General features: G+C 39.7%; 2 protein-coding genes across 5 annotated transcripts in view; both read right to left on the reverse strand.

Annotated features, from left to right (window-relative positions):
- SNX24 (sorting nexin 24) overlaps positions 1 to 7,624 on the reverse strand; it is a 154,107-nt gene extending 146,483 nt beyond the window's left edge. For all 3 annotated transcript variants that reach the window (XM_054714962.1, XM_008141342.3, XM_054714963.1), the window contains exon 1: positions 7,288 to 7,624. In XM_054714962.1, coding sequence (XP_054570937.1) covers positions 7,288 to 7,347 — 60 coding nt within the window. In that variant the 5' untranslated portion in view covers positions 7,348 to 7,624. The remainder of the gene's footprint in view (positions 1 to 7,287) is intronic.
- Positions 7,625 to 28,408: 20,784 nt separating this feature from the next.
- Positions 28,409 to 71,668, reverse strand: SNX2 (sorting nexin 2). Of its 2 annotated transcripts, XM_008141341.3 has the most exons (15): positions 71,505 to 71,666; positions 64,826 to 64,943; positions 60,559 to 60,722; positions 58,536 to 58,602; positions 58,165 to 58,208; positions 56,350 to 56,491; positions 48,898 to 48,976; positions 40,010 to 40,085; positions 38,990 to 39,103; positions 38,636 to 38,729; positions 37,107 to 37,312; positions 31,383 to 31,526; positions 30,125 to 30,205; positions 29,936 to 30,007; positions 28,409 to 28,609 (listed from the first exon to the last, which is right to left on the reverse strand). In XM_008141341.3, the coding sequence occupies exons 1-15, from the start codon at positions 71,610 to 71,612 to the stop codon at positions 28,559 to 28,561; spliced, it is 1,560 nt and encodes a 519-aa protein (XP_008139563.1). In that variant the 5' UTR covers positions 71,613 to 71,666; the 3' UTR covers positions 28,409 to 28,558. The 2 variants fall into 2 exon arrangements, with proteins under 2 accessions (XP_008139563.1, XP_028000939.1); XM_028145138.2 differs by lacking the exon at positions 31,383 to 31,526 and having other exon boundaries at positions 71,505 to 71,668.
- Positions 71,669 to 144,179: the final 72,511 nt, after the last annotated feature.

The following is a 144,179-nucleotide window of genomic DNA, read 5'->3' on the forward strand; positions in this document are numbered from 1 at the left end:
CTCATGACCAACCATGCAGTTGTTCTGAAAATCTAAAATTATTTCAAAATTAAAAGTTTATATTAAAAGAATGGATCAATTACAAAGTAAAAACTCCTGGGGGGAAAAAAAAAGATTAAAATGTATTTCTAGCTCAATGAAAACACATTCACTTCTGTCCCCAAATTTCTAAGCACCATCTTTGCACAAAATCCAATCCTCTTGTGCCTATTTCGATTTTTAAGGGAATGGAGTATTCCGTGTGTTAATGTTCAGGAATATTTTCAAACTGTGTTTCTTGTCCTTAAGCAACACAGCTTACAAATGTTAGATCTAATCACCCCGCATGAATGCCATGTTCATTATGCTGTGTGCTTACCGTGAGTGAGGCAGCGCGCCAGCTTTGTGTTTGCTACACAAAGGGCTCCTTCATCGCAGAGCCCACAATGGGTGACTGAAAGGTGCTGTTGTGGACACTGTGCTCTCACTGTCCTTCTGACCTTCTCCCACTGTGGTGTCTGTGGAGCTGGGTGGCAGGAATGACTGTCCTTCCCGGCTCCAGATGCCCTCTTAACTGTTTTCACTCTCTCTGGTTAGCCTATCCTTGCCATGCTGATTGGTTCACCTAGCCCTGGCCTCAGCCAATCAGCGCACAGGATTCCCCTGGGGGCAGGCTCAGTTGAGAAACCAACCTGAGATAATGAGAGATGAAGAGAGATGCACTTGTTCAGAGCTTCTGGGGGGAAATGTCCTTCCTCTCTTCCTCTAGATGTCATAATACAAACAAAAAAATTGTCTTTTAATCTGCAGCTTGTTACCATTTTTTCACCTGGTGGAAGCTACTCTGAGAATGAAAGCAAACAGAGAGGAGGGCCACTCTCAGGGAGCCAGGCCCCCTACCTCAACCTCCCACTCTCATTCTCACAAATGTGAAATGGCAATAATAATACTTCTTGCAGGTCATTGTTAATTCCAAGGCAATATCTGCATTGTGGTAATGTTAAGAACAACAAAAACAACTAGCATTGAGATTATATTGTAACAGGGAAGTGCTTGGTCTCTGTGACTCCATCTTGTTTAAGCCTGAGTTGTTCCCATGACCTTCGGGTAGTAGTTCCTGGGTTAGACATGCTCATCATGAGAAGACTTCTGCTTGGGGCTTGAGTTTTTATACAAACAGTCCCTCCCACTTTCCCTTCCCTTGACATAAAAGAAGCCTGAAGTCTGTACCTTCTTAAACTGGATTTAAGGATTAGGTCTCCCCACTTCTTGGTTTGAGCCTTCTTGATCAATAAACTTTTCCTTACTCCCACTCTGACATTTTGAGTTTTAGCCTTTTGATGCATCCGGCACACAGACTTTGGACCAGTAACAAGATAAAGGCATTGCTAATTTTGTGGTAAATTTTCATTTTGGTTATGTTTAAGAAATCTTTACCTGTCAGACAGCCATAGTGAAATATTCGCAGGAGAAATTATACTTTGTATTTGCTTTAAAATATTCCAGAATTTTTTAAAAAATGGAAAAATGAGGAGTGGTGAATAAAATAAAAATTGTGAAATACTGAAGGTGAGAAATGAGTAAATGGGGGCTCACAATATTGTTCTATTTTTGTATTTTAATCCATAAAATATGCAAACAATAATGATCCCTGTATATATCTCAATATTACGATCATGCATCCATGAAGCTGCCTTATGTATTGAAAAGCATGATACATCAAGTAATCAGTAAGAGTCCGGTTCCCAAGAAAGATACATTCACTTAAGCACATCACAGTTAAAACAAACCTGAAAAACTACTTCATTCAATGCCTTAATTTTTACCACTATGGAAAATAATATCTAATATATTCAAACTTTTGTGTTGTTACCGAAGTAGTAATTGCAGTTTTGTTGTTTGTAACCAACAGTGTGTCTGAAAATGGAAAACACTAGCCTGTACGGGCACCTAGGACTGCTTACCCTCTCCTCCCACGGGCGGTTCTCCATCCTCACCTAACGAGACCGCTCAGCCACATGGAGCTCCTTCCTTCCTGTAAAGTGTCTGCCATTTCTTCTCCTCCGGCCTCACACTTCTCCCTCTAGACCAGTGGTTCTCAACCTTCCTAATGCCGCGACCCTTTAATACAGTTCCTCATGTTGTGGTGACCCCCAACCATAAAATTATTTTCGTTGCTACTTCATAACTGTAATTTTGCTACTGTTATGAATTGTCATGTAAATATCTGTGTCTTCCGATGGTCTTAGGCTCTACAGCAGCGGTTCTCAACCTGTGGGTCATGGCATTAGAGAGGTCGCGACCCACAGGTTGAGACCCGCTAGCAGGGTCGTCTAAGACCATCGGAAAACACAGATATTTACGTTATGATTCATAACAGTAGCAAAATTACAGTTACGAAGTAGCAACGAAAATAATTTTATGGTTGGGGGTCACCACAACATGAGGAACTGGATTAAAGGGTCGAGGCATTAGAAAGGCTGAGAACCACTGCTCTAGATGCTCTACGAATAATTCTTTGCTCATGCAAGTTCCAGGTTTTACCTGCAGTCCTCCCTTTCCTCACTCCACCTGCTCTTCCTGGGAACAACATCAACTTGTACACTTTTTCATCTTTTATGCTGAGTGACCCCCTAGAGCCCTATTTCCAGCCCAGATCTTATATATCCTGAACTCTAAAATCAAATGGCCTCACCCGCCATGAAAAACTCAACAGGTCCCAGGTGAAATACGTCCCCTCCTCCCCGCCCCCCGAACCCCGCCCCCCCCCCTACACACACACAAACTTCAGTTCTTATTTGGTCTCTGGTACACACACCCATGGGAGTCACCCTACTGTCTCACATCGGATCACCAGACCCCGGGGATGCTTGCAGTCACCCCCTTTCCTTCCCAAGTTGCCTTAGCTCAGGCTCTCATCCTCTTCTCTCGGAAGTTTTGCAAACTTCTCTTAAATGATTAATGCTTTGGGGTCATCCTTCTAAATGCAAAGCTCATCATGTTACTTCCTTCCTTAAAATTCCCCCGTGACTTCCCACTGTCTGAGGGTGAAGTCCATCCTCCTCTGTAGCTGGTCCCTCCCACCCCTCTGCCAGGGATTACCCTGCTCGCTGATTTCCTTCTATCAGACTCGATCATTCACTACTTGTTCGGCAGGCAGGTCTCATTCTTGCTGTGTGACAGGCCCTGCACCAGGGCACAGCAGTGGGGACAGACACTGTCCTAGTTTCAAGGTGCTCAGAGCGGAGCAGGGAAACAGATACTAAAGAAATAAACTGGGGGTGGGGGCTGGGGAGCTTGGTGTGGAGAGAATAATCTCCGCATGAAGTAATATTTGACTTCATCGGCATTTTGTTACAATATCCTCTATTGTTTCTTTGTAAACTAAAAGGATTTAGAAGTTGCCTTTGTTTTTGGAGACTCTGGGAGTTCGAAATGCCTTTCTGCTGAGATGAGAATCTGCCCTGCACTTCTTCTTTGTAATTCACAAGCCCAGCAAAAACCTAATCAGATTTCAAGTCAGCATTCCTCAGCGCCCTCCATCCCCACCCCTCAGCACAACACCCTGAGGCAGAGCCCATTTGCCCTCTTCCTTCCTAACTCTTCCCTTCCCCACCCTTCTCTCTCTAACCCTTCCCTTCCTAACCCTTCTCTCTCTAACTTTCCCTTCCTAACCCTTCTCTCTCTAACCTTTCCCTACCTAACCCTTCTCTCTCTAACCCTAACCCTTCCCTTCCTAACCCTTCTCTCTCTAACCCTTCCCTACCTAACCCTTCTCTCTCTAACCTTTCTCTACCTAACCCTTCTCTCTCTAACCCTGACCCTTCCTTAACTAATCCTTCCTACCTAACCCTTCCCTACCTAACCCTTCCCTACCTAACCCTAACCCTTCCTTACCTAACCCTTCTTTACCTAACCCTTCCCTACCTAACCCTTCTCTCTCTAACCCTGACCCTTCCTTAACTAATCCTTCCTTACCTAACCCTTCCCTACCTAACCCTTCCCTACCTAACCCTAACCCTTCCTTACCTAACCCTTCTTTACCTAACCCTTCCCTACCTAACCCTTCCCTACCTAACCCTTCCCTATCTAACCCTAACCCTTCCCTATCTAACCCTAACCCTTCCCTACCTAACCTAACCCTTCCCTACCTAACCTAACCTAACCTAACCCTTCCCTACCTAACCCTAACCCTTCCCTACCTAACCTAACCCTTCCCTACCTAACCTAACCCTTCCCTACCTAACCCTAACCCTTCCCTACCTAACCTAACCCTTCCCTACCTAACCTAACCCTTCCCTACCTAACCTAACCCTTCCCTACCTAACCTAACCCTTCTCTACCTAACCCTAACCTTTCCCTACCTAACCTAACCCTTCCCTACCTAACCTAACCTAACCTAACCTAACCCTTCCCTACCTAACCCTAACCCTTCCCTACCTAACCCTAACCTTTCCCTACCTAACCTAACCCTTCCCTACCTAACCTAACCTAACCTAACCTAACCTAACCCTTCCCTACCTAACCCTAACCCTTGCCTACCTAACCCTAACCCTTCCCTACCTAACCTAACCCTTCCCTACCTAACCCTAACCCTTCCCTACCTAACCCTAACCCTTCCCTACCTAACCCTAACCCTTCCCTACCTTGCCCATCCAATGGGCTGGAAAGCCCTAAGGGCAGAAACAACATACTCCAATCTTTCAATCCTCCCCTCCCCCCCCCCCAACAGTGCAGGCTCACAGTAATGTTTACATGTTAAAAGGGTAAAAGATTCACTCTTTAATGTAAATGACGTTGTACATCGAGCAGAACTTTGTATAAACTTTCTGAATAACAACTGAGCAATAGTTACGAAAAGATAGGCCCAGCAGCACCACTTCCAGTTAATGTTCTACAGAACTCCTAGCAGGAGGCGTACAAAGCACGCACAGGGATGTCTTAGTTCAACATCTGACACAGCTGTCAAAAATCAGAAACAAATGGCAACGCCACGCACAGAGACCTGGATAAGCACACTACGGTGCGTTCCATCTGCGCAGGGTCCCTGGGCGCCTGGCGAGGAGGAGACAGACCTATCCCTCCTGACACCGAAAGAGATCCACAGGTGGAGGATGAGTTACAGTCAAATCTTGCCATTTATCCAAAGGAAGAAGCAGCATATGTTGTCACAGCACAAGGAGAAAAGTCACTAAGAGAGCGCTCCTGCTTATTATCCCCGAGGGCACGGGACACTGAATTTGTAAGAATGCGATATACTTCTTAACATTAATACACAAACATAATCGCCAATGTAAAAAGTTGCTTGTATACTAACGTATACGTTATTTCACCAACTTCTTGTTTAGGAAACGGAAATCTTTTTAAGTTCTGAGTTGCTGTTTTTTAAAAGATGAACTGTTTGTTATCCATGGCTATTCCCAACACCTACAAGAGACATGCTAGCAGGTACCCAGTTAACATCTGCTGAATGAATAAGCTGTTGTACAAGTATAAGACAGTTGCTCACAGGGAACAAAGTATCTAAAAGCTGCTTCACAAACTCACAAAGGACAATTATCACTTGCAGGTGGTATCTTAACAATATGGTTACCCAGCTAAATAAGTTAGGATTTTTTTTTTTTTTAAGCACACAAACTCTCATCACATATGCAATCTTCAAACTAACAAGTTTACAAAAAAAAGGGGGGGGGCTTTGAAATCAGTTTAGTTTACAACCTGGAGTCTGGCACGTTCCCGGCAATAATGCAGGTGATAAAAAGGTATTTGAAGATTTGGGAGGAAAACACAGATCCTCCAACAGAAGAAAATCAATAATAACCAATAAACCTTAATTTTAATCTACTCAGAAGTGCTTATTTGGGGAGGTAATTAACTTGTAGCTCAGACTACTGAGAACACCTTCAACTGAAGACCAACGTGCCCGCAAAGCAGCCTTATCTTCAGACCCTCAAAGAATGCCCCAGAGGTGGTGGGCCCTCCTGACTTGCTGGTGCATGTGGGCGCGGTGAGACAGCTGCAAACAGGAAAGACAGCCAAGGTTTCAGGCCTCAGGAAAAAGCTTCCAACAGTTCAAATTTAAGTTCAACTCCCACCCCTTTTAAAGGAAGCTACCGAATATTTAACCACATGTTAATTCATGGGAAAGTATTATCTATAAAAATAATGACCACCACAGAGCCCAACTTGTTTTGGGACACTTGGACCAATAGTCTACTCAATTCTAAAAACTCACATGCTCCCTGGATTTTTATTTTATTTTTTTCCAATCACCACAGGACTCCTAATTCTAAAAATTCCTTGGAGAGAACGATTTTAATCCTTCCTATGAAAATACCAGGTACCCAACAGCCTGTCACCAAAACCGGTAACTTGTGGAAGAGGAGAGGTCAAAATACTTGGCGGCTAAATCAGTGTAACAGGTGTTTAGCAAGTGAGTGAACTAGTAGTGAATAAAAGAACAAGCTGAACTCTCAGACTGCCCTCTGGAACCTGCTCCAAAGCCCTCCAGTTCTTTAACAACTGGAAATAAATTCTTCCAGGGTCTACCCAGCCAGAGGCACTTCTCCCCTCTAGCAATGACTGTCTGGAAAAAGATGTCTAAATCCACTGGGAAACCAACCACCTACGCTTTGCTTACTAAACTTGTTAGCCAAAGGTCCCAGGCCCTGGTCCCCGCCCTCCCGCCCACTCCTCCCCTGCGGCGGGCAGGGGCCCAGGTTCTCATTCCGCAGAGCGCACAGTCCCAGGTAGGGAACAGGTGCTCATGAAGTATCCGATTTAGCCTTTTCATGGCACAGAACGAGGGGGGCGGGGGGGGGACTTTGGAAACCATCTAAAAGCATCTCCTGTGTTCACTGTGGCTAATAACAGCAAATGATTGTTTTTAAAAATTAGCATCTCCCTCCGAATGAAACCCACAGGACTTGGAAGCCCGCATCCACCCGCCGCGAAGCCACCAGCGTCCGGGCAGGGGGAGCAGCTGGCTCGCGGAGGGACGCAGCCCAGCCGGGCTCGGGAGGCCGGGCGGCGGGCGCAGGGCAGCGCCGTGTCCGGGGACCCGACTGACTCCCTGGCTTCTGGCTCCCACACCCGGAGCGGGGCAGGGAGGTACGAGGGACGGAACCGCGGCACCCGGACGGCGGGCAGGAGGCGCCCGTTTCCTTGACAACCGCCCCAGGGCGCAGCCCTTCCTCTGGGCCGGGGGAGGGGAGAGCGCGCAGGGACCCCCGCGCGGGGACGGCGGCGGCCCGAGGGGCACCTCCCGGACTCGGCGGCCTCGGCCCGCACCCCGGGGCCCGCGCCTACCGTGTATCCCCGCTCCAGGTCACTCTCCTCGTAGCGAAAGGACGGGATGTAGACCTCCATGGCTGCGCCTGGCGGCCGGCGGACACAGAGCAGGGACGGCTCTCGGCTCTCGGCTCTCGGCCGCCGCTCCGCTCCGCCCCGGCCCGCCGCCCCGCCTCTCTCCCCGGCGCCCGCGGGACCCGAGGCTGCGCGGCGTGGACCCAGGTCCGCCGCGATCCCGCCGCCCGCGCGCTCCGGACGGGCTGACGCCGCACGGGGGGACGGGCGCGGGGGCGCGGGGCTGCGGGCGCCCGGGTTCCAGGCCTCAGGTCTGCGGAGACCGGCTGGGCCCGGAGGAGGCGGGGCCTGAAACCTGCGAGTCTGCAGAGCTGGGTGTGCGCACCTCCGCGCGGGCGCGGGGTTGGGCCGCGGGCGCTCCCTGCCCTTCGGCGGGCGCTGGGTTTGCCATTTGGGAAACATCACCCTGAACAGATTGCAAGACCGCGAAGAATAGAGAAGCGTGGATCTGCTTCATTTTGTGCTGGTTGGTTGAATTTTCATTTTAAACTCTCGGCTGGCAATAGCCGCGGAACCCTCCAACTTTTACCCAAACTTGTCTGTTTCCCTACGATTCTCTTCTCGTTCCGAGTTAGCCCGAAAGTCGTCTGGTCACTGAGACGAACGCTTGGGCTTCTTGCTCCGATCCTAAAATGCTGCCTCACCTAAGAACCTGAAAGTATCTAAAAGATGAAGTGATCCGTTACCTTTGTAAACTCCGAGTTTCTTCCTTAGCTTAGAGCACAGAGAATAGAAACTTGGAGGTGACTCGCGGGTCAGAGAAGTGACCTCATCTGCGGAGCTTCTTGAGTTGCAGGCAAACAGCTGCACCTAACTCTGCGCTTGAAGCCAGGGGGCCTTGCAACTAGGAAAGCTCTGAAGTCTGTGATGAGACCCTAAGCCCTGGAAAAGAGAACAGTCAGGCCCTTTGATTTAAGAGCCTGCACGGCGTGGACCCTGCAATGCCTTCTACGTTAGCCTCATCTGAAGACCCGTCCTACTCAACCCCTCGCTTGCAATTTGTGTCTGCCTCTCAGAACTCCATGCCTCAGCAAAGCTGTGCCCTGGACGAGACCTCCTTTCCTCTTTTCTTCTACTGGCCCGTTTGCAACCAAATAGCTCTATGGGCTCCACGCTGTCTGAGTCTGAAGCCCAGATTGTAGGGTCCCTTAGCCTCCGGTGACTGTCACACTGTATTGTGTGATTTATCTCCCTCAACCACTAAGTTTTTGGAAAGGTACCCTTAAAATACACGCGCACACACACACACACACACACACACACACACACGTTATTCCCTGCTTGCCATATTGCCTGGAACATTTTTCTTGAAAGCTTTAGATAAACATTTGAGGCCCAATACACGAAATTCATGCAATAGTAGGCCTTCCTTCCCCTGGCTGCCAGCACCAGCTTCCCTCTGGCACCCGGGACCTGGGCTTCCCTCGCAGCCCCGGCTTCATCAGGAAGGATGTCTGTTCTAATTAGCATATTACACTTTTATTATTATAAATTTAAATACTCATCTCTACAAAACCAATGGAATGCAGCAGGTATTTTACTATGCCATTGCATACCATGTCTCATTGAAAATTCCTGACAACCCCACAAGGAAGTGTTATGTGCAATAAGATTTATAAGGACTAAGAAGTAGTGTTTCTGTTTTTTTATTTTTAAAAAGAATGGCTCCTGATGGCAGAAGACCCAAAAACAATTTCAAGATTGGTTGAAACAGATTATTAAAGTCTCAGTGAGTAATGTAACCCACTATTATCCTATACTAGAGGCCCAATGCACGAAATTTGTGGAAGGAGCTTGGCCCCACCACTGCTGTCACTGCTTCATCCTGAAGGTCATCCAGAAGGACGTCTGGAAGGATGTCCGGTCTAATTAGCATATTACGCTTTTATTAATTTATTATTTCATTCCGGACATCCTTCGGGATGAAGCTGCCACAGCGGGGGCCGAGGCAGAGGCAGTTAGGGGTGATCAGGCAGGTAGGCAGAGTGGTCAGGGGTGATCAGGCAGGCAGGGGAGCAGTTAGGAGCCAGTGGTCCCAGATTGTGAGAGGGATGTCCAACTGCCGGTTTAGGCCTGATCCCACAGGCAGTCGGACATCCCCCGAGGGGTCCTGGATTGTGAGAGGCTGCAAGCTGAGGGACTCCCCCCACCCTTGCACAAATTTCATGCACTGGGCTTCTAGTAGATAATAAAAGCCTAATATGCAAATTGTCCCCTCGGGTGGGCGGAATTCAACTGAGAGTTTGACCAGGAGTTTAACCGCTCGCTATGATGTGCACTGACCACCAGGGGGTGGCACGGAACGTGGCGGGCATCGGTGATGTGGTGCTGGCAGCGGGTGGCAGTGGAGGCACTGCTGGTCCTAATGGGCCCCAATGAGAGTGGGACTGTGGCGGGATGGTGAAACAGGTGAGCAGGTGGTGCCAGGTCAAGGTGGGTGCAAGTGGGGCCCAATCGCCCCGCTGATCACCCTGTAGATGGTGACCAGGGGTGGCAGCAGCGGGGAGCGGGTCTGCTGCTCGGCTCCCAGGGGCTGAGGAAGCCAGGTGGGGGACCCTGCCCTAATCGATTGCCCTGCAAGCGGGATGGTGGAGCAGGTGAGGGGGCAGTGCCAGGCCAAGGCAGGGTGCCAGGTGGGGCTGCAACGCTGGGGCACGAGCTGGGGCCCGATCTCCACAGGCCACCCTGAGGGACCCCACCTGTGCACGAATTCATGCACCGGGCCTCTAGTGTAATCATAAAATCCTTGGGCTACGGCTTGCTGGTCAATCTTTTAAGATGCTTTCTATACCATCCATCCAAAGCAGTCTGCTAGTAGCCTGGCACATCTGTTTTTGTCTGGTGTGGTTTACTTATTGACCAGCTGGGTTAAAGAGGCAGAGATGTGTGGGTCCATGCAGATCTGACAGATGGTCCAAATGAAACCTATCTGCTATATTCTAATAGCTATATATAATTAATTTGCCTTGCTGAAAATGTATACAAGCCCTCTCAATACGTGGGTGTGTTCTTGAGGGTCTATCTGCTCAACCACATTAATAAAACTATATGGCAAGTACAGATTAAAGACATTGAATAATTAGTATTTGTTAATAAAAGCAAAAAATTAACATAAGCAAAATAATAAAATTCTGCTGGAATCTGAGTATACAAATCTTACACTAAAAATACCACATTTATCTCACATTGGGTAAGAATATATTTCAGCTAATTTAATGATAAACTGTTTTAAATATCAACTTATGTTGGAAATTTTGACCATAATCTATCTAGAGTGTATTGTAATACTCAAAGTTCAGTTATGAAACCAACACATCATAACCAAATAAGACTTTTCCTGGCAACATAAAGAAGGTTAAACATTAGGAAATCTGTTGATGTATTTCTCAATATTGTCAGATTAGAAAATAAAAATGAATATCCCAATAGTTACTAAAAAGTTAATAAATCAGTAAACCTTTTACTAATTTTTAACAGGCTAGAGATAGCAAGAAACTTCTTTAATTTAATAAAGATTAACTACCATAACACCACAGCAAATATGGGGGCGGGTATAGGGTGGAGGGGGTCAATGGGAGAAAAAGAGGGACATCTGTAATATTTTCAACAATAAAGATAAATTTGGAAGAATATCCCATTCAACATCATACGAGGAAGCATCATCGTAGTGTCAATAACTTTCACAAAATGTATTAGTATAATTTTCATAGGTTGCCAGATATTAAAATCAACATATGTAATCAATAGATTTCACATATAATAGCTTTCTTACACACCAAGATTGACCAATTAGAAAAATAACATGGAAAATCAAAAGATTCCATTAATAACAGTGTTAAAAACTTATAATGTCTAATGATAAACTTAACAGTAAATGTGCAAGAACAATATGAAAAAAAAGAAAACTTTATTAAAGGACATAAAAGAAGATCTGAAAATAGTTATATCATGTTTCTGGATGGGAAGAATCAATACTTTAAAGATGTAAGCTTTAATCAAAATGATTTACGAAGTTCATACAATCAAGATTCCAACAAGCTAAGAAAACTGGCAAACTGGTTCTAATATTCATTTGAAAAATGAATAACCAGGGCAAGTTGGGACAAAAAGAAAATGAATGAGAGAGTAAGTTCATCTATAGGACATCAAAACATACTATAAAACCAGAGTAATTAAACCTTGTGTGCTGCTGCAGCAGAATTCGACAATGATCAAGGGAACCAAATAGTCCAAAACCAGAGCTCCAGATATATGGAAACATGGTATGAAATTACAATGATATTTCAAACCCATGGTGGGAAGTGGGGGGTAGGCTATTTAATAAATAGTATTTAAATAGTTTTAATAGGAAAGTTTTAATAAATCTTAAAAATAATTTAAATAAATGGTATATTAAATAGTTTATGCATAACTGGCTAGCTACCCAATTGGGAGAAAAATAAAATAGGTTTTTAAATGAATCCCATATATAGTAAAAAGCTCTATAAAAAAAAAAAACAAAGTAATAAAACTTTAAGGTGGACAATATACAAAATGTCAAACATATTAAGGGAAAGATTATATTTTAGATTAGATAAAGATTTAAAATTATTGTAAACCGGAAAAACCTAGATGGCAGCATAGGTAAACACCTGAACTTGCTGCCTCGCACAACCACTTCAAAACTACAACTAAAAGAGAAAACGGACATCATCCAGAACCACAGGAAGGCTGGCTAAGTGGAAATTCTACAACTAGAAGGGAAGAGAAAAGCACACTGAGACTCACAGGAGCTGCGGAAGTAAAGGTAGAGGTACATAGGCGTACCCATGCGCAGGGAGAGGGCTGGCAACTGAGTACGCAACTGGCTTTTTCAATCGGGAGGGAGACACAAGCTCCCGACTGCTCTGAACTCCAGTTTCGGGCAAGACTCTGGGGACCCAGACTCATACGGGGAGAAACTGGACTGTCTGGCAGGTGTCGAAACTCGAGGGCGGCTTTCTCTCAGAGGTGCTTGTAGCGATTACCGCAGGACACTGAGACCCAGGGGCCTCTTAGGGCAGGGCTGATGGAAAGCCATTGTTGTTTGCTCCGCCCTGAGACTCCACCCCATCCAAGCTGTGCGCAGAGGCTTTTGCATATGAATGGCCTGGTCCTTTGAAATCTAAACTTACCTATCAAACTGCAGCTGAGTCAGAGAGACCCAGAACATCCAAAAGAAGGCCCAAGGCTCCACAGAAGCTTGCATTGCTTCAGAGTTGGGCCTCATCTGGGCACCTCCAAAAACTCAAACAAAGAAGAGGAATCTGCAGATCTCTCTGTAGCTCCTGCTGGGTGGCCTAAGGCAGAGGCTAAATTAGCACATCCTTGGAGATCCAAGAGCCAGTGTACCCAGGGGTCAGAGTAGGACTATCCAGATTACAACTCCTCAGATCCATAAGGGACACACTCAGTGGGCAGACTCAGTGAGCACCAAAGCCTCACTGAAGCAAGTCTTGCCTCATAAGGGTGTCTCCAGCACAGAAGTTCTCCCATCGTAGACACAGCTGATCCTCACAGCCAGTTGGCCTGGAGGTCAATTCCTCCTAGTGATACCAACAACAATCAAGGTTAAACTACAACAAGACTGTGCACACAGCCCACAAAGGGGTGCACCAAGAGTGTCCACCACAGGTAACTGGGGAGGCTGAGCCACTGGGCCCTATAGGACACCTAGTACACAAAGCCACTCTATCAACTCAGGGAAGCAGCCAAAATGTGGAGACAAAGAAACAGGTCACAAATGAAAGAAATGGAGGAAAGCAAACAACTGGATATAGAGTTCAAAACCACGGTTATAAGGTTCTTCAAGAATTTTATAGAAAAAGCCAATAAATTTAGTGAGGCCCTCGAGGATATGAAAAAGGACCAACTAGAAATTAAGCATACACTGACTGAAATAAAAAATAATATACAGAGATCCAACAGCAGACTAGAGGATCCCAAGAATCAAGTCAAAGATTTGAAATATGAAGAAGCAAAAAACAAACAACTGGAAAAGCAAAAAGAAAAAAGAATCCAAAAATATGAAGATTGTGTAAGGCGCCTCTGGGACAACTTCAAGCGTACCAACATCCGAATTATGGGGCTGCTAGAAGAAGAGAGAGAGCAAGATACTGAAAACCTATTTGAAGAAATGATGACAGAAAACTTCCCCCACCTGGTGAAAGAAATAGACTTACAAGTCCAGGAAGCACACAGAACCCCAAACAAAAGGAATCCAAAGAGGACCACACCAAGACACATCATAATTAAAATGCCAAGAGCAAAAGACAAAGAATATTAAAAGCAGCAAGAGAAAAACAGTTAGTTACCTAAAAGAGAGCACCCATACGACTGTCAGCTGATTTCTCAACAGAAACTATGCAGGCCAGATGGGAGTGGCAAGAAATATTCAAAGTGATGAATAGCAAGAACCTACAACCAAGATTACTCTACCCAGCAAAGCTATCATTCAGAATTGAAGGGCAGATAAAGAGCTTCACAGATAAGAAAAAACAAAAGGAGTTGCCAAACCAGTATTATATGAAATGCTGAAAGGTATTCTGTAAGAAGAGGAAGAAAAAGAAAAAGGTAAAGGTAAAAATTATGAACAATAAATACATATCTATCAACAAGTGAATCTAAAAATCAAGTGAATAAAAATCTGAGGAACAGAATAATCTGGTGAATAAAATAGAATCAGGGGCATAGAAAGGGAGTGGACTGGCAATCCTCAGGGGAAAAGGGGTGTAGGGGGTGGGGGAAGAGACTTGACAAAAATCATACACCTATGGATGAGGCCAGTGGGCGGGGTGGTAAAGGCATGGGTTGGGGTGGGAACTGGGTGGAGGGGATCTATTGGCGGGGGGGGGGGGGGGGGGAGAAGAGGAACAACTGTAATAATCTGAACAATAAAGATAAAAAATAAAATAAAATTATTGTCAACCAAATACCATAAATTTTAAATACTTTCAATAAACTAGGAAAAATATTTACTATATGTATAACAAAGGATTAATATATATTTCATTTGGAAAGAACAACTACATAAATTTAACAGCACACTAGGAAATGGACACACTGTGAATAGACAATTTACAGAATTTAAATGGACCCAAAAAATATGTATTAGTTATCTATTACCACATTACTCCCAAACTTAGCTGCTTAAAGCATAAATAGTTATTATCCTTTACAGTTTCCATGGGTCAGGAATCTGGGAGCAGCTCAGGTTACAGTGAAGATGCCCTCCAAGGCTGCAGTCATCTCCAGACTCTACTGGGCTGCAGGATCCACACAAGGTGGTCCACTCACATGCCTGGCAAGTTAATGCTGATTGTTGGCAGAAGGCCTTAATTCCTAGCCACTTTGACCCCTCCCTGGGGCAGCTTGAATGTCCTGAAGACATCAAGCCTGGCTTACCCCAAAGCAAGATCCAAAAGAGCTCAGGGCAGAAATGATAAGACTTTTTATCACCTACCCTCAGAAGACATTCTTCGTCATTTCTGGCTACACAGGTTAGCACTATTCAGTATGGGAGGGAATTGCACAATGGCTTAAGTCTCAGGAGACAATGATTAATTGGGACCATCAGAGGCTAGCCAGCACATAACCACGAGCATCGATGCTTACTTAAATCCAAATGTAGTCAAAGAAATGCAAATTAAAATAATGAGGTATCTTTTTTTTTTTTTTTCAACTTTTAGGTAGGCAAGAATTTCATAGATTATTCCAGTTTGGGCCAAGAAATGAGAAAATGAGTACTCCTGATAAGACAGTGAACTAGGGCAGCCTTTATACATGACAAATTAATAATAACTATTAATTTCACAGGCACATATTCAGTCCAGAAATTTCACTTCTAGAAGTAGCTCCATATGTTTAGGGCAGGAAAGGTATGTACAAGTATACTGCATTGTTTATGATGACAAAAAATTGGGACCAAATTATATTATGGGTAAAAATATGTTGATGTATCTGTACTATGAATACCATGTTGCAGTCTGAAAAGCTGATGAGATTTCTGGGTTAAGATAGCAAATTAAACATACATAACTAATTTCACTCCTTCTTCCAGCCCCAGTAAAACTATATGGAATTTTTCCTGTTTCCTTTTTTCTTTAACCCATAGAGATAGGAAAAACAGAAGAGAGAACAACAACAACATTTTTGTAAGCTAGAGAACAGATGGATGAGAAGTAACTTTTACCAAACCAGAAAAAGCTAAATTTAAGCCAGCAGTTGGAAAGCTGAATGTCAACCTGATTTACACAGTACAATACCCCAAAGACTCAGACAGGGAACAGCAGGTACCTCTAGAATGGGATATAGTTGGCTAAAATAAGGCTCAGTGAAAACTAAGAATCAGGAAGATCCCTTAATCCCCTCCTCCCACTCTGTATAATTCTGGAGGACAGACATATCCTGAGAAAGGGGAAAGAGTCTTTGCATTGGAAGTTGACTGCCCCAGCAGAGGACATGGAAACTTACCAGAAAATAGTTGGAATCTGGGGGTAAGTGACCATATACATATCCAATGACCAATGCTGGAACCTTGTAGAGGCTGGCAGCCACAAGTGTACCTTCCAGGCAGGAAACAGGAGAAGTATTCTCTGGGAAATGTGACCAGCCCAAGAGGAAAAATCTAGAGATAACAACCCTGGAAATTCCCTACAAACAGCCCAATGAGATCACTCTTCAGTGACACTCAAATCTGGCAGGCCCATGTCTATACCCAGAGCTCCTAATCAGCTTTCAATTCCCACTGTTAATCATGAGGACAACACATCTAAAGATTAACATGTATCTCAGGAAAGCATCTGACATGGAAGAAAGACCAAAGTGGAAAAAATTTTTGAGGAAACAAACAGAGAGGAAAAAAACTTTGAAAAGTAAACTATTAATAATATCCTCAGAGAGAGATAGAGGAAGACACTGCATCTATAAAACAACAAGAAGCTGCCCTGGCTGTTGTTGCTCAGTGGTTAGAGTTGGCCCCGGGCACGGAAGGATCTCGGTTCTATATCCTGGTGAAGGGCATGTACCTGGATTGCAGGTTCCAACCATAGTCCTGGTCAGGGCGCATGCAGGAGGCAACACAATCAATGTGTCTCTCTTATATTGATGTCTCTCTCCCACTCTTCCCTCCCTCTCTTCACTTTCTCTAAATACCCATGGGAAAAAAATATCCTCAGGTGAGAATTTAAATAAACAAACTAACAGAAACAATAAGCCGAACTAGTGTGGCTCAGTGGTTGAGAATTGATCTATGAACCAGGAGGTCACAGTTCGATTCCCGGTCAGGGCACATGCCCGGGTTCCGGATTCAATCCCCAGTGTGGGGCACACAGGAGGCAGCTGATCAATGATTCTCATCATTGATCTTTCTCTCTCTCTCTCTCTCTCTCTCTCTCTCTCTCTCTCTCTCTCTCTCTCTCTCTCTCTCTCTCTCTCTCCCTTTCTCTCAGAAATCAATAAGAATATATTTTAATAAAAGATAAAACAATAACAAGAAGCTACTTAAAAATAGAAACAATCAGAAAACAAAGTACACTCAGAAAATAGAGCCAAAGTACACTCAGAAAATAGAGATGGAAAACAAGAAAGAAAACTAATAGCAGCAGTCCAGTACATCCACTATCCAAATTAAAAAAAGGGAGGGAGGGGTCTTCCAGAAAGAGACAGAGAATAGAGGGAGGAAATCATGAGTGAACTAACTCGATTTCCAGAACTGAATGTCATGTTTCCAGACTGAAGCACCCACACAGCATGGAAGCAGATGTACACTTCAGCAAATCTCTGTGGGACTTCAGAACACTGGGGATAAAAGATCCTACAGTCTGCAAGGATGGAAGAACAGGCCATATCAAAAAGGCCAGAATAGCTTTGGAATTCTCATCAGTGACACTGGAAGCTAGAAGACAATAGAGTAATGTCTTCAAAATTCTAGAGAAAATGTTTTTCAATACATGCTCGGCTAAATTACCTATCAAGGACTAAGGTAAAATAGTCCCAAAAGTATGGTTTCCATGTAACCATTTTCAGGACTCTGTATATCCACCAAAATGAGGGAATAGATCAAGAAAGAAGGAAACATGGGGTGGAGAGAACAGGAGACACAACTCAGGGGAGAAACAAAGGTTAAGCATCAGGATCACCATACGGTTCTAAAAAATAAAGCTTGTTTTTCTTAAACAATGAAGAAAATCATGATTAAATACACAACTTTCAGTGGTGAACAATATTTGTAAAGGCATAATAATGGAAATACTGAATACTGAGTTAACTTAAAATTATAACAACCACATTGGAAGGGATGTGTGTGTGAAAGAGACAAATGGCAGAGTTAAGAACTCAACTCTCATCATCATACAAAGAGACAAGTAGATGATGTCTAAAATGGATTTAAAAATACCAACATATGCACTTTTTATATTTAGAAATGTGAAGGTTTATAAATGGCAGAATGGCTAAGGGTAAAAAGAGTTTATCTTTGAGAAAAAGGACTGGGGAAAGTGAGGCCTAGAACCACTGTATTTTGTTACTTAGCTTTCCGATGCTAGTTTAGTTTTCAAACTATGCGCATGTATTCATTTACTGAAATAGATATTAATTTAAAAATCAGAAAACTGAAGTAGCCGAAACCGGTTTGGCTCAGTGGATAGAGCGTCGGCCTTTGGACTGAAAGGTCCCAGGTTCGATTCCGGTCAAGGGCATGTACCTTGGTTGTGGGCACATCCCCAGTGGGGGGTGTGCAGGAGGCAGCTGATCGATGTTTCTCTCTCACCGATGTTTCTAACTATCCCTTTCCCTTCCTCTCTGTAAAAAAATCAATAAAAAAAGAAAACTGAAGTTAATTTTAATTTACTGACATGACAAAGCTTCCATTACTTTGGCAAATCAAAAAGTAAATTTAAGGAATCCAAAGGAATAACCGTAGTGTCAGTACTGAACAGCCCTAGATAGCTGTCTGCCATATTGAAGTTATTTTTAAAAAGTGCCAATACACTAACAATGCATGTCATTTCTGAAACTTAGGTTTCCTCCTTTGACCAATCTCTCTTCTCTCCAATTCTCTCATAACCACATCTATATCCCCCAATGTATGCCTGTCACCTCTCTTGCCTTCATCTTTAGATTTTTAAACTGTTTCAAAATCCACCCCACTGCGCCCCCCCCCGCCCCTCCTCCCCGCCCTCCCCCGCCCCCCGACCTTCTCACACACCCACTAACAATCCCTAATCTTAAATGAATCCAAAAATCTGTTTTAGTCCTGCTTTCTCACGGCTGAAAAAGTAGATACTTTCTTTGGTTGGCTTATTGTAAATTAATGATTTTCAAACTCATTTGAAAGTCAGCACTGATCCATGGTTCTCTTTCTCATCGACCGCTTTCTTACCATGCTCCATTGTTCTTGGGCCGCCCATCTTCTTTGGCTTTCCTTCTGATAGCACTCCCTGATGATGGCCTAATGTCCTATTTCACCAAGAAAATAACAGCATTCGGGCTTTATTTCCAAGTGCACTCATCCTTCCCTTTCCTTTTGTTCAAAGCAAGAAAACATCCCTACTTCTTTCGGAGACTTTAGCCATCTACCTGACTTCTTCACCTCCATTCTTCCCTTACCCAGAGTTTACCCATAAGCATTACCCAGACCTTTGTCCTCAACAGGTTGATCTCATTCCATTTGTTCTCTGAGGATGTCGTCATGAACAATCATGGTTTTAAGGAACAGAGTAAGTTCATATTTCTAAGTTGATGCTGGAATACCTAGTCCTGGCTTGTTTTCATGTTGGATGTCCAAATGTACCTCAAAAACAACATAAAGAACAGCTTTCCCCAAACCTGTACCTCCTATGTTATGTCAGTTAATCAAAGCATCAGTATCCTTAGTCACCAAAGCCAGAAGTCTAGGCATCATCTTAGACATCTTTCTTATTATTCCCGGATACCTGATCCATTACTTTAGTGCCTGACACATAGCAGGGACTGAACAAATATTTATTGAATGAATAACATTTACCCATTTTTTATTTCCATTTTCCTAGATTTTTCTCATTCCACAGCAGTCAGGTCCTCACCATCACTTGGCTGGATGAATGCCACTCCGTCAACCATTGTCATTTTCCATGTTTTTTCTTCATTGATTACCATTTCCCTTAGTTTACAGCATATTCAAGAAAATAAATTTCTTTCCCTAAGCAATTGCCACATTTCTAACTCACCTTTCTTTCCTCTCTCCACAGGCTTCTTTTAAGGTCTCTAGCTCATTTCTTGACAAGACTAATTTAACTAGAGTATCTTTATAGTGAGTTCTAAACTATTGTTGGGGATTTTGACTACAAGCATTCCTCCCCTCCACCTCTGAGCCTCAGACCCTAAGGGCTCTAAGAGCAGATCTCAGAGCAATCTGTTCTGAGAGGAAACCCTTCCGGTAAGCCAATTGAGACCCTAGTCAAGAACACACCATTGTTTGGAAGAAGTCCTAAGGTCTGGTGAAATAATAAAAATGCAGGTAAAAACACTTATTGAATGCATAATAGCTAATATTTATCAAGCACTTGCTGTTGCTGAGAAATTCGCATCAATTATCTTAAGCTCCTTAAAGAGCACCTGAACAGGTACTATTATTTATTACTTTCCATTTTACAGATAAGAAAACTAAATTTTAGAGAAAAATAACATGCTCCAAGTTAATAATGTAGATTCTTGAGCCAGCATTCAAACTGGAAGGCTAAATGCCTGACTACAAGAAATAACAAGGACATAGTCATTCCTCAAGAAGCATACAGACTGGTCAAGGCAGTAAGACCAAACAACTATAATGAAAGTCAGATATCCATAAGTATAATCTGAAAGATACAAAGTGTTACTTGAGTCCTATTGAGAGATCAACAGAGAAGTTCCATCTAGTTAGTAGACTAAAAAGGATATACAGAAGATGTGGACTTAAAGGATAGATAAGGTTTAAACAATTGCTGGTAAACAGGAAAAGGTAACTAAGACATGGTGACATCAACAGCACTGAGGAAGGCATACAGCATGCTCACAAGACAGAGACATCATTAGATTAAAGCAAAAGGTGAGTGAAGATAAGGGGGTAAGAGCAAGATAGGAACTATAGTTTGAGACAAGATTCTGGCTAACTGGGACTTTATCTGTAGTCTTTAGGGATCTACTGAAGATTTCTGTGTACAGCATTGTAATACAATGTCTTCTTTGGGAAGATCATTCCAGTAGCAGGTTGTAGGACTGGGAGTGTAGGGAGACTGAAAGAATGTGTATTTATTTCATAGAAGACTTCAGATAGTTCTGAAACATGGTCACAAGATCTTGACCCTGAGAGAGAAAAAGTAGATATGAGAAGGGAATAGATTTCAGAAACAGAATCAACTCAAGTTGGTCTTGGCAAAATAATGATACCTAAGCAATGTAACTGAGAAGATAAGTATTTATGTCTCAGTGACTAGAGGCTGGGAAACATTTTTCACTGAAATTTAGAAACTAAGTCTGGTTGACAGGCTTACTGTCATGTATGTGCACACATTTATGTACACATACTTATACACATATATAGTAAGAACATTTGAAATAAAGATCTAGGAATGAAAATAGAAGTTAAAATCAAGATAATGCGAGACTTGACTATGGCAAGTTGTTAGTAGATACCGAGTACCCATTACTTGCAAAGCTATATGCTACGAAGTCTTACACATAAATTGTACCTGCTCTTGAGAGCAACATCAACTAGTTCTTTTTATTTAGTTTCGAATTCTTTGGTGAATCTGAGATAGTAAATAACTGTTGGACTTACTCTCCATTTCCATTTCCACAGGCATTGCCTACACCTGTGCTGCCCAATATCACAGGCACTAGCCAGTTATTAAAACTGATCACTTAAATGGTGGCTACTTGCCCTTGCTGGTTTGGCTCAGTGGATAGAGTGTCGGCCCGTGGACTGAAGGGTCCAGGGTTTGATACCGGTCAAGGGAACATGTCTAGGCTGCGGGCTCAATCCCCAGTGGGAGGCATGCAGGAGGCAGCTGATTAATGATTCTCTTTCATCATTGATGTTTCTATCTCTCTCCTCTCCCTTCTTCTCTGAAATTAATAAAAATATATTATTTTTAAAAAAAGTGGCTACTCTGAGTGGAGATGTGATGAAAGTGTAAAATACACACTGGATATCAAAGACAACAGGAAAAGCAGAATGTAAAATATTGCAATAATTTTTAATATATAGGATTACATGTTAAAATATTAGAGCTACTAGGCTGAATAATAAAATAAATTTTACTGGTTTCTTTTACTCTTTAAACTTTGGCTAGAGTGGGGGGAAGTAGAAGAGAGTAAAGGTGAGATAAATGGTGATGTAAGGATTTGACTTGGGGTGGTGCACACAATACAATATACAAATGATGTATTATAGAATTGTACTCCTGAAACCTATGTAATTTTGTTAACCAATGTTACCCCAATAAATTCAATAAAAAAAACAAAAATAAAACTTGGCACTAGAAAATTACATGTTGCTTACATATTCTATTGGTCTAAAATCTAAGGACCTTATCCACAGATTACCATGACTTCACTTCTTGGCCTTTATTACAAAGAGTAATCAACAATTATTCATACCACTCTTTAATTCCTCTCTTGTTGGTATTTCTGTGTCTGGCTAACCATCTACATTATTACTTGAAACCATATCCTTTATGTGAGGATTAGGAATGATTGTGGAGATTGGATAAGGAAGAGGATCATAATTCTATTGGAAGTCTTTTTTTTTCAATACCTTGAAACAGAGACTGTCACACAGATAGCATAACATACACATTTCCCAACTGGTGAATATGATATGAAAATGTCCCTCCCTCCAAACCCCCCCTCAATTTCCAAGCCAGTGAGACTGGACTTCCTTTGCCCAGGTTTATCTTTCCTTCTCACTACAGTGACCTCCTGTCCATTAAAGCAGGACAAAAGTGTTTGCCTATACTTTCTGTAGTTACTGTTACTGAATTTCTGCTGAATCCTTGACTCATTTTAATTGCATGACTGCCCATGCAGGGGCCACAAAAAAAGTGAAGTAGCCATTTAGCTTTATAACTAGTCACATGCTTTATTTAAGGCAGAAAAATGGAAGTCTTTGACCCCAAGAAGCACTTTTTAAAGGAATAAAATCTTTCTTCTCTACTCATCTGATTTTCTTCTTTTAAAGAAACCTGATTTAATAGGGCTATTCATTTTATATTTAAAAACTATTTATGAAACAATTTGTACAAGGGATTTGTAAAATTTTACTAGATCTTGATAATAAAATTAGTAAGTTTAAAGAACAGCAACAGCCCTAACCGGTTTGGCTTAGTGGATAGAGCGTCGGCCTGTGAACTGAAGGGTCCCAGGTTCAATTCCGGTTAAGGGCATGTACCTTGGTTGCGGGCACATCCCCAATAGGGAGTGTGCAGGAGGCAGCTGATCGATGTTTCTCTCTCATTGTTGTTTCTAACTCTCCATTCCTCTCCCTTCCTCTCTATAAAAATCAAAAAAATATATTAAAAAAAAAAGAATAGCAACAATGAAACAAGGGTATTTTGAGGCTAGTATAACAATATCCTATCTAATAAAAGAGTAATATGCAAATTGACTATCACTCCAACACACAAAATGGCCACCCCCATGTGGTCAAAGATGGCTGGCCCCATGTGAACACAAGATGGCTGCCACAAGATGGCCTGCAGGGGAGGGCAGTTGTGGGCAACCAGACCAGCAGGAGAGGGCAGTTGGGAGGGACCAGGCCTGCAAGGGAGGACAGTTGGGGGGGATTCAGGCCTGCAGGGGAGGGCAGTTGGGGGGGGACTAGGCCTGCAGGGGAGGGTAGTTGTGGGCGATCAGGCCAGCAAGGGAGGGCAGTAAGGGGTGACTGGGCCAGTAGAAGAGGGCAGTTGGGAGGGACCAGGTCTGCAGGGGAGGGCAGTTGGGGGGAACCAGGCCTGCAGGGGAGAGCAACTGGGGAGACCAGGCCAGCAGGGGAGGGCAGTTAGGGGTGACCAGGCTCGCAAGGGAGGGCAGTTAGGGGTTACTGGGCCTGCAGGGGAGGAAAGTTGAGGGTGACCAGGCTGGCAGGGGAGGGCAGATAGGGGCATTCGGGCCAGCAGGGGAGCAGTTAGGCATTGATCAGGCTGGCCGGGGAGTGATTAGGGGTGATCAGGCTGGCAGGTAGAAGCGGTTAGGGGCAATCAGGCAGGCAGGCAGGCGAGCAGTTGGGAGCCAGCAGTCCTGGATTGTGAGAGGGCAGTCGGACATCCCTCAAGGGGTCCCAGATTGGAAAGGGACCAGGCTGGGCTGAGGGACACACCACCTCGCCCCCCCCCCCCCCCGTGCATGAATTTCATGCACCGGGCCTCTAGTATATGTATAAAACAAGCTAAATAGTTGAAATTGGCTCATTAAAAATACAGTCAAGAAAACTTACTTTTATGTACTAGAAATCATACTATCAAATATTTATTTTGCTTTAGCCTTGTTTTATTAATAAAAGGTGGTTTGTTTTTTTTAATATATTTTATTGATTTTTCACAGAGAGGAAGGGAGAGGGATAGAGAACTAGAAACATCGATGAGAGAGAAACATCGACCAGCTGCCTCCTGCACACCCCCCACCGGGGATGTGCCCGCGACCAAGGTACATGCCCTTGACCGGAATCGAACCTGGGACCTTTCAGTCCACAGGCCGACACTCTATCCACTGAGCCAAACCGGTTTCGGCATAAAAGGTGATTTTGATTAGAATTTGATTAATAGTTTATATTGAAGTTTGGTAATTTTAAAAAAATACTTTAAAGTTAAAGGCACTTCAGAAATCAGAGTATTATACTCTTCTTTTATAGATGAGCTTTAAGTGATATGCCCAAGGTCACATACCTACTAAGTGATGGAAGCAAAACTGAACACATGTATGTTGATCCCAAGTTCAGCTTGTTCAACTGTATTATGCTTCCTTAGTCCTTCTTTAACTTTTATCTGGTTAAAGAAAAAAATTTCACATTCAAACCTATGCAGTGGAAAATTATGTTATTGGGACTAATAATGCTTTGTTGTTCTATTTATTTGGAACGGAAGTGTTTTAGTAATATGAATAGGAGGAGTAAAGCTTGATGGGTGGGAATGGGCAGATCCCACTCATCAAGCAGAAATTAAATCCTGTTAAAATGTTGGTAGGTATCAGGGGCTCATATAATTTACTAGAAATTTCCAACAGATTCCTTATCTTTTAGCAAAGGTTGTTAAGGGGAATGAAGTTTGGAATGGAATGGGGGGGGTCTGTTACTCTCTTCAGCTTGATCAAAACTGAAAATATTTTATTTGAAGGTACTAAATATTTTAATGAACATACCACTGTGGAATGGAAGGTTTTGGCGTAATTACATATATTATCCTATATTTAAACTGTACTTTTGGAAGTTAATATAACTATGGATATCATGCTAGGACATCACTGCAGTGAAACTATCCCCAGTAAGCCTATATTTTGGTCAATGTTAATGGGTAAACAAGATAACAGCTGATATATATTACCACGAATTACTTATTTCTCAAAAATTTCTAAGTTATCTCCAATAAGAGTAATAATAGAAGGTAGTACTCTTTCTGCTTCAGTTTCTTCTTCTTAAAAGAGCAAACCTTATTTTGCATCTTCCAGGATTATTTTTTCCTGTTCAATTCAAGTCTTTATTAGTAATCTATTATATGTCAGATACTCTTCTGCATTCTAGGAATATAAATATGACTAATACCTATAGTATGCTCATAATTTCAACTAAAATAAGTGGTGAAAGCAAACATATCCTGAGGATACTGTACTCTGACATACGAATTGTACCTAGTAAGCTGCTACAGAGGACTCAGTTACACATAGACTATCTTACTCCTCTTGGAGAGATTTAGTTGTTGAGCTTGAGAAGTGAGACATCTTTTAGAATACTTCTTTAAAAATGAAAATAAGTCTAATGCCAGTCACAAGTTAAACTTTCACCAGTATTAAGGATTAGATAATAGCCAGCTGAACAAGATATAGAATAGGTGAGAAAGTTGCCAAAGACAAATTTCATTTTACTTCCAATTTGCTTTGTGCCATCCTTGGTTAGTCATCAAATCACAGGGTATTTTAGCATGGTACCGTTCTTTGTCAATTATGACCATAGAAGATCGACTTTCAGTTTACAACAAAAACAAAGAAATGCAAGGGAATAAATTAAATATATGCAAAGTCTTGGATTTTGAAGGTAACAGTAGATGAGCAAAATCTGTAAGGCTTGTATCAGAAGCATATAAATACATTTCTTCTTAATTTTTAAATTGAGCACGTACAATAAGGGTGAATGAATAGAAATAAGCAAAGACAAGTATTCTCTCCTTCACTCATTTCCTAGAGTTGAATCAAAAGATAAATGTTATTTGGTTTGTTATCCTATATAATAAAGAGGTAATATGCAAATTGACCATCACACCCTCACACAAGATGGCCACCCCCATGTGGTCACAAGATGGCCAGCAGGGGAGGGCAGTTGGGGGCGACCAGGCTGGCAGGGGAGGGCAGTTGAGGGCAATCAGGCCGGAGGGAAGCAGTTAGACATCGATAAGGCTGGCAGGGGAGTGGTTAGGGGGTGATCAGGCTGGCAAGCAGAAGCGGTTGGGGCAATCAGGCAGGCAAGCGGTTGGGAGCCAGCAGTCCTGGATTGTGAGAAGGATGTCCGACTGCCATTTTAGGCCCGATCCCTGTGAGCCTAAACCAGCAGTTGGACATCCCCCAAAAGGTCCCAGGTTGGAGAGGCTGCAGGATGGGCTGAGGGACACCCTCCCCCCACAATGCACGAATTTCATGCACTGGGCCTCTAGTCTATATCATAAAAGGCCTGTGGTAGTGACACCATAATGACCAAACAACGGGTCACCAGGAGGTGCATGGAGCACCTCTTGCAGGCTGGGACTTGCGGCTCGCGCGGTTAGGCGGGGCTGGTGGGGGGGCCACGTGGCAAAGAGGGCACAGCAAGGCGGATGGTGGGCAGGCAGGGCCATGTGGTGGAGAGGGCATGGGGGATGGGCGCTGGGAGGGCAGGGAGCACGACGCAGGTCCCCAGGTGGTGAGCGAAGGTGCTCCCGCCGTGGGGGGAGGGGCGGGGCACATACAGCTGGCAGCGGGGAGAGGCGGCGCACGGGGGAAGGGCGCAAGCTGGGAGTGTCACGGGCACCAGCAGTGCCCATGGAACATGCGAGGTGTCATAGAGGTGGCGGACATGGCCCTGATGGCAGGCTAGGCCTAGGGGACCCTACACGCACACGATTTAATCATGCGCTGGGCCTCTAGTAACTTCATAAGAAAACTTAAGCTACATTTACTCATCCTACCTAATAATAGACAAATATGCAAATTGACCATACCTCCGACACACCCACAAGCCACGCCTACAAGCCAATCAGAGCGAGCATGCAAATTAACCCAAACCAACATGGCTACAGCCACAGAGAGCAAGGTTTCCTAGGTAACAGAGGAAGCCAAGCTTTCCGCCTGCCCTTGCCAGGCCTAAGCCTCCACTCAAGCTACAAAGTTTCAATTATAGAAGGTAAATAAATTCAAACAAATGGCGGCAGATTGGAGCTTGAGAGAGCAGGCCAGGGTTGCCGCTGGCAACAGGGGAAGCAAAGCTTTCCGCACACCCTGGCCAGGCCCAACCGCTTAAGGCAACAAAGGTTCAATTATAACCCCAACAGAAATGGCTGCCGGCCATGGAGCAAGCAGGAGGCTTGGCTCCACTCCAGGCTACAAAGTTTCAATTGTAGAAGGAAAATAAATTCCAGATACCAGGGCCTCTGCTTGGGTTGCCAGGGGGCATGGCCGGCCTGCAAACCACCACAGGCCCTTCACTCAGGCCGCCCCATGCCCCAAGGGAACCCCCACCTGATCCAGGACACCCTTCAGGGCAAACCAGCTGGCCCCCACCCCTGTACGAGGCCTCTATCCTATCTAATAAAAGAGTAATATGCAGATTGATCATCACTCCAACACACAATATAGCTGCCCCCATGTGGTCAAAGATCCTGCCCCATGTGGACACAAGATGACCACCACAAGATGGCCAGCAGGAGAGGGCAGTTGGGAGGCACCCGGCCTGCAAGGGAGGGCAGTTGAGAAGGACCAGGCCTGCAAGGGAGGGAAGTTGGAGGTGATCAACCCTGCAGGAGAGGGCAGTTAGGGGTGACCAGGCCGGCAGAGGAGGGAAGTTGGGGGCAAACAGGTTGGCAGCAGAGTGGTTAGGGGGTGATTAGGCTGGCAGGCAGAAGCAGTGAGGGGCAATCAGGAAGGCAGGCAGGCAAGCAGTTGGGAGCCAGCAGTCCTGGATTGTGAGAGGGATGTCCCATATTGGAGAGGGTACAGGCTGGGCTGAGGGACAACCCCCCTCCAGGCACGAATTTCGTGCACCGGGCCTCTAGTTTAATGATAAAAGAGTTCAGCTCTCTCAATTAAACAAAACAAAAAATATATATATCTATATTTATAAGGAAAAGTTTCTTCCTATTAAAAATGCTTTTAAAGGATCCCTAATATGCTTATATACCCAAATAATTTGTTACTAATACTTCACAAGGAATATCATTTTATTACTGTAATTGCAATATTATAATTTCTGTACAGGAATGTATAAATGAACAATAATCAATGCATTGATAATTCACTTCATAAAGAGGGTGAACACATTATAGAACATATAAAGAAAAAATTTTGTAAAGTTTTCTGGCCTTGAAGTGCACTTTTTAGTGCAAGTATTTAAGACACAATAGTGTTCAATTCAGCAAAGTACTGCAGAATGTCATGCCACAGTCCAGTTAATTCAAAGAGGGTCAGGACATGCAGCTTGTAATAAAATGTCAGACTGTGTGTATACATACATATATATATATATATATATATATATATATATGTACACACACACACACACACATATGTGTACATATATATGTATACACACGTGTGTGTGTGTATGTATGTATATATATATATATATATACACACACATATATATATATATATATATATACACACACAAACCACATGTAATTCATAAAATATATAGTGGTTTATTTAGATGGTTTTAAATGATTTCACTGTGGAATCAGCATAACTGGAACAAACTTCCAAGATCTTAACAGGAGCAATCTTCCTGCTAGGCAATGGCTTTGGCTTCAGGTAGGAATGCCTCCCAGTATTTTATCAGCTGTGGATAATAATAAAGATAAAAAATAGTCTCATTACCTTTTTGTCATTTATATGCATATATCCTGTAGAGCATTAAAAAAACCCTACACAAATAGCTAGCAGTGATTAACATTTTACTAAAGTCTGGTTCTTAAAATCATTTTAATTCCATTATCTGAAGTTTATCAATATAATTCATGTATGAATTATTTAACTTATTAATTACTTCTGGCTAATTTGTTTTTTTATGTAAGCAATATAATTTTAAAAATATCCAAAACAAGATCTTTTTGTTTTATGCGAAACTGTAAATAAAAACAGATTGTTAGTATAAAAGAGATTACCTTAAATAATAAAACTACAATGAGCTTTGTCCAATATAAAGTGATAACATCTAAACCAGAGAATATTCATATGTTATGTTATTGCTAGTGAAAAATAATGAGAAAAAAGGAGGGAGAAAAAGACTGAAGAAGAATGAGAAAAGAGACTGGGAAGAATTAACTGCCAGTCTTTCCTGGATACTCCAGAGAATAGATTGAAGTAAAAACTAAAGTTACATTTAAAATAATTCCTTTAAAAACAAACTTATATAACTTATTTATTATCATATTTTAAAAAATCTGATTTTATGAATTATTTAAAATAAAAATACATATTTTGAAGATACAATGTTATCACCTAATTAAAAATTTATATAGGCAAGATTCTAATCACATATTTTAGAACTAGAGAAAGAAACCCTTCTATTCAAGACATTAAATAATTTGATCTATTACTCAAATTTATATAAAAACATAGAAAAAAAACCCACCTCTGCTATTATCTTGTCAGTCTTTGATTTAATCTAATAGGAATACCATTATCTCTTCGGGTTAAGGAGACAAATACCACTACTTGTGGCATACAATCACCATCAACCACATTAAAAAAATATCAAAACAGTACTTTTAAAAATCTAAAGAATAATATTTTTAGTTTAAGTTCTGTCTTTCATAGGAGAGAAGAACTTACAATAAGAATTTACTCAAATAGGTATGATCAATAGGAAAATAAAATTAGGAAGATAGGAAAAAGGAAAAGTTGCTCAGTATATTTTTCATAGCCAAAAATTGAAAAAAGTATATCTCAGCTAGTGGTTAGAAAAAGTAGAGACAAAAAGGAGCCAAGAGTTTCCAATTACTTTAGCTTCCATTTTTTCCTTTGCTGTTACTCGTTTTCTCTACTTCATTTCTTATTTCTTTTTAAGTTTATAAGCTCCTTTCATTGATTATCATTTTTAAAATGAAAAGTATACCAAAAATAAATTCTAGAAAAAGTTTATGTTGTAAAAAGATTGGCTTACCTGTTGTTGTGTTTGTACTAATGATTCTAAGTACTTGATAATGACAGTTTTAAAATCTTTCACTCGTTCTTTCTGTTAAAAGTATAATACATGAAAAAAGTCCATTAGTATAAAACTAAATTTGATTTTATCATAAAATCGCAGCAAATATGACCATTGTTAAGAAAAGTGTAAAATTATTATACTTGCCTCAAATCTTCCTACTTCTTTTCGAATTGTTTTAGAGATCTGTTCAAAATCTCTTTCTCCTTGTTGTACTTTTGCCTCCCACTAATAAAAACAAACAAAAATGCACAATTATTTTATTCTGGAAAAAAATTACAGAACTAGCTGTCGTGATCACTCACTTAGTTTAATGTAATACCTGAAAACCCTGAGAAAGCTCAATACTTACTAGCAAAGCCCAATTGAGCATCATTCAAACTTACATCTAACTTTCCAGTAGAAGAGATGCATATTGGCTTAATTTCCATTAAAATATTTCATTGTCAGATTTATTCAAAATCAGGATATTCTAGGACTTACTGAATTACAATATCCATTGCTGAATTAACTATAACTACGATGTTAAGAAATAATTCTAAGTATAAAATTCGCTATCAAATAATTTAGCAGTGTTAGATTTTAATTTTCTCATCTTTTTTATATCAATTATTTCAAAATATATCAACTACATTCTACTAATTTCAAGACTACATGTTCACCACAATTTATATACAAATACTTTAAATTAGAAAAATTGTATGACCAACATTTAAAAAACATTTTTGTAACAGTAAAATGTCCAGATTAAAAAAAAATTTGTGGAATTATGGTCTACTGAAGACCTATTGATAAACATTAAAATCAGTATAGCAATAATAAAACGTGATTAGTGAATGAAACAGCTAAAATAAAATGACTGAAGAATTAAGCTATGAAATGATATTTGCCCCCTATGTAACCAAAACACTGGTACATACTCTTCCAAGAGCAGGTACATTTACTTTGAGTAATATAAAGGTTGTCCTACCTCTTCAATTTCCTTATTGAAGCATGGCAAAAAAAGTGTATAAATTATAATAAACTTCTACAAATTTACTAAAATACCATATATAATACATATATATGGGGGATAATGTTGCCTGTACAGCTAAATGAGGAACAAATCCACCTCTAAATCTATTTTTAGACACAAAATAATTATCTGAAAGCAAAAATTAAATATAAATGTAAATCTTTTCCTTGTGTTTCTTTCATTCCATGATCATGTGAATGTAAAAAAGGGCTCTGAAGATTTTAGTGAAAAATCAAAATGTTAAGGAAATTCTAACACAGTTCATAAAATTACAGAAAAATAGCTAGGTGTAGAATGGTTCAGAAATAAATTTATGAAAAATTATGCATATATGAATGACTCATGGAAAATTTTAGTAAAGAGATAAATAAAGCATTTTGTATTAATCACCTCTCTTATTTCATTTTTAGCTTGCTGAATTTTATCTGGTTTGTTAGCAACCATCATTTTTGCCTCAGTTTCACGTTTTTTGAGCAAAGTAATTTGAGCATCTTCCCATTTCTGCCAGCACTTCATTCGATGGTCAAACACACCCTATAAGTGAATGACATAATGCTATTAAGTGACAGTTAACGTTAAAATACTTTTATACTAGAAGTGCTGTAATACTAAATGAAATAAAACCCAGTATTTAAATTTTATTCTAATATACTAAAGTACTGGAAATAAATTTTAAAAAATATAAATTTCCATATTCATTTGCTTAAAAACAGAAATCCCTGTGACTGGATAAAAATGTAAGAGCTCAGAATAAACAGTTGGCATTGCTGAAGCAGAGGGTCGAATCAGTGATTTGGAAGACAAGGTAAAAAAAACACCCAATCAGAGCAGAGGATAGTTTAAGGGACTTTGGGACAACATGAAGCATAACAACATCCAGGTCATAGGGGAACCAGAAAAAGAGAAAGAGAAAGGGATTGAGAACCTATCTGAAAAAACAATGACTGAAAACTTTCCTAATCTGGTGAAGGAAAAAGACATACAAGTCCAGAAGTGCAGAGTCCCAAACAAGATGGACCCAAAGAGGCCACCATACTAGGACACATCATAATTAAAATGGAAAAAGTTAAAAGACACAGAAAGAATCCTAAAAGCTGTGACAGACGTAAGAGCTATGATAAAGGTAAAACTACTAAAGTCAGGTTATTTCAGGGGAAAATTAGTCTTATCTGTATGAGAATTAAAATTTTTCTCCATTTGTTTTTCTACCCTTGTAACACTAAAAAATAAAAGATCCAAAACCATACTTGCTCTTCTTAAAATGCTATCTTAAAAAGCAACCCTATATAATAAAGAGCTAATACGCTAATTAGACCGGATGGTGGAACAACCTTCTGGACTACCTTCCTGAGTGACCAGTGGGTGGAGGACAGGGCCTCGAGGCAGCAGGCCTACTCTTGCATGATTTTCGTGCACTGGGCCTCTAGTTCAGTTATAACAATGTTTATCTTTGTATTTCAAGATAATCTACTCTATAACCTCCTCCATAAGAGGGATAGATTTACACTGATGATCCACTCTGGACCTCCATCCCCCTGCCACAAATTTATGATACACATTTGGATGCAAGCTCATCTAGGTTAGACAAGTTGCAGTTGAGTTTTCCTGGCCCAACATGAAATCTGATGCGCAATTTTAATTAATTAATACCATATTCTAATTCAGTAAATCTGAAAATATGCTGCCCAGCTTCCTGGAGTCCTGAAAGGAAGCTGATTAGTTACCACCAAACAATGAAGCTTTTAAACTCCTTGGGGAACCCATACCTTGATTTTTAAATATATAATACTAGCGGCCCGGTGCACGAAATTCGTGCACGGAGGGGGCATGTCCCTCAGCCCAGACTGCACCCTCTCCAATCTGGGACCCCTTGAGGGATGTCCGACTGCCCGTTTAGGCCCGATCCCACCGTCGAACATCCCTCTCACAATCCAGGACTGCTGGCTCCCAAATGCTCACCTGCCTGCCTTCCTGATTGCCCCTAATCGCTTTTGCCTGCCAGCCTGATCACCCCCTAACCACTCCCCTGCCAGCCTGTTTGCCCCCAACTTTCCTCTTCTGCCGGCCTGGTCACCCCTAACTGCCCTCCCCTGCTGGCTTGATAACCCCCAACTGCCCTCCCTTGTAGGTCTGGTGCCTCCCAACTGCCCTCCCCTGCTGGCCATCTTGTGCCAGCCATCTTGTGTCCACATGGGGGCAGGATCTTTGACCACATGGGGGCAGCCATATTGTGTGTTGGAGTGATGGTCAATCTGCATATTACTCTTTTATTAGATAGGATAGTGGCCTGGTGCACAGGTGGGGGCCAGCTGGTTTGCCCTGAAGGGTGTCCTGGATCAGGATGGGGGTTCCCTTGGGGCATGGGGCGGCCTGAGCAAGGGGCCTGTGGTGGTTTGCAGGCCAGCCACGCCCCTCTGGCGACCCAAGCGGGGGCCCTGGTATCTGGAATTTATTTACCTTCTACAATTGAAACTTTGTATCCTGGAGCGGAGCCAAGCCTCCTGCTTGCTCCATGGCCAGCAGCCATTTCTGTTGGGGTTAATTCACCTTCTATAATTGAAACTTTGTAGCTTGGAGTGGAGGCCTAGGCCGGCCAGGGCTGCAGAAGCTTTGCTTCCTCTGTTGCCGGGGACAACCCTGGCCTGCTCTTTCCAGCTCCATGGCTGCCGCCATTTCTGTTTCGATTTGTTTACCTTCTATAATCGAAACTGTGTAGCTTGAGTGGAGGCTTAGGCCAGGCAAGAGAAGGTGGAAAACTTGGCTTCCTCTGTTGCCTGGGAAACCTTGCTCTCTGTGGCTGTAGCCATCTTGGTTGGGTTTATTTGCATACTCGCTCTGATTGGCTGGTGGGCATGGCTGATGGGTGTAGCGAAGGTATGGTCAATTTGCATATTAGGTAGGATATTTCAGTACATATTAAATTTAATACATATAATTTTATAAATTTGGATTCCCTGTAAGAACTCTTAATAATAAAGAGTTCTAATGCTAAAAATGATAACCACCCTCAATCCCTGACCCTACTCTAGTGGTTCACAGAGGGCAAATACATAAGAATGCATGCAGTAAATTTACCACTTCATACTAGTAAATGTTAGCTAATGGTACTAGCCAAAATATAATGTCTTAGATGTCAGAGATGCTGTACTGTACAAAAGAGGAAAACAAGAGTTCCCTGGATATGAGGCCAGCCCTAAGCAATATTTTGAACATGTACAATTTATCTTTCTTTTGGGCCCCAATTTCTGATGTTCTTAGCTTCCATTTTGGCTCTATATTCTAATTCCATAGTTTCAAAATTATCATCAGAAAAGTAGTCTTAGTATGGATAAAACAAAAGGCTAAGGAATATTAAATAGCTATTAGAAATAAGATTTTATTATATATAAAGGACATTATATATAGAAAGAAAGAAATGCAATGGTTTATCATTTATAAAGATGCTTAAATTCACACTATTAAAGAAATCAAAATGTATAGAAAAACACTTTTATTACTTGGTCGGAGGATATAAATGTTGATGAGAGTACAAAGAAGTATAACCTCTCCAGACAGTAATATGGCAATAATTAATGAAATGCATATACCCTTTGGCCAAGCAATTCTATTTCTAAGAACTTTATGCCCAAACAGTTATTATCAAAATACTTAATTTATGATTGGGTTAGTTAAATAATTCAGGGCACACCTATATGCTATATGATGGAATACTATGCAACCATTAAAAATATAAAATGCTGATTTAGAGAATTCTCTAAAACAGAGTAAGTGAAAAAGGCAGGCAAAGAACTGTGCATAGAGTATGCTCATTTTTAAAGAAGGAAGAAAGAAAATGGAGGGAGAAATGAGAGAGACAAAAAAAAAAAAGAAAGAAAATAAATTAGCTTCATATATATGAACTAGAGGCCTGGTGCACAAATTTGTGCTTAGGTGGGGTACCTTGGCCTGGCCAGCAATCGAGGCCTATTGGTGGTGCTGGCCAGCCAGGGGGAGGGACTGCAAGAGGTTGGCCGGCTTGGGGGGGGGGGGGGACAGGAGGTTGGCTATGGGAGCACACTGACCACCAGGAGGCAGTTCCTGCGTTGAGTGTCTGCCCCCTGGTGGTCAGTGCGCATCATATTGACTGGTCAAGCAGTCATTCGGTCGTAACTGTTGCTTAGGCTTTTATATATATAGATAGTTAATTCTGTAAAAACACATAAGAATCTAAGAGCATTTGATTGAGGGTAGAAAGACTAGAGGTCTTAGGTAGAAAAGAAATTTACTTTTTTGGTCTATTAGAATTATTATGTGCATGTATTCTTTATTCAAATACAAATGAATTAGTTTAAAACAAACAAACAAACAAAAAAATGAAGACCACAAATATTCCCTGTCACCTTATTCTGTAATTTCTCAACTCCTTGGAGCAGTTCATTAGAAAACCAATCTGAAAGAGCTTAATTTACTTCAAGGAATAACTTTACCATAGCTCTTTAACTCTTTTAGTCAATGAATCACTAATTCGTATTTCCCAAAAAGTGTTCCATATATGTAAAAATATATTAAGTGGAAAATGATTACTGTTCATATGAATTGGAAGTCTCTAGATTAAATAAAGTTAAATATTTAATTTTTTAATACTAGATATTTCTGAGCTTTTTACATGTACTCTGAATGGACAGGGATATTGTATACATTATATCCCAAACTCAGTTGATTGTGGTATATCTTTTGGTGTCAGTGTTCTGTAGAACATACTGTAGGAAACATGCATATAACTGTAATTCCACAAAACGTAAAAATACAGCAAGTGATGTAAACAGTATGAGGCAAGATCTTTTTGAGGGATCAACATCGATTACACAGACAGGCCATCCCTGCCAGGTAGTATTTTTTCCCCCCACGTTAGCTCTTCTCAGTAGGTCCCTCCTCACAGACACTGCCAAGTTTCCCTTTTGTACCCACAGATTTTTTACATGTGTTATACTTTTTTACAACAGCTTTCATGCTAGTGGGAGCTCTGGAATGAGGTGAAATATAAAAAGGAACCATTATCTGTATAATAAACTGGATTTCTGTGTATCTCAAGTTACCTATACATAAAATGAAGTATACTATGATAACTGCTATCTATATTAACATCTTTAAATAACTGAAAAGAAAAATTAAACACCAGGAATATAAAGAGTACATCTAAGATTAAATTTAAGTAAAATTGGTAATTTTACCAAACCTAAGAAAGCACCATTCTTAGGAAAGCTAAGAACCTTTTAGTAAACTGTCACCATTAGCTTTAGAACTCAATCATCAAGAAATGTACAATGTATTACTGTTTGACTGTAGATGAATACTAATTTCATCACAGGCATCAGCTGAAAAAATTTTGCATTAGAAAGCGAGGAACAAGGTAAAAGGTAAATTCTCAGTTCCCCATTCCATGATAACTAATGTTCATAATAACAATTCAAAAACAAGATCTTAAAGTATCTTCTGAAACATAACATAAATATTTAGTTTAATTGTTTGAAAATTGGAGTTAACTGTAGAATATTGATTTTTATTAGTTAACTGGATTATTTTTCCAACTATTCAGAAATTAAAGATTGTTCATCCTTAAACATTGCCACTAGATAATTAAAACTTAGTAACTAATCTAGTCCCATCTCATCTATAAAAACATGCTGACTATACATTTCAGATTACACTCAGAATGTTTGTTTACAGTCCAAACTCAAGCTAAAGCCACCATTAAACATATTTGAGGAAAAATTAATTCTGGTTTTGTCCTTCTTCTCAATATAGCTTTACTAATGATAGTAAAATCCAGTGGGTAGTTTCAGTATGTGCTACAATGAACAAACAAATACTACCAGTTAGATTCAAAGTTGTATATAAGTAAATGTAAATTGGTTTTATTTTATTTGCCATTTCTCAGACCTCTTAAAAACATCAATTTTGTCTACTGTACTGTCCAACTCATAGAGAAAAACAATTTAAGCTACAAATAATCACCTTGAAGCCATTTTCAATGTAATACTATAGTATTTCCACACTTAAATACATGCCAAATTCCTTTATAAGCAAACCACTAAAGTGAGAAGAATTCAAGGAAGACTGCAAAACAAGGCTTACTTTCACTGCAGCAATAAGACGAATGTAGTCACTAAGTAGTTCTGAAAACATATAAAAGTCAGCAAAAGCTTGTTCTTGATGTAACTGGTCTATCTTCTCCTCAACCTCTGCAAGCTGAGACAAAGCTCTAGATAAAGCAGTATGATCCTCAGAATTACCTAACATGGCAGCACTTTTAGCAAAGGCAGCTGTGTTGGCTGAAAGTTCTGAAATAGAAAAGTATTCACTTTTAACGTTCACTAGTAAAGTTTTAAAATATTGCATTTTTCACCTTCTAAGTTTTATCTAGTCTGAATTGCTCAAATATTTTAAAATAATTAACATAAAGGCATAAATGCTAACTGCTCAAAGCTCTTCTGAAAGTTAAGAACTACTGCCTATCTTCCCAGAATATGGACTATGCTTAATAATTTAATATAATAATCTGCCTCCCCCTTTTCTCCTGAAGTGCTTACTCTTTTTGTCTATTCCTTAAAATGTATGTATGTATGTGTATATATATATATATATATATATAATATATATATATAAATAATTTATATTTAATATGAAAAGCATTGAGAACACACAATTGATTTAACTACTTTACCTTTAAACATTTGTCATAAAAAAACAATGCCTATAATTTTGAATGAGAATATTTAGCCAACTGTACATACAATTCTCATAGATCTTTTTTTTCTTTGTGTGCAGTAGTGCTTAGTGAACTTTTAAGAATTTCTAGAGATTGTGAACATGATCATTTTAGATACTTCAAATAAAAATAGATGTCTATAGGCTGGTCAATGACTAACAATTACATTGCTGAAAATTGCTCTGTCGCTCTGCATTATGTAAGGTGCTCTAAAAGAACCTGAAAGCCCATTCGCTAAGATATATACAAACGGCAAAAGCTATTATAAACTGCTTTCAATAAATTAATTTTTGTGATTATTTGATTAAAATGTATTGCAAGTAATGACACATACTAAATTACTTATCAAGAATTTTAGAAATCTGACATAAAAAGTCTTCTTTAAAAATTAAAAATAAAACCATGAAATTTAAAAATTACAACTCAACTTTTCTATAAAATTTTAACAAAAAAACCCAGATTTAAAAAAAAAATGGTTCAAAAATGAAGAAAATATTTCAGAGTTTTCTAGAAAATACAGGCAGGCACAAAACAAATATTTTAAAGAAAAAGGTCAAATATCTATTATTGAATCTCATATTTTTTATTATAATCAGTTTCTAAGATATCTTTATTCATTGAATAGTAAATACATTTAACAAAGAGTTAATCAAGTGAACAATTCTAATGCATAATTCAAAATATACTCTTATAAGCTCCATATTTTTCTACTTCTAAACTAGAAGTTAAATTAGAACAAAAATATATTAGATAATAAAGCTGAAATAGAAAAACATTCTCTTAAATTATTGTTTTCTCTCTTTCATAACTTCAAAATACTCATCCTAATAAAATTTAAATAAAATGTTTCAACTAACTCATGGTGCTAAACAGATAAATAATAAAGCAAACAAACCTTTTCTATGACAGACCAAGGCTTCAACATTGGCATGAAGTTTCCTAAGTTGCTGATCCAGATTTTCAAATTGCTGCTGCTTTTCTTCAAACCACTAACAACAACAACAAAAAAGAAAAATGGAGCTAATTTAGCCAGAACAAACCACTGTAAATTAGGTTACCAATAGCAAACACCATTCCTTGTTTTAAAGCAACAAATTAACCATGGGTAACCATGGTAGTCAACTGATGTTGCTGAGAACTAAACTCAATAAGCAAATTAATATCCTATTTTCTACTTGTACAGCTTTAAAATGCAATTGTTGGGCTCATTAATTCATCTCATTATTCAAGTCGAAAAATCAGCTCTTACTGCATCCGATTCATTCATCTTGATTGTCATTTTGTTGACAGCGTCGGCAGCCTTGTTCACCATCCTCAATATTCCTGCTCCACTCAGAGCCTGTGTATTAACTGCTCTAGGCAGCTGGAATTGAATGACAAATAAGGGCAAACAAACCGGTTAAAAGCCTGGAGGTTTAACTGGGCACAAAAGGGATTGTCTACCCTCTCTTGCCCCCCCAAAAAGAAGAAAAAAAGGAGGTTGTATTTTCTTCACTCTCATACATTTCAATAGTGAGATCTAATTTCTCAAATACACTACTTGTACATTCTCAAAGGAAAACTTAAAAAATAGACTTTCCATTTGTTTTTCTTCTGCACGTTTACATTTAGATGGAACAACAGTCTGTTTGTCAAAATATATTAAGTAATTGCCAAGCACCTTAACACTGGCCACCTGTTTGCTAGCAGAAATAAACTGTTCATAGAAAAGAAGAAAGTCTTGAGAAAAATCTCCTTATGCTCAGTTAAAACTGTATGATATTTACTTTTTAAAATATTCTGGGATTCAATATATTTTTAGAAGATCTTAAAAGGTAGCAATTGTGCCAAAAAAATTCAAATGTAAAGAGCAGCACCGTTATTATAATTTAAGGTCTTTCAAGTTACAAATTTGCATTTCAAAACCTTAATCAGAACATTAGAATGTACACATAAACACATTCAACAGCTATCTCTAAAAATGTGCTCTGAATAAATTTACTTCAATACGATGCCTAAGTAACAATTTAGGACACTGAAAATTAGACTACATAAGTCATTCTTTTAAATCTGGTTGGCACTGATAATCCTATAATTATCAATGCAAAGAAGACATTTTGCTAGTAATTTAGATGATTAAAGCTAATTAAAGCACTAAGCAAAAAAATTAATGCTTTATTTCATCTGTTAATCCACTTATTTACTGAGCATCTGTATTCTTATATAAATTATTACACTGAAAAATAAAAATACTGAGAACATTTATATACAAACTTTTAAAGTAGAATACCTCTGAACTTTCCAAGAACTGCCTTAAATCAGGATCCTGTAGTAAAGTGGGATGCTTTACTGTTCTTTGAAGATACCTAGATTTAAGAATAAAATTGCTCCTTTACTTATCAGTAGCACCTTACTTTAAGTTTTATTTCAACAAAAGAATAAATAGGTAAAAAGATGTCCTCAGTCTACCTCCTTTCATGTCAGTCTGCCTCACTCTATTTAGAATCATAGAGCAATTTAATGATTAAAAAGTTTTTTGTTCATTTGAAAAGTTGTATTTATGTGAAAAGAGATATGGCAAAGAATAAGGTGGTAGTGGAGAGAGGTTAAATAATATACCAAACTTCTCACTGCAAAGTATAAAACTATATATGAGTTTGTCAAATAATTTTAATTTTGGATAGTTACTATGTTCCCAGTTATTACTTCAGAGTCCTAAGAAACACATCACTATATATATATATATATACACCAATCAACTATATATATACACGAGAGGCCCGATGCACAAATTGGTGCAAGAGTAGGCCTTCCTTCACCCGGCTGCTGGCACTGCCTTCGCTCTGGCACCAGGACCTGGGCTTCCCTCCGGTCCGGCAGGAACACGGGACCCAGGCTTCCCTCACAGCCCGGAAGGATGTCCGGTCTAATTAGCATATTATGCTTTTATTATATATATATTTTACTATGTATTATCAAAATGGAGAATAGCTCACCAATTTTTTTCCTTGTCAGCAGATTTAAATTATAAAAATCAGCTTTTGTCCTTATTTGACAAGAACTAAATTTTCTTCAATATTTTATTTTGAAGGTTTTGCTATTATTGATAAGTGCCTTCCTTATATGAAATTACATAAAATAAAAATGAAAAGTAAAGAGAAACATCACTATTAAATCACTATTAGCCCAAGTTTAGACATTTTCTGTACTAACCCTCTCCACATTTCCCTGTCATCTATAATAAATTACCAAAAGGTCCACTATTGATGATACTTGATTACTTACAGATCTAATTCTATTTTTAAAAAATTGCTCTTTCCTGACCAGCTGGTATAGCTTAGTGGTTGAGCCTCGACCCATGAACCAAAAGGTTGCTGACTTGATTCCTGGTCAGGGCACATGCCCCAATTGTGAGCTTGATCCCCAGGAGGGGTTGGGCAGGAGTCAGCCAGCCGATCGATCATCGATGTTTCTATCTCCCTCTCCCTTCCTCTTACTCTATAAAAGAAATCAGGGGGCTTGCCCAGGTGGGAATGGCTGGGGGATGGGGAGGCCAATTGGGGAAAAAGGAGACATATGTAAAACTTTATACAATAAAAAAAATTATAAATAAAATAAAATAGGAAAAAAATCAATTAAAAACATATTAAAAATTGCTCTTTCCTCAGATTAAAGATTACATAAATATTTCAATTATATTTTACCTCACAGTTAAGATACGGTTATTCTATTTCTGCAGAATAATAAATGTAGTCAGCAATTGTTTCTACCTTTTTATAAGATTACAATATATGCTAAGATAAACTTTCTGGAAAAAAAAATACCTTCTCTAAAATGAAATTCTACACAGTGGTAAAAATTACTATTTTATCATGGGTTGTTTTTTCTTTGTATATTTAAGTAAAATATATACCATATTAAATTTCATTTTAAGTCATTAGGCCACATAAGAAGTCTTTATAATAGAAATAGAGCATTTAGTAGATATATGCAATACAATCTACACTGTGGCTTAAAATAATATTTGCTGTCTATATTATCAAGCTAAAAAAGAAATGCAGCAGGAACACTAATCCAGTAAATTTAAGAAATGTTGGTATTTTCCCACTGGAATTTTACTTACAATTTTAATACTGAATTTATCCAGTGCTATTAAAGTAAGTTATTTCATAGTTTAGACTGCTTACTGCTTAAGGAAGTTTGCATAAGTTGTTCATCTGAGTACACACAATAGCTGGTAAAAAGCTAGCACTTAGACATTTGTGAAATGAACAAGCAAGGAGGAAGACAAAACATCTAGTACACAACCTTGAAGAAATAGTCCAATATTTCAAACCTACATGGAAATATCTACTACTACTTATATTCTAAAACAGCTTTCCAAAGTGAATTCATATTACATAACATATTCTTTTCTTTAAGGTTTATAATGAACAGCAGCATATTAGGTGCTGTGAGAAGTACTGCAGGAAATAAACTACCTACGGTTTTGTTAACAAAACTCAACTGACCACAGATTTCCTTTATTCTTTACTCACCCTACCACATACTAGCATTGTTGAGGAACTGATTATAGAAAATGATATTCTAAAAAAAAGACAGTAAAATTTTTCTTCTTCTTAAGGATTACATGAAAGTAAAGAGCAACTAACCATTAAAAACAAAAGTATTAAGCTTACATAATGTTAAAATTAAGAACAAACAAAATTAATTTTAAAATTAATACTGGTAAATACACACCAATTCAGAATTAAAGTGAGGGAGGATTGTTGATATATAAAGGAAAGCATGTAGGAATAACACTGAAAGAGGGTATGGGAAGAAAGAAGGAACACACAAGGAAAACAGAAATGAAAGATGCAATGCAAATAATGAAAAGTAAGTATCAGACTCAACAAGAGGTGGTCAGTAGTTATTCTTCATATTTGCTCTAAGAAAAGGTTAGTCATAACTTTAGAATAATTACTTAGGGCTTTCAAGTTACTATTTACTTACCCAAAACAAAACAAAATATGAAGTAGTTATACAAAATGCTTAAGAGGAACAAAGTAAAAATTATTTCCTTGCAAAATTCAAACACGTGCTAATAATGAGAATTAAAAAGGGCAAAATAACCTGATTCTTTCATGACATACAGTTGTTCATTCAACGAATATTTACCATTTACTACATTATGCTATTGTTCCGAGGACTCAGAATGTATTAGCGAAGAAAAGAAAACAAGTTCCTTTCCCTAGTGGAGGTTGTATTCTAATAATATAGACAATAAATGGTCTAAGTTATGTAAATTATGTGTATGTGACAAGGTAGTAAATGCCATGGAAAGAAGGAAGGACAGAAAGTAGAACAAATGGAATCAAGTGTGTAAGATTTTGTTGGTGGTGACTTAAAAAAAAGTCTGAATGAAGCCCAATGATCAGAAAACATTTTACTGGCAGGTGATATCTGAATTTAAAAGAGGTAAGGGGATTAACCACACAGATACCTGGGAACAAAAGCTTTCTAGGCAGTGGGAGCAGCCAGTGAAAAAACTTTAAGGTGGAAAACTGTCTGGGATTTGAAGGGCAGCAAAAAGATCAGTGTGGCCTAGAGAGAGTGATCAAGGAGGATATGAGATGGAATACGTAACAGTAAGCAGTGCACACATCCTGTAAGGTTTTGTGGGCCATTATAAAGACTCTGGCTTTTATTGAATGAAATGGGGAGGAAGTATTGATATGACCTGATTCATGGCTTAAATGTATGACCCTGGCTGCTATACTGAAAAAGAGTAAAGTACACCTGAAATTAATATAATATTATATGTCAACTGTAATTAAAAAATAAACAATTATTTAAAAGGGGGGGGGAGGAGTAGAGGTGCAAGGAAACCGGAAGAATTAGGAGCCGACCGTAGTTATTTCAGGCATTTGGACTAGAAGAGGACTGGTGAGAAATGGTTATATTCCAGGTACTAGAAGGATTTCCTGATGAATTAGACCAGGGGTCCTCAAACTTTTTAAACAGGGGGCCAGTTCACTGTCCCTCAGACCGTTGGAGGGCCGGACTATAGTTTAAAAAAAACTATGAACAAATTCCTATGCACACTGCACATATCTTATTTTGAAGTAAAAAAACAAAACGGCAAAAACACCCACTTGTGGCCTGCGGGCCGTAGTTTGAGGACGCCTGAATTAGACAATCCTAAAACATCTGCCTATGCTCCAAACTTATTGATGCGAAATAGTGATTAGTCAATCTACATTGACTGTTTAGGCCTTTCCAGTGGATTTTTGGACACTTGGCATGACCACATTCCTAAATGATAAACTTACGTCTTAGAGATAAAGAATGAATTGAAGTTAAATAACTTGCATAAGGTCACACAGAGTGTGCATATGTAATGCAGTGGAGGCTTCAACAGAGAAAAGGATTCTAAATGTGCACACTATATCATGCTACTTTGTATTTCTGTTTTGCAGAAGTGTATCCTTACTTACAATATAGACTCAATATGCTCTTAAGGTAAGATGTGAAGTACTCTCAAGAAAATCTAGACAGTGATCTAAGAGATACTCTTAAATAGTAGTTTCTGCTTAATTCATTGAGTGTGGCAGGGAAGTACTTGAGTTCTTAACCACTCCTTTCTTTCAAGAGAGTAATCTGGATTCTCTAAGTTGAACAAACAAATAAATGTGTAAATGTACATACAAAGAAGTACTTCTCTGACCTACAAGATTCGAAGAGGCTGGATGTTCCACAGATATACCTATCCTAACAAATCAATTTTAAGAAATGCCACAGAAAAATCACTTTAGAAAATTCATTCCAATTCTTTTGTTTCCATACCTTAATACCTATATTTTCTTCAGTCATATTTCTAGTGCAAACTAAACTTTCCCCTCAACAGTACACTGTTTCCTTTCTTTCACTACTGCAAATTCCACTACAATTGTATTTAACAAGTAACATTTGTCAGTAAAGAAACTATCTTCATGTATACACTAGGTTAGGTTTCAGTATTTCCTTAAAACTCTCAATGTTTAATACTGCTGAATGCATTCAAGTTACAAGAAAGGTGAATGTAGAATCAAATTATATGAGCTTGGTACAATAAATCTTCATTAAGTTTCTTATCAAGCATGCCATCTGAAATATTTCAAATTTACTCATACAAAAATAGGACTTGAAAGATTTCTCAAAGGATCATGGTTATACTTTCAGGGATTAAGCAAAAATAAGGTAGAGCAGTATCTACCTTTAATCTTAAAAATATTCAGCCTATGACATTTTTCACAACAGAAACAATTCTAATGCCTAACCTAAACATTTCTTGATGCAATTTAAATCCTTTCCTGAGTAATTGATTGTCACCGACATAATCTCACCTTTTTTTGCATTTTTTATTTGCAATTACAGTTGACATACATTATTATATTAGTTTCAGGTATACACCCCAATGATTAGGTATAATATAACTTACTAAGTGATCATCCCAATAAATCTCACATCCATCAGAAAACATGCATAGTTATTATTGACTACATTCCCTAAGCTGTACTCTACATCCCCATGACTATTCTGCAAACAATTTGTACTTCTTTTTTCTCTTCATCTTTTTCATTCATCCTCTCTAGCCTCACCCATCTGGCAACCATCAAAATGTTTTCTGTATCTGTATGAGTCTGCTTCTGTTCTGCTTGTGCATTTATTTTGTTTTTTTTTTAGATTTGTTGATAAATATGTATTTATTGCCATTTTGTTGTTCATATATATATATTTTTTCCTTCTTCTTTAGAGAAGAGCCTTTAACATTTCATATTATACTGGTTTAGTAGTGATGAACTCCTTTAGCATTTTCTTGTCTGGGAAGCTCTTTGTCCTTCAATTCTAAATGATAGCTTTGCTGGGTAATCTTGGTTGTAGGTCTTTGCTTTTCATCACTTTGAATATTTGTTGCCACTCCCTTCTGGCCTGCAAAATTTCCGTTGGGAAATCAGCTGACAGTCTTCTGGGAGCTCCCTTGTAGGTAACTAACTGCTTTTAAGGTTCTCTCTTTGTCTTTAACCTTTGCATTTTAATTATGATGTGTCTTGGTGTGTGGTCTCTTTGGATTCATCTTGCCTGGGACTCTTTGTGTTTCCTGGACTTATATGTCTATTTCCTTCACCGGGTTAGTGAAGTTCTTCATCATGATCTTTTCTAACAGGTTTTCAATTTCTTGCTCTCTCTCTCTTTTCTTTCTGGCAACCCCATGATGCAAATGTTGGTACACTTGAAGTTGTCCCAGAGGCTCCCTATACTAGCATCATTTTGGGGGGATTCTTTTTGCTGTTTTGATTGGGTGTTTTTTGCTTCCTTACATTCCAAATTGCAGATTTGGTTCTCGGCTTAATCTACTCTACTGTTGATTCCCTGTAAATTATTCTTCATTTCGGTTAGTGAGACCTCATTTCTGACTGTTCCTTTTTTATGCTGTTGAAGTTCTCACTGTCCATTGAGAATCCTTATATCAAGTGTCTTGAACTCTGCATCTAGTATATTGCTTTGTTTAGTTCTTTTTCTGGAGTTTTGTTCTGTTCTTTCATTTGGGATATGTTTCTTTCTCTCCTCATTTTGATAGTAGCCAACCTATGTTTCTTTCTATGATTAAATAGAGCTGCTAAATCTCCCAGGCTTGGTAGAGTGTAAATATCCTGTAGGGCCCAGTGGCACAGCCTCCCAATCACCCAAGCTGGGTACTTGAGATGCGCTTCCCCCTTTTGGGCTGCATACACCCTACCCTTGTGGCTGAGCCTTTTTGCTGTTGGCATGTTAATGGGAGGGATTTACCCCAGGCCGATCAGCTGCAAGGACTGTCTGTGACCACTAACCACCAACCTCTAACCACCATGGAGGATCAGTTGTACAGAGGGTCCACCTCAGAGTAGGACTTACTTTAGCAGGGCTCTGGTGCCTGCTGATCTAACCCCTTGAATGTGTGGCTTATGCCAAGTAGTTGGGTGATGGTGCCTGACATGGTCTGAAGCTGTCCACTGAGTGCCTCCTAGGAGGTGTAGGCCAAGGTCAGCCACTGTCAGTGTTCTGCCCGGGGCCACCTGGCATGAGCTACAAAGTGATCTGCAGATGGCGGCGAGTCATCATGGGCTTAGAAGTTCTCAAACAAGGCCAAGCTGTGAACCAAGCTGGCTGCTGCTAGTGCCAGGCCTAGACCACTTAAGTGAGAGATACAGGGCTCACTGAGGCCAGATGCTACTTGAGAGATTTTAGAAAAATCTAAAGCATGAGCCAAGACAGGGCATTTGTATTTAAAAGCCACAGGAAACAGCTTGGGTGGCCCTGAAAGTTGAATGGGGCAGGGCCTCAGGGAATCACCAGGGTGAAGCAAACAGTGTGAGCTAGGTTGATGGAGTCTCAAGATGGCGCCCGCCTGCCACCTGTGTTGGGCTCAGAAAAGGAACAAGGGCCTTTGCTAGCACTTGTCTGGAAGAAAGCTGATCCCCACCCCCACCCCCACCTCTTTCCCTGATGCCCGACACTTCAGTCCCTCTTCATATGTCTCTGGTGCCTTTCAAGCTCCTGTCCCAGTGCTGGAGCTTAAAGGGAGTGAATCCAGAATTAGAACCTGCGTGGACCCTTTAAGAACTGCCTGGGACTCCAGAAACACTATCTACCTCAGCTTCAATCCCCACTGAGGATTTTACAGCCAAAATTTATGGGGATTTCTCTTCCTGCACTGGAACCCTGGGCTGGGGGACCTGGAACACCTTACTCCTCAGGGGTGACTTCTGTAGCAAAGATATCCCTCCCTATTTTTATCCGCCACCCCTTTCCTTGTCTCTGCCCCTCCAATCAGTCGTGATTTGGCTTCTTTTTAAATTCCCCAGAAGTAAAACTTCCATTCAGCTGAATTTCAGGCGGTTCTGAATTTAGTTGTAATTTTGATGTGGAAGCAAATACCATGTTTACCTATGTTGCCATCTTGACTGGAGGTCTAAACATAATCTCATCTTTTAAGTCTTATATAAGATTTTAAATAGCATATCCTTTAGCTTTTCTTACAGCAATTGTTCAAACCTGACTTTACTGTGGCATTTTATTATAATTTAAATAACTTATTACTAAAATCCAGAAATAAGTTGCCTTAAAAATAGTTTAAAAAAATAATTTGTGGCCTGTAGATAATATACATATTACTCACTAAAATTTCTCCTACCCCCACCCTCCAACCCCAACCACTTATTTTAAGCCAAAACAAAATAAAACAAAGAACAAATAAGCAAATTCAACTAAAATAAACAAAATTCTATGAAAATTTTAAAAACCCTGTGAAATTAAAAAATGTTTTAGCTAGTCTACAGCCATACCACCCTGAACGCGCCTGATCTCAGAAAATGTTTTAGCTTTAGGTAATGTTGTATACTTAGGTTCTAAAACTTGGACTTTAAGATAATTTCAAAATTGTTTTGTCACATTTTTAGCATAGCAAGAAAAGAATAAATGTTTAGATTCTGGAAGTGGGAATCCTGCCATCCACTCCACTCGTCAGCTACTATTAATGACAAATCTTCAAAGCCATAGGAAATGTGTTGAGTCAAGTACTTAAAGGAAGGTAGAGCATATTAGCCTCTAAACATCCAGTCAACTCGAGAAGTCACATACTTTTGTACACTCAAGTCAAAATCAATTACACAAAATTAAAGGAGGGAGCAAAAACCTAATTATTCAGTGAATTTAATAATCTTATCCAGTAATAATTCAAAAAATTTAGATGAACTATAATTAGCCAAATTATCCAATACAGAACATGAATGTGAGTATAACTTCCTAATAATATAAATAATACTAGAGATATTATTTTTATCCAAATAATTTTATTAACCCTTTCCCCACTTTCAAAAGATTCATGAATTCTTTTTTTCTTATTTCTCTGTTGACCACAGCTATGACATAATAATTCTATCCTCAACTAACTCATGCCTTTATATTGCTGCTTGTAACAACGATACAAGAATAGGTCTATTTAATAAAAGCAGAATAAACAGTATTGTTCAAAGAAGCAATTTTCTTAATAAAAGTTTAAAGCACTTTTGATGAGTCATCAATTAATCATTAAAATAAGTTATACCATATAATGGCATTAGACATATTACTGAAGCAAAAACATGAGTGTAATAAAGCAGAGCTATCTAGAATTACCTTTCCAGAGCTGCTCTTCGTTTTTCTACAAATTCAGTGGATGATAAATCTTCTTTACCCACTTTGACCTTGGTCATGCCTTTGAAAAAAATTGAATGAGACTCATGACTTTATGTCATTATAAAAACAGTCTTTTTAAATCATTTCTGCCTAATTTAAAATATACTCTAAAACTTGACCAACAGTTCCTAAATGTATAATTAGTATCATACTTTGAGGAATTAAAACTCATGATACAGTAATTCTACTCTGTAAGTATTTGTAAATAAAGCAGGGGTTGAGTTGTGTCTGTAGTTTTCTGACTATAACTTTTAGATTCCTTCTCTGTTATATATTACACTCCTGCTAAACTAAAATGTGTTTACATTTCAAAAGGATTCAAATTAGTAAATTTAAGCTCAATTAATATTTTCATTTCTTATTCGTAACAATTAAGGTTCTTTACCTTGGGGAAAATAAAAATAAAAATAAGTGTAACTCATGAATTTGCTAAATATTATCTCTTGCAGATTCTAAGAACATGTTCTTGTATATTTTCCATGGTTGTTTTATAAAAATTGAAACAACAGCTTTCACAGAGATATTTAGGACTCTTCAAATTTAAAAAGTAAACACCAGCCGAAACCGGTTTGGCTCAGTGGATAGAGCATCGGCCTGCAGACTCAAGGGTCCCAGGTTCGATTCTGGTCAAGGGCATGTACCTTGGTTGCGGGCACATCCCCAGTAGGGGGTGTGCAGGAGGCACCTGATCGATGTTTCTCTCTCATCGATGTTTCTAACTCTCTATCTCTCTCCCTTCCCCTCTGTAAAAAATCAATAAAATATATTTAAAAAAAAAGTAAACATCATGTTAACAATTTCTATATTGGCAATTTCAATTTTTAACACCAATATAGAAGATCAGATTTTATTTCTTTTCCTGTTCTTTTTCCTTCCAAAATCAATTCTAGAGAAATAAAGAACTGATACATGCTACAATGTGGATGAACCTTGAAAATATTATGCTAAGTGAAAGAAGCTTGCCACAAAGAAGCAAATACTGTACGATTCCCTTTATATAAAGGAATAGGCAAATAGGCAAATTTATAGAGAAAGAAAATAAATTTGTGATTGCCTATGGCTGGAGAGATGGGGAAATTAGAGGATGATGGTTAAGGGGTAATAAACTATTCTAAAATGGATGTGGTGATGTATGGAAAACTCTAAAAGCCATTGAATTACATATTTAAATGGATGAATTGTATAGCATATGAATTATATCTCAGTAAAGTCATTAATATTATGTACTAATTAATTCAATTAGTCATTTAATTAGTAATTAAGTCAATTAATTACTCAGGTTGGCATATCTGGTAAATAAACATATCACCTATGAATGTTCTATTTAACTTAATTCCTCTGAAATATAATAGTTTGAAAAAGAACACTCAAACATCTATCCTGAATGGACTATAAGATGGGGGATGTTAATTATTTCACATATTCTGTTTCCCTGAAAAAAACCTTACAAAGATATAGTTCTTCTTTTATTTCCTTCAAGAATCTTCTGCTCATGCTATTTCCTAGCGGTAATCTTTATAAGCCATTGTGAGGAGACAAAAAAAAAAAAAAAAAAAAAAAAGCCTTACTCTAACCAGTTACCTTTTAAAACTTTGTAGTTCTTTTCTAAAAGCTTAGTGAAATACTGTTTTTAAGTCAACTAAGGTTTTGTAAAAGTGCAGTAACTGCTGTGTGCTAATGAAAAGACTCCTCTTCTTTCTGTGGCAGTTCTAACTTCCCAGCAATAACTACTCTTATTCCACTACCCCATTATCATTGTTTGTTATTTGAAAATCACGTAGTCTTAGTATATAATTAAGGAAATTTCCATACCTTGAATTTTTCTTAGACAATGTATTCATTTTTACTTAAAAAAATTATAAACAGTATGAAATTATAAAATGAACATTTTTCTACTTGGCTGGCTGCCAGTAAGCTCAGAGATCAATTTCTAACCCACCTTTAATAACTGTTCAAACTTTTGCATACATTTTGAGGGAACTTTATATTGGCTTCATCTTACTATTTGAAAAGTGTTTTTCTTGCTAAGCTCTTTATGTCTTTTAAAAAATAAATCCTCAAATGTATACTAGACCATTCTACAATCACATAGCATTAGATTTTTTAAACCAGAAGGTTTTCTATTTTAGGTAAAAAATAAAGGCAAACCATAATTGTATTGAAAAAAAAAAAAACACAACATACTAAATAAAATTAAAAGCAGAATAGAATAGCGATTAAGAGTACAATCCCTGGCCGAAACCGGTTTGGTTCAATGGATAGAGCGTCGGTCTGTGGACTGAAAGGTCCCAGGTTCGATTCCGGTCAAGGGCATGTACATTGGCTGCGGGCACATCCCCATTGCGGGGTGTGTAGGAGGCAGCTGGTCGATGTTTCTCTCTCATCGATGTTTCTAGCTCTCTATCCCTCTCCCTTCCTCTCTGTAAAAAAAATCAATAAAATATATTTAAAAAAAAAAAAGAGTACAATCCCTGGAGTAAGATGGCCATCTGGCATTTAAAGCTCAGCTCTGCCTCTTGGTAGCTGTATGACATGGGGCATGTTACATAACCTTGATGAACCTTAGCTTCCTTACCTATTCAATAAGCACAATAATAAGTTAACCTAAAGTTGTTGTGAAGATCAAATGAAAATGCACATAAATTATTCAGCATAGTGCTTTAGTAAACACTCAATGAATGTTAATTATTCCTATAATTTAACTGATAGTCTTACAACTTAACCCTTTGCACTTGCTTGCTTTTTTCTCGATTCCTTTATTCTACTTGGGATTTAATTTTTTAAATACCCCAGATTTTACAAAGCGCGGCAGTAGAATAAAAAACTGGAGTTTCTTTTCATACAAACTTATTTATTTGGATTTTTTTATATTTCAAATTATTGTTGCTGCTACCGATGCTAACCGTGTCAAGTCACACTAGACATCCGAGTGCAAAAGGTTAATGGGCTACCTATGAATAGTATGAACATAACTGTGTCACTGTCCCCTAATACCCTTTGAAAGCTATTAGAATCAATGTCAGAAAAGAATGCTCTAATGATATAATTTCTTACTTCTATTTTGAATTTATACGTGCTATTTATTATACTGCAATCATTTGTGGAAGGTTGAAGATTATTGAGGCAAAATATTAGTTTGAAACACAATACTTAAATATGAAAATTTAGTTTTTAAATCTTTTCTTTTTGTTCAATGTTTAAAGACTCAACTATCATATCTAACCACCAAAATGAGAGAAATAATTGTTTTTCTTCTTTTGGTGTATAAAAATAGTTGTACAACTTAAAGTCAAAGAAAAACCCCTAATATTAATAATAAGCAATTTAAGATGGATAAAACTTAAGTTCCCTACGTAGATAGCAGAATGCCAAAAGATACCATTGTGATATTTTAGAGAAAAGGGAAATAAGATTAGTAATTAGATCAGAAGTTCTCAAAGTGTGGTCAGAATACCTGGAAGGTTTCAGAGACACTTTTTTAGGGGAAAGAAGGTAATGCACAAAAGTCTATTTTCATAAAAATATTAAGCTATTATTTGTCTTTCTTCCTCTCATTCTTTCATGAAAGCTCCGTAAAGTTTTACAAAGCTTATATATATGTGGGAGAAACCAAGATGGTGGCATAGGTAAACACCTGAACTGCTGCCTCACACAATTTCAAAACTACAACTAAAAGACAAAACGGACATCATCCAGAACCACAGGAAGGCTGGCTTGAGTGGAAATTCTACAACTAGAAGGGAAGAGAAAAGCACACTGAGACTCACAGGAGCTGCAGAAGTGCAGAGGTACAGAGGTGCGCGCGCACATGGAGAGGGCTGGCAACTGAGTACACGGCTGGCTTTCTCAATCGGGAGGGAGACACAAGCTCCCGACTGCTCTGAACTCCAGTTCTGGGCGAGACTCTGGGGACCCAGACTCATACAGGGAGAAACTGGACTGTCTGGCAGGTGTCGAAACTCGAGGGCGGCTTTCTCTCAGAGGTGCTTGCAGCGATTACCACGGGACACTAAGACCCAGGAGCCTCTTAGGACAGGGCTAATGGAAAGTAATTGCTGTTTGCTCCCCCCTGAGATCCCGCCCCAAAAAGCCATTGCTGTTTGCTCCGCCCTGAGACTCCGCCCCATCCAAGCTGAGTGCAGAGGCTTTTGCATATGAATGGCCTGGTCCTTTGAATTCTAAACTTACCTAACAAACTGCAGCTGAGTCAGTGAGACCCAGAACATCCAAAAGAAGGCCCAAGGCCCCACAGCAGCTTGCATTGCTTCACAGCTGGACCTCATCTGGGCACCTCCAAAACCCTAACAAAGAAGAGGAATCTGCAGATCTCTCTGTAGCTCCTGCTAGTGGCCTCAGGCAGAGGCTAAATTAGCACCTCCTTGGAGATCCAAGAGTCAGTGTACCCAGGGGTCAGAGTAGGACCATCCAAATTACAACTCCTCAGATCCATAATGGACACACTCAGGGAGCAGACTCAGTGAGCACCAAAGCCCCAATGAAGCAAGTCTTGCCTCATAAGGGTGTCTCCAGCACAGAAGTTCTCCCATCGTAGACACAGCTGATCCTCACAGCCAGTTGGCCAGGAGGTCAATTCCTCCCAGTGATACCAAAACAATCAAGGCTTAAATACAACAAGACTGTGCACACAGCCCACAAAGGGGTGCACCAAGACTGTCCACCTCAGGTAACTGGGGAGGCTGAGCCACTGGGCCCTATAGGACACCTAGTACACAAAGCCACTCTATTAACTCAGGGAAGCAGCCAAAATGTGGAGACAAAGAAACAGATCACAAATGAAAGAAATGGAGGAGAGCAAACAACTGGATATAGAGTTCAAAACCATGGTTATAAGGTTCTTCAAGAATTTTCTAGAAAAAGCCGATAAATTTAGTGAGACCCTCGAGGATATGAAAAAGGACCAACTAGAAATTAAGCATACACTGACTGAAATAAAAATAATATACAGAGATCCAACAGCAGACTAGAGGATCCCAAGAATCAAGTCAAAGATTTGAAATATGAAGAAGCAAAAAAACACACAACCAGAAAAGCAAAAAGAAAAAAGAATCCAAAAATATGAAGATAGTGTAAAGCGCCTCCGGGACAACTTCAAGCGTACCAACATCCGAATTATGGGGCTGCCAGAAGAAGAGAGAGAGCAAGATACTGAAAACCTATTTGAAGAAATAATGACCAAAAACTTCCCCCACCTGGTGAAAGAAATAGACTTACAAATCCAGGAAGCGCACAGAACCCCAAACAAAAGGAATCCAAAGAGGACCACACCAAGTCACATCATAATTAAAATGCCAAGAGCAAAAGACAAAGAGAGAATCTTAAAAGCAGCAAGAGAAAAACAGTTAGGTACCTACAAGGGAGCACCCATACGACTGTCAGCTGATTTCTCAACAGAAACTATGCAGGCCAGATGGGAGTGGCAAGAAATATTCAAAGTGATGAATAGCAAGAACCTACAACCAAGATTACTCTACCCAGCAAAGCTATCATTCAGAATTGAAGGGCAGATAAAGAGCTTCACAGATAAGAAAAAGCTAAAGGAGTTCATCACCGCCAAACCAGTATTATATGAAATGCTGAAAGGTATTCTTTAAGAAGAGGAAGAAGAAGAAAAAGGTAAAGATAAAAATTATGAACAACAAATACATATCTATCAACAAGTGAATCTAAAAATCAAGTGAATAAAAATCTGAGGAACAGAATAAACTGGTGAATATAATAGAATCAGGGGCATAGAAAGAGAGTGGACTTACAATTCTCGGGGGGAAAGGGTGTGGGGGGTGCGGGAAGAGAGTGGACAAAAATCGTACACCTATGGATGAGGACAGGGTGGGGGGGGGGTAAGGGCAGAGGGTGGGGTGGGAACCAGGTGGAGGGGAGCTATGGGGGGGAAAAAAGAGGAACAATTGTAATAATATGAACAATAAAGATTTATTTAAAAAAAAAAGATTATATGTGCTATATCACAACAGGCTGAGTGCAGAAACAGATATAAGAATATCATTATCTTCTATTAAGCCAGAAATTAAAGAAATTTGCAAAAGTGTTGAACAAAAATAAAAAAACAAGCTACTCTTATTCATTTTTGTGTTACAAAAATTATTTTTCACAAAATTTTACTTGTTAACAGGTAATGAAGTTTATTATTATTGTTAATGAAGTAATAAATACAATTTTAAAACATTCCTATATAATAAATATCAATATATCCCACAAAAGTAAAAGCTCTTTAGAGTTCTTAATACTCGATAAATTTGAAGAATAAGTTGTGAGATTAAGAAGTTGAAGAACTGCACAACCGGATTTTTTTAAAAATGTTTTTATTGATTTTTATTTTATTTATTTAGTTTAATCCTCACCTGAGGATATTTTTCCATTGATTTTTTTAGAGAGTGGAAGAGAGAGGGAAAGACTTCTAGAGAACTATAGATGTGAGAGAAGCACATCAACTGGTTGCCTCCTGCACACGTCCTGACTAGGGCGCGGGCTGGGGAGGAGCCTGCAACCGAGGTACAAGCCCTTGACCGGAATTGAACCCAGGACCCTTTGGTCCCCAGGCCGATGCTCTATCCACTAAGCCAAACCGGCCAGGGCACAACTAGATTTTTGAATTTAAAAAAAAAGAAGAGAGAGAAAAAATATAACAAATCCATTAAAATATATCAGATTTCAAAATCATAAAAAATTGTTCTTCAAATGTCAGAAAAAAGTAAAATAATAATTTAAAGATCAGAATAATTCAATTTAGAATATTTTTAAGAAAAATAATCTTATGTCTAAAGAAATATAAAGTAGGGTGCATAAAAATCTATGGCTGAAAGGACTGGGGAAAAAATACTACAAAATTTTGAGAGATGACATGTCTTAATGGTGAGACAACGGAGGTTCTCCTCTTTTGTAATTTTCTGCATATTCTTAACTAAGCCTTTATTATTTTTATAAATAACAATGTTTTTAAACATTATATTGAGGTTATGAAATAAACTGTGTTTAAATAGTGAGGTTAGATCAAATCCTCTTTTTGAACAATATATAACTGAGGGCCAAACATCCCTTAGAAAACATTATTAATATGCTAATAATATTAAACACCCTCTAAATGTTACTCAGTAACATGGAACTCTAATGACCCTAAAAAGGGGTTTTAAATTGCTTTCAACGAGGCAAATTCTGACCCAATATTAACATCATTGTATTAGCTTATACAGTCTTTGGTTGATGAATAATTGTCATAAATGGAATATTTAAATTCAGTATTTTTACATATTATGAGATGTTATGATAGTGAATGATCATGGAATCTACAAATTTATAGTTATAATTGAACTAGTAACAGTAACAAACAAAAGTTATTTTTTTTTTATTCACACTTACCTACTATACTCTTTTCTGGAGCTGGTGGTACAATATATCCGACATGTAAATACTTGTTTGCTAACTTGCTATGCAAACCAAGAAAGTCACTAAATCTTCTTTTAACTGAAAATTCATTCTTACTGAACATGGAAAGAGAAGTCTACAAGTGAAAAAGAGGTATTTCAAATTCTGAATACTAGGCAATTATTCAGAAGTCAATGTCATATATAATTGTGAATATGCGTGTGTATACATACACTGGTCTACTTTATAAAAGAATCCAGAGTAGCTAATTTGGTATCCAAATTGCTAACAAATGGAAAAAAAAACCTAAATCATAGGTTTTTTTAATAGAATCTTAAGGGGACAGAAAATATTTGCTTTATTCATCTCATTGACTCTACTTATATTAATGCTAATGATTCTTAAATCTTTCCCCCGACTTAGATCTCCTCTGAGCTTCAGTCCAACATATTGGAATGCTCAAGGAATACCTCCACTTAAATCTCACTGCCACCTCAAATTCACCGTTATTTTCCCCTCCGGGAACTTGTTTGCTATTATACCTTAGTGTTTGGGAAATAGCCTGACCCTATGGTAAGTGTTTAATAAATATCTGTTCAATGAATTAACAAATCTCATGCCTGTCCACAGTGTTCCTCCACTTGTGCTGTCTTTTCTCCAGGATCCCTCCCTCATGCCTAACCTCCAAGCCCTATAGATTCTACCTCCTACACAACTCAAGAAGCCTTTTATTTCACTCACCCCCAGAACCAATTCCTTTTTTTTTTTTTTTTTTTTAAATATATTTTATTGATTTTTTACAGAGAGGAAAGGAGAGGGATAGAGAGTTAGAAACATCGATCAGCTGCCTCCTGCACACCCCCTACTGGGGATGTGCACGCAACCAAGGTACATGCCCTTGACCGGAATCGAACCTGGGACCTTTCAGTCCGCAGGCCGACACTCTATCCACTGAGCCAAACCGGTTAGGGCCAGAACCAATTCCTTATGTAAAGTATTACTTCTCATAGCTAGGGTTCCTACAGACCATCTCTCTTCTTTTTAAGACGTGAAGGCCTAAATCCTTTTTAAAATTGCAATGGCACCCTAGCTGGTTTGGCTCAGTGGACAGAGCATCAGCCTGCACACTGAAGGGTCCCGGGTTCAATTCCAGTCAAGGCCACATGGCCTAGTTGCAGGCTGGATCCCAGTAGGGGGCGTGCAGGAGGCAGCCGATCAATGATTCTCTCTCATCATTGATGTTTCTAGCTCTCTTCCTCTCTGAAGTCAATAAAAATATTTTTTTAAAAAATTGCAATGGCCTCTTAATTAGAAATCCTGACCTCTGCTTTGATACTCCCAATTCATACTGAGTCTCAGAGATCTTTCTAAATCAAAAATCTAATTGTGCCATACTCTTGTTTGAATCTTTAATGGCTCTCCATTATCCTCAGGATGAAGTTCAAATTCCTTAAGGTGGCTGTTTATAATATAGGGAGGCTTATTGCCAAATAATTCCATTAGGTACCACTTCTTGCAGATTCTAGAAGATACAATGCTTTCTTGACTTTTGGCTTTTACACAAGCAAATTCTTTTGCCTGGAACATGCTATTCTCATTTCTTCCTCCTACCTTTGTCTAATTAGGTCCCTTCCTGCATATTTTCAAAGAATACTCTACCTACCAAACCACTCACAACTCAATGTAACAATCTATTTGCAATCTTTACTGGATGGTCACCTTGGTAAATAAAGGGATCACTTACACCTCAATCACCCTTGTACTATACTTAGTGAGGACTAATATTTTTTAAAGGAGCAAAAGACTCACCTTTGTTGTTACTCTATATGCCATGTAAGCATTCATGCCATCACCTATAAGAAAAGTCAAATAATACTATTAAAAAACATGAACTTAAACACACACATAAATGTAACTAAATGTGTGAGGTAATGTGATTAATTTGACTGTGCTAATTTCATAATGTATATATACATTAAATCATCATCATCCTAAATATATACTATTTTTATTTAACTAGGCCTCAATGAAGCTAAGAAAAAACAAAACAAAATAAGAAGCAAAAGTCCCCCAAAGCTTAAAAATAAAAGTACCATTTAGCACTGTAACAATGTATTTATTAACAACCAAGCTAATTATAAAAAAGAAGCAAGTAAAAAATATAATAAATATTGACTCACCAACTTTCTCTGGATCTGATACACCAATTTCTATATCAAAAATATCTCCATTTGCTTCTTCTTCAATCTAGAAAAGATTTTTTGGGGGGTTAAAAATTCCAATTTATATTATTGACATAACACTAATCACTATAATTTTTATCATCTAACTTTTACTAAGGTCACTGTCACACCAATCAATTTAAAAAGCCATTCAGAGTTGGTTTGGCTCAGCGGATAGAGCATCTGCCTGCGGCCTGAAGGGTGCCAGGTTTGATTCTGGTCAAGGACACATGCCCGGGTTAGGGGCTCAATCCCCAAAGGGGGCGTGCAGGAGGCAGCCGGTCAACGATTCTCTCTCATCATTGATGTTTCTATCTCTCTCTCCCTCTCCTTTTCTCTCTGAAATCAATTAAAAAATAAAATAAAATAAAGCCCTGACCGGTTTGGCTCAGTGGATCAAGCGTCCGCCTGCGGACTGGGGGGTCCCAGGTTCGATTCCGGTCAAGGGCATGTACCTTGGTTGCGGGCACATCCCCAGTGGGGGGTGTGCAGGAGGCACCTGATCGATGTTTCTCTCTCATCGATGTTTCTGGCTCTCTATCCCTCTCCCTTCCTCTCTGTAAAAAAAATCAATAAAATATATTTAAATAAATAAATAAATAAGTAAAAAATAAATAAAATAAAAAGCCATTCGGCACTCCATTTCTAAAAAATAAAAGCTTTCGTATTTCCTGACTATTAAAAATACATACACACAAAGAAATAGGAAAAGGACCATTTGGAAAAGTAACACAAAATCTTGTGTTCTTGTAACTCCTTAGATGAAGAAAAACCATTTTAGTCTTCTGTAGAGATACTGTGGATTTTTTTCTATATATCAAATCTTCAGACTCATATTAAAATAATTAGCTCCTTCATTATTTTTAATAGTAGCATTTTCAGTTATATCTCTATTCTTTAATAAGCAGCAAGTAGCCATTACTTTTGCCAGTAGATTATTAGATACTTTACTAATAAGCAACTTTAGCATATGGTTTCTTTAACTACCTAGTAAACAAATGTTCTTAAAGCCAATGAAAGCACTATAAAGCTTACTGAAAAAAACAGTAAGCAAGAAAAATGATAATTCTTAGAGACTACAGAAGTACTTTTTAATGGCATTTAAAATAAACAATCCTAATAGCAACTCTGCAGGAAAGTTTTTTATTCTCAAGCAGCACAGAAATTGTTAAATATTGCTAATTTTTAAAGCAATATTAAAATCTAAGACAAATGAAAAGAAAAGTGAGTATTTTAACTATAATCTTTTTATTTCAAGGTTGTACTCTTAGTTTTAAAAGTAAGCCATATTTGAAATGTAATGTATATGAAGTATATAACTCCTAAGTATACAGTTCAATAACTTTCACAAAGTCAAACTAGATTAAGAAACAAACTATCATTATACACCAAATGGCCCTCTTATGCTTCCTCTCCAGTCAGAACCTATCCTCCAACCTGCCAACATAACAACTAATATTAACTGCATGCTTTTATCAAATAAAATTGCTCAAAATATCACTTTGTTGTGATTAAGTTTTCAAAGCACTTTCCTTTCATACATTATCTTATTTGACTAACATAGGACTCTTGAGAAGCACAGATCATACGATCCCAAATGACAAACTCCTTGCCTTAAGTAGGAAAGTGGTTTTGCCCTGATCATTTAGAGCATTGTTCTATGAACCAAAAAGGTTGCATGTTCAATTCCTGGTCTGGGCACAAACCCAGGTTGTGGGTTCAATCCCCAGTTGCAACTGATCTATGTTTCTCTCTCTTCAAAAGATATCCTCAGGTGAGGATTAAAAAAAAAAAAAGAAAAGGAAAGTGATTTGCCCAAGTTACTGGATTAAAAAGCCAAGTCATATGACTAGTCCAATGTTCTTTTCCCAAAATGTCTATAAAGCTTTGATTAGAAATGACTAACAGGAGAGTGATGTTGGGTGGAGAACAAAAAACTTAATAGTTACATATCAATTTAGAATATAAAATTTTTCCATACCTCTTCCCTAGATCTATCAAAGATCACAGGAGCAGATATACTCTTTGATTCAATTCTGGGAGCAATGAGTGTAGTAGGGGTCACAGGTGTGACTGCAGGAGAAGGTTCAGAGGAGAGGATAGGTTCCCTTTCTGGACTGTCCAGAGAAACTTCTTCTGTGGCTTCTAGATGCAAATTAAATAAGTCAGTTAAGGACATTGGTAATAAACCCACAATAGTCCAGATAACAGTTAATGAATTATGAAAAATATTTTATATTTCCCACAAATAAATACCAAAATAATGTTATTTACAAGTAATTGTTATAATTTTATGAATCCTTCTTTAGTTGTCTATCAAAACTCTAAAACCAACAGTGACTTTGTTGATTTTAGGAAGAATTCCAGTAAGTGAACTTAAATATCTATACAAAATCATCTAGTGGTAGGAATAAAGCTAGTAAGAAAGCAGTGATGTGGATAATTCCTTGTAATATATCCTATACTTGTGGTAACTCACCTTCCAAAATCTTTTATTCAGACTAACATTGATTATTTTATATATAAAAACACAAATTTTATGGCAGAAAGCTGCCCAGAAATATCCCAACTGGGATTAAAAATTTGTTACAGAAAATTCTTTACAGTTAGTAATCTAAAGCAATTAACTGCTAAAGATGACTAGATATTAGAATACATAAATATGACACAAAGCAAATAGGTGTTTAGGTTTTAATTTAAAATGTTCATTCACTTGAAAAATCTGAAATTAAATGTATTTAAAGCCAAATCAACAACTTACCTATCAGCTATGTAACACTGTGCTAGATGCAATGTAGAAACACAAAGAAATATAAAATATCATACCCGCCCTCAGGGAGTTTATAATCTAGTTGGGGAAATAAAACATAAGCATGTGGAATGTTAAATAATAATAAAAGACAAGTAATAGCCAAGTGAACAATAAAAAGAATGTTGTAAGACATTTAATTGCGATATGAATTACAGAACAAACACTAAAATTTGAGCTAAGATGGGAGACAATGCTTTAGGGTAGAGAAAATCAGGAACAGTTTACAAAACTGATCGGAGATTTGGATGGGTAGCGCTCCATGAAACTGAATAGCATAAGTAAAAAGAAAAGCCATAAAAATGAAAATTACAATTAGTGGCCAGGATTGCAAGGAAAATAAGATCAGACCATCAGTTTCTAATTGGAGGTTCTTAGATTCCTAGAAGTTTGAGAAGGTAATAATGGCAATCTGTGAGCCACTTTAATTTGAACACCTCAAAAAGCATACCAGAAATAAGGTAAATATGTTAACATTTAAATGTAAACATTTGCACTTTATAAATCTACTCTTACTGGTTATCTCATGTTGATGAGATCTTTATTTAGCATTGCTCTCTTTATTTTTTTATATTAAAAATAATAATCAAAATCCTTCAAACTATGGTAACCAGAGGAAGAAAATAGACTATAGATGTTGAATACACTATAGATGAACCTAACCTAACAAATTAAAATCTTACATGCAAGTTCAGGCTGTTAAGATTGCTAATATTTATTTATTTTTTAATGAAACCAATAGCAGTAAATATAAGAAAGGAAGCAATATCAAAGGTAGGAAGTGTGAAAGCTTTAATCTACAAACAAGTAAAACAACAAGCAGCAAACAAAGTAAAATAAAAAAATCAAAATTCTCTGAAGGAGGTACTGTTACTGGCAACAAACCCATAGATAAAAAAAACTGTGAAAGACATTGTTACTTTATTAAGATATCAGTGCAGGTAACTCAAAGTCATTTTAATTTTTCAATCACATTTTACTTCACTGATAATTTTGTATTCTTTGCAGACTCTGATAAGCTGTTTCATAAACAAAATAAAAACTAAATATGATCTAAGTAACAAATATGGAGGGGGAAAATAGAAATAAATGGATACAAACTTAGATTCAGCATGCTAATACACAGACTACCTTAAATTCTTTCATGACTTCTTTTATCAAAAGTAAGTAACATGCTATAAGTTCATGAAGTTTAATTTAATTTAAAACAGACCTAAAGGTTCCAGAAGATGCCCCATAGGTACTAAGTATAAAGATTAACTTTTCTTTGGAAGAGATACTTTGAGGACAACCACAAAGGTCAGCTAAGCAACAGTTTAAACGTATGATAGACACCAGAGAATTTTTAAACAAAGGAATACTCATTAAACTTACAATTGGTATTATTTGGTAAAAGAAATATAAGTGCAATAAGCTAAGTATTCTGGCAGAAACAAGTTCTAGAAGTCCAAGACAATTTCAATATGCACACCCTCACTTACTCCTCTAGGACAGTTTCCTCAAGTATGCTCAGTGAAGTACAGTGCAGGATGTAACAAGTGGTGGAGAGGGGCTCTGAAGCCAACCTTATTTGGTGAGCACTCTCTAAGTTAATAATAGTAACATACCCACTTAAACTTTTTCTGGTACCACTTCTGACATAACTAATATTAGAAATGCTACATAAAATGCATCAGTGTAAATACCAATATAATCTAATCCCCTTATGGTTTAAAAATCAAATTGACTAAATCACTACAGCAATATCTATATTTTCTCCTCTGATAAGGGGAAATAAGTACATGGTCTTATTACTGGATATAGTTTTCACCATTCTAGTATTTCAGTCAGACATACCTCAAGGGCTCCCAGACTGGTTAACATTGCTACTCTCTATTATGGTTTCCTAGAACCATACTCCTCCATTGAAGGGAGAATGAATGATAAATCTACTTAAAGGCTTCATAAATAAAATGCAAGTGTAGTATTAACTCATTCAATAAAAATGATCAGATTATGAAATGCAGCTGAGTTTAGGAAAAAAGATAAAGCGTAAAAAGTATTTGCAAATAACAAAGGAAACATGACTATGTTTAGTGTTCAGTCCCTGTTTCTTTCTGACATGATAAAATACATGAATTCATTTACAGTGAAAACTCTTTTATATATTTTTTACTATCTTAAATACTTCATATAAGTGGAATCATGCAGTATTTGCACTGCAACTGGCTTCTTTCTTTATTTTTTTAATATACCGTATTTTCCAGTGTATAAGACGCCTTTTTAACGCAGGAAAATCTTCTCAAAAGTCGGGGGTCGTCTTATACGCCGGGTGTCATCTTATAGGGCGGGTATATCCCAAACTCTATATTTTAACTGGAAAAGTTGGGGGTCGTCTTATACGCCCAGTTGTCTTATATGCCGGAAAATAAGGTATTTTTATTGATTACTGAGAGGAAGGGAGGTGAGATATAAACATCAATGATGAGAGAGAATCATTGATTGGCTGCCCCCTGCATGCCCCCCACTGGGGATCGAGCCCTCAACCTGGGCATGTGCCCTTGACCAGAATCGAACCTAGGACCCATCAGTCTATAGATCGACACTCTATCCACTGAACCAAACCGGCTATGGCTACAGGGAAACTTTTCATGGAGCTAACCAAGCAAGAAATTATATAGATCTTTGTGATGGAGGACTATATCTTCAACATAATTATATAAAAAATACAGAATGGTTTGAATATTCAAATACTATAAAAGTTAAGGACATAATATTCAATTTTAACTCAATGAAGGCCAGTTCAAGTAAATTAAACTGTTCAACACACAGTTATTATTTTATATTTTTGTGTCATTCTTCTAAGGAGGATTTGGCTTTTTAATATCCAAAGATTAAATTATACTTAAATTTTAATTTTTAAACACAACATTGTTTTGAAGAGAGTCCAATTTTTTTAAAGGTAGAATGGACTACACCAAACCCTGACCTCATATCAAAATTCAATTCTTCAAACATCAATTTACTCACCTAAAATTGAATTAAAATGGAAGATGTGATAAATACTGATGCATTAAAATAAACAGATTTTAAGTATATTACTATAAATTAAGTAATTTTTAAATCCAGAGTTTAATGTTGGTTTGTGACATGTAATTATAAAAAATATAATCACAACTATTTCTCAAAATATGAATGACACAACCATTAGTTTTTTTACTCTAAGCTCTGATCAAAACAATGAAATTACAATATGTGATTTATTTTCACATGCTTAAAGCCAGAAAATATTCCATTTTTGCTTCTCTCAACAGTTTATATTTTTCACAAAGTTATCTAACTAGAAATTTCTTATCCATCTAAGTTGTTAACAAGAAAAGCTACCACTAACATTTTACACAACAGGATATACACTACAATTGCCCATTATTAAAAAAAAAACAAAGATAGTTACAATTACCTGCAAAAAGATCTTCTGTGTCATCCTCTAGCACAACTTCTGCAGGTTTTGGACCATTGGAGTTTGTACTAACATCTTCTGTAAGAAGACTAATTGGTTCTGGAGAAGATGGAATTGACTGTAAAAAAACAAACAAACAACCAGTAATACATAATAGATTGGCATGTTTATCTGTTATAATTATGCCTCTATACATTACATAACTAGAACACTCCCTTGATAGGAAGGGGAAGAAAGAATAAGCACAGTTATTTACAGTTCCTCCTCTGAGGGTAAGAATGAACCCAAAACACATTTTTACTCATCTTCTCTCTTTTCCTAATAAAAAATCACAAGATTGAAAAAAGAAAATCTTTTCTATTCACCGCTTTTGAGATATGAATTTTTCATGTTGTGTTATAATTAACAAAAACAAAATTTAATACTTCAGTCATATATAATAAAATTGATTAGTATGTAATAGTCAAAACCAAATCTTGAAAACATGTTACAATTGTAAGAAGTTCAAAATGCTGCTTTATTATAGGAGGAAGATTTAATACTAGTTGAATTAAGATTACAATTATTCTAAAATTATGTCCTCTCCCCAAACATTTAAATTTTAATTTAGCTAAGGGACTATTTTTGTACTTTTTAACCTTAAAGTTTAATGACCAATCTAATGGAATCTAGATTGTAAAGCTTTCAGCTTTATTATAGTTTTCTTATAACATTTAAAAGCAATACTTTTTAAAAATAACATAACATCATAACATGTCAAAAGTGCACAGCTAGCCCTGGCATGTATGGCTCACTTGTTTGGAGCATCATCACATACAGACAAAAGGTCACAGGTTCCATTCCTGGTTCCACATACCCAGGTTGTGGGTTCAATCCCTGTTCGGGGTGCATGCGAGAGGCAACCAATAGATTTTTTTCTCTCACATCGATGTCTCTCTCTCTTTCCCCCTCTCCCTCTAAAATCAGTAAAAGCACGTCCTCAGGTGAGGAGTTAAAAAAAAAAAGTGCACAGCTAGATATTTCACAAACCCAACGTCCCTGTGTAACCAGCACCTAGATCAAGAAAGAGAATATTACCATCAAACCCAGAAACTCTCCTCATGCTCCCTTCCACTCTTCACCCTTTCCCTACATAGGTTTCTACCAGCATGGATTAGTTTTTCCTGTTTTTGCTCTTCATATAAGGGTAACCATACAGAATATATTTTTTTGTGTTTGGCTTTGTTCTTAATGGTATGTATATGAGATTCTTCTACATTGTTGAGTGTAGTAATAGGTTACTCATTCTTGTTGCTGTAAAATATTCAATGGTGTGAATATACAATTAATTCACGGATTATCAGTTTTTATAACTATCAACAGTGTATGAACTTTCTGATACAAACACACACCCACACACACACATCTATCTTTTAGCAAACATGTGAACAAATTTCTGTTTAGTATGTACCTAGGAGTAATGGAATAGCTGAATTAAACAATCTTCTAACATGGTTATATACCATACAACTCAGCAATCCTACCTCTAAGTATTTATACAAAAGAAATGAAAATTGCCCTAGCTGGTTTGTCTCAGCGGATAGAGCATCAGTCTGTGGACAGAGGGATCCTGGTTCGATTTCAGTCAAGGGCACATGCCTGGGTTGCGGACTTGATCCCCAATGGTGCAGGAGGCAGCCAATCAATGATTCTTTCTCATCATTGATGTTTCTATCTCTCTTTCCCTCTCCCTTCCTCTCTGAAATCAATAAAGATATTTAAAAAAAAAAAAAGAAAACTGTTCCTACAAAATCGTGTACATAAATGTTTATATTGGCTTTACTCTTTAATGCCAAAAACTGAAAACAACAGAAATGTCCTTCAACAACAAACTGTGCTTTATACAATAAATTCAGCAATAAAAAAGAATTATTGGTACATGCAACAACATTGATCAATCTCAGATGCTTTAGCTTAAAGAAGCTAGACTAAAAGTTTCATACTGGCTCCACTGAGCAGTGGTTACAGTGTTGGCCCTCACATCGAAGGGCTGCAAGGTTTTTTGTTCTTGTTTTTTATTTTACTAAGCATCAACTTTTTTTTTTAACTTAAATTCTTTATTGTTGAAAATGTTACATGTCTCCTTTCCCCCGCCCCCCAGTGACCTCTTCCCAGCCACTCCCTCCCCCCATTACATGCCCTCAATCCCCTACCGTCTGTGTCCATTGGTTATGCTTATATGCATGCATACAAGTCCTTTGGTTGATCTCTTACTGCCCCCATGCCCCCGCCTTCCTTCTGAGGTTTGACGGTCTGTTCAATTTCTGTCTCTGGATCTATTTTTGTTCATCAGTTTACATTGTTAATTATATTCCACAAATGCGTGAGATCATGTGATACTTATCCTTCTCTGACTGGCTTATTTCTCTTAGCTTCATGCTCTCCAGGTCCATTCATGCTATTGCGAATAGTAAGAGTTCTTTTTTACAGCAGCGTAGTATTCCATTGTGTAGAGGTATCGTATTTTTTAATATACTCATCTGCTGATGTGTTTCCAAATCTTAGCTATTGTAAATTGTGCTGCTATAAATATAGGGGTGCATATATTCTTTCTGATTGGTGTTTCTGAGTTCTTGGGATATATTCCTAGAGGGTCGCATATTTTATTCTCGGCCAGTTTGGCGCATTGCGGGAAGCAACCAATTGATGTGTCTATCTCATATAGATGTTTCTCTTTCTCTCTTCCTATCCCCTTCCACCATTTCTGACAATCAATGGAAAAAAATATCCTTCAGTAAGGATTGAAAAAAAGAAGTCTCATGCCGTATGATTCCATTTATATGGCATTCTGAAAAAGACAAAACTACAGAAGAAAGCAGAGAACAGATCAGTGGTTGCCAGTGGAAAGGGTTAACTACATGAGAGAATTTTGGGGGGTTGATGGAAGTGTCTGTATCTTGACTGAGGTGGTAGTGAACTTTACTAAATTGAGATAAATGTCATCTCAACTAAAAACTATCATCATGGGAGAAAAAACACAAGAATTCAATTTCATAGGAGAGTGTGCATTTGTAAAATTAACATTAAAAAATAATTTTATCTTTTTAAGAAAAGTTTGCAAAAAAACTGTACATCTCTGCCTCAAGCAACTTCAGAGAATAACATCTTTATAGGTACTAAAAACAATCCTACATAATAAAAAGGCAACATGCAAATTGCATCACTCCGCTACGCCCACGATTGGGCCGGCTGGAGGCGCGGGGGGCGGGACTCAGGGTGGCCGATTGGCTGGCGGTAGGAGCGGGGGGCGGGGACTTGCGAGTCCCCAACCCCTACTACTCCCGCCGGCCTAAACGGCTGGTGCCGGCACTGCGGAAGGACCCATGGGCCGGCGGAAGACACTGGTGGCGGAACTCTGGGTGGCCAATTGCGTGGCTGCCGGCACCAGTTTTCCGCCAGCCATCGGAGCGCCTCCCGATCGATCGAAGTTCCTCTCGGGGTAGCCGATTGCGCTGGCGGGAGGCGGTGGGTGGCCAGAGAAAAACTGTTGCTGGCAGCCAGGTGAAAGTCTATTGCACGAAACTTCGTGCAACTGGCTTCTAGTCCTATATAATAAAAGCCCAGTGACCATGACGGTGTAACAACCAGAACAACTGCTCGACCAGTTGCTATGAGGTGCAATGACCACCTCTAAGTCCCTTTCCCACGCCCCCCTCCCCTTCCCCCGGGCCCGCAGGCTCTGATCGCCGGATGGCAAATGGGGAACTAGGGTGGGTGGCAGTGGGGCAGGACTGGGGACTGGTGAGCAGGTAGAAGATGGTCCTGATCGCAGGCTAGGCCTAGGGACCCTACCCAAGCACAATTCCATGCACTGGGCCTCTAGTTCATTCTAAAATCCTTAAATTTAATGGCTTCAAGGGAAAGTGGTCAACTAGAGTTATACCTCTTCATAATTTTCCATGCTGTTGCCTTTAAATATGTGGTAATAAAATGTTTTTTCTCTGAAACATACATAATTCATAATAAAGTTTTCCAAAAAATAATACATTTAAATTTGAAGACCTATCTAAGATTACAAAGGAGAAGAAAATATATTACACACTCTTACCCTATTGTGCTGGGACAAGAGATACAAAACTTTAGTTCCTCTCTATCAAGAGTTTCTAATGCCCCGGCCTGTGTGGCTCAGTTGGTTGAAGTATTGCCCAATCCCCTACACCAAAAAGTTTGTAGGTTCAATTCCGGTCAGGGCACATACCCTAGGTCAGTGATGGGCAACCTTTTGAGCTTGGTGTGTCAAACTTCGCCAAAAAACTGAGCATAACTCGGGTAGTGTGTCACTTTGAGGAAAAAAACTAATTCCAAGACTCTAGTCGCAAATGTTTCATCCTCAGGAGCTGCAAATGTTTCATCCTCGGCATGCGGCCGCGTGTCATCAGAAATGGCTACGCGTGACAGTGTTGACACGCGTGTCATAGGTTTGCCATCACTGCCCTAGGTTGTGGGTTCTATTCCTGGGCAGGGCATGTACAGAAGGCAACTGATCAATGTTTCTCTCTCCCTTCCCCTCCCTCTAAAAAAATCAATAAGCATATCCTTGGGGGAGGATTAAAAAAAAAAAAGTCTCTACTTACTCTTAATGTCACCCACTTTCCATGTTCCAAAGATCATTTCTATGCAATTAAGTCCCTCCAGTCTTCTACAGTATTTCCATACTATATGCATGTTTCATTTACACATGTATCACCTGGTACTACAGGTTTTTGGTCACATAGCTATGTTTATTAATATTGACTCCTGTTGGTTCATACACTCCATGAGGGCAGAGACTACATTTCAACACAGAGTCTGGTTTAGTGTTCTCATTCAATAAATTTATGAGACTCCCAAATCTACATCTCTAGCCCATAAACCATTTCTGGCTATCTAATGTTATCTTCATTGGTATATCTTACCCCAAGTGAAATAAACTCATAATTTCTTCTAAAAGTCACCTGAAGAGAAGGATTAAAATCCTAAAATGTCTACCTTTTAATCTGCTGTTGCATCAATTTCCTTTTCTTTTTTTTTTATTTTTTTTCTTCTTTTCTTTTTTATTTGCAAAAAACTAGAGCACTTAAAAGTCCCCAAAAGGAAATACAGCTTATAATTCTTTTACTCAACTCTAAAGATGACAATTAAACAGAATGAATAGTGCTCACAGTATTCTAGTTTACATCAGTGAACTTTCTCCTGATCCTTGCTAGCGGATCCTTTGTTGCCCTCAAAGAAAATACAGAATCCAGCAAAGACATTAACATATATATAAGGTAGCTAGCTGTACAGTTATGTATAAAGGTCTAAAAGGATACTAACCCCAAAAGGCAATTTGTTTTGCAAGATCATTTTTACTAATTCTTAGGAGATGCTGATTTTGACGATCCAGCAAACATTTACTAAATGCAGATGTTCAAGATTTTTGTGAGGAACACTTAGATGATCGAGGCACTGTCTTTAGCCCCAAGAAGCATATAATCTGAGGGGAGGTAAGTTTTGACTGGTACCTATAAATACAATTATCAGAACGTGGTCAATGCTGAAACCCTTCCCGGGAGTTCCCAGTTTCAGGTAACCGAATTTCACATAACAGATTATTTTACAGTAATTTACAACTGACTTGGTGCAGAACTGAACAAGCCAAGAAAGCTTACTTTAAAAAAAAATAAACAGTTTATAAGAAAGTACAGCCTGAGGTAAACAATGCTCTGGAAAATGTTAATACACATATGCACACTTAACATTGGGCTATGAGGTGTGTGTACTCTCATCAAATGCAAAGCAATTCAAACGTGAACTTGGTGTGTGTGTTTTACGTAAGAGACCCAATCCAGTTCAGTTCATAGAGGGTGTTTCCTTTGACAAAAAACAGGAACACTTGGTTTCATAGATCGCTGACCATGCGAGAAAAGAGGAAAAGGGAGTGATGATCTGTTTTTATTTCTATAACTTAAAACACACACACACACACACACACCAAGTTTCCTGGACTACTCCCTCCCTTCAACTTTATATTTTATAAACACTATAATCCTTAAAAAAAAACATATTGGAACTAAAGAAGACAAAACCGGTCAAACGCATTTTACCGACCAGATAGTTTGAAAAAGAGGTACCACCTTCACGGTTCCGGAAGGGCCGTGACGGGGGAAAGTGCACCCACACGCTCCCCGGAGAGGCTGGGTCACTCGGCGCTCACGGCGCTGCTCTCCCCTCTCAGGGGCACCCCGTCCCTGGGGAAGGGAAAAGCAAGCACCTCCCCAAAGGGGCTGCGGAGGGCGCCCCGGAGAGCGGTGAGGTTCACCGGGGCCCAGGGGGAGACCTCCTCCGCTCTGGAAGAAGAGGTGCAAGGAACACCTAGGAAGACCGGCTCAACAGGAAAAGGGCGCCGCGATGCTCCGTCCAGTCCCTGCCCTTCTGGGGATCCGGTCAGACCCCCAGCCGGTCGGCGGGTCGGAGAAGGCCTAACCGCCCTGACCAACTCCTGCGCACTGACAGGTGCCTGAGGTGGGGCCCCGGTCACAGGCGCCCTCCCGACCAGGTCCCTGGCCAGCCCGGGAGGGGGGTGGGGGGTGGGGAGGGGAGGGACAAGTTCATGCAGGGAAAAGGCTCCTGACGGCGAGAGGAGCGACGGCGCGCGGCACCTCCGGGGACGCGGTCTCACCTCTAGGGTGGTGACAGTGCTGGTGAACAGGTCCTCTCCATCCTCCTGCTCCTCAAAGTCGGCGGGCTTCCCGTCCCCCAGCGGAGGAGGCTCCCTCTCCGCCGCCATCTTCGCTCGCCCCGAGGACTGCGCGAGGGGCCTCGCGGACCTGTCACGTGAGCACGCACGGCGGGGCTGGCGCGCGGGCCGCCGGCTCCCGGGCCCGCCCCCTCCTGGCCCCGCCCAGCCGCGCGCGCCCCGCCCCCGGCCTCGCCGAGGCGCCCCGCGCTCGGCCCCGCCCACTTGCCTCGTTCCGCCTCCGCGCTGGGTTTCGCGGCCTTTCACCGCCCACGGGCTGTACTGGCTCCTGGGGAAGAAGCTGGAGCCTGGGTTCCCACATCAGCTCCCTAGCAGGAGCAGGCCTGCTTCGGTGCCGCTGGCATTGGACCCAGACTGAGGACATGACCGAGGATTGATGGGAGGGAGACGTCGCTCTACTCTCTCCCGGGTGTCCGAGCGAACTTTCTGATGTGAAGGAAACGCTCCCTATCAGCGCGGTCCAACAGAATAGCCACTGGCCGCGTGTGACCCCTTATCCCTTGAAATGTGACCAAGTGTGATCGAGCGACTGAGCATTTGGTCTTATTTAATTTTGATTAATTTAAATATAAATAGCCACAGGTGGTCAGAGGCTGCCTACTGGATATTCCAGTTGAAGATAACAAAAAGACCCTGAATGGGCTGCTGGTCTGATTCCTGGTTGCAGGGCTCCAGCCTGCGTGGGAGGCATGCAGAAAGGCAGCCGATGGATGTTTCTCTCTCTCTCTCTCTCTCTCTCTTAAAAAGTCCGTAAAAACATAAAATGAAATAAAAAGATCCTGAATAATTTGATGTCAGAAGGTTATGCCAATTTCATCATGAGCCACACGTTACCGGGGTTGGCAAAAGTAGGTGTACAGTTGTTCATAGGGAAAATTGTACAAGAATTAATAAATAATAGTACAAGAATTAACTCCGTGTTTTTCGTACTCGTGACTGTACACCTCCTTTTGCCAACGCTGTATTTTTCCTCAATAAATAGAAAGCTGGGGAAAAAATGACAATTAGGGAAATAAGTGGATAATTGGTAAAGAGCGTCATACTCAATTCCCTCAGGCAATTACTAGCTCTTCGTCGTGGGAAAGTCAAAGAAGATTTCAATTTCCTTATCAGTAAAATGGAACCCTCCACTCACCACATTGCACAAGATTATTGTCAGGATCGAATGAGAAAATAAGTGAAAATATTCTGAAAGCTAGAATGCTATGCCAACGCAAGGTATGTTTGTGGTAAAATAAAAGGGAACATTGCAAATAGCAACTTGAGGTTGTAATTTTGCTGGAGAAAGAAAAGCTTCACGGGAATTCTTTACAAATGAAGTACAAACCCTGAGCCCTCACTGGGTTAGGACCCCTGGGTTCCACTGGCTCTGTGCAAAACTTAGCATCTCTGGAACTTGTATTTTTGTAGGTGCCATTGGAGCAGAAGGTTTTGCTAATCATTAAGGTTTCTTCTACCCCTAAAATTTAAAATTTCTATGATTCTTTTCAAGAACCATGAACCCATACCATGACTAATTTAAGAAAGTACACCAAGGTCCCAATGTTCCTTGGATGTGTTTGATGCATGGGCCAATTGTCACTGCCATGCTGCCATCACCAGTGCTTTCTAGAGTCACCGCTGAAAGAATGAACTGTGGAGGCACATTGCCTGACTCGAATGCCGCCACCTGTGGACAGTCTATAGTCTATTACTGAGCAGAAACTTCAACCTCTTTAGAAAGCCCACAGCCTGGCCTGAGGTGATTCTTCTCTGTATCCTTAATTTTTATGCATGCCTTTGTTTATTGCTTGCTACTATTCTTAGCTTATCTTTTTTTTTTTTTTTTTTTTTACTGGATATATGAATTAGTTGAAATATAGGTCCAGCTGCTTAAAACAGAGAACCACATTCAAAGTGGCTTTAAACATATAGTTTAATTATCCTTCATGTAGTATCATAAAGGCTCTATGAGATCATTCAGGAATTACACCTTCGTTCTGTTGTTCTGCTGCCCGTAGGATGTAATCTCTTCCCATGGCCTAAGTTGACTCACAACCACAACTACATTCCAGCTGGCAGAAAAAGAGTAAAAGGAAAATGGAATCTCCCCTTTACTTGAAGGGCACAGACCAGAAGTTGCACACACTTCTGTCCACATCTCTTTGATCAGCTTAGCTATGGGAGACTAGGAAATGCAGCTATTATTCCATCCTTTAAAAATCAGGGGTTCCTTACTCTGGAAGAAATAGAGACTACTGTAGGGAATCAGCAGCCTCTGTTTTAAAGCATCCATTCACATCATGATAGCCTACTAGTAAAGTCACTAGTTAGAAGTCTCTTCCAACTCAGGAATGGAGTGTATGACCTAGACCAGTGGTCAGCAAACTCATTAGTCAACAGAGCCAAATATAAACAGTACAACGATTGAAATTTCTTTTGAGAGCCAAATTTTTTAAACTTAAACTTCTTCTAATGCCACTTCTTCAAAATAGACCCGCCCAGGCTGTGGTATTTTGTGGAAGAGCCACACTCAAGGGGCCAAAGAGCCGCATGTGGCTCACGAGACGCAGTTTGCCGACCATGGACCTAGACTTAAACCAAACATAGCACTGATCAGTTACCCTAGTGATTGGTGGGAGGTCAGAATCAACTGCATTTTCTTTTCTTTTCTTTTCTTTTTTAAAAATATATTTTATTGATTTTTTACAGAGAGGAAGGGAGAGGGATAGAGAGTTAGAAACATCGATCAGCTGCCTCCTGCACACCTCCCACTGGGGATGTGCCCACAACCAAGGTACATGCCCTTGACCAGAATCGAACCTGGGACCTTCAGTCTGCAGGCAAACGCTCTATCCACCGAGCCAAACCAGTTTCAGTGAGAATCAACTGCATTTTCCCCAAACTCTCAGCAGCTTTGCTTTGCTTTTTCTATTTAACCCAAATTCCATAAGCAGTGACAAATTATCTTGTTATTTTTCTCAGCCTTTCTTCCCCTTCCTTGGTCCTTTGCTTTTGTTTTATCTTCTCTGACTCCAAAATTCAACCATTAACTTTTTTATTATATCCATATTGCTAAGAGCATTTGAAAAATCAATGCCAACTATAGCTGAAGATCCTATATGTCCATTATCTCCAAACCCAAATCTACACTGCTTAGGTACCATTTTTTGTTTTGTTTCCAAATCCTTGAACTATTCTTTCCAGTAGATCTTCTAAAAATTCATTTCCCCCTCAAGGATTCCATTATCTTTTCTTCTCATTTTCAATGACAAAATAAAATCTGCTTAGTGAATCCTTCATCCTTCAAGCATGATTGTTCTTCCTTCACTTGCTATGTATGTTTCTGTGACATCTGTCATATTGCACTGCAATTATGGCTACTTTTCTACCACCGATAATAATCTGGAGGATTATGGAGTTCAGGGCTAGTTTTTATTTGGCTTTGGGTAACCCTATATTAGTTATCCTGGATAACCCTATATTAGTTATCTATTGCTGTAAAACAAATTACCCCAAATTTAGCAGCTTAAAAACACAAATATCGATTTTCTCATGATTTCTGTCTGTCAGAAATCCAGGTGCAACTTAATGGAAGGCCTCTCATTCAGGGTCTTTACAAGGCTGCAATCAGAGTTTCTACCAGAGCTACAGTCCATTCAAGACTCAACTGGGAGATCTGCTTCAACACTCACTCCTGTGACTGGTGGCAAGCCTCAGGTCCTTGCTAACTGGTGACTCAAGTCTGAGTTCCTTGCCACATGAGCCTCCCCTAAGGCTTTCCCCATAACATGTCAGCGGGTCTAAGAAAGACAGAATGAGACAGCACCAAGAAAGGACAACAGAGGGTGAGCACGACAAAAGCCAGTCTTTTTGTAACCTAATTTCAGAAGTGGCATTTCATTACCTTTGCTGTCTTCTGTTCATTAGAAGCTCACACTCAAGGGAAGAGGTAAAACAATAGTGTGAATAACAGGAGGCAGGTGATGTTGGGGGCCATTTGAGAGGTTACCATAAACGCTCATAGTGTTTAATATTTAATAACATAGATGTCCTATTAGCACTTTAAATGAATAAATGAATGAATATATGAAACTCAGAAGAGGGGGCTAAGTGAAAGATAGAGATTGGGTAGTTAAAGTCACTAGTACAAGAGAGGACGCAGGTAGTCTGGGAAGCACAACCCTAAGGGTCATTGAAGAAGCAGGCGAAGGAAGCCATGCCATAAAGAAAACGGAAAAGCAGAAGTCAGACAGATAGAAAGCAATATAGGAGAAAAAAGCTATAAATGAAATAAAAGGACAAAGAAGAAGAGACTGGCAGTATCGCTATCCTGGGTATATTAATAAAATGATAACTCTAAATGGTGAGTAATTAATGGGTACAAAAAACGGATACAGGAACTTGTGATGGTTAATTTTGTGTATCAACTTGGCTGAACCATGGTACCCAGATATTTGATCAAACATTATTCTGGATGTTTCTATAAAGGTGTCTTTGGGATCTGATTAACATTTAATAGTGTACTTTTAGTAATGCACATTACCTAACACAATATGACAGGCCTCATCCAACCCGCAGAAGGCCTTCATAGAACAAAGACTGACTTCAGCTGAGCAAAAAGGAGTTTTGCAAGCAGACTGCCTTTGGACTTGAACTGTAACTCTTACCTGAGTCTCCACCCTGCTGGCCTACCCCATCAGATTTTGGACTCGCCAAGCCTTCCCAACTGTATAAGCCAATTTCTTATAATACATTTCTCTCTATCTCTGTCTCTCAATCTCTCTCTCTCCCACCTCCATCTCTCCTTCTCTCTCCACTCCCACACTCCATCTCTCTGTCTGTGGATGAGAGAGACCACATGCTGACCTGACAAGCTCAGGGGAGGCCTGCATGACAGTCTTGTAAACTCAGAGACCTAAAGTAGCCATAAAGGATGGTCTGAAATTAAACTTTAACTAAAAGCAGTGATGGTGGGCAATTACGTCCTAGGCCAGTATCTTCACTGACAAGGTCAACCTTTACCTTAACTGAGCCTATCTGTCTTTTTGCATCTATGATAACATACCCTTGAAATGTCAACTTGTAACTTCCCTTTCTCTGGAGCCCCTGGGGCACAACCAAATGTGGTGGGCGCCTGGACAGATGCCACAAATTCCTTCATTATCATGTTAATTGTTCCTGCACCCACCTAAGTATGTGTCCATCATTTTACTTTTTATCCAATCCCAGGGGTTTCCCACCGCTTTGCTTTATCCCACCTCCTTAATCTATCACCAATGAATTTCATGTAACCCACCTATGTTCCTCCTTTGATTGCAATGTATAAATACAAATGTAACCTGCCATTCTCCGGAGCATTATCTCAATTCGTTGAGGTTCTGCTTCCTGGCATATGTCAACAGTTTGGCTCAAATAAACTCACAAAAATTCTTTACAGGTTTTAATGTTGTTTTTTTTTTTTTTTTTTTTTTTATGTTAACATTACTTGGCGTAGTCACGGCAGGATTCCAAAGAAAACTCACCCGGGATCGGCCAATTTCTTATAATAAATTTCTCTCTATCTCTGTCTCTCAATCTCTCGCTCCCACCTCCATCTCTCCTCTCTCCACTCCCACACCCCATCTCTCTGTCCCTCTCCTCCTCCCCCCCTCCCGCCCCCGACCCATACACACACACCCTAGAATAAGTAACTTGCTTAAGACAGGTTTATTTTGTGTGTGTGTGTATGTTTTATTTTAGTTAGAGATATTTCAATGTGCTTATATATTTAGGACAAGAGGTGAAAAGAGAGCATGAGGTTGAAAATACAATATCTATAATAATAAAAGTGTAATATGCTAATTAGGCCGGACATCCTTCCGGATGACCTTCTGGACAAAGCCAGGGCTGCGAGGGAAGCCTGGGTCCTGGGTGCCTGTTGGAGGCCAAAGGAAAGCCCACGTCCTTGGTGCCAGAGGGAATCCGGTGCCGGCAGCCGGGGGAAGGAAGGCCTACTCTTACATGAATTTCATGCATTGGGCCTCTAGTAGAGATATATAATCACAAGGGATGAGAGCTGAAAGCATACCAGCAGGAATGGGATAAAGAGCAAGGGGAGCCCTAACCGGTTTGGCTCAGTGGATAGAGCATCAGCCTGCGGACTGAAGGGTCCCAGGTTCGATTCTGGTCAAGGGCATGTACCTTGGTTTCGGGCACATCCCCAGTAGGGGGTGTGCAGGAGGCAGCTGATCAATATTTCTCTTTCATTGATGTTTCTAACTCTCTATCCTTCTCCCTTCCTCTCTGTAAAAAAATCAATAAAATATATTTTTTAAAAAAAGAGAGAGAAAGGGGAGAATGGGCCTTTAAAAAGAGAAGGTATACTTTTTCCTTTGAGAATGGAGAGAGAGAGGTTAAAGTTTGCATTACTACTTTTCATAACAAACCATCCAAAAACTTTATTGTTGAAAACAACAATCATTTATTATTTCTCATGAGTCTGCAGGTCAGCAAGGCAGTTCTACTGGATGAGAGTTGGCAAATCCTGTCTTAGGGCTTGTCTGTGGTCAGCTGAGGAATTGCCTGGGAGCTGGCTGGACAAGGCTGGTCTTGTCTAGGACAATGCAGCTCTGCTCCGCGTGCCCTCATCCTGCTAGACTGGGCTTCTTTTTAAGGCTATGAAAGGGTTCCAAAAAAAGAAGGTGGAGACACACAAGTGCTTTTTCAAGACTTCACAAAAGAAAGTCTTATAGCAAAGCCCTGGGGCGGAATAGGAAGGCATTAAAAAATTGCAGGGCAAATGGTATGGAAAAGGGAGGCCATTAATTTGGGCCTTTAATGTAATCAGTTTACCAAAGGGTGGATGCATTTATAGACTTATTTGTAAATATGGGGCAGGAAATGGAAAAAGTCCACTCCTAATAGTAATATATATTTTTTCCTGTGGGGTAAGAAAGGTTAATTTCTAAAAAAAGAAAAATAGTTCAGTATCAGCACAGGAAGCATGAGGAAATTGAAGAGTATTTTCAGTAGATCTTGTGAAGATTCCGAGAGAACATTCACCAGGGACATATAAGGAATTGGCAAATAGTACTGGAGGCCTAAATGAGGTGGAGACCATATGTTTCTGGTGGCAATAACTGGAACATTTGTGTGATTTTTCTCCGATAGTCTAGCTTTGGAGGTGTAGGAGAGGAGGTGGATGGTTAGACTGATTCAAGTTTAGACATTTTTAGGATAAGCTTGGTGGAGGAACAAGGGGGCTGAGGATTTTGAGGCCCCTCAACAGGGAGGAGTGAGCAGAAATGGGTGGTTTTCAATAACGAGGAGGGATAACAGGTGGCATGTATCTCAAAGAAGGAGAAATTTTTTCCAAGGGAATTAAAAAGTGATAGTATGAAAGTAATATTTAGAACCCAATATGAACTATATTTTTGGTGAAAAGTGACCTACTACTCAAGGCAAGGAGGTCAAAGGAACTTCCTGGAAGAAGATGTATGATATAGGAACATTTGTTTGCATGGGCATTGGGGCTCTAAGAGGCCTAGTGGAAAAAGTGAGGAGGAAAGTCAGCTATGGGTTAAAGGGCATGTCGGAGATGAAGGGAACAGGTCAAGAAGACCCTGAAGAGACAGATCTTTTCCTGAATGTGGCTTCTGCTGAGTGAAGTGACACACAAGGAAGGAGTTATGAACAAACAAGATTCATTATGATCTTCTTTGAAATTATATTGGAAAACACATATTTGCTTGCTTAACCAAATAATCTTTTGTTCGCTTAATTCTAACACTAGTTAAGTAAAAAATATTTAAGCTTGTTACTGAAAGATAAGGAAGGACTTCACATTTGTTACAGGAAGGAAGGAAGTCAGTCAGTCAAGAATGGGGTCCTCTTTCTCACAGGTCATAAATGCAAACAAACCACCATTCCTCCAAAAGGGTCAGTCAAATCAGTGACGTGACTTAACGCTGTGAAATGGTTTACAGTTGTGGCCCCCAGGTTTCAGCCCCTCAATGGCAGCCAGGTCCCACAGACTGAACATCCTTTCAAAATCAGTTTCTTCACTTGTATTTTTTGAACACCATAAGGGGAGACATGCAGATCACAAAGAGACTTAAACAGACAAATAAACAAAAACCTTTATTCTCCCCCCTCCTTTTTTGCTTCCCCTCTCATACAGCAAACTGTCCCTGTGCCTGTCTCACCTCAAAATGCCCCCGCAAAACCCCTCAGCCATGTCTCTGGGCCGTGTTTCCCTGCTGCCCACTTCCCAGGTCACATGTCCGTGGGCCCGTTACTGTAGGCACAGCCTGCTTCATGGCCATGAGACCCTGCAGCAACAGAACACCTGTGCTTAATTTAATGCTCTGCTGTCACTGTCTTCAAATTCTTAACAATTCTGAGCAAGGGCCCTGCAAGCTATGTAGCTGGCCCTGCCTCCAGTCTGCCAGTTAGGGCAGCTCCGAGGGCAGTGGGAAGCTGTGTGTCCGGGTCCCCTGGGAAGACCAGACTGTGCTCCACTCTCACCGCCTCTCCCGGGAGCGGGGACTGAGTGGTGCTGGTGGCTTCACCTTGACTCCAGCTCTCTCCTTCTGAGAGGAGCAGGCATGAATGTTGTCAACACTTACATATTCATAATTTGTGTCCTCTCACCTGCCTTTGAGGACAAAAGGCCAAGCTCAGACATAAATTATAATGTATATGTGTGTGTGATTAACTTTACAAGAATTAGCACATGCAAAGAAAGGCTTAAAGACATTTATTTTACTAGAATAGAACATTGGCAACCAAATAAGTAAGAGAATATTTGATATTTCCAAAAGATAACTTCATGAAATAGAATTCTAGGAACAGAGTTATTCACTTGAGTGAGCTAAAAGAGGAGTGGACGCCCTAACCGGTTTGGCTCAGTGGATAGAGCGTTGGCCTTCGGATCAAGGGTCCCAGGTTCGATTCCGGTCAAGGGCATGTACCTTGGTTGCGGGCACGTCCCCAGTGGGGGGTGTGCAGGGGGCAGCTGATTGATGTTTCTCTCTCATCGATGTTTCTAGCTCTCTCTCCCTCTCCCTTCCTCTCTGCAAAAAATCAATAAAAAAAAATAAAAAAAATAAATAAAATAAAAGAGGAGTGGAAACTATTGAACACTGAGGAAAGACCTAAGGCAGTGGTCAGCAAACTCATCAGTCAACAGAGCCAAATATCAACAGTACAAATGATTGAAATTTCTTTTGAGAGCCAAATTTTTTCAACTTAAACTTCTAACACCACTTCTTCAAAATAGACTCGCCCAGGCCGTGGTATTTTGTGGAAGAGCCACACTCAAGGGGCCAAAGAGCCTCATGTGGCTCACGAGCCGAAGTTTGCCGACCATGGACCTAGGGGAATAAGATAAAGGGTTGGGGGTCAGGTAAAGACACTATACCCAAATGGACACAAAAATTAAAAACAAAAACAAAACTAAAACAAAACTAAAAAAGTTACAGCAACCTTTTTTTTTTTTCAATTCTAGTCATGATCCCTGTGTCTTACATTGGAGACTTTCTTGTTCCAATGAAATTATATCTTTTTGTCCTTCATTGCCCTTTACATGATAGCTTACACGTTGTACTACTCAATCAATATTTGTTGTTGATGGAAAATAAATCAGAAAATCTTTTAGATCAAAGGAAGCAAGCTATCAGCCTGCAGGCTGACACAGATGGGTTTTATTTGACCCACACTGTTTTTTTTTTTTTTATATTTTGATCAATTGGAAATATTTAAAAATCAGTAAATGCCACACAGCAATCCAGATTTCTGGCTTCTTTTTTAAAAAATTAAAAGACCTGGCTACATAGGGGCATATGCTTTCCAGCTCTCCATAATCCCCAGTTTACACTACTGTCCTTCCAACACAAATACATCATTACCACTCCCTGTGAATTAATCCTCCAAATCCACCCCGTCCTAGTCTTCCTTAACAGCAAGTATCAGGCTTCAGCAGACATCTTGGCAACCAGAATAAAGAGAACGTTCCTCCTCCCTGATAGCCAGTGGTGGCTCTCTGTCTAGTGCTGGCCAGCCTATGAAATGTAAACCAAGTTTTATGTACAACTTTTAGGGAATGTCTTTAAAAGGAGAAGACATGCCCTTTCTCCACTTTCTCCTTCTGCAGGCTGGAGTTCAGAAGTAATTGCTGGTGCTTCAACAGCCATTTTGGACCATGAGGTAAACTTGGGACCGGTACAGCAAGCCAAGTAGAGGGGGCCTGAGTCTCTGGTTTTGCTAATCTGCCACATCAGCCCAGGCTTAAATAGTTTCTATCTTGTTTAAGCCACCATCGTTTTGGGAATTTCTGTCACATACAGCCAAACCGAATCATCTCTGATAAGCAAGATTTTTCTTCCTTAACGTGACTATTATTGTTAAAAGGTAAATGCTATGAAAAATCCTGGTCTTTGGGAAGTAGGGGATATGCAGGAGATCCCATAGTTTGGGAGTACTAGCTGTGCACGCCATGAATACAAATTGGTTGGGCCTCCTCTATCTTTGGTTATATTGTGCAGTGGTAAAGCATGCAGGCTTTGGAGTTTCTGGATATCCCTATGCTTCAATTTCCCCATCTGTAAGGTGAGATAAGAAAAAAATAGTAATGTCCTTAATGGCTTCTTAGAAAGTTTGTGGTAGGCAGTTAGACAGACATGAACAGAGCAAGGATAAGGGTCAGGTACAGTAAGGTCATCAGGGCGGAAAGTCCTGGTGCCTAGCAAAGGACAAATGTGAGGTGGGGCCTGGCCCCCAGGGTGATCTACCCCCCCCCCCCCCAGCATATTACTGGTCAGGAAGTTTGGACCTCCGACCTTTCCTCCCTAGAGATAACATTTAGGCCTCAGTTGTACTTCATCTCCAGGCCCAGAAAAGCAGCAAAACTAGAGCAGCCTGAAAGGACACATGTGGAAAGCTGCTCAGCATTCTATTGAGATCTCCCCCTAAAACCTCCACCCTTAAAACCTTAGGAGGAGGACCTAGCAGTGCTTTCTTCCCTTTACCCCTTCCCCAGATGCTTTACCATTACCTTTCTCACTCCAAGCTCTTAGGCTACTTCCTTTGCCTCTATATCTTGTTTCCTATGCCCATCTCTTTTATGAATTACTTCTTCCACCTCTGTGATTTTATAAATAAACTAGAGGCCCGGTGCACAAAATCTGTACATGGGTAGGGTCCCTAGGCCTGGCTAGTGATCAGGGCCGATGGGGGCCTTCCAGCTGCTGGCTAGGGCCTTCCCCTGTGGCTGCCAGCCGGGGCCTTCCTTCATTCTGCGCTGTCCCCTGGTGGTCAGCACATGTCATAGCGAGCAATCGAACTCCCGGTCTCCCAGTCAAACTCCCGAGGGGACACTTTGCATATTAGCCTTTTATATATAGACTAGAGGCCTGGTGCATGAATTCATGCACCAGTGGGTCCCTCAGCCTGGCCTACTGGTATCAGGCCGACACCAGCTCTCTAACATCCTCCGAGGGTTCCCAGATTGTGAGAGGGCGGTTCTTGGGTGACGCAACCTTCAATAGGGCTCCCTCCTCTCTGGTTCCGGGTGGGTCACCCGAGAACCGCAGCTGCCAAGTCACCACAGCTCGGCAGCTCCTGTGTTGAGCGTCTGCCTCCTGGTGGTTGGTGTGTGTCATAGCTACCGGTCGGACGGTCGAACGGTCAGCAGGTTGGCCGGTCGCTTAGGCTTTTATATATATAAATGTTCTCATAGTTTGAGTCTTGGTCCTGAATTCTTTCCTAGCCAGAACTCAGGTACTGAGGTTTGCTGAATTCAGGTCTGGTCCAACCCCATCAGTCTAACACCTGGTGCTGTTCCCGCTGCCCACAATAAGTTTAGATTAGATAATGCACAATTCACATAGCCAAACAGAAAAGTCTCATTCCTTAAATTCTAGGCAGATGAGAGAGAATGGTGGCCTGGAGGTGGGAAGGCATGTGGAATTAAAGAGAGGCACATTTCATTTTGTGCTTACTCTGCTCTTCCCACATCAAGAAGTATTAAAAAGTGTGGGAATAATAGTGAAAAAGTTTGCACCAGAAGATGAAAGAGCCAAGTATGTTATTACTTCAAGCCATCATATCTAAAGTTAAGACTAATGAGGGAATCTCAAATCTTAATGTTTTTCTATCTCATTTAAATCATCCCTTAAAAGCAGTGAATCTGATGACAGTTGAATGGGAATTACATTTTCTTTCAAAGTACCATTATTACACTAGTAGATTCTCAAAAGAGCCCTGAGTTTATTAAGAAACTTAATTCTTGCTGTTGGAGTGAATTAGAATAGTTTCCATAAAATAAGAAGAATGCAAAGACATTTCTCCTTCTGTAAATAGAACAACTTCCATATATTTGCCTTTATTGGGGGGAACCAATTGTGCCAGCAAATTAGAATCAGAAGAAATTCCATCTACTTGGTCATTTTTATAAAATTAAAAACTTTTTCCTCAAGCCACTATCTAACCCTTTCCTAAATTATCTCCAGAGAAGCCTAAAACTTTTAAAATATCTTTGGTTGTAAGTAAATGTGGGATTTGGAAGAAATAAAGAAGATGGCATCATTTTAAGGAAGTAATTTAAAAATGGTTTTTTACTAGGCAAATAGAACATAAGTGGAAAATATTGGCATAGATGGAAAAAGGATATCTATAATAATAAAAGCGAAATATGCTAATTAGACCAGATGTCCTTCCGGATAACCTTCCAGATGAAACTGGGGCTGCGAGGGCCGAGGTAAGCTGCTGCAGCTTCGAGGGCTGAGCCCGTTGCATGAATTTCGTGCATCGGGCCTCTAGTTATACATAAACTCAGTATGTTATTTACATAGAATTTGATTGTGACATTTTTGTTCATACTCAGTGTCCGTAGTGAGAACATCTTATTCTTTGGTGTGTTTTTATGTATTAGTCATTTATGAATAAAGAAGCAGCCTTTATATATCATTCACTTGTATGACTTACAAGTGTCCAGATTTACGGGAATATTCTAATTAAATAAAAAAATGTAAGTCTTCCTTATATTTAATTATGACATGATACTTCAAGAATAAATTACACAAAACGGCCCTAAGAATGATCTGAGAATCCATATTGTAATTGATAGAGATTATGCTAGCAATATTTTTCCAACAAATTTTTAAACTCTTTATGAAGGTGTGATTGTGGGGACACTTTAAAATTATAGTCCTCAGTTTGTTTTTGTGAGAATTCTCTAGAATAATCACTTTGGATAAGACCAACCCCCTCCAGGTAAATATTAATTACAATCAGGCTTTCTATCTTTGATGCCAGATTTGCAAAGTATTTGAGATCTTTCAATATGAAACAAGCTGATGGAACTTGATTAAATATAGCAGTTTAAGTGTGGGTACCAATGTTCCATTTAAAATGTCAGTGTGTGATTGACTTTTGGATATATGTTTTAAGAGACTTAGAGAGTTTCTTTTACTTTCCAGCTACTTCCCTGAGTGCCTGGCTTCCCTTGCTATAACCGGGCAGCCCTGCCCGTGTTAATAAGAGCACTAAATCCAGCCAGCCCAAGAGGGAGGGCCCCAGGACCATCTCTCTGGAACAGTAGCATGCATAGAGCACACACCCAGTTTATGCTGTCAATGTCACAGCCCTGAAGCAAAGTCAGACTCAATTTCCCTGAAGACTTGTTGACTATATGTATGCCTCACCCACCCATCTCTTTCACTTGCCTACAATGGCTAGAGAAACTAACACTTAGCCACATCTTGGCTAAAGTTCCTTTCCTCTTTCCCCCATTTGGTCATGAGAGCATGGGGGTGATGACAACCAATTTGTTTATGCTTTTCTCACATTCTGTGAGACTGTGTCTTTGTGTAAAAGTTGACTTATGGGAAACAGTGATTCTCAGACTTCAGCATGCACCAGAGTCCCCTGGAAGCCTTAACCAAACACAGATTTCTGCACTCCACCCCCAGAACTTCTGATTGAAAGGGTCTGAGGTAGGGTTAATAATTTGCTTTTCCAAAAAGTTGATGCTATTGGTTGGAGTATTACACTTTGAGAACCACTGATCCAGGGGAAAAAAGAGCCCATTATTTGACTCAGTCTCTGGAACTGGAAAGTTCTTTAATCAGCTGACGTGTAATCTCCCAGATTTTGGGGTATTTAAATATCACATTGTTTGTTGTCAAAATACACATCAAATGGATTCCTTTGTGTTATTCAAATAAGTGTTCTTTGATCAAACTCAAAACCTACAGCTCCGGATAGAGACTAGAGTTTACGGCGGAGGGAGCTAACAGCCACTTTCATGATTGACCTTCTGTTTTCATTGGCTTCTCATTTGGTTGCCTGACCGGGAATGTGACCTGAAATTTCTACAGCCACTTTCTAGTTTAAATAATAAAGGCAGGAGCATTGTCTTCTGAAGTATAAGTTTAAAAAGAAAGGAAGAAAGAAAAAAAGAAAAGGAATGAAGGAAGGAAAGAAGGATGAAAGGAGAGAAGGAAGGAAGGGAAGGAAGGAGGGAGGAAAGGAAGAATGCTTTAATGATTTCTAAAAAGATGTTTTTTAAATGATGCATTTAGAGACTGCCTGAAAGGAATTGTATTGACTTAATCATAATTAAAATGCTAATAGCAACTAATTTTTATTGAATGCTTACTTATACAAGTAACTGCTAAATGTTTTATATGCTATATCATTTCATCTTTACAAAATTCCTATGAAGTACTTACTATTATTATTCCTATTGAAAATGTTTTTGGTGATATTGAGTCATAATTAGAACCAGATCTTAATGAATTTTTAATGTAAAAATTTCAATATATTATACCAAAGGGTAAGGAGTGTTTACATTTCATATAAGCTGGTACCCTGTGTTTTTTTTTTTTGTTGTTACCTGATCTTGCTTTTCTCCTGCTGTGGTTTTGTTTCTGCTTTTCTGTTCCTTTCTTGCATAGCTGAAATTCTGGCCTTTCTTCTGGTCCAACTATGTGACACCTCCTCCATATTTTCTGTTCTCACCTCATTGTCTTTTGAACAGTCACAAAAATGAAGAGATGAATGTGTTTGGAAAGGGTATCATTCTCATTTTTGCCACACATGAGCCAACTTTGAGCAAATTAATGCCTCTGTTTCTCTACTTGAAAAATGGGACTAATAAAACATAAGTACATTGAATTGCTTTTATCTTATGGAACTTATGACTCAGTAATTAATTGAGTTTCCTCTGTGCTGGTTTGTAGAAAGCTCAGAGATCTTTACAAAATGTACTGGATCTTATGGCATATCTTCTCTGTACTACTCAATTTTTCTTTGCACCATTTTTCCATAGACTTAACTGAAAATAATAACTTAAAATTAATTTATAAATATAATTCAATGCTGTGCATACAAATTAGAAAAAACATATTGTCCTCACTCATCCACTGAAGAATAATCACTATGATATACCCTTGACCCTTGAGCAACACAGGGATTAGGGGTGCTGAACTCTCTACCCCCCTCTCCCGCTGTGCAGTTGAACACCTGCATGAAACTTTTGACTTCCCCAAAACATAAATACTAATAACCTGTTGTTGACTGGAAGATTTACCTACAACAAAAACAGTCAATTAATACATATTTTGTATCTCATATGTATTATATACTGTATCCTTACAACAAAGTAAGCTAGAGAAAAAAATGTTATTAAGAAAATCATAAGGAAGATAAAATACATTTACTAAGGTGTTAAATGAAAGAACTGAACTTCTAGGCAAGATGACTGAGTAGGTAAATGTGGTACTCACATCCTCCCACAACCACATTAAAATTAGAACTGAACTACAGAACAACCATCATTCAGAACCACCTGAAATCTGGCTGAATAGAATTCCTACAACTAGAGAATTAAAGATGAAGCCACATTAAGACCTGTAGGATAAGTGAAACAGGCTGGTCCCACACCCATGGGTGGTGGATAAAAGTTGGGAGGGATATCTTGACTGCAGAGGTCCCCCTTGAGAAGCAAGGGGTCCCCATACCAGGCCTCCCATCCCAGGGTTCCAGTGCCAGGAAGAGAAGTCTCCATAACTGGATGTAAAAACCAGCTGGGATTGAGGCTGAGGGTGACAGAGGGCTGCTGGAGTCCCTGGAAGTTCCTCTTAAAGGGCCCATGCAAGGACTTTCTCAGACTCACTCCCTGAGTTCCAGAAGTAGGGCAGGAGCTCCTAAGGCACCAGGAACACACAGGGAGGAATTGAAGTGTCTGGCATCAGGCTGAGAGCTGGAGGGACAGCTTTCTTTCAGACAGAAGTGAGTGGCAGAGGCCTTTGTTCCTTTCCTGAGCTTTTCCCCAGAGAGCCAGAAGGCAGGAGTCATATCTGAGTTCCCATCAACTTGGCTATCATTGTTCACCCCACCCTGGTGATTCCCTGAGGCCCCATCCCATCCAACTTTCAGGCCTACCAAAGTTATTTCTAGTGGCTTTTCCATATGAATGGCCTGCCTTGGCTCATGCTTCAGATTTTTTCTAAAGTCTCTCAAACAGTCAGCATTTGGCTTCAGCAAGCCCTGTACCTCTCGCTAAGTGGCCTCAGCCCTGGCACTAGCAGCCACAGGCCTTGGTTCACAGGTTGGCCTTGCCTGGGTACTTCCAAGCCCAGAACAACTAGCATCATCTGCAGATCACTTATAGTTCATGCTTGGTGGCCCCAGGCTGAACACAGATGGCAGCTGACCTTGGCCTGCATCTCCTGGGAGGCCCCAGAGCCAGCACATCCAATGGAAAGATTCAAATCACATCAAAGCACCACCACCCTATCATCTCCATATGCAACAAACTCAAGGGGTGGAATCAGCAGGCACCAGGACATTGCTGAAGTAAGTCCTGCTCTGTGGGGTGGGCCCCTGCACAGCTGATCCTCCACAGTGATCAAATGAGGTCACTAGTTGGTGGGCGCAGCCAGTCCTTGCAGCTGATTGGCCTGGGGGTAAATGCTTCCCATTGACATGTCAATAGCAATCAAGGCTCAATTACAAGAGGAGGGTATACACAGCCCACACCCACATGGAGGTGGGGCTGGGGAGTGGAAGGGTGCACCTCAACTGCCCAGTTTGGGTGATTGGGAGGCTGTGCCACTGGACTCAACAGAACACCTACTACATTAGGCCACTCTACCAAGCCTGGGAGATGTAGCAGCTCTACCTCATCATAGAAAGAAACACAGGGAGGCTACTAACAAAATAAGGAGACAAAGAAACATGTCCCACATGAAAGAACAGAACAAAACTTCAGAAAAAGAACTAAACAAAATGGAGACAAGCAATCTACTAGATGCAGAGTTCAAAACACTGGATAGAAGGATACTCAATGAACTTAGTGAGAACTTCAACAGCATAAAAAAGATCAGGGAATCAACAGTAGAGTAGATTAAGCTGAGTATCAGATCAGTGATTGGAATATAAGGAAACAAAAACCACCCGATTAGAAAAAGAAAAAAGAATCCAAAAAAAAATGAGGATAGTGTAAGAAGCCTTTGGGACAACGTCAAGTGTACCAACATTTGTATCATGGGGTGCCAGAAAGAAAAGAGAGAGAGAGAGAGAGCAAGATATTGAAAACCTATTTGAAAAAATAATGACAGAAAACTTCCCCAACCTGCTGAAAAAAATAGACATAAGTTCAGAAGGTACAGTCCCAAAGAGGCCCACACACCAAGACACATCATAATTAAAATGCAAAAGGTTAATGACAAAAAGAGAATCTTAAAAGCAGCAAGAGAGAGGCAGTTAGCTACTTATAAGGGAGCTCCCAGAAAACTGTCAGCTGATTTCTCAACAAAGACTTTGCAAGCCAGAAGAGAATAGCACAAAATATTCAAAGTGGTGAAAGGCAAGGAGCTATAACCAAGATTATTCTACCCAGCAAAGCTATCATTTAGAATTGAAGGACCAATAAAGAGCTTTGCACACAAGAAAAAGCTACCGGAGTCCATCACCACCAAACTAGTATTATATGAAAAGTTAGAGGGTCTTCTTTAAGAAGAAGAAGAAAAAAGATAAAAAATAATAACAATAAAGTGGCAACAAATACATATCTATCAGCAATTGAATATAAAAAACCCCCACAAAATAAATGAACAACCAGAACAGAAACAGACTCACAGATACAGAGAACATTTTGATGGTTGCTAACTGCCTTTCTCTTGCTGCTTTTAAGGTGGGAAAGGGTTTGAGGGATGAGTGAAAAAGGTGAAGGAATTAAGAAGTACAAATTGGTTGTTATAGAATAGTCGTGGGGATGTGAAGTACAGTATAGGGAATATAGATGATACTATTCTAATAACTATGTATGGTGGCAGATGGGTGCAAGATTTATTGGGATTATTACTTAGTTATGTAATGTCTAATCACTGGGAAGTACACCTGAAACTAATATAATAATGTATGTCAACTGTAATTGAAAAATAATAATGATTTTAAAATTTAAAAAAAAGAGAGAAAAGAATTCACTTATAAGTGGACCCGTTCAGTTCAGGCCCATGTTGTTTAAGGGTCAACTGTATACAGTTTCTTTAAAAATATATTTTTTATTGATTTCAGAGAGGAAGGGAGAGGGAGAGAGAAATAGAAAAATCAATGATGAAAGAGAATCATTGATCAGCTGCCTTCTGCACTGAGGATCAAGCGCCCAACCGGGGCATGTGCCCTGACTGGGAATCGAATTGTGACCTCCTGGTTCATAGGTCGATGCCCAACCACTGAGCCATGCCAGCCAAGCTGTATACAGTTTCTTAATCTTTATCTGTCTCTCTATTTTTCATCTATCTATTTATCAACTTTAAATGGTATGCAAATAGATATTCAAATATATATATAGTTGTAAAGCCTTTTTTTCACTTAAAATATATTGTGAACATTTCCTGTATCTGTAGTTTTCTATCCTAAGGCTCTACCACAATTACATAAATTTGAGCAAGTGGAAGGGGATGGAACATACAGAAGAGGGACTGAAGTAATGTAGGAGGAGAAACATTCCTTCCACTTTGGCAGGAAGAAAGGATGTATGCAGATGTTTTATATAAATATGATTGTGTTTTTGATGAGGCGAGAAGCATGTACCACATGGCAAACAGATCTTCCTTTGGTGACTTGAAGGAAAAAGTAGTCTGGTGCAGCCACTATGGAAAACAACATGGAGGTTCCTCAAAAAATTAAAGATAGACCTAACATATGATCTAGCAATCTCACCTCTGGGTACATATGCAAAAGAAATGAAACATATCAAGAGATATCTGCCCTCCCATGTTTATTGCAGCATTATTCACAACAGCCAAGGTATGGGAACAACCTAAGTGCCCATCAGCAGATGAATGGATAAAGAATATATAGTATACATATACAATGCAATATTATTCAGCCATGTGACATCCTGCCATTTGTAACAACATGGATGGACCTTGAGCACATTATGCTAAGTAAGATAAGTCAAACAAAGACGAGCATTTTATGTATCACTTATATGTTAAATCTCAAAAAGCCAAACTTAGAAAAACAAAGAGTAAAGAGGTGGTTACCAAGGGTTGTGGGGTGTGGGGATAGGACAGATGTTGTTTAAGGGTACAAATTTACAATGAATAAAAAAGCCCTCGAGATCTAATGTACAGTATAGTGAATATAGATAACAATATTGCATTATAATCATCAAACTTGCTAAGAGACTAGAAGTTAATTATTCCAACCACTATAAAGAAACGATGATTATGTAACATAATAGTACTAACTGTTACAATGGCAAACATATTACAATATATAAATGTATCAAACTAACATGTTGTACACCTTAAAGTTATATGTCAAATATATTTTAATAATGATTTTAAAAAGCAGAAAGTAGTCAAATCTTCTTTTAAGGTTAAATTCAAAGGAAAAATGGCAACAGCTTGAATGGAATTTAGTGAATAATCAAGAGTTTGGGAGTCATCTATTTTTTTAAAAAAGTGTGTCCTACTAAAATCTGAAAATTAAACTGGATTTAAAGTAAGCACTTACTTATGTTAATTATAGTGAGTGAAGCATCTAATGGTATCTAGGAATTTCATCATGTATAGCATTTTAATAAACTCCTATTTAAAAATAATGTTTTCTAATTTTAATGAATTTGTGTTAAAGTCTTACTGAGTGGGAGCCCTGACCAGGTAGCTCACTTGGTGAGAGCATTGTCCCCATACACCAAGGTTGCAAGTTCAATCCCTGGTCAGGGCATATATAGGAGTCAACCAATCCTATATAATAAAAGGTTAATATGCAAATGGACCGAACGGCAGAACGACTGGTCGCTATGAAGCACACTGACAACCAGGGGGCAGATGCAGCAGTGGTGGCAGGAGCTGCCCCCTGGTGGTCAGTGTGCTCCCACAGGGCACTGGCCACCAGAAGCTGGGCTTATGGCTGGTGAGTGCAACAGCAGTGGCGGGAGCCTCTCCTGCCTCTTTGGCAGTGCTAAGGACCCCTCAGGGGATGTCCACCTGCCAGAGGAGTGGGCCTAAGCCAGCAGGCGGACATCCCCTGAGGTGACCCGGACTGTGAGAGCGCGGGCCAGGCTGAGAGACGCTGCCACCACCACCACCACCACCCCCCCCACCCCCCCTCCCCCGCTTTAGCGCACAAATGTCATGCACCGGTCCTTTAGTGAATGCATAAGTGAGTGGAACAAGAAATTGATGTTTCTCCTTCTCTCTCTCTCCCCCTTCTCTCTCTCTCTCCCTCTCTAAAATAAGTCAATTAAAAAATTTAAAAAGAAGTCTTACTGAGTAGGAAAGCATGCTATACATTTATACCCAGGTAAGTACTTGTATGAGAAATACCAGTTCTCTTTCCTGCTTCTTACTCCATCCTAGCTCTGTGCTCTAAGTACACTGTCATTTGTGGATTGCTTTGCCCCTTACTAGTAAACGTTGGTGATTAGGCAGTAGAACCTTCCCTGTTAATAAGGAATTTGAAAAGTTGCTCCAGTTGCTACTTAATGGGGTTTTGAAGCTCTGAACACTTTGGCTGTGCTGTTCCTGGCTGTCAGCCATGCTGTCAGGCCCCTTAATGACTTCTGGGAAGTTGGTAGGAAGCTTGCTTGGCCTCCTTTTGTCCAGGACTATAGGGCTCATGTTTCCCCTTTCCCCTTCCCCCTTCCCCAGAGGGGAAACTCACCTGAACACCCGCCAGCCAGCTTTCTGTGTCATTCTTGCAAGAAGCCATTTCCTGGGGATTGACCCTTGTTCTATCTCTTCCACTTAGTGAACTTTTTTCACTGACTTTCCTGATTCCGTCTGACCTTCCAGCATCCTCACTGCAACCCCCTGAAGGTGTTCCTCTTATCTGATACTAGATCAGACACTCTGCTCCCTACCCTTCCATTAGCTGCCCCATTACCGCCCTGCCTTCAGATCTCTTCTGCCACTCCCCAAACACTCCAGGACATTTTGCTAAATGCATCCAGAGACTGTGCCTAGACCGCTGACAAATACCCATTAGAAAACAACCCTAATGGGATTATTTAGAAACAAAAGTACATAGAAGAGCAAACAACAAGTGGAAGCCACAGGGTTACTATAATATGTACTTACCTTCAGTTTCTATAACATCCTGTGTTCTAGGTGGAGGCTTTCTATAGATAGTATCCGCATTACTTGTTTATTTAACTTTAAAACAGATTAGTTCTCAAGTGTAAACATATGGGATAAGCATTCACATGGTTGAACATCTGAACAGTATAATTCCCTAATGCCATTAGGTTTGTCAAATGTTATAATAAAAAATCAAAATCAACCAACAGATATTGACACAAAAGATAGAACCAGTTTATCTCTCTACATGCCAGTCTCTCTCTATATGCCAGTCCTTAACTAAATGAACTTGTGTATTACCTAACAAAAGGTTTATTTTTGACACACAGAACTGTAGAAAGTAACATGATAAATCATTATATTTACATATAATTAATTAAAAATGATATAGATGTGAGTAATTAAATATAAAAGGCTGCAGTGTGTAGTAGGTAATTGGGATAAATCAATAAGTAAAATATATGGTTCTTGCCCTCAAGGAATTTACAATGAGAAATTTACAGTATATGAAGACTTAAACAGAAGACAAAAATGTTGGAAATGCTGGGTAGTCAGCTTACCAAGATGAGGGCTTATCCAGGGCAGTTAGGGGAGAAGAAAAGATAGTGGGGCGTGGGAGGGAGTAGTCAGCAAAAGCCTTTCCTTTGACAGAGAGGTGAGTGTTGGACATAATCCCAGTAAATGATGGTAGATAAGCAGGCAAAAGCAGATTAGTGTGCATTCATCTAAGAGTCACAAGACCCAGGGGTTTCTATCGAGGCAAGAATAGGAATTTTGAAAGAGCCCAAAGATCAAGTGCAAGAACCAAAGAAAGGGCCCAGCCTTTCTGTGGCATTCTCTAGTACCCAGAAAAAGGTTACATTTCTAATGATGTCACCAATTCATTAAGTTCTATAACCAACGAGGTGTTAGAAGTCAACTATGTCTGATAAGAAATATTCAATCAGAATTTTACAATGATTATGTTGATGCTGTCATTTTGGAGTGAAAAAACAAGGGCAAATTTTACTTAGCCATTGTCCATACCATCTTTAGTGGGAATAAGAAATGAACAACAACAAAAAAAAGGCAAAGGCACACGTTAGCCATCAATATATGTGCTGTGTGCTTCTGAGTGGATCTCTTGTGTGTGTGGACGAAAGGGGCCACATGCTGACCTGACAAACTCAGGGGAGGCCTGCATGACAGTCTTGCAAACTCAGAGACCTAAAGTAACCACAAAGGATGGTCTGAAATTAAACTTTAACTAAACGCAGTGATGGTGGGCAGTTACATCCTAGGCCGGTATCTTCTCTGACAAGGTCAACCTTTACCTTAACTGAGCCTATCTGTCTTTTTTGCATCTACGGTAACATACCCTTGAAATGTCTGGGTAACTTGTAACTTCCCTTTTTCTGGAGCCCTGGGGCACAACCAAATGTGGTGGGCGCCAGGACAGATACCACAAATTCCTTCATTATCATGTTAATTGTTCCTGTACCCACCTAAGTATGTATCCATCGTTTTACTTTTTATCCAATCCCATGGGGGTTCCCCCCCCCCCCACCGCTTTGCTTTATCCCACCTCCTTAATCTATCACCAATGAATTTCATGTAACCCACCTATGTCCTTCCTTTGATTACAATGTATAAATACAAATGTAACCCGCCATTCTCCGGAGCATTATCTCAATTCATTGAGGTTCTGCTTCCTGGCATATGTTGACAGTTTGGCTCAAATAAACTAACAAAAATTCTTTATAGATTTCAATGGTATTTTTACGTTAACACGAGGAATGAATACGGAAAGGGTAGCCAAATCTGCTTAGATGTTCTTGGGTGAGGAATAATTGCTACCTCCTACTGACTGCTTACTGTGTGTGTGCAGATGGAGCTGGGAATTTGACCTTAACTCATTTTTTTCCTGTTCCTCAAGATTGAGGAGAGGAAGTTGAAACTGTGCACCCTGAATCTATTTTAATACAAGGCAACTTTCTTCCTGTCTCTCTTCTCTTTCTTCTAGCGTCAGCACAAGGGAGGAGTAGCCCATATATCTACACCTTGTAATTTTCTTCACACTCCTTGTCCTTGTCAGATTAAATCTGACCTCTTTAATTGGCCAGATAAGAATGTATCTCCAAGGTTCTGGAAGGGGATGACAATAAAAGGAAGGCAACTTAGATAGTTGCCAATCTCAGAATAGCAATGACATACCTCAACTCCATCGATCACATTCTATTGGTCAGAACAAGTTACAAAACCCCACCTATGTGCCAGGAGGCTTGGAAATGAAGTCCTTGGCTAAAGTGAAGCGCCAGGTTCCTTCTCTCATATTTTGTGATTGTCCTGTGTAATCTCTCAAAATGCCACTAGATTGTGGGCTGAATTTGTCCTCACACCAATTTCATGTAGTACTGGCCAGGAGAATATTTAAACCTTTCTCAGTTATCAATATTTAAAAGTTGGGAGATTTTTACCTTTAAAAAGTCAGATTGTCTGCCAATGCTAGGGCTATATATTTGATGGTAAGAGCTGGCAGGAGCTGGACACTGCCTGCTTTCCAGTTTGCCTCGCTCCCCTTTAACAATTCCAATTAGTCCATCCAGCTAGGCTCACTGCTTTGGAATACCTGCTTGGGCACTGTGGGCATTTGAGTTTGTGCTTCTGAAGCAGAAACCCAAATTATGACCTGCCTTGGCTGGGATGAAGGAAAGCTTATTATTTTGCCACATGTATTGTTACTCTGTAACAAAGTACCACAAACTCGGCAAGTTAGAAGAGCTAGAAGTCTCAAATTCGGGTATTGGCAGGGCTGGTCTCTTCTGAGGGTTATGAGGGAAAGACCTGCTTCAGGCCTCTCTCCCTGGCCTGTAGATGGCCATCTTCATGACCCATGGCATTCTCTGTATGTGTATCTCTGTGCCCAAATTGTCCCCTTTTATAAGGACATCAGTCATTGAGTTAGGGCCTCCCTTAATAAGCTGACTTTAACTTGATTACCTCTGTAAAGACCTGATGTCCAAATAAAATCAGATTCAGAGAAAATGGATTTCAACATATGAATTTTGAGGGCATACAAGATTTAACTCATATTTACTTGGTTTCACATGCATTTCACAATTAAATAAAGAGGGAAAAAATCAAATGTTTTTAAAGTAGAAAATTTACCATTGTTTTGAAAAAAAGCAAACAAACAAACAAACAACAACAAAAAAAAAAACTGGGCATAGTTTACAGGAGAGTTGAGATGCAATATCCAAATGAATTTGCTTTCTTTGGAAAGATTAACATGTTCTTGGTTTTCACTGTGCAGCTGACATGGTCTGTACTGAGGCCCAGGGGGAGTGCTCCGTCCTGTGGGGAAAGGCTTTTTTGTATGAGAAGGGGCAATGCAGAGGATGCTGGGTTCCCTGACAAAAGAAAGAAGCACTTAGCACTATAGTTCTGCTCAATCTTGCGTGAACTTTTCTTCTCTCGCAGGCAGAACACTATGCTTCCTTTCATGGACTCGTCCACCCACATTCTCTGTCCCCAAAGCAGTTGTGAAGCTACGCACATATTCACGGGGCCAACCAGTCTGCCAGAAACGGGTATCCCCACAGAGCAAGCTATAAAACGCCCAAGTTCACGTTGTGCTAAATCTAACTCTTTACTGAGGTTAAGTGGAAGCGTTCTAGCTGCCATTCACATTTTCCTTTCCAACTTCTCTCACCAAAGAGTTTGCTGACATCTCTGAGGGGGCGTGGGGACCTTTCTGGTGGGGACACTTGCCAAGGACAGCCAGGACAGGCCCTGATGTTTTGAATGAAAGAGCTCCCAGCAGGGCCATGAAGCAAGACACACACCCTTTCTCTCTCGCATCCCTTTACTAATGATATTCCCGGGCAAGGGGAAAAAGGCAGTTCAGAAACACCAGTTCTCAAGACTCTGTGTTTGTACACTTGGGGGCTCAGAGCACCCAAACCAAAAGGCCTGATTTATAGATACAAAGGGCTAACGGGTTGTTATGAAAAATGGGAAATAAGGCCCCATTTTTGAGCCTTCATGATGGCAGTGGCCAGTTTGCTTCCTTTTTTCTATATGCTGGTGATTTGACTAACTTCACCAACCGGATCAGTTGTTTAGAGACCCATAATCACAGACCCACATAAAACACTATTTTTAAATTTTTACATAAAGTCAAATCAGAGGGTTATGAAGATAAACAACCCTGATGAAAAAAATTAGCAAAACATTCTGCTTGCTTAGAAAGACCAAAGTTGAAAATGTTTGGAGTTACTGAGACAATTCAACAGCACTTGGTGCCAGGGCAGGGAAATGACTCATTTCCTCCCCGATGGCGCAAGGAGCTGATGTCTTCTTTCGTGAGCACTGGTTGAGAGACAGTCTGGCCGCCTTCGCTGGCTGCCGAGGTGCTGAGTAGCTGCATATAATTGTAGAATTCTGCAAATCAGCACAGATGAGATACTTCATGACTCTGTCTTCTTAGGAACAATGATAGGAAATAATCCATCATCTCTTTTCCTGAGTGGAGTTTTCCTTGAAAAGCATGTGGCTACATACTACCCTTTACCTCTTTGCACACAATATGCCTCAATTGCCTAATCCTCACAGCTTCCAACTACACGGTAACATTTAGTCTAGCAGTGGTCGGCAAACTCATTAGTCAACAGAGCGGCAAACCGCAGCTTGCGAGCCGCATGTGGCTCGCGAGCAGCAGTTTGCCGACCAATGAAGCCCTGGCTGCCTGGGGCTTCCCTGTCTTTCTGTCCTTCTGGGATCACCTTTTCCTTTTAGATCCAAGCAACGTGGCCCAAGCCCATCACACTTGCCGCAGTCCAGAGCCCCCCTAACAAACCCTCCTGGCTGCTTCTGCTTCTACCCCCACTATTCTCTGCTTCTATAGTGCCTCCCGGTTCTCCCCTACATCACTCTTGGCTTCCCCAGTTGCCCTACTTCAATATTTCAGATATAAGACGATCAGACTTCTGCTGAAGGCTGGGAGAAGCAGAGGGTAATTACAGCTCAGGATAGTAAACATCCCTGTTATAACATTCCTCAGCTACCTTCACTGCAGAAAATCTCTTCTTTAAAGACAAAACAAAACATTTCTAGAGATTTTTAGAGAAAGAAAAAGGGAGGGGGACAGAGAGAAAAACATTGATGAGAAAGAACCATTGTACCTTGACTGGGAATTGAACTGCGACCTCTCGGTGTATGGGAGGATGCTCAACCAACTGAACCACACCGGCCAGGACTAAACTCTCTTCTTGTATCAGTTTATCTCCAGCCTCTGCCTGCCACCATATTGCCCGGGCCCTTCTCTCTCCTAGGCTACCCTGCACTCCCCTCCTTCAGCTGCCACTAAGGTGCCAACAGTCAATCCTTCTGATATCCTATATAATAAAAGGGTAATATGCAAATTGAACGACCAGAACAACCACTCGACCAGTCACTATGAGGCGCACTGACCATCTCTCGGTCCTTTTCCCCGGCCAGCAGGCTCCAATCGCCCGATGGTGAACAGGGAACTGAGGGTGGGTGGCGGCGGGGGGCAGGGCCGGCTGCGGGCAGCCAGGGAAGATGGTCCTGATCACAGGCCAGGCCTAGGGACCATAACTGCTCATGAATTTCATGCACTGGGCCTCTAGCAGTGTCTATAAAAGTAGGTTTAGCTTGTCACTCATAGTTATGGAAAAAGTGGTTTGGGAGTCTCTGATTCTAAATCGCAAACCCTTACCCTAATCTCTTGATATGTAACTTCATCTAGCTGAAAAAGTATTTTCCCAAGCTTGTGCTAGAAAGCAAACACCAAATTATATTTGTATGACAATTTTTCTTTAGCTCTGGGAAGATTTGCAATTAAATATAGAAATAATGAAGTAAACAATAGATGTTATTAATACATTTTTATTAACGAACAATCTAGATCAGGGGTCCTCAAACTTTTTAAACAGGGCCAGTTCACTGTCCCTCAGACAGTTGGAGGGCCGGACTATAGTTTAAAAAAAACTATGAACAAATTCCTATGCACACTGCACATATCTTATTTTGAAGTAAAAAAACAAAATGGCAAAAACACCCGCATGTGGCCCGCGGGCTGTAGTTTGAGGACGCCTGATCTAGATTTATATATGTGTAATGTTTAGATAATTTTCTTCTTTTCTTTTTAAAATATATTTTTATTGATTTTAGAGAGGAAGGGATAGGGAGAGAGAGAGAAAAACATCAATGATGAGAATCATTGATCATCTGCCTCTTACAAGTCCCCCACTGGCGATCGAGCCCCCACCCAGGCATGTGCCCTGACTGGGAATTGAACTGTATGACCTCCTGGTTTATAGGTTGGTGCTCAACCATTGAGCCATGTTGGCCAGTCTGTTTAGGTAATTTGACCTGTTAGAAGGACCTCCTGATTTCAATTTAAAGTGAGTAATTGGATAACTGTCTTACAATTGTGATTTTAGTCAAAATCTTACTAAGTTAATAAAGAGTACAATTAGAAAAAAAAAGAAATAAAAAACAAACAAAAATAGTACAATTAGAACAATAAAAAAACATAAAATTAACCTTATCTATACATTTAACTTATTTGATTTATAAGAATTTTTAAGGGTGACACAAATGCTCTAAAATTGATTGTGATGACAGCTGCACAGCTCTGTGATATACTAAAGCCACTGCATTACAGATGTCTCTCAACTTACAGTGGGATTACATCCCCACAAACCCTCTGTAAGTTGAAAATTATCGTGAGTCAGAAAGACATCTAATACTCATAACTTACCAAACATCATAGCCTAGCCTAGCCGACCTTAAATGTGCTCAGAACACTTGTATGAGCCTACCGTTGGGTAAAATGATCTCGATGCCACTGCCCAGCACAAGAGAATATTGTCCCACATTTCTTTCGCTAGCCCCGGAAAAGATCAACATTCAGAATACGATGTACAGTTTCTACTGAATGCCTATTGCTTTTGCACCATCGTAAAATATAAAAAAATCCTAAGTCTGGAACCATCTGTACACACTTTAAATTGTTTGCTTTAAATGGGTGAGTTAATGGCATGCAGATCATATTTCAATAAAACTGCTAAAATGTCATTTGAGTTCTTGAGAAGGTTTGTTTGTGAGTCCACTGTAATATTGAAAAATAAAATAAAATATAGTACACATAAAGCCAGTGTAAGAATATTTAAAGGCATTAGAGTAACTGAATTGTAAAAGCTTCCTTAAAAATGATTAAAAATTTGCTAAATAGAATAATAGCATTTATAAATGATAGTTAAAGCTTAAGGCAAAAGTAGGGTTTTAAAATTTAATCTTAATAAACTGAATAATAAAAAATAGACCTCGTGCATGTATAGAAGAGGGTGAGATTTATATGATATAGCCATTAAAATATAAATTAGCAGCACTGAGATCACTGTATAATGGATTAACAAAAGGTCCAGCAATACTGGGGTTGAAAATCTAGTATTTCTGAAGCTAGAGTCAACATCTTTAATCAACTCCAGCTCCGGCCAGTTACATTTTATAGGATGAAAGCTGGCAAAATGTCAACTTTATCTGTTTTCTTCAATGTAAAATAAAGAAAAGTGTCTTCCTCCTAGGACTGCAGTGAGGATTAAAAACGATAGTACATGTAAATGGCTGAGTTATGGGCACAGAGAAGGTGCTGAATTAATGTTATCTATTACTACTAGCTGGTCAATGATAGAACCTCTTGGGTAAATGCATGGAGTGGACATTTGATGTCCTTGTTGTTATTTTTGGTCACTTAATGTCCATGCTCCCTTCCCAATCCTTGATTTCCTTTTCGAGAAGTTACCTTCCTCCCAAATGTGCTGTAGTAGCACTGGCGGAACTATCTAGGCGCTTGCCCAAGCCAAACTGACTGGATCCCCGTCTCTACCTCTGGGGAAGTGGATTCTTGAGGGAGCTGATGCAAGAAGGGAAAATGTTTTCTCATTCAAAATATGGGTAGTGTCAGTCCATGGCCAAGCATCATGCGGTGATCCCGGCACCACAGCTGGTCAACAGCCAGAAGGATCGTTGGACTCAGCAGGGAGGACAGTGAGGACGAGCTGAGACTTGCCCAGCACCTCTGCCTCAGTCTCTTCCCGTCTCTGGCCAGCTCCCAAGAGGTTCTTCTTTGCTCAACTCTTAAGTTGGAACAATAGCGAGAAGGGGATCCTGAGAAAGGGAACTCTCAAATAAATCAAGTTGACAATCACACATTCCAGCAGAGTTTTTAAGCACATAAATGGAGATGACCTCCGTGAACACGTCAGCCTGGGCCAGGCCCATAGTTAGTGTTTACTAGAAGCTCATTCATTTAACATGGCTCTCGTAAATCAAGTGACCTGAGCGAATAGTATTCAGACTTGAAGTCATTGTTCATGACCATTTTAAACATGCAAATTGCTGACACACATTTTGTTAAAGTAAATAACATTGCTGGCCCACTGTATCTCTTTCTATGAATATATTTGGAAACTGTTTAAATGGATAAAGTACCTGTTGATTTGTTAAATATAAAAAGCAACAAATAAAGCTGTGTGTGTGTCTTAGATGTATTTTCACCAGTCTTGTAATTGTATCTTTAGTTTGAAAAATAAGTAGAATATAATCTTTTTCTCATTTTCCTATCAAACTTTTGATTTGTATTTGTTAGCTCAAGGCCTTTTTCTTGATATGTTTTCTTCAACCTAATTTATTTATTTTTCATATTTCTGCCATAGACCTCATTACTTATGGAACTATGCCATTTTACTACCTGTGTGCTTTTTGCCTCTACTATTCTTACAGAAGAGGTAGCTTATTAGCTCTTAGATACGAATCTCAGTGAATGTAATTATATCAGAAGGGTATTGGCAGAAAACAGAAGGCAAGCTCAGCTAGGAGTTTGAAGAGAAGTGAATGGAGGGGAAATATACAGAGGTGTAGGCAGGGCTAAGGGAACCCACGAAGCATGTGGAGGCACCCAGGGACCAGCCACCATTGAAAACTATTCCTTCCCGCCGGTGTCCAGGGCCCTACACTTGAGCACTTAGCATTCTGGCCAGAGGAGGAAATGGCCTGGTAGGTTTTGGAGTCAAGCAAGAAGGGTTGCCCAATCGCTGTAAAGGGACAGCGCCTTCCCCAGGACCTTCCACTGAAGCCAGGCAGGAGTTAAGGAAGAATTGTCCGCTTTTTTTTCTCCTTCCCGCTGATCTCCTGCCAATGCCGCCCTTGGCCAAATCCATTTTTCTGAGTAGTGCTCTTTGGCATGTATTTCTGGATGGACATACTTGGAATTTTACAGTGTCTGCTCTTGTTCTTAAGAAGAATTCTAAATATTTCACTGCTAGCAATTAATCTTGTCTTCCGGTTTTCTTAAAGATATATTATTTCCTGTGTACATAATTTTGTCCTTTTTCAGGGTATTCTTTTAGAGAAGGAGATAGTTTCTTGCTCTTGGGTAAGTAGTCAATGCTGTCTGCTACACAAGTAAAATCACAGCTTTCCTAAATCTTGAGTTATAATCAACAGGTTACTTACAGGAAATTTGTAGCAATATTCTTTTAAAATTTTTTAAAAATTATCTTTATTGTTGAAAGTATTACAGATGTCCCTTCCTCCCACCCCCATTGACCCCATCTTCCTGGCTCCCACCCCCTCTCCAGGCCTTTACTGCACTATTGTCTGTGTCCATGGGTTATGCATATATGCATATAAATTCTTTGGTTAATCTCTTCTTGCCTCCTCCCTCCCCTTCCCTTTGAGATTCTTCAGTGTGTTGCATGCTTCTATATCTCTGGATATATTTTTTTTTTATTTATTAGTTTATTTTGTTCATTAAATTCCAAATATAAGTGAGATCATGTGATATTTGTCTTTCTCTAATTGGCTTATTTTGCTCAGCATAGTAATATCCAGGTCCCACCATGCTGTCTCAAAAAGGGTAATAGATTCATCATCATCATCTTTTTTTTTTTTTTTTTTACAGTTGCGTAGTATTCCATTATGTAATTGTATCCATTTTTATCCACTCATCTACTGATGGGCACTTGGGCTATTTCCAGATCTAAGCTATTGTAAATAATGCTGCTATGAACATAGAGGTACATATATTCTTTCTGGTTGGTGTTTCAGGCTTCTTAGGATATATTCCTAGAAGTGGGACCTCTGGGTCAAATGGCAGTTATTAGAATGTAGGAGGGCAAGTATGTGTGAAATAATTAAAATTTAGTCTCCTTAAAACACACACACACACAATTTTGGGCCATGAGACTTCAGGAGAAGCCTGCTGTATGTGAAAGGAGTGGATTCTGGGAATCTTTTCCTTGATTTTAAAAAGAGACTCAGGGAAGAAAAGGTCTTTTTCCCTCCTGTCTTTCTGAACATTGTATTCATTTCTGAATTACCCATGGGGGAAGTTAGTCTGAGGATGAGGCTGATGTACTGAAGAGGCAAAAGAGAAAGATGGAAAGAATTAGGGTCCTTAGAAATGTCACTGAGCTGCCAACTTGACCACGCAGGAACCCACACTACCTCATGACTTCTTATCCCATGAGGATCAGTTTTCCTATCGTTTCTATTCCCAGAAGCTGAAAGGGTTATAATTAATAAAGTTTACTGCAGGCATCATTCCAAATACCTTGGAGTAAGCCATGTGTGTCGTACACTTACATTTATTTAATAATTCTTAGAGCATGGGTTTTAATGACAATACATGTACACACCTATATAGTTAGTATATATGCTATATAGTTGGTTAAAACATTTATAAAACACTTATAACTTTGAATTTTAAGTTATAAGAGCTTTATAAATGGGAACCCAAAGGAAAATAAAACAGGGTCCTTTCTATTTGGTAGAAAAACATGATGTTCCCCAATAATTTTTATCATGTTTCCAGGAATGAAAAAAATGAGCTTTGTTTAACAATATATATTTATGCAGTTTATTTTTTTCTTTAAGATTTTATAAGTGGGCCTAAAGAAATTATGCTATTTTTTTTTTCTGGTCTTGTCTGAAATTATGCTATTTTAAAACACTGGAAAAGAGAACTAAGAACACATGTGAAAGGCTCACGGACAAACCCTTATTTATGAAAATTGCTATATATAATGTGTAGTTCTGTACAAGAATGCTACCTTTGAAAAGACCAAAGAAAGCATATAATTTTGGATTTATAGCTCATCCCACTAGAAAGGTGAATTTGTACATTAATGTCCTAATAAATTTTTAGCACATATTTCATGAGAAAGATGAAATATTATAATATTTTTGATAGCTAATCAATAAGGTATTCATTTAGTTTTACTACTTTCTAGGTTATTAGGATGTTGAGTGAAAGCAATATAGCTAGTTAAAGAACCTATCTATTTAATAAAAAGCATGTAGAATGCTAATTGGTTTTTAAGATATATGCCATGTTCCCTCCCTGAGTTCCTTAACTTGACATCTAAAAAATTAAGTTCCAAAGTTCTCAGGCACCTTTCTCTTTCCTTTATTGATCTTTCTTTATATCTGTCATTGACCGACACTGAAACACAACCCATAAATCAGGCATATACAGTTATAAGGCTAAAAGAGTAATATATCAAGTAATAAGATAAACGTGTGAGACCTGGTTAAAACCCTTTTTTATAGGAGGGAGTTGTTTTCCAATGACCAGTGCCATACCGTGAGGCCCAGTCCTGGAATTCATACACTCTAGCAATGCATGCTATTGTAGCAACCGAGTGGCTTATTTCTCTTAGAGTTCATTGTGCAATTCCTGTGTCTCTCACCCAGGGGACCCTGTTGGTACCTTCAGGTCACCTTACCAACTGACCAAAAATATTTCAGAAGGTCTTTCAGGGCCTTAGGCTTCAATCTTGCCTCTGATGATGTCACAACTCTCAATGGAATATGCTTGCCTTTTAAGCTGATGATTCCTGCTCCTTCAGAGATACCCTCAGGACTCACTGCAGTCATTATAGAACAGTCATATGCCATGTAACAATGCTGCGGTCAACAATGGACCACATGTACAACAGTTGTCCCATAAGGTTATAATGGAGCTGAAAAATTCCTATTACCTAGTAACACTGTAGCCATTGTAACATCTTACTGCAATGCATTACTCACATGTTTGTGGTGATGCTGGTGTAAACAGACCTACTGTGCTGTTAGTCATGTTAAAGTATAGCACATCACACTTGATAATAATAATAAATGACTATGTTACTGGTTTATGGACTTATTACACTACTAGAGGCCCGATGCATGAAAATTCATGCAAGAGTAGGTTTTCCTTTCCCTGGCTGCTGGCACCGGCTTCCCTCCAGCACCTGGGACCCAGGCTGCTTCACTCCGCCCTTGGCTTCATCCAGTTGTCCAGAAGGATGTCGGGAATGATGCCTGGAAGGACGTTCGGTCTAATGGTCTAATTAGCATATTACCCTTTTATTATTATAGACTAGAGGCCTAATGCACGAAATTCATGCATGGGTAGGGTCCCTAGGCCTGGCTGGCAATCAGGGCTGACTGGCAAGGTGATCGAGGGGTGGGGGCTTGATGGCACCCTCCTTGGCTGGCCTGGGGCCTGCAGGCTGAGGGCAGCTCCTGTGTTGAGTGTCTGCCCCCTGGTTGTCAGTACGCATCATAGCGACTGTTTGTTCCACCGGTCGTTCCACCATTTGGTCGATTTGCATATTAGGCTTTTATTATATAGGATAATGTTTTTCATTATTTTAGAGTGTACTCTTTCTACTTATAATAATGTTTGCTGTAAAGCAGGATGCTGCGTTTTGCCAGCAGCAACATCCTCATGCATTTCTTGTTCACTGCATCTCTTGATTGCATCATTTTCTCTTGTGCTTGATCTGATCTCATGATGTTTTATAATTTTATTTATTTATTTATTTTTTGAGGTACATATTTCTGGGGTTTTAATTTATTTGAATATGAAGGAATAAAAGTGAAGCATTTTGACTGGTAAATAACTTTAAAAAAATTACAACAATTAATATAGTTATATAATGCAACAGAATGCAAGAAGCACAGAAGTCTCTATCTAGAGCTCTCCAATTGAGTCTGGCCCTCCAGGCCTCCCAAGGACAGGTTTTCCAAGGCTGAGTTTCCCTTGTGTGTGTGCTTTTTTTTTTTCTTTTTTTTTTGTGTGTGTCATATATGGCCTTTATTTTTTATTTTATTATTATTATTTTTAATTTCTTTATTGATTAAGGTGTCACATATTTGTCCTCATCCCCCCATTCCTATCCCCCACCCCTCCCCACGGATGCCCCCACACCCCTGTTGTCCTTAACCATTGGTTAGGCTCGTATGCATGCACACAAGTCCCTTGGTTGATCTCTCCCCCCGACCCCCACCCTCTCCTACCCTCCCTCTGAGGCCCGACATGAGCGAGATCATGTGTCACTAGAAATACACTTATAAGAACCGAATATGAGATGAGCAATAATAGTTATGCTGACAGGCAAATGAATCAGTCTGTAGTAAGTTTCTTTCTGGACCAACAGTTCTTTTGAGACCCAATTTCAATGTCCACCAGTTCCTTATGTGTACATGTCGGCACTGACTTTTCAGTTCTGGATGGTGGACAAATGGTGGTAATGCAGGTCCGACTTCCTCTGGTTTGGTCTCACCCGGACGCAGGGGCGCGGCTTCACCCGGACCTGGGACCCAGCATCACCCAGGCCCCGGGGCGCGTGGCCTCACCCAGACCCAGGTGTGTGCGGCCTCACCCGGTCCCGGGATCCAGCCTCATCCGGACCCAGGGGCGCGTGGCCTCTCCCGGACCCAGGGGCGCATGGCCTCACCCGGACCCGGGATCCAGCTTCACCCAGACCCAGGACCCGGCCTCACCCGGATCCAGGGGCGCACGGTCTCACCCAGACCCGGGATCCAGCTTCACCCGGACCCAGGGGCGCATGGCCTCACCCGGACCCAGGTGTGTGCGGCCTCACCCGGTCCCAGGATCCAGCCTCACCCGGACCCAGGGGCGCGTGGCCTCTCCTGGACCCAGGGGCGAGGCCTCTCCCGGACCCGGGACCCAGCCTCACCCAGATCCAGGGGCGCATGGCCTCACCCGGACCCGGGACCCAGCCTCACCCGGATCCAGGGGCGCACGGCCTCACCCAGACCCGGGATCCAGCCTCACCCAGACCCAGGGGCGCGTGGCCTCTCCCGGACCCAGGGGCGCGGCCTCACCCGGACCCGGGAATGTTTTATAATTTTAGTAGCCCAAGTGTACAGTGTCTATAAAGTCTACAGTAGTGCACAGAAATGTCCTGGGCCTTCCCAGTCACTCACCACTCACTCCCTGACTCACCCACAGCCACTCCCAGTCCTGCAAGCTCCATTCATGGTGTAGCATTTTTTATCTTTTATACCCTATTTTTACTGTACCTTTTCTATGTTTAGATATGTTTATGTACACCAATATTTACCATGATGTTACAATTGCTTACAGTGTTCAGTACAGTAACATGTTGTATAGGCTTGTAGTCTAGGAGCAATAGCCTCTACTGTAGAGAGCGCCTGGGAAGGCACAGGGGCATTTCTTTAATTATTGTCAGCTGAATCCAGGGCGGTCGGCAAAGCCACGCCCTGGAAACACATTCTGCCAAAAGGCAGAAGTGTTATCAGTTTGACCTTCATTTCAGCCCAGGTGCTGGGAGTGGGTTTTATTAAGTAAATCCAGCCAAGCACCAGGAACGAATACAACCTGGGCCCACCCTAGAATGCGAATAATCTTTGTCTTGACTTTTAGTAAAACTTCCTGTTTTTCTCGCTGTATAAAATAAACAGGCTGTATGGGCTTGGAGTCACTGTTCCTGTCCCTGTCCATGTCAGAGGACAGTGGTCCCACCCGGCCCCAGCTTTTTCCTTCCATCTCTGTGTCTGTCTCTTTCTTTCATTTTCTCAATCCCCAGCCACCCCTACTCAGGAACTGGACCGCTCTCTAGCCGCGCTGGATGCGGAAAAGAGAGAAATATTTACACTCTACCATATGGACTAGGTGTGTAATAGGCTATCCTACCCAGGTTTGTGTATGTGCACTCTGTGATGTTCACATGATGACAGAATCACCTAGCAACGCATTTCTCAGAACAACCCCCCGCCATTAAATGGCGCATGACTGTAAAACCATGATTTCTTCTATAGTTATGACTGAGATCTACAGTATGCCCTGCTTCGCTTTTTGAGATAGGTTAGTAATCCTCACAGGTATTCACAGGTACACGATGAGTATAGAATGCATGCACCAAGTAATTTGTGAAAGGTACTCTGGGGAATAAAAACAAAAGGAGGGACCCAGTCCCTGCTATCACTGGGGGCTGGGTTGTTTCCACATGCCATTTCAGGCACAGTTCACATTTTCCCCCAACCTGCTGTCTGCCCCATGAAGTTGACTGGTAGTCATCAGTTAGTTCCTGTGGTTCTTGGCTTCTGGTTGGGGTCAGCCACTGGGTTGTCTTGACAAGAAGTTAGAGGAAAGGAGGAGAATGAGGTCAGGGTTTTATGATCGGATTACCCCCTGTGACGTCACTCTCAGTTGGCTGTTACAGAAAGTCTCAGCTCCTCTCAGGGAGGCCCACTGTCCACAACTTTCTCTCCTTCTGGTACCTTCCTCCCTTTGTGCCTAAGGTGGTGATGGCATCCCTTACGTGGCCTGGATTTCTGGACTCTCTCTTGTGGTTTCTGTACATCTTGCTCAGACCCACGTAACAAGTTCACTATGAATTATTGCAATGTGTGTGTGCCATCTGTTTAGTGTTGGGAGAAGGAGAGTGAGTGTTGGAGGCAGGATCATTGGGCATGTAAGAAATACATACAGGTATTCACAAAGAGATAAATTATATCACAGATAAACCAGTATGAAAGGATTCCACGAAAGGGAGCAATTCATGTTATCCTTGGGTGATGGAGGAGCTTTCTTTGAGGAGGAGGAGGGTTTGAACAAGGTGCAGGGGAAATGAAGTACTGATCTCGATTTCTCACACCAGGTTTGGGCACAGGTTTCTTTCCACTGTGCACATTTTGAAAAAAGAGTAGAAGATAAAACAAAAGTTTAAAGATAGTCATCAGTAGCAGCCAAGTTTATATATCAAGTACAAAATCTGATGATAAGCACTCCTCTTTACATTAACAAACTCTTATCTTCACTTTTTCATTTATTACATGAAAGATGCTATAAAACATCTTCTTGCTTCTTTACTATTTTCTCTAAAATTTTCCCCTGGTCCTAAGGGATGAGGAATGTGAATAAGTTATAACACATTAGTTCTTTAGGTCTCTCTCTATTTTGCAGGTTGTGAATTCATCACCTATACCTCTAATTCTTTTTGCTTCTGTTAGAAAATCTGTATGTGATTGTCCTAGAAACAAACAAGTACACATCTATTAAAATGTTTATCAGAATGCTTACCTAATTCACTTATTCAATGAATATTTACATAGGACCTACTATGCGCCAAGCACTGCTCTGGTCTCTAGACATGGAACAGTGAATAATAAAAAACCATTCGGTCCCGGAATCTCATATTTAAGTGGGGCAAGACTGACAGTAAACAAGAAAATACACAAAATACATAGAATGCTAGTGTCATAGAGAAAAATAATTCAGGGGAGAAGGAGAGTGAGTGTTGGAGGCAGGATCATGATTTTGGACTGAGTGATCATGGAAGGGGGGTGGCTTTGTCAAGTGTAACTTGATGAGGCTAAATTACGTTTGCCTTCCCAGTATGTTTCTTGTGTAGTGTTTGGAGGGAAGAAGTCAAGCAGCCATCATTTTGTTTTTCTGTGCTTGAAAGGTCTGGACAGGTGTTACTGTAACTCATGTATGTTGTAGCTTGTCTGCTGGCTCACTGCAATCATGCAGGTCAGAGGCCAGGCCTGCAGCCGCTTTCGCTTCCCCTACGTTCTGCTTCAGCTTCTCTGACACCTGGGCCAGGTGTGTGCTTAGCTCTGTGACAGAGGAGGCCAGCTTCTCCTGTAGGACACCCACATCGACAGGGTGGGGGCAGTGAGAACTGATGTGGGTTTTAATGCGTCCTGCTGGAGCCCAGCATGTTCTCTCCAATTTTATATCCATCTTTCCTTCCCACCTTCTGATCTGTGGACTTCAAGCTCCAGCTTCAGATGTAAAAAAAACAGCCTCACAGAGACTGCTTAACAAACTCTCACAATTATGTGGAGTCAAAGCTCTGTAAGAAATCAGAGCTATAGAGGAAGAATAAATTTATATATAAATTATATATTACATATAAATCAATTATATCTATAGGTAGGTAGATATCTCTCTATATAAATTGATTTGTTACAGGATTTGACTGTGCAATATGTGTATCATCTATCATCTATCCAAGTGTTTTTGCCCCTTTGATCGAACCCTGTCTGAAACAGAAGGCCTAACTGAAAGGTGATGTCTGAGCAAAGACCTACAGGAGGTGAGAAAGCAAGCTATGCAGACAGACATCTGGAATGAGAGTACTTCAGGCAGAGAGAACAGCAAAGGCAAAGGCCTTAAAGCACGAGCATGCCTGGTGGGATTGAGGAACAGCAAGGAAGCCAGTGAGTGGGAGCACAATAAGGGTGCCGGGGAGGAGTTGGAAAGGAGCTCAGAGGTTAAGGTGCAAGTGGGATGCAATGCTACACTGTGTAGGGTCTTGTAGGGCACGGAGTGCATTGAGTGAAATAGGGAACTATTGGAGGGTTTTGGAGCAGAGAAGTGACATGATTTGGCTGAAATTTTAGCAGGATGCCTCTGGCTGCTGTGCGGAGCATCAACTGTAAGGAAGAGTGGAAGCAGGGAGACCAGTTAAAAGGTCCTTGAATGACTCAGACACACGATACTGATGGTTTGTAGCAGTGCAAACATTGGCAGTGCTAAGAAGTGTTGGAGTTTGGATATTATTTGAAGGCAGAGTCAGCAGGATTTGCTGGTGAATTTTATGAAGAATGTAAGGTAAAGAGAAGCATTAAGGATAATTTAATGTTTTGGGCCTCAGCAACTAGGTGAACAGTAAGATGAGGGAATAGTCATGGACGGGAGTGTGTGCAAGAAAATTGAGGATCAGCCATAGATATGACCATTTTGAAACACCTATTTTGCATTCAAGTGGATGGTTCAGAGTCCAGATGAAGAAAGATCCAGGCTGGAGAAATAAATCTGTGAGATGTACAATGGAGCTAAACCATGGAGGAGACTGAGATTACTTAGGGAGCTGGTGACTGCACAAGGGCTGTTTCAGTGGAGTCATGGGATCTAAGCTTAGCTGGCACATATTCAGGAAATATTGGGAGAAGAGGAATTGAAGACAGCAAACCTAGACAATGTTCTGGAGGAGATTTTCTGTCATCAATATTGATTTACAACCATAGTCAAAGTATACTTAAAACACCACCAATCATTTGTATCTTATAGACACTCCCATTAGAGAATCAATGATGACATTTTATTTAAATTTTGTTCATCAGTGTGTCTTTCCAACTAGCCAACCAGCTTCCAGAGAGAAGAATTATTTGTTTTTCTCATCTTTCTGAAACATCTTTTATGAAGTGTTTCTGAGTTAAATGCTTTGTCTATTTCTATGCAGTTCTTGGGGATATTGCAGAGTTCAGCTGGCATGGTTTTCTTATCATCACAGCAATCAAAGAACACATCAGCATCTAGGAATTAGATGGAAATCCTGTCCATTTTAAATATAAATGTTATAGGTCACATGTGGAAAGTAGGCAATGGCTTTTTTAAAAGAATTATATGTTTTTTAAAGATTGAAATAAAGGAGCAGAAGAATATTCAGAGTTGGATTCAGAAAGTAAGGAGGGTTGTCAGTTTGTATAATCTTTTGAAAGTAAACTTCTAGATTTTTTTTAAAAATATATATTTTATTGATTTTTTACAGAGAGGAAGGGAGAGGGATAGAGAGTTAGAAACATCAATGAGAGAGAAACATTGATCAGCTGCCTCCTGCACACTCCCCACTGGGTATGTGCCCGCAACCAAGGTACATGCTCTTGACCGGAATCGAACCTGGGACCCCTGATTCCGCAGGCCAACGCTCTATCCACTGAGCCAAACCAGTTAGGGCAAACTTTTAGATTTTTAAAATTATATATTTGAACTTATTTTTATCTTAATGTAGCTTAGAAAAATACTTACAAATATTGCTTGCATATATGGTAGGTTATTTATTTACCCAAGGTTTCAAAATTTAAGAAGCATACAAATAGCTGAACTATGGTATTAGAAGTCTGAGAAATCTACAAAAATGGTAATTATTAGAGATGTGATCCAAATGAGACTCTATACATAAAGTGGATAGAGAACACCAAGGAAACACAGACATTGGAATGAGGGGAACATTAAGACAGCACAGGGCCAAACAAATAGAAATAGTATTGCTACAATCAATGTAGATGTGTTTAACAGAAAATATTTGTTACAACTGTGTGAACTGTGGTACCATGTATTGGGGATTCTATGGACTGAACTGTGTCCCCTTCCCCAAATGCATTGTTGAATCCCTAAACCCTAATGTGACTGCATTTGGAGATAGGGGTCTTTAAGAGATAATTAAGATTAAATGAGGTCCTATGGGTGGGTGCCTATCTGATGGGATTGGTATTCTTTTTTTAAAAATATATTTTATTGACTTTTTACAGAGAGGAAAGGAGAGGGACAGAGAGCTAGAAACATCAATAAGAGAGAAACATCGACCAGCTGCCTCCTGCACACCCCCTACCGGGGATGTGCCCGCAACCAATGTACATGCCCTTGACTGGAATCGAACCTGGGACCCCGCAGTCCGCAGACCGACGCTCTATCCACTGAGCCAAACTGGTCTCGGCAAGGGATTGGTATTCTTATAAAAGGAGGAAAAGACACCTGAGCACACTCTCTCTCTGCACCATGTGAGGTCACAGTGGGAAGGCAGCTGTCTGCAAGCCAGGAAGAGCGTCCTTACCAGAAACCAAACCCTGCTGGAACCTTGATCTTGAACTCTGAGAAAATAAATGTCTGTTGTTTAAGCCACTCAGTCTAAGGTATTTTGTTATGGTAGCCTGAGCTGACTAAGGGCAAAACAGTTAAAAGCTTTAAAAAACACAGTAAAATTTTATGAATACATGAAAAACAACAACAACCCAGAACCATTAGATTGGAATGTGTACATTATGCCAGATACATTTCGTTTCATTTACTCATCAGAAGAATTCTCTGAGTCAGGGACTTACTTCCCACTTTAGTGAGGCTTGGAGAAATTCAGTAACCTATTCAAGATTACACAGCCAGTAAGTGGAAGAGTCAGGCTCATACTTATTCTGTCTGATTCCAAAAGCCATGTCAGCCATCCTTTTTATTCACTCTTCTAATGGTACTTGAGTTTCTACTAAAAGGCAGGAAATAAAATGGATGTAGACATAATTTTTGACTTGCTCCCTGCCTCCAAGGAGCTTACAACTTGAGGTGCTAGCGTCTGGACCAGATATGGGAAGGAAACATCTCAGAGACTGAGATGGAAACACTATGGTAAGATTTGGAGTGAAAGGTAAAAATAAAAATCTGAGGCATTCTTATGTGTTCTAGAGCAGGACTTCTTAAAATATACTGTGCACCAGTCTGCATTCCCACCAGCAGTGCACGAGGGTTCCCTTTTCTTCACATCCTCACCAACACTTGTCTTTTGTTGATTTGTTGATGATAGCCATTCTGACAGGTGTGAGGTGATACCTCCTTGTTGTTTTGATTTGCATCTCTCAGATGATTAAGTGACTTTGAGCATTTTTTCATATGTCTCTTAGTCTTCTAATGAACAAAATAAACTGATGAACAAAACAGACCCAGAGATACAAAAGCATGGAACAGACTGTTGAACCTCAGAGGGAAGGTGGGGGCAGGTGGGTGGGTGGGAAGAAATCAACCGAAGAATTTGTATGCATATATGCATAGACCATGGACACAGACAATAGGGTGGTGAAGGCCTGGGGTGGGGGGAGGAAGAGGGCTAGAGGAGGTCCATGGGAGGAAAAGGGGGACACATGTAATACTTTCAATAATAAAGGTTAAAAAAAATTCATACTATGCATATAAATCACCTGGGGATCCTGTTAAAATAGTTTCGGATTCAGTAGATAAGGAATGGGCCTAAAAGTCTGCATGTCTAACAAGCTGCTCAGTTGATGCTGGTCCAGGGACCACACTGGAAATATCAAGAGGCTGAAGAGCAGATGCAATATTTCGTGAATAGGTTACTTAATTTCTACAAGCCTCACTAAAATGGGAAGTAAGTCCCTGACTCACTTTCCACCCTCCAGGCCAGAGAAAACTCAGATGAAGACAGTGGTCTTACATGAACACACTTTCAAGCTCACTAATGGCTTAGGAAACAGGGCCCCTTTGGTAAGGAAATGTGTTCCTTTACTGAGTTATTTTTTTATTGAACACCATATTTTAATTAAATCAGGTTTTATGGCTTTATATAACCCCAAGTGATCAGTGTGGCAGCATTTTAAATTTCACAACTAATGTGTTTGTTTTTCATTAGAGGTCCAGGTTTTGACTCCTTTATTTGAAATCACTATGACATTCCTATGTAGAGGGTATAGAAAGAAATTAAACAAATTCCCCAAACAAAAGCATTCTATACACAATGAAGTGTTTTTAGACATTCTGAACAGTCCGTCATGTAATTTATTTTTTTTTCAGTTTTGAAAACTGAACCTTGCTACCTTTCCTCTCCCTGGCACCCCTCGGCCCAGATTTATTGAGATATAATTGACTACCTTTCTTCATCAGTCACCACTTCTAATGACAAATCATATCTGAGGCTGACCAACGAGATGATCTTTTTTTCTAAGCCACAAATAGCTAGGGAACTCGATTCTATCTATCTATCTATCTATCTATCTATCTATCTATCTATCTATCTATCTATCTATCATTTAAAAGCCTAAGTGACCATTACGACCAGTCAAAAGGTCGCTCTGACGATGCACTGACCACCAAGGGGCAGATGCTCAACGCAGGAGCTTCCCCCGGTGGTTAATGTACTCCCACAGCCAACCTCCCGCAGCCGGCCAACCTCCTATGGTCCCTTCCCCCCGCCAGTCCCTCCGCCTGGCCCGAGACGGCCCCGATTAACCCCAATTGCCGGCCAGGATGAGGGACCCCACCGGTGCATGAATTTGTGCACCAGGCCTCACGTTTTGGAATAAAATACAATCTTTCAGTAGCGAGGTTTTGATAAAACCATTTCTGATTATTTGAATCTGAGGCTTTCCACTCCTTTGGACCAGGTTTTTTTCTCTCTCATGAATTTGAGATTTTCTAATTGCTTATGTTTTCACCCATGGAAGACTGCAAAAGATATAAACAATTTTCTAAAATTAGCCCTAACTGAGACCTTTCATTCAAGTCAAATACAAATATTTTTTAAATGTGAGGATTAAAAATACTTTTAAGAAATTAAAGTCTTCCTTAGTCTTCTTTTATGACACCCCATTTATCCTCATGATAATTAGCACTTGATATTTACATAGTGTTTTTTCCCAAGTTTCTCTATATGGATCATACACTTACAAAATATTGTCACACTATTCCTATGAGAGATATCGGTTGAAAGAAAAGTAAAAGCAAATTTTATCTTTTCGCCTTAAAAACAAGTCTGAAACTGCAAACAGAACAAAATCTTTCTCAAAAGTTAGGGAAATTTGAGTTCAATTGAAGAGATTACTTTAGGCAAAAGTAAAGGATTTCCCCAGGGAGAGAAGTTACACAGGAAATAGTGGCTATTGGACAGGAAGCAGCTGCAGATTATCGGAGGATGTGGCCACCCACCAGTGCAAGATTTTTCCTTTCTTTCCGGTCTTACTGTCACTTTCCTAGAAGAAACCATTAGCACCAGTAAGTGCAGGCTTTCACATTGACTCCAAATTGACTTCCTTGCCTCCCCTAACTCTCCCTTGCATCCTAGTCCATCTCCTCTCCTGCCACAGACCACAAGGTCACAGAAGTGTAGGACTGTAACTACAGACCTACCCTCACCATCCCAGTCAGCTGAAAATCCTGCAGTGTTTCTTTGGATACCTAGGCTCTAGCTGCTGAACCTAAAAATCTGTGTGGGAAGAAGAAACTTTCTGCTATCCTCCTAGGTTTTTTTTTTTTTTTTTTTGGCTGGTCTAATAATTAAGTTGACATGAGACAGATTAATAAGAGAAAATACCAAATTTAATTATGAATGTATGAATGAGAACCCCACATATGTGAGAGAGTCAGAGACCCCCACATAGATAAGAGGTTCAAAGATGGAAAGTTAAGATGAGGGATATATGACATTCTGAGCTAAGGATGAGGTAGGGTGTCTGGGGGCTTCAGAAAGTAGGAAGGTCATTTTTAGGACACTAAGAAGAGAAGATATTTATTAATTAGTAGTTTTCCCTGACTACAGATAGATTTAAAAAGTTATTTCTGGCGATAACTATCATTATGGGCAAAGCCCCTAATTTAAATTCTTTAAGGGAGAGGTAAAAGTTCCTCATAAGCCTGCAAGGTTTTCATTGCTTTCAGTTCAAAACAATTCACAGGCCAAAATGGCACATTTTGGGGAGCCTGTTCTGAACCCCTGTGCATTCTTTGCACTAAGCGAGTGACAGTAAATGAAAACACTGCAGGGAGTTTGTGTACGTGCTGTGGGGCATGATTTGGATTTATTTCCTTTTTAGACTGGGGCTGGGGAGTTTCCAAGATGTCTGCTTTGTTTTCTTCTTGTAAAGTGAGAGATGTAAGGAAAAGATGTTCCAACAAAATGTTATTTTTTTCCTGCTCACATAAAGGAAATGCTACTAGATAGTATTCATCTTTAAGAAAGAAAGGGGCTGAATATTTCCATTCTTCTTGTCAAAGCTCTTAATCTTTCACTGTGTTTTACATTTATCTTTTTTACATTTCTTTTATCTTTTTTACATTTCTACTCTGGCTTCCTGTATACGTGGATAATTGCACTTTTATGCCACTTAATCATTAATTGTTTCAATAGCATTTAAAAAAAATTTAAAATAGGTTTATTTTTCCTGATAAAATCATAGATAGATCATTAAAGTCTGAGAATTTAAAGAATACAGACATAATGGAAAAAGGGAAAGTCTTTATTCTGTGGAAGGATAACTACATGCTGAAGATATCCTTCTAGACTAATTACAACGTTTATCCTATCTAATAAAAGAGTAATATGCAAATTGACCATCACTCCAACACACAAGATGGCTGCCCCCATGTGGTCAAAGATGGCTGTCCTCATGTGGACACAAGATGGCCACCACAGGATGGCCAGCAGGGGAGGGCAATTGTGAGGGACCAGGCCTGCAAGGGAGGACAGTTGTGGGTGATCAGGCCAGTAGGGGAGAGCAGTTGGGAGGAACCAGGCCTGCAAGGGAGGGCAGTTGGAGGCGATCAAGCCTGCAGGGGAGGGCAGTTAGGGGGTGACCAGGCTGGCAGAGGAGGGAAGTTGGGGGGCGACCGGGCCTGCAGGGAAGAGCAGTTGGGGGGACCCAGGCCTGCAGGGGAGGGCAGTTAGGGGTGACCAGGACTGCAGGGGAGGGCAGTTGGGGGGGGGGACCAGGCCTGCAGGGGACAGCAGTTAGGGGTGACCAGGCCGGCAGAGGAGGGAAGTTGGGGGGTGACTGGGCCTGCAGGGAAGGGCAGTTTTGGGGGACCCAGGCCTGCAGGGAGAGCAGTTGGGGGGAACCAGACCTGCAGGGGAGGGCAGTTAGGGGTGACCAGGCCAGCAGGGGAGGGCAGTTAGGGTTGACCAGACCTGCAGGGGAGGGTAGTTAGGGGCAATTAGGCTGGCAGGGGAGCAGTTAGGCATCAATCAGGCTGGCAGGGGAGTGGTTAGGGGGTGATCAGGCTGGGAGGCAGAAGCAGTTAGGGGCAATCAGGAAGGCAGGCAGGTGAGCAGTTGGGAGCCAGCAGTCCTGGATTGTGAGAGGGATGTCTGACTGCCCGTTTAGGCCCGATCCGTAGGATCGGGCCTAAAGGGGCAGTCGGACATCCCTCGAGGGGTCCCAGATTGGAGAGGGTGCAGGTTGGGCTGAGGGAACCCCCCCCCCCCCGCCCCGTGCATGAATTTCATGCACTGGGCCTCTAGTATTCACATAAAACAAGAATGGGACACCATATAAAGTAGACAGCTATTTTCTTTCCTTCCTAAATACATTAGATGTATATTTCTATGCTAGTGCTTGTTGATCTACCTCACTCTTTTTAATGTCTGGATAATATTCCATTGTGTGGATGTATTAAGAATATATGTTATCCCCCAAAAAAAACATCAACCTTAATTAGAAGATTTTTAATAATTTACTGAACACACTGGAAAAGGAGATTATACTATGCCCTTCTTTCCCTACCCCAATTTATCCTCATACTAGTTTTAGGAGAAGACTCTCCTAAGAAATTTGGCTTGAGTATTGCTCCCTTATCATTTATTTATTTATTTATTTATTTATTTATTTATTTATTTATTTATTTTCATTCTGCCACAGTTTGCAGGGGCTTGCTGCTATAGAAGGAGCTCTGAGAGTCTAGAGATCTGGGATTGAATCTAAATCCCATGTTCAGTGTAATGGTTATAGAGAAGATAAATTGGAAAAAGCATTGCTAAGAGAGTCATTTAAAACAAACCGAAGTGAGGACAATGCATATCTCCTATCCCACTTCTTGGAACTGTTGTTAAGTTGCTGACCTGTTGCTAAATTCAGTTCAAGGCCAAAGAACAAACATTCTGGATGCATGATTGCTACATGGACATATGTGGACTTTACTTCCTCCTCATTGTAGTGACCATATTATCTGCATTCTTCATCTTGAAAACCAGAATCTTCCATTTACATAATAGACCTAACCAAATTCCAACTGATCTAGCCAACATCCTTCATTTACATGGAGAACCTAAAGGGGCACAACTCCCATGGGTTTGCCTTTTATAAACCCTGCTTTTTTGGTTGCCTTTGGAACACAATTTAGGTTGCTACCTGAATGTGCCCTGGATTGCATTCCCTCTTTTGCTCACACAAATTATTATTATTATTTTTAAAAAAATATATTTTATTGATTTTACAGAGAGGAAGGGAGAGGGATAAAGAGTTAGAAACATCGATGAGAGAGAAACATCAACCAGCTGCCTCCTGCACACCCCCCACCAGGGATGTGCCCGCAACCAATGTACATGCCCTTGACCGGAATCGAACCTGGGACCCTTCAGTCCACAGACCGACTCTCTATCCGTAGAGCCAAACTGGTTTTGGCTATTCTTTTTATTATTATTATTTTTGTTAATCCTTAACAAAAGGATTTTCCAAGGGCATTTTCCATTGATTTTTAGGGAGAGTGGAAAAGAGAGGGAAAGACAGAGAGAAACATCAATGTAAGAGAAACACATCGATTAGTTGCCTCCTGCATGAGCCCCAAACCAGGGCCCGGGCTGGGGAGGAGCCTGCAACCAAGGTACATGCCCTTGACCGGAATCGAACCTGGAACCCTTTGGTCCAAAGGATGCCACTCTATCCACTGAGCCACACGGGCTAGGGCCCCTTTTATTCTTTATTACAGTCTAAAATTGGGGGGGAGGGGGGAGGTGGTTAACAGTAATTCCAGGCAATTTCCTTACTTCTCTGGACTCCAGTTTCCTCATGTGCAAAAGAGATAAGTGAATTAGATGGCATTTGAGGCTCTTGGCCATCTCTACTTGGATTTCCCGAATCTATAATGAGCTAAGCATTACACCAGGGGCTTTCCAGGTTGTCTTTATACCAATTCTAAAAGGTAGATAATATAATCCCCATTTTTTCACACAGAGAGAATGGGAGTGGGAGAATGTAAGAACTCAGAAGTGTTAAAAAGAAAACCACAGGCCCCCAAATAGTGTCACTGTACTAAAGCCCAGGATACCAAACCTATATTTAATACCTGACCTAATTACTGTTTCAACCTTTCCCAGAAACATAATCTTAAGCAACTGGGCTGGAATTTTCTGGTCAACACCAATTAACAGAGGTAACCTGTTACATGGGCTCTCTCCATCCCCCCATAGAAAGAGGAGGCAATATTCATAATAAAAACCCTTCCTTGTTTACTTTCTCCCCACAGGATGATGTCCTAAACACCATGATTTCACTAATATGTGGAGTCTAAAGAACAATATAAATGAACAAACAAAGCAGGAACAGACTCATAGATATAGAGAACAGACTGATGATTGCCAGGGGTTAGTGTGTGGAGGGGTCTGGGTAAAGGTAAAGGAATTAAGAAGTAACAATTGGTAGTTACAAAATAGACATGGGGATGTAAAGTACAGCCTAGGGAATATAGTAAATTTATCTATCTATCTATCATCTATCTATCTATCTATCTATCTATCTATCTATCTATCTATCTATCTATCTATCTATCTATCTAAAAGGCTAAGCAACGGTCCAACTGGTCGACTGGCCAGTAGGTATGACACGCACTGACCACCAGGGGGCAGATGCTCAATGCAGGAGCTGCCGAGCTGCGGTGACTTGGCAGCGGCAGTTCTCGGGTGATGCACCCCGAAAACAGAGAGGAGGAAGCCCGATTCCAGGGTGCATTACCTGAGAACCACCCTCTTGCAATCCAGGACCCTCGGGGAATGTCAGAGAGCCAGTTTTGGCCTGATCCCCACAGGCCAGGCCGAAGGACCCCACCTGCCAGAGGGACCCCACTCACTTCGCAGACACCCTTCAAGCAACAGTGCCACCCCAGGTGCAGACGGCCCAGGAGTGACCATAGGAGGTTGGCTCCAGGGCATGTCTGGCCCTTCTTGCCCAGTCCCACCCCACTGGCCACCTTCTAATTAATTTTTTCAATGTGCACGAATCCATGCATTGGGGCACTAGCATTGTAATAACTATGTATGGTGCCAGGTGGGTACTGGAAATATCAGGAGACCACTTTGTAAAGTATATGATTATCTAACCACTAGGCTATACATCGGAAACTAAAACAAATAATATTTAATGTAAACTGTAATTGAAAAATAAAATTAAAAAAAGATAATGTCCTGGTCTAAAAATAATCCTTTTGTTTCTTTTGTTAATAGTTCCCTTGCCCAATCCTTCTTCCTATAAAAACCTTCCATTTTGTAAACCTCTCAGTGCACCCTTCTAGTTGCTCAATGGAATACAGCTCAATTCATAATTTGCTTAATAAAGCCAATGAGATCTTCAAATTTACACATCTGAATTTTGTTCTTTAACAAAAGGCAAGAAGGGAGCCTGGCATTATTAGGACTGGACTGAGCAAGAAGAAGAGTTAGAGATCTGAACTCTGGGAGCAGCTGTGCCTGACCTGAAAGCCTGGAGTCCAGCTGCACTTGATAGTTTATGGTACAGTTCACAAATGTTCTTTCACTTGTGCTTCCCCAATTCCTTGTGTAAATAAAAAACATATTTTCATTCTCATTTTAAAGGTGCTAAAAGAAAGAGGTTAAGTGTCTTGTAGAGGTCATACAGATAGGAAGAGGTGTTAGAGAGAATTAATTTCTTGGTTAGCAAATAGCAAAACCAGGCCTTCTGACCTAATTATGGTGGTCATTTAGTAATTCATATTGAATTACTTAATTTTCACTGCACTAATTTCCCAGTTACTATAAATAGAAAAAAGGACCCTGAAACTCTTAATTGAGAAGCACAAATTTGGAAGATATTTTTTAGGATTCAATATACAATATTTGCATAGACTATTCCATGTTACATTCTTAAAATTCAGTTAAAATGTTATTTTTTAATCATTCTTTTTATTTATTTATTTATATTCATGCACTGGGGGGGGGGGGGGGGGGAGTGTCCCTCAGCTCAGCCTGTGCCCTCTTGCATTCCGGGACCTCTTGGGGGATGTCTGCCTGCAGGCTTAGGCCTGCTCTCTGCAGTAGTTGGATATCCCCTGAGGGGTCCTTAGCGCTGCTGCAGAGGTGGGAGAGGCTCCTGCCACTGCTGCTGCACTCGCCAGCCATGAGCCTGGCTTCTGGCTGAGCGTTGCTCCCCCTGTGGGAGAGCACTGACCACCAGGGGGCAGATCCTGTGTTGAGTGTCTGCCCCCTGGTGGTCAGTGCACATCATAGCGACCAGTTGTTCTGCCATTTGGTCGATTTGCATATTAGGGTTTTATTATATAGGATTCTTCATCTTTAAATAATATTATATTTAGGAGACCAGCAATAAAAGTATCCTTTAAAATGAATACTGGACTCTGTTAAGCAGGCAAAGAGTTGTCAAAGGAATACGAGGAAAGGAATATTTGCCAATACAGTGAATATTTAGTTTTAGTTCAGTTTGTGAAGAGTTGATAGGCCCTTAAGCCATGAGGGGACCCCCTTTATGAGTATTTAAATTAAATACAAATCACATTATCTAAACAAAGTCCCTAGTCAAGTAGAACTTAATGTTTCTATTGCAAGACTTTTAATAGTTGTCTCTCATCTTAATTTCATGTCCATTGTTGTACTTCAAAAGAAAGCTTCAACATGTATAAAGCACACAGGAATTTCCCATCTAATAGGACTATCAAATGGGAATGTGTCCCTTGTCAACACATGGTCCTTGGTGCCACTTCAACACCAACAGGAATCGCCAATTTGGGGTGCAGTGAAAAAAGGAAACATTATTCAGTGCAAAACAGCTCAAATGTGATATAGCACAGCTATGAGGCAGGTTCCTCTCCAGCTACACAGCTCAGCTCTGCTCCAAGCTGGTCTGCTCCACACTGCTCTGGTGAGACCTCTTTGTGTTTCAGCTCAGCCAAGGGAACAGAGCCTGCCTTGGAAAGGGAAAGTGAGCTCTCTGAGTCAGAGGGGAACTGGCTTATACAGACAGGAGTCCCTGTCCCTTCCTGATTGGTCTATCTTGATGCAAACGAGGACTCCAAGTCCTCACATTTTGATTGGTCCAAAAGGCACTGTCCTGATTGGTCAGGAATGATGTTGATGGGGATATAGCTGCACAGCTCTGATTGGATCAGGAAAGCCTCAGTCATGCTGTTTGAAATGGGATTCAAGAACTCCTTCACAAGGCCTGACTCAGATGGCAGAAACATAAGGCAGGGAGGCAGCTCAGTGCAGACTTCTCCCTGAAGTGCAGTTTGTGTGAGAGGCCTGTGTCAAAATGGCTATTAGGCTCTGCTTTTTTTTTTTTTTTTTAGAATTTGAGCCCAGTTAGCCACCAGAAACCCTTCTTAGTAGGTATGTTCTTTCTCAGGGTCCACACCCTTCTGGGTATTACAACTGAGGCTCATTTAGAAAACAGGCAACAGATAGATCTCGAAGTCTCTCAGGACCGATTCCGTCTCTATGTATAAATACTGTGCCTATTCAGAATTGGCTTTATGATCTCACTTTTTAAACGTCTACTTTTGTCCCAACCAGTTCTGCTTTCAATTATGTATTTGGCTCAGCTCTTTTAATCAGCTCTCACCACGATTCTCTCTCAATAACAGTCTCACTCTTTTTTCTCCATTCCCCCTTCCCCTCATCAGCAGTCATTTTACAGATTTTTTTCTTGAACCAGGTTGCACAACATTTTCTCTAATTTTATCAAGTATTCTTTCTCATTTCCATGTAAATGTTTTCCTACTTCTGTGCTCTTCTTACACCATAAATAAGTTTTGTTTTGTACCTTTTGTCTCAACTAATTATTATTTTTTTTTTACTTCAGCTTTACTGACATATGGCACATATAAGTTTAAGGTATTGGTTTGATGCTGGTATATATTGCAAAATGTTTACCACAATAAGATTAGTTAACACACTCTTCACCTTACTTAGTTACCATTTAGTTGTTGTTATGGTGAGAACATTAAAGCACTAGTCTCCTAGCAACTTTAAAATATACAACACAGTACTATTAACTATAGTCACCATGCCGTACATCAGATTCCCTGAATGAATTAATTGTACTTTTTGATAAATATCTACCTATTTTTCCCACCCCTTAGCCCCTGGCAACCACCTTCTATTCTGTGTTTCTATGAGTGTAATGATTTGAGATTTCACACATAAGTGAGTACAATGCAGCATTTGTCTTCCTTTATTTGACTTAGAATGGTGCCAAGGTCCATCCACTGTTGTCCTTCTTTGTTTCTGGCTGAATAACATTACACTGTATATAATATCCATTCATCTATTGAGGGTTACTTAGGTTGTTTCTGTCTTGGCTATTGTGGAATATAGTGCAATGAACACATGAGTGCAGATATCTCTTCAGGATAGCGATTCCATTTCCTTTAGATACATACCCAGATGTGGGATGCTAGATCCTATGGTAGTTCTATTTTTTGAGGAAATTCCTTGGAAACAAGGGTTTCCATTGTTGTTGCCTCAATTTACATTCCCACCAATAGTGTACCAGCATTCCTTTTTCTTCATATCCTCCCCAACATTTGTTATCTCTTATCTGTTTGATAATAACCATGCTAACAGGTGTGAGGAAACACTTCCTTGTGGTTTTAATTTGCTCAACCTCACCGCCCTGACGAGCGGTGATGCTGAGCATCTTTTCATTTACTGGTTGGCCATTTACAAAAATGTCTATTCAAGTCATCTGCCCATATTTTTAATTGGATTTTTTTTTTTTTTGCTATTGAGTTGTATGGATTCCTCATATATATTTAATATGAAAATATGAACTACTTATTACATGACTATTTTCTCCCACTCCATAGGTTTCCCTTCATTCTGTTGACTGTTTCTTTGGCTGTGAAGAAGCTTTTTAACTTGATGTAGTCTCACTTGTTGATGTTTGCTTTTGTTATTTGTGCTTTTGATGTCATGTTCAAAATATCATTGCTAAGACTGATGTCAAAGCTTCTCTCCTATGCTTTCTTCTAGGAGTTAATGATTTCAGGTCTTATGTTTAAGTACTTAATCCATTTAGAGTTAATTTTGTGAGTCCAGTAGGTTTGGGGTATAATTTCACTCTTTTGTATGTGCATATCCAGATTTTCTAACACCATGTCCTTCCCACATTGACTATTTTTAGCTCCCTTGTCAAATATTAATTGAACATATATGTGTAAATTTATTTCTGTTCTATTGGTCTATGTGTCTGTTTTTATGCCAGTCCACATTGTTTTATTATAATTTTGTGATACAGTTTGAAATCAAGAATTGTGAGGCTTCTAGCTTTGTTTTGTGTTAAGACTATTTTGACTATTTAGTCTTCATACAAATTTTTCTATTATTATTCTATTTATGTTATCATTTTATTTATTATTTGTTTCATTTGTTTATTATTCTATTTCTATTATTTATATATTGCTTTTTCTATTTCTGTGAAAAATGCCATTGGGATTTTGACAGGGATTTGCATTGAATCCATAGAAGGCTTTGGGTACTATGGGCCTTTTAACAATATTAATTATTCCAACCCATGAACATGGAATATCTCTCCATTTATTTTTCATTTCTTTCATCAAAGTCTTATAATTTTTAGTGTACAGATTTTTAACCTCCTCTGTCAAATTTATTCCTAAGTGTTTTATTGTCGTGATGCTATTGTAAATTATATTACAAAAATTTTTTTTTCAGATAGTTCATTGTTAGTGTTTAGAAACAACTGATTTTTGTATGTTGATGTTGTATACTAGAACTTTACTGAATTCATTTATTAGTTCAAACAGTTTTTGGTGAAGTATTTTTTTAATTTTTAAAGTTAAATTTATTGGGGTGACATTGGTTTATAAGATTATATAGGTATCAAGTATAAATTTCTATGATCCATGATCTAGTGTATATTGCATTGTGTGTCCACCACCCAAAGTCAAATCATCTTCCATCACCATATATTTGGCCACTTTACCCTTTACTACCACTCACCTCCCCTTCTCTCTGATAATCACCATACTATTGTCTTTGTCTATGAGTTTTTGTCTATGGTCCTTAATTTTTTCTGTCTGACTTATTTCACTTAGCATGATATTCTCAAAGTCCACCCAAGTTATTGCAAATGGCAATATTTCATCTTTTCTTATGGCTGAATCTTTAGGATTTTATACATACAGTCATATGCTGCATAATGATGCTTTGGTCAATGACAGACTGCATGGACTATGCTGGTCACATCTATAATAATAAAAGCATAATATGCTAATTAGACTGGACATCATTCCGGACGAGGCCGGGGCTGCAGCTGTGGTTTCGAGTAAGCTGCCGTGGCTACGAAGGCCTACTCTTGCATGAATTTCATGCATCGGGACTCTAGTAAGATTATAATGGAGCTGAAAAATTCCTATTACCAAGTGACATCAGATCCATTATAATGTCAAAGCACAACATATTTCTCATGAGTTTGTGGTGATGCTGGTGTAAACAAATCTATTGCACTTCCAGTCATATAAAGTATGGCATATACAGTTACAGTAGTGGCCTATAGCATTTTGGTTTGTGTAAGTACACGCTATGATGTTCACACAATGAATAGATTGTCTAAAGATGCATTTCTCAGAAAGTACCCCATCTTAAGTGGTGCATGACTCTAAAAGATCATGTCATTAGCAAACAAAGACAATTTTACTTCTTTTTTTCAGATTTGGATGCTACTTATTTATTTTTGCATAACTGCATTGGCTAGGACATCTAACACTGCATTGAACAGAAGTGGTGAAAGTGGGCACCCAGGTCTTTTTCCTGATTTTAGAGGAAAAGCTTTCATGATTGAGTATGATGTAAGCTGTGGTAAGGTATATTCCTTCTGTAACCAATTTGTTGACAGCTTTTTGTCATAAAAAGATGTTGAATTTTGTCAAATGCTTTTATTGCATCTATTGAGATGGCACATATGATTTTTGTCTTTCATTCTATTATTTTGGTGTATCACATTGACCAATTTGCATATTCGTTGTATCCCAGGGATAAATCCTACTTGACCAAGGTGTATAATCTTTTTAATATGCTGTTAAATTCATTTTGCTGGTATTTTGCTGAGAATTTTTGCATTTACATTCATTAGGTTGATTGGCCTGTAGTTTTCTTTTCCTGTAGTATCCTTATCTGGCTTTGGTATCAGGGTAATGCTGGCCTCATAAAGTAAACATGAATTCCTATAGTTTGAAAAGCAGTGAAATCTGCAGGGGTCCGAGGTGGTTGCGCAGGCTGTTGGTTTCTTCAGTGGTGAAAGGTGCTGGGTTTGTCTGTAAGAGTTTTTCCCTGGGACTGTGGTGGCTTCCACTGCATGGCTGATTTTGGTATCTCCTGCGCCTCTTCCTGTTCCAAGCTTTGTAGGTCTCTAGGTGAGGCGAAGCTGAGTCAGGGTACTTTGTGCAGTGTTTTGAAAGGCAGAGAAAGCTGATAGGAACTCTTTCTAGTTGAGTTCCCTCCTGGCACAGAGTAGTGCTGGCCTGGGGCATGGGGTGATGCAGGCAAAATGAAACTGTTCTTCCTTCCCTTTCTGAGAGATTGTACTTATATTACAACCACCCCCATCGCCTCACTGTGTTGCTGGAATTTCTAAAGTGGACTCCTGAGCTCTCTCAAAGTAGTTTCTGCTGGTGGATAGCTGTCTAATTGTTGCTCTTTGTGCAGAGATGGAGCCTGCAGTCTCCTACTTTGCCATCTTGTTGGTATCACCCCATTGCCTAAGTAATTCTTTTAAAAATTTATTTATTGATTGATTTGAGAGAGAGAGAGAGAGAGAGAGAGAGAGAGAGAGAGAGAGACAGACAGACAGACAAAGGAGGAGAGGGAGGGAAGGAGAGAAAAAGAGAGAAAGAGAAAGAGAAACATAGATTTATTGTTTCACCCATTTATGCATTCATTGGTTGATTCTTGTATGTGCCCTTGTGTCCTGACTGGGGATCGAACCTACAACCTTGTCCCACATAATTCTTGATTTTAGGGCCATGTTGGGTCCTTTTTGTACACAGAGCCACCTCAGCTTGGAGGCACATGAAAGAATGATAAGTACCTGGACTTAGTATCAGATGGGTACTTTCCATGTGCAGTCCCAACGAGGAAATGCCTAGGATTCTGCTATCAACATATATTTTCAATTTTCCTTCAAAGGGTTATGAACTCAGAGATTACTCTGGGTGTGGATATGAGAGACAGCATAGTGGTCTCTAAACTTATGAGTAGATTCTTTTTTCTTGGCTCTCTCTAGCATGACTGCATTTCCTGTTCTTCTCTCTGGTTATGTCCTTGTTTAAGTATTTGTTAATTGATGAGAGAGAGAGAGAGAGAGAGAGAGAGAGAGAGAGAGAGAGAGAGAGAGAGAAGAGAAGAGAAGAGGAGAGGAGAGGAGAGGAGAGGAGAGGAGAGGAGAGGAGAGGAGAGGAGAGGAGAGGAGAGGAGAGGAGAAGAGAAGAGAAGAGAAGAGAAGAGAAGAGAAGAGAAGAGAAGAGAAGAGAAGAGAAGAGAAGAAAGAGAAGAGAAGAGAAGAGGAGAGGAGAGGAGAGGAGAAGAAGAAGGAGAGAAAGAGGGAAACATAGATTTGCTCTTTTACCCATTTATGCATTCATTGGCTGATTCTTATATGTGCCCTTGTGCCCTGATTGGGGATCAAACCTGCACTGAGTGTGAAACCCCAAACCTAGCACTGAGGTATACACACAGAGAAAACCTCAGAACCCTCTAGTTCTGGCCCAAAGAGAAAGAAGAGCTAAATCCCAGAGAGAGTGGAAGAAATTTCCCAGGTCTTTTTCATTCTCTTTCCTTCTTCTTCATTTTCTCCTGCACCAGCCAGCAGGAAATCCTGTGATGGAGGTAGTGGTAGTACAGCAAAGGCAGCAAAGGAGGAAAAAACATGAAGAAAAGGAACCTCCTCTCTGTTGAGTTGACTGCAGCTCTAGGAGGGGCCCCACTGATATTTTTCCTCTATCTGTCTGCTGTTGTGGTGCAATCACAGAAGTGGGCAGTTTCTGGGGAGCCAAGAATAGCCAGGAAGTACCGGGGTGCTAGCTGAGCAGAAGCTCAGGAAAGCAACCCCATATAACTATGAAACACTGGGCTCTTCTCCAATTTGCACATTCGGGAACCTGATCTTAATTAGCATACCAATGACTTTGAAAACTAAGCTAATACAAAGGCTTCTACCTGGTTCCCAGACTGCCCCATGGGAGGTACACATGTCACAGGGTCTGAATTACACACACACACACACACACATCGAAAACAGAACTGGTACTAGAACAATAACCAATAGAAAGTGAATAGAAACTTATAGACTAAATCTAACCAAGTTAAGTGCCCACTAAAACAAAAATATCAACAATTTTCATAAGATTTAAAAAAGACCCAAGATTTTATAATGTTCAAAATGTCCACAAAACAATATAAATTATCTGGCATACAAAGAACCATGAAAATCTTAACTCACAAGGGAAAATACAATCAACAGATGTCAATGATCAGATGGCACAGATATTAGGGTATTGTGACAAACTTTAAAGCAGCTATTATTCAAATGCTCAAATGAGCAATCACACACTCTTGAAACAAAAATTAAAATATTAAGTGTCAGCAATGAAACAAAAGATATAAAGAAAAACCAAATGAAAATGTTATAACTGAAATATCTAATAACTGAGGGGGGGTGAGGAATTCAACAATAGAATGAAGATGACAGAAGAGTCAGTAAACTTTACGAGAGCTCAAACAGAAATGATCAAATCTGAACAACAGAAAAATGAATTTTTAAAAAGGAAGAAAGCCTCAGGTACTTGGCAGTCAAAAACAAAAGGTCTAACATTCATTATGTCATCAGAATCCTAGAGGAGAAAAGAAAGAATTCATGAAGACATAGTGGCTGAAAACTTACCACACATATACCTACAAATTCAATGAAAATGAACGAACCCCAACAAATTAAAGCCTTAGAAAACCATCATAATGGACACATCATGATCCAATTGATGAAAATTAAAGAAAAAGAAGAACTCTTAAAAGAAGCCAGAATTAAGGACACATTACCATAGGGCAGGAATCAGCAAATTTTCTCTTAAAGGCATAAAAGTAAATATTTTAGGTTTGCAGGCCATATGATGTCTGAAACAACTACTCAACATTGCCATTGTAAGCATAAAAGTGGACATAGACAATATGTAGACAAATAGGTGTGGCGTTGTTAAAATTTAACTAGAAAAGAAACACACAGTCAGCCCACATGCCATAGTTTGCCAGCTCCTGCCAGAGGGAACGATGACATGAGTTACTATGGATTTCTCATCAGAAACTATAAAGGCAAGAAAATAGTGGAATAACATTTTTAAAGTCTCATCTGAAGAAAGAAGAAACTCTAAGCCCAGAATTCTATATTGAAAAAATATATTTTTCAGAAACTAAAGAAAGCTAAGAGAATCTATAGCTAGCATACATGTTTTAAAAGAATTGCTAAAGAAAGTTCTTCAGAAAGAAGGGAAATTATTCCAGTGGGAAACCTGAAACATTACACATGACGGAACAGCAATAGAAAAGATGTTAGATAGAAAAGATGTTAGAATAACACAATTCCACAAATCTGTACCAGAAAATACAAAAGAATACCTTTCAACTCATTTTATAAGACCATTAAGATCCTGATACCAAAACTAGACAAAGACAGTACAAAAACAAACAATATACCTCATGAACACAGATACAAAAATCCTCAACAAACAAAATCTTCAACCTAATAATAGAAATTGAACTTAGCAATATATAAAAACCCCAGAAGCAACAGGGATTTATCTCAAGGATGCAAGGCAATTCAACATTGAAACATTAATCGTTATAATGCAATATATTAACAATCTAAAGAAAAAAAGGCCTAGGTGCCTTCTATCTTGTTGCCTTTATTTTATTTTATTTTTTAAAAAAATATATTTTATTGATTTTTTACAGAGAGGAAGGAAGAGGGATAGAGAGCTAGAAACATCGATGAGAGAGAAACATCGACCAGCTGCCTCTTGCACACCCCGTACCAGGGATGTGCCCACAACCAATGTACATGCCCTTGACCGGAATCGAACCTGGGACCCCTCAGTCCGCAGGCCGACGCTCTATCCACAGAGCCAAACCGGTTTTGGCTATCTTGTTGCCTTTAAAATGTGACTTCTTTAACATGTGGCTTCCATGTTTTTGCCCAAGACGGCTTCTCTAGCTCTAACTTGAATATCCATGCCCCAGTCATCAAGATATTAAGAAGAAAAAGGGGGAAGTGAAGAGCATGACCTATTTTTAAAAATTGATTTTAGAAAGAGAAAGGAAAGTGGAGGGAGGGAGTGGAGAGAGAGACATCGATTTGTTGGTTTCACTTATTTATGCATTCATTGGTTGATTCTTATATCTGCCCTGACCGGAGATCAAGCCCACAACCTTGGCATATTGGAATAATGCTTTTACCAACTGAGCTACCCGGCCAGGGCCCCATTTATTTTTGAATATAGCCAGGGAGTTGTAAATGTCACTTTTACTCAGAACCCATTGACCAGGACTTGATCACAGTATCACACAGAGCTTTAAAGGAGCTTTGGTGGCTATGTGCCTGCCTAAACTTGTGAGGACCCACCAATTAAGAAAGGAGAATAAATGTTGGAAAGAGCTAGCAATTTCTCCACATTACTTGAATCTAAATCATGTCCCTTTAAAAAATATGATGTCTGTAACCCTATAATAATGAGTTATGTTGGTTCCTCAGTTTTCTTCAGTGGGCCTCAAATATTTTATCTCCAAAAATACTCAGACTAGAGATCTAACTAGCCATGTAGAACCCTCTGAATGTTGAAAATAATTCCTTAAATAGAGGGCTTTTGTTACTCTGTACCAAGAATCACATAACTCAATATTTTGTTGACATGGTAGATGGAATCCTCCAACCTCCAAGGGAATTTTATTTCTTGATGTATGAGGAACTATAATAACAAGGAGTCCAGAAGTGAGCTGGGGAAATTACAACCAAGTTTGCCTCAGCCAAATTTTAAAATGGTCTTGCAAGACTTAAAAATTTTTTTCCAAATAACTTACTTTCTGGCAAGTATTTCTGTATTAGTCAGGTTCTCTAGAGAAACAGAACCAACCATATGCATAAAATATAAAATAAGGAATTGGCTCACATAATTATGGAGATGGAGAAGTCCTATACACTGCCATCTGCGAGTTGGAGAACCAGGAAGGTTAATGGTATAATTTGGTCCAAGTCTGAAGGCCTGAAAATGAGCAGTGCTGATATCCAAGGGCAGGAAAAGATGGATGTCTCAGTTCAAGGAGAGAGAGCAAATTCATCCTTCCTCTGCCTTTTGGTTCTATTCTGGCTCTCAACAGATTGGATGATGCCTACTCACAGGGGTGTGTATGATCTTCTTTAGTCTGGTCCTCAATGACACACCCAGAAAGAATAATTTTTTTTCAGCCATCTGGTCATCCCTTAGTTCTTTCAAGTTGACACATACAATTAATCATTACAATCTCTAAGTATTATAATCAGAAAGAGACTTAAATATAAGAAAAAGCCCAAGACTCACACGAGTTAGAAATATTTTGTTTAACTCTTTCCCTTTCTGCACAGAGGATGGTTATTTAGAGAAGTGACTGATTCCAGGCCTGGGGCAGGGAATGTACAAGATCAACTTGAAGCACCTTGTGGTGACAGAAAGTAAAGGTGGTCAAAAGGTGATGTGCAGCCATGTCAAAGGGGCATAGGGACCAGCTGGAAGGAGTACCTAATGGCCAAATCTGGCACAACTGAAAAAAAAATTGTAACATAATTAATTATAACCCACAAGATAAAATGAATATTCATTAGTCCATATAGCATAAATAATAAAATAAATAAATTGGAGAGAGTGGACAATTCTTCCTTATAGTACAATTCTAATTAGTAAGTATAGAAGCAATGGTAGAAATGGGGAATCACCATTTGATAAACACCTCAGTAGTAGTTATTATGGGCAAGTCATTAATGGATGCTAAACTTAGTGGGTAAAATTTTGATGAGAAACAGGATATTTATAGAGGCTCAAAGTATCTCTCCATGGAATACTTATTAATTACAGTGAGGGATTAATACATTGGGAGAACTTGGTAGACCTGACCTCAACAAAGAAATCAAAGTGAAACTTATCAGTAATGAGCCATATTACATCATGTTTCTCCAGATAAGCTGCACTGGAAGGTCACAACATAACTTCGGTAGTATTCTTGCCAAAACTTCATAAACTGAATTTCATCATGAGAAAACATCAGGCAAACCAAAATTAAGAGACATTGTACATATAACTAGCCAATACAGTTCAAAAAATGTCAAGCTCAAAAAAGATAAGGTATGGAATTGTCCAGATTAGAGGAGATAAAGGAAACATGGCAACTAATGCAATGTGAGATACTGGCTTGGATCCAGAAAAAATATTAGTGAGGTGAAATTTGAATAAATATTATAGATTAGTTAATAGCATAAAACCCATGTTAATTTTCATATTTTGATAATTATACTATGATTATGTAGTATATCAACAGTTGGGCGAGAATATACATGAAGTCTTTGTACTCTTTTCAAACTTTTTTTCGAAGTCTGAAATTATTTTAAAACTAGAGGCCCCATGCATGAAATTCGTGCAAGGGGCTTGGCCCTTGCAGCCCTGGCTTCGTTGGGAGGTCGTCCGGAAGGTTGTTCAGCTGTCCAGTCTAATTAGCATATTACGCTTTTATTATTATAGATAAAAACTTTTAAAAAGGAAGAAGATGGTAATAAGGCTTAAGGCAGGTTGTTAAAGGTTTCAGTGAGATTAGTAGGAAGTAGTCAGGTGGCAGTCACTCCTGTCACCTTCGGTAACTGAGAATCAAAGATTTTTAAGTAGCTTGCTCAGTCCCCAGAACACTAAGAATTACAAAGAGAAAATTACTCGAAGATCCATTGCTAAAAATAACTCTCATTTTACACACACACACACACACACACACACACACAAACATACCCTCTTTCTCTTGTATTTCTATATAAGTAATATATTTTTTACTGAAGCTATATCGCTATGTTATTAAACAGTTTCAGAATGATTACTTTTCATGACATCATTTGGACAGACACTATATATTTAAATATTTCCTGACTGTTGGATGTTCAGACTTGTTTCTATTACTTCATTATTACATATAAAATAGCAATGAAGATGATTGAACATAAATCTTTATGTGAATCTGCATATTTAAACTTTAAATATTCTATTGGTTAAATTGTATTCCAAAAATATTATACCAGTGAATACTTCTACCAAAATAAATAAGAAAGACCATTTCCCTGTATCTTTGCCAATACTGGATATTGGCATTTACAAAATTCCAAATCTTTTTTTTTAGCTTGAGTGGCAAGGAATGGAATTATTATTTTATTTTCCATTTCTTTGGATGCACTAAATTCTAAGAAAATCTTGTTAGTTGGAATCCTACATAGGAAATCTGCTGAGTAGCTCTCTTTTCAGATTGTTAAAATGTTTTCCTATTCACTTAGAACCAAAGTTTCTAGCTGGGGTTTACCTGCTAGCTTGATATGTGACCTTGGATAATTGATGAACTACTCTGCACTGTTTCTCTTCAACTGTAAAATGATGATCACTGTAATTTTAAAATGAGAAATAAGATGTATTTAATACATGATTTTTGATTAGATAATTCTAAAATATACAGGATTGGACTGTTGAGTTAACGCATATTAAATTGCTATTTAATAGTGAATAGCACAGAACTGCTGCAAGTTCCTACATTTCTTATTTTAAAAAATTCACAGTGTCTGTATAAATTAGCATTTAAACTTTACTTTTTTTGTGATAAGAAGTAGCAAATATGAAAAAATTCCATACAGCCTCTCTTTTAAAAATATTTACATTTTTAACAGAGAGAGGCTTATACTTACTTGCTCATAAGAATCACGGTTGCCAATTAAACATCATAATGTAATTTTTATCCTATTTCAATAATACCTGTACACACTCCCTCTAGTGGTTTAAGCTATGTAAAGTATTTGTTGAACATTCCAGACCAACTTAGTTTCTAGTTGTACTGAACCAATGCTTACATTTTCTGTCCCACAGCCTTTCTTTGTCTATCCAGAACCATTGCTTTCTAATACATCATTTAAGAGGGTGAAAAAAGAGATGGCGGGTTATTTTTGTGCCATTTCAATTTAGCACAAAAGAAAATAAGTAACCCATCAACTCAATTCAACAGAAACTGGTTAATCAGGGTGTGTACATAATTAACTTAAACAAAGAACTACAGGACAACCTGTCCCCAGGGAGCTGACAGTCTATGGGGGCTGTGTTATCCTCATCATGGTTTTAGTTGCTGGCTCCCATCCTCACTGGCATCCTCAGAGATGTTTGTGATCCCATTGCATTTCCCATCGCATGGTCCATGCTGCCCTCCACAGTTGAGTCCTCTCAACACAGCCATGAGACCCCTTTGAATCTTGGGCTCTTCTCTCAGTCCTTCCTCATCTCTCTGGGGGCAAGGGAGTAGTGAGCATGGGAAACTTCCAGTTGCTTTATTGTGCCACCGTGGGGCTCACAGGGTACTTTGCCAGGGGCCTGTGTCAGTCTCCCATGGTTCATTTCCATCTCACTGCTGGCTGTAGACTCAGCTTTGATGGCTCTAGGAGAGGCATGTGTTCCACATCTCCTCTCAAAGGGCTGCTGCACCCAATCATCCCTCTAGATCCCCCCTCTCCCCAACTCTGAAACCTTAATCCAGGCAAGGGGTGGGGAATCACATACCTTTCTGCCAAGACTTTTGACTGAAGACCCAAAACTAAAGTGGCTATCCCTAGTTTCTTCCAGAAACTTCCGTTCTGTCCCTTTGGAGCAGTGTCAAGTATTACGGCCTGGGTAAGGGAGAGTCACAGAAAAACTAGTTAATTCCTCCTTTGTCCCAAGACAAGGGATATCCCAATAGGTGGGTGTTAGCCTTACAAAGCTGCACAAAGTTTAAGAAGAATGAAGGGGAAAATGAGAAACAGGCTTTCATTTGGAAATGAGGAGGCCATTATTATCTTTAAGAAATACATTTCAGCCGAATCCTGTTTGGTTCAGTGGATAGAGCGTCGGCCTGCGGACTGAAGGGTCCCGGGTTCGATTCCGGTCAAGGGCATGTACCTTGGTTGCGGGCACATCCCCAGTAGGGGGTGTGCAAGAGGCAGATGATCGATGTTTCTCTCTGATCGATGTTTCTAACTCTCTATCCCTCTCTCTTCCTCTCTGTAAAAAATCAATAAAATATATTTTAAAAAAAGAAAGAAATACATTTCAAGCATCTGATAGTCTGGGGATGGAAGAAGAAGGCAAGGGGTGTGCATGGTGGGTGAGGAAGTTTAACACCTCACATTTATTGAATACTCACTATGTACCAAGTACTATTGTAAGTGCTTTAGATGAATTGACTCATTTAATCCTCAAAACGACTCTTTTTACCTCCTCCCCCCAACCCTGCACTTGCAGATACAAAAACTGAAGTTCAGATGGTTAAGTTATTTGTCCAAGCACAACACACAGCTAGAAAGTGCAAGAGGCAGCATGGCGTGTTGCTGTGGTTGGTTGTGCAGAGACAGCTCAGCCAGGTTCGGTGAGCCTGAGAGGGGACGGTGAAGGATTAAGAAAAGACAGACAAGAGAATGAAAGCTGGGTCTGGATGGGACGCTGTCCTCTCTGATGGAGAGCAAGCAACAGCACCACAGCCTGAAAGCTGTGTCTTTATTTTATAGTCAGATTCCATGAGGCAAAGTAAGGGTATGGCCAAGATGTTTACAATGTTCTAATCTACTCAATTACATGCACCTGAACTCTATCAAGCCCACATTACTCAGACACGTGGGACCACGTGTTCGGACCATAGGTTCAAGCTTACAACTATAGCCTCTGGCTATAATTGTGCTGGGAGGGCTCTGCCCTCCAAGCTGGGACTTAGGACTGTGCCTTCTCATTAGTCCGAGGCTTGAACCTGTCCAAACACTGTAGCCGCTCTCCACAGAGGGTGAGGACCTGGTGAAAGATCAGAGGAGAGCAGGACCAGGGATTTCATTTTAGATTAAGAATATCTGAAAAACTGTAAAGGAAGAGAAGGAACTGGTGGAAAGAGGAGAAAACCAGTCTTTAAGAAACATTTACTCAATCAAGAGTGCATTCGAGAAGGGGAACAGGAGGTGATAGAAAAAGCAGGCAGGAGACAAAACCCCAGGAAGGATGTCAGCCTGGGTGAAGGGTGGAAATGCCTCTCCCTGGGACACAGCCGGAGGGAGCGGAAGGTCTGAGTGAAGCTCCGGGAAATTCTGAGACACCGAACCATTCAAATTGTGAGGCTATGAACCACTAGCAGAATGACTTTAATTTCTTGTTGCTCAGAGATCACACCGCTGAGTGAGAAGGGAGACAGGGTTCTTAGGGCTGTGGAAGCTGTCTGGAGTAGCATCTGTGAGGAATGCAACAAGGAGTCAAACCGAAAGAAAGGAAAAAATTGCCGGGTCACATTAAAATATTATTATGGCCCAATTATGTCCCAGACAGTATACTATGCACATTTTATACCTGTCTTCACAGTAGCCTCGCATGGTCAAGATTATTACGTTGACTTAACTGAGTAGGAACATGAGAAGCAGAGAATGTCAGTCATTTGCTCAGGGTTACTCAGCTAGTAAGCGGTGGGACTTACACTCAAATTCCGGTGTTACAAACGTTGGAGGACTTTCCAGCCCAGCACAGGTAGCTGTGACATAGGGCATCAAGAGATGACATTTGAGGCTGTGAGAATGGGGAGACCGTGGAGAGGGTGGCGATGAGAGGCTGTCTCTCACCAAAGCCCATTGCGTTTCTACTGCTCAACGGTAGAGTGAAATGAACCTGTAGTACAATCCATTGGCACACTTTCTGCCTTTCCTACATGAGTCTTGGCAACTTGAGAGTAGGAAAAATGGGTGAGGAGAGGCCCCCAGAGTTGGGGACTGATGTGAGGTAAGGACTAGGTGGGTGAGAAATGCTGAGGAGAGTCCTGGCAGCTTGGGGTCCTCTTGAAGTGTGGTAATGTGGCATTTCCACCCCTCACCCAGGCTGACATCCTTCCTGGGGTTTTGTCTCCTACCTGCTTTTTCTATCACCTCCTGTTCCCCTTCTCAAATGCACTCTTGATTGAGTAAATGTTTCTTAAAGACTGGTTTTCTCCTCTTTCCACCAGTTCCTTCTCTTCCTTTACAGTTTTTCAGTCAGTTTACATTTAGTGCCTTTAAAATGTACACCTTAGGTCTAAATTTTACATTGTTCAGGGAGTGTTGTGGCCCTTTAGATATCTTCCTCTGAATTTTTTCTTCTTTCTCTGAGATCGCATTGTGTAGCGGGAGGCCACGGGTTTGGTACATGTTGGTGAAAAGTCTGCCTCTTCAGAATTGGTTGAGAGTATGTTTTTCTAAAAATTCTGTGGTTGGTATCGATTTTCTTCTCAGAGCCATGGAGATGAATAAATTCTCACCCTTTATATTTCTAAACAAAATAAAATATGATATCTGTTCAAAAGCATTGAATAAAGAAAAGGAAAAGCCAATTTGAAAAAAAGGTCAGCAAGACACAAGGATGTGTGATATTTGCTGAAAGCGCCTGTCAGAAGAGTCTGGGTAATGTAGATGGGCCAAGGGAAACAAGATACAATTAAGGCGAAATTCATTCCCCCAAGATCGCTGAAAAAGTGAGTTTATAAATCCTGAGAGGTAGGAAGCCAAATGAGATCTAATTGTGTCTTATTTAACTTGGCCTTTTAAAATGGATAACCCTTGGCTCTCTCTGCAAATATCACACTTTTGTCAAACTGACCTTACGCGATGTTTTTATTTTTGTAAATGTGAAGTAGTTTTGATCATACAATAGTTACTCAACTAATAAGGTTTTCAACTATAAATATAGACTGTGCTCTAATGGAAACCATATTACCAGGGGAAAGAGTTCCATTCCTTATTATCATATTCTATCTAGCTCACATGGTTCTCACAGTGGGACCTCTCACAGGGCCCAGAAAAATAGTGCAAGAAAGAATACTTCTGCAAAGATTCACACACTCAGTTTAAATATACTGGAAAAATAAGAAACGAGGTCATCCAAATAAATAGATGCTCATGAGTAGAAAAGAAAATTTGAAATACTGTAGAGCTCACATCGTCTTTTTGTTTTACTAAGGGAGAGAGTTGCACTACAGAAAAATCCAAATCAGACACAGTTCTCAAGCTAATTGTCTTAGGGTTTATATTGAAATATGTAATATTTCCTAAAGGAGATTTAACTTCTTAATTTTATTTTTTTTGTCAGGGTTTCCATGGAAGTCATAAGGCCTCCATTCCAGATGACCAGGGTTCTAGTCTAAACTTGGCCATCAACTCATAATGTACATTTAGGCAAATCACTCCTTCCCTCCGGGACTCCACTTGCCGTCTATAAATGAGTGTGCTAAACTGGATGACTGCTGGCTCTCTTCTACTTCCAATGCTATGAGACTTTATTTGGCTTCGAGTCTCTGTGAATAATTGAATTTGATTTAACGTGGGAAGGAGAAGGTAGTCTCTCAATGTTTTTGGTTTTATTCTCTCTCTCCCTCTCCCACCCTACCCATCTCTCGCTATTTTGGCTTTAAAAGAACTTCAGAGGGCCTTTCCCTGGGAAACCAACATGTCATGTGCTAGGAGAGCTGGGATCTGACATGGCTCCTTGTGGGAAATACTTGAGGCCTGGGTGAAAAGAAGGAAGAGGGACCTCAGCAAAGGCATGGGGGTAGAGAAGCTTTGGTTCTGAGGATTTGTACTTTTCCTTAACGCACATAGACAAAGTTCTTGCCTGCCTCGCCACCAGGGTCTTGTGTAAGAACATTCTGCCATAAGATGTTAACAGCATGAGTGACCTTCACTGGGTTTAACGATTCACTGATTGTAAAACATGTTTTACCTAGAATCACAACGGGTATGTGTTTCTGGAGCCCATACCCACTGACCTGGAAGAGGCCCCCCAGAAGTGTGCTAAGTGGACAAGGGAAACGGGCTAGAGTTTATATTTATCTAACTAGATAATTGAGTGAACTAAAAGGTCTTTTATTATCCTTACGTGGATTATATACTTTGTAGGGTATCCAAAGTCTTTATTAAAACCACGTGTATTCCTGTCTCACTTCTGAGTGCCTTCTCTGAGAATCAACCCATATGCCTGGGAATGCAAACCACTCTCATTTTGCAGTCAGTGTAAACAAATATAATTAAGGAGGCAAACTTACTTCAGAAATTATCTAATGCCTCCTGCACTAAAATAGAAATGACTTTTGGCTGCTCCCATTTCCTCATGTGGATCACTGTTAAGTTCAGATCTGATTTTCCTGGAAAAACAAGTGTGAGTCTCAACAGGCTTGACCTAGTCTCGCATCCCCAGGTTCCTCATAGTGACAGGTAATTTATGGAGATTACTGCCTCAGAATTGTAAATACAACATTCTTAAGACTAGAGTTAAGATAATCTCGCTCAGATAAGACTGTAGGTAAAACTCATACTTTGAGAAATGGTGCTGAAGTGAGCAGAAACTCTCACAGGATTTTTGAGTCAAATATTTTTATTAGGAAGAAGACATTTGCAGTCGAATTCTTGATTATCAAGAAGAAGGAAATAAAATAGCTTTGAAAATCCCATTAAAATTGTATTTTAATATAGTCTTGTCAAGCCATAGGCCTTATATAAACTAAGTACAATTCTTAACCCACACTGAATTGCATATTATGGCATCTTCTTCTGTTCATTGCTTTTTCTTAAAGCTAAAAGGGGACTAGTATTCAATGTCCTACTTATTTCATGCTGCAACAAGAATTTAGGCCACAGTAGCTGATACTGTTTTGTGATCAAAGACCTTTTAGGTTGTAAATATTCTTTTAGGAAATATTAATAAATATGAAAATGAGGCCTAACAGAATAATTTTATGAAACAGTATTTCAAGATAATTTAATAATATTAAACACATCCCTTTTCATAGCCATTCTTATTTATTAAATATTTTTGTTTATTCATTATAGATTTCAAAATCCAACTGGCATGTCAGTGTCCTTTATAATTTACTTTAAAGGAGTTAATATATTTAAAGTTAAGTCCAATCTATTAAAAGGATATTTAAATTTAGAATTAATATCTAGATTCATAAATATGTTCTTTTAGTCCTTTTAATTTTAAAATTGTTTTAAAAATATTTAAAGTTTAATTATACAGGCAATAAATGGATATATTCTCTTGGTGAAAATTAAAACTCTAATGATATGGATCAAGTCCTTTATTAGCATCCAGAATTTAGGTCTCCTTCCCAGATGGTGTGAGCACTGCTGTCTGCTTGGTGTATATTCTTCCAGATAACTGCTGTTGGCATATATATTTCCTTCAGAAAATAGAGAGTGTTTTAAAGTATGCTTAACGTAACTGCTCTGAAATGGCTTTCATTCCACAGCTTGCTTCTTCACTTGGTAATATGTCTTGAGGAATTTTCCCTGTTAGTACATATAATCAGCTTCGTTATTTTAAGCTGTTCCTTAGCACTTCGAGGAATAGCTATTAAAAATTCATTTTCTACTTTGATTTCAATAGGTATTTAGGTCGTTCCCATTTTGTTTACAATGACAAGGAATGCTGCAATGAATTGCATGCATCCTCACAGCAGCCAGGTCTGAACAGCATCTTACTAGTCAACAGTTTTGCTTTCTTTTCCGAAGCTTTGGCACAGCCCAGGCTGTCTCCTACAGCATTACTGTTTACCATCAAGCCTCTATCAAGGCATTTTCCTGAACAAAGACCATTCTCTTTCTGAGAAGCATTTTGAGGACAGCTGCTAAAGTAATTAAAAAATTTCCCAACTTATTTTCCTTATGTTCTTGGAATTGGAAAAGCAGATCGTTGATACCTGGTGTGTTTCCACTGAATGAATAAATGATATATTTCAGGCACAGAGAGCACTGGAATAAGAGGAGCTAGGCGTTTATGACTTGGGTTTGTGATCCTAGATATGAGACAAATTTCTTCCTCCTCAGAAAAGAGGTGGTCAAGCGGGAGGTTTTAAAGGTCTTGACCATTACTTTACTTTGCAGTTCTTTTTGTTTTGAGGGAGCTGTGGGTGCTTTTCGTGGTGCTGCACATTTGGTAGATGCTAAGGAAGAGTTTGATTATATCACAGTTCATCTAATTTTCAGAGTATTAAAATGCAGCAAAATTTTAAATATATGTTTATAAATTCATCTCAAAAGTGTGGGTAAAAAAAAGTCAAAGCTTCAAGTAATTTGTCACACTAAAAGGACATATTTATTAATCTAGGTATTAATCTTAAATATTAAAGGCAGAAAATACAGATATCTCTGGGGATCAAAGGGAAAAATATACTGGTGATAATTTATTAGGAAACTATTATATTCTTTAAAGTAAGGAATCTGTGATTAAATCCCTCCCTTTTTAAAATAAAAGTATGTTTATATTGGAATTGAGACAATAAGCTATTTATTAGGTGCTTCCTGGATCCTCTTAGATGCTCATATATTGATTATGATTATGGCATCTTCTTCTGACAGGTATTCATGCTGTCTTTTTTAAATTATTTTTTTTTATCAGATGTGCCTAATTGCCACACACCAAAAGAATCCATGATACTCTCATTTCAAACAAGTTAGTTCTTTGAGAACTGCTCTAAAATGCTCCCCAGAGTTGAAATAGGGCCACAAATTTAGATTTATAAGTCATGAGAAAAAAAGGGGATATGTACTCATGGAAATGGCTCATTTTCTATAAAGCACTTTCCTACTTTGTTGTGAGAGTAAATTCAAAATGAAGGAGGTACACTTAACAAATTCTTTACTGAAAGGAATTTAAAAAACTAACAAGTACAAGATGTATACAACCCCAAATTCTCATATCATTGTATAGTTGGGTAATTCACTTTTATGATTTAAAATATTTGACCCTTGAACATGTTGAATATTTTTACTTAAATGGAACTGTTATTACTTAAATTATTATTTAGCGGCAATATGACTCTGATTGAATCACTAGAGGTTTATTTGAACCTATCTGATTAGAACTCCCTCAGGGTTTAATTTCTTCATTTTTTAGGTTAGCATACCTTATTATTTTTCAATAACAATAGTACTTGCTTAAGAATTCTTATATAGGAGTAACATGGTAATTGTGTTTTGTGGTATAGAGTAATACTCATTACTATATTATTATTTTTCACCAAAGTGATAGACTTTAGCCTGAGGATCTCAACAGTCTTTGAAAACATTAATTTAACAAACAAGACATTGTTATTTTAAAACAATACCTTTATTAATTTTAGACCTAGGAAACAGAGGAATTTAGTAACTTATTCATGTCAATACCATGATTTCATTGCAAAGGAAAAAGTACGTAATGATATTTACTTCTTCCTGATTGTTTAAAGAGTAGTTACAATTTATTGAGGGCTTACTGTGTGCCAGGACCAATGTTAAGGTTGGTTAAGCTACTATAAAGAGACTGGACAATAAATTAATGGTTTAGGAATGTCAAAATTTATTACTCTCTTAGGTGAGAGTCTGGGCTAGTTGTTTAAGTCATTCAGGCTCACAGTAGTCTGTGTGGTCTTCTAAGATCCCTCTGATGCTATTCCAGCAAGTAGGACTTGGAAATTCAGTGTAGAGGATTCTGTGTGCAAGGCTTATGGTCTAGGAAGTGTCATTTTGCTTACAGTCCATTGGCTGGAGCAAAGTCACATGGCACACCTAGCTACAAAGGGGACTGGGAAATGTAGTCTCTGCCTTGGCAGCTATTTCCCAACTACAACTCTACAACCATATAGTTTGTAAGTGACAGAGTCAGAATTTGAACCTAGGCCTGTTTGGCTCCAAAGTCCACGTTCTTTAATTCTATGCCAGAATATAACAAAAGTTGAAATACAGCCCAGTCAGTTGGGTTCAATTTACTGTGTGTCATGCACTATTATAAGAATAATCTACTCAATATCTTCACCACAATCCTATGAAGTAGATCCTAATATCCTCATTTTATAGATAAGGA

This window comes from Eptesicus fuscus, chromosome 4 (assembly GCF_027574615.1).
Source record: "Eptesicus fuscus isolate TK198812 chromosome 4, DD_ASM_mEF_20220401, whole genome shotgun sequence".
Classification (NCBI taxonomy): Eukaryota; Metazoa; Chordata; class Mammalia; order Chiroptera; family Vespertilionidae; genus Eptesicus; species Eptesicus fuscus.

Coding starts and splice junctions, on each gene's coding strand:
- SNX2 (XM_008141341.3), bottom strand. CDS start 71,612: ATGGCGGCGGAGAGGGAGCCTCCTCCGCTGGGGGACGGGAAGCCCGCC. Junction 58,603..60,558: donor TTGATAGATCTAGGGAAGAG/GTATGGAAAAAT, acceptor AATCTTTTCTAG/ATTGAAGAAGAAGCAAATGG. Junction 58,209..58,535: donor ATCAGATCCAGAGAAAGTTG/GTGAGTCAATAT, acceptor CTTTTCTTATAG/GTGATGGCATGAATGCTTAC.